Source organism: Capricornis sumatraensis, chromosome 2 (assembly GCF_032405125.1).
Source record: "Capricornis sumatraensis isolate serow.1 chromosome 2, serow.2, whole genome shotgun sequence".
NCBI classification, from domain to species: Eukaryota; Metazoa; Chordata; class Mammalia; order Artiodactyla; family Bovidae; genus Capricornis; species Capricornis sumatraensis.
Genome location: NC_091070.1, coordinates 58,934,685 through 59,077,635, shown reverse-complemented (window position 1 = coordinate 59,077,635; position 142,951 = coordinate 58,934,685). Strand labels below are relative to the sequence as shown.

General features: G+C 40.2%; 1 protein-coding gene across 2 annotated transcripts; it reads right to left on the bottom strand.

The window, feature by feature from the left end:
• Positions 1 to 33,778: 33,778 nt before the first annotated feature.
• NIN (ninein) lies at positions 33,779 to 123,874 on the bottom strand. Of its 2 annotated transcripts, XM_068964353.1 has the most exons (29): positions 123,692 to 123,874; positions 112,537 to 112,618; positions 97,933 to 98,102; positions 83,375 to 83,414; positions 81,715 to 81,905; positions 77,347 to 77,493; positions 76,702 to 76,869; positions 76,110 to 76,246; positions 75,658 to 75,798; positions 75,231 to 75,405; positions 71,699 to 71,809; positions 71,246 to 71,335; positions 69,076 to 69,214; positions 67,141 to 67,262; positions 65,486 to 65,991; positions 62,242 to 64,386; positions 60,818 to 60,943; positions 60,640 to 60,709; positions 57,350 to 57,565; positions 54,697 to 54,810; positions 51,926 to 52,048; positions 50,504 to 50,617; positions 49,566 to 49,712; positions 47,665 to 47,844; positions 46,190 to 46,339; positions 44,164 to 44,265; positions 39,656 to 39,856; positions 36,048 to 36,161; positions 33,779 to 33,988 (listed from the first exon to the last, which is right to left on the bottom strand). In XM_068964353.1, exons 1-29 carry the CDS (start codon positions 123,872 to 123,874, stop codon positions 33,779 to 33,781), a joined length of 6,414 nt encoding a protein of 2,137 aa, XP_068820454.1. The 2 variants fall into 2 exon arrangements, with proteins under 2 accessions (XP_068820454.1, XP_068820455.1); XM_068964354.1 differs by lacking the exons at positions 33,779 to 33,988; positions 36,048 to 36,161 and adding an exon at positions 37,896 to 38,002.
• Between the last annotated feature and the right edge of the window lie 19,077 nt (positions 123,875 to 142,951).

The window sequence follows — 142,951 nt, the reverse complement described above, 5'->3', positions numbered from 1 at the left end:
TGGAATGTCAGGTCTATGAATCAAGGGAAATTGGAAGTGGTCAAACAGGAAATGGCAAGAGTGAACGTCCACATTCTAGGAATCAGCAAACTAAAATGGACTGGAATGGGTGAATTTAACTCAGATGACCATTATATCTACTACTGCGGGCAGTGGAGAAGTTAACTACATGAGGATGATGAGATGTTAGCCATGACATAAGCTGCCATAATTCTGAAAACTGGCCTCAAAAGAAATGAAAACCAACCAACCCTGGAACTGAAGACTAACTGTACTTAATCAAGATGATGCTGATCAGACCACCAGTGATCAACTTCAAGATGACTGTCAGAGCTGACTGTACTGTTTCTGCATGTAGCACCCCTCTCTGTCTATAAAAGTTCTTGCCCCAGATTGTTGGGTTGGGGGTGGGGAGTTGATCTTTGGACAGACATCCTCACCTCCTTCCCCATTGCTGGTATCCAAAATAAAGCAAGCCTACAAAGTTTCCTTTCCACCAACCTTGCCTTTTATTGGCTTTTGAACTGCAAGCAACCAGACCCTACTTTTGGTAACAATGTTAATAACTAATATTTGAACTGCGGACACTACTGAGTATAGTTGAGGATCCATAGTTTGAATAGTTCAAATAAAGTACAAGCACTGTAACTTTTGTTATGGATATGGAGAAATCTCTTCTTCTAGGACCAAATCAACATTTGGTCCCTCATGTGAATACTCCTTATAGTTGAATTCCTGTAAGCATTTCTTTGGATCAAACTCTTAGAGGCAGAATAGCTGAGTCAAAGAGCATATTAGGCTAGATAATGGCATCCCGAAGATGTCCACACCCTGATTCCAAACATATTAACATAATAAAAAGGACTTCACAGGTGTGAGTAAGTTGAGTCTCTAGATGAGAAGAGCAGCTTACATTTTCCAGGTGAGTCCAATTTAATTACAAGCCTTTCTAAGGTACCGAATTAAGTCATGTGGACTCTGCTCAGGCCTTATCCTACTCGGGGCTCTTTGACTTATTAGGAGAGTTCTTTTTCTGTTTAGGTTTGAGCAACCACAAACAAAACCAAAGCTGAGATTTGACACAGCGCAAGATTTATTTCATGGGCGGAGAATGAAGAAGCGGGGACTAAGTTCACAGATCAACTTCTCACCCACCTGGCAAGAGATATTTAAAGAGTAAAGATGGAAGGATGAGGATTGTGAAGCTAATGATGGGGAGGTATGTACATAAGTCTGTTGGGGAAGGGGCAGTGTTTTTTCTGTGGTGTAGGGTGCCACCCACTTTAATCCTTTTTCTGGTCCTTAATATCTGGTCATGGCTACCAGAAAGTGTGTCATTTAATATGCTAATATAGTAAAATCAATAGAGATTCAGGATCTGTTGAAGGTGAGATTCGTCACCATCATGGTCTCAGCTGATTCCATTTTTGTTTGTAGCTTCCTTTTTTATGTCTGAATTATTTAAGTTGAAGACTTATGTTAACCCCTACTAAGGTTGAGATTGGAAGATTCTGCGCAAGGACAGTCTTGTTAAAGGTAGAGGTTGACTTTGAGCAAAGGTTTGGAGTAGCTCTGGCAACACTTACAAGAAGTAGGTGATATGATGATGAAAGCAAGAGGGTGCGAGTGATTGGAGGAAGGGGCCATGAGCTAGGGAGTGCAGTTAGCCTCCAGAAGTTAAAAAAGCCAATTAAATCTTCCTTCGGAGCCTCCGGAAGGAACCAGCCCTGCCAACACCTGTACTTTAGCCCAGTGAAACTGGTTTTGAACTTCTAATCTCCAAAACTGTAAGTAATAAATCTGTGCTATTTCATGCTCCTAAATTTGTAGTAATTTGTTACAGCAGAATAAGAAACTAATGCAAGGAGTTTGCAAATAGTTTCAATGTTTTAATTGTCAAATTTCCCATCAGCAGTGTATGAGAGTGTCTCTCTCCGATCTCTATTATTTTCGCTTCATGTCCCTTCTCCTATAAGCAGTCTGTAAACTTTTCTATGTCCTTTACCTCTCTTTTCATCTCACACAAATATCCTGAAAATGATAGATCCACAAAACTCTATACTAACAATGTTAAATATTAATGACTTTCAGTAGAGTAAGAAGGCATGAAAGAAATATTTGACCTGAATTTTTTGAAGAAAAATGTCCCACTTTGAGTCTTCTGAGTTAGGCTGAGTATCATATCATGTGTTTTAGAGTTTAAAAAAAGAGAAAAGCATCAAGTGGTAGGTATAAATATAACAGTTCAGCTCAGTTGTGTCCGACTCTTTGTGACTCCATGGACTGCGGCACACCAGGCCTCCCTGTCCATCACCAACTCCCAGAGCTTGCTCAAACTCATGTCCATCGAGTCAGTGGTCAGTGATGCCATCCAACCATCGTGTCCTCTGTCGTCCACTTCTCCTCCTGCCTTCAATCTTTCCCAACATCAGGGTCTTTTCCAAAGAGTCAGTTCATTTATTTCATGATAAAAGGGCAAGCTTAACAGACCCAGTATGCTATTTTGCTACCAAAATGAGACAAGCAATTGGAAAAACATTATAGAAAATAAATAGAAATATACTACACAGATCTGTATACACCTGAGCAAAGATTGTGATTAACACATTCTTTCAGATTCTTTTTTCATCTGCGTTCTAACACAAATTTCTATCAGGTTTACTCTTCATTTTTTTCTCAATGGCTTTATTGAGATATGATTTACATAAAATGCACATGCTTAAAACTGTATAAATTTTATAAGTTTTAACATATGTATAAAACATGAGAGACCATCACCATGATGAAGACAATGAACATAGCCATCATCCCTAAAAGTTTCCTTGTCTTCTTTTGTATCCTACCTTTCCACTCCTTCCCATAACCTTCCAACTTGTCAGCTTTATGTCACTATAGGTGATTGAAGTTTGTGTGAACGAAAACTTAGTTTGCAGGTGATTGAAGTTTATATAAATGAAATTATACATATATATTCCTTTCTCTGATTTCCTTTACTTGAAATAATTATTTTGAGGTTCATTCATGTTGTTTGTACAATAACTCACTGATATTTATTAGAATATTCATTCTATGGACATACCACAGTTTATCCATTCATCTGTTGATGGACAGACATTTCAGCTGTCTTCAGTTTTGGCCATCATAAATAAAGCTGCTATGAATACTCATGTATGTGTCTTTGTGTGAACATATGCTTTCATTTCTCATGGTTAAATATCAGGAAATTAATGACAAGGTATACATATACTTAACTTTTTAAGAAACTGCCCAACTGTTTTCCAAAGTACCATTTTATGATCTTACCATCTGTGTGTGTGTGTGAGAATTCCTGTTACTCTACATCCTTATCCACACTTGTTTTGTTCAGTCATTTTTCATTAGCCATTCTAGTAGATATTGTCAACTACTACCTCTACAAGAATTAAATCATGTGCTGCTACAGTTACTGCTTTCCAACACCCCCTGAAAGGAGTTCAGGATGGAGAGCAGAAATGAGGCATTCTGTGCTGTGGCAGGGGTGGGGATGGGGATGGGGGACTGGCAGAACAGGTCTTCAGACAGATAATTTTAGGAGCCCAATTCTTGTATCGCCTCATATCTAGAAAAGCTCTAGAGTGCTTCATGATGATGACTGCTTCTTGTGACTAGCTGACCTCCCCCCACACACCCCCACCCCCGCCTCTTTGGAGCAGTTTCTCAGAGCTATCTGAGGTGCTGTCTCCTGGGTTGCAGTCCTCGTTTTGCCCCAAATAAAACTCACCTCGCAACCTTCATGTTGTACAGTTTTTTAAGTTTACTGTATGTAGTGATATCATATTGTAGCTTTAATTAGCCTTTCTCTAATAACTAATTATGTTGAGATTTTTTTTCATGTGCTTGTTTGCTGTTCTTATATCTTATTTGATCAAATCTTTGCAATTTTTATTGGGTTTCTTTATTGTTGAATTTTGAGAGTTCATCATACTTGGTAAAAGTTCTTTAAAAGAGAATTCATTTTATATGACTTGAATCCCCTTAAATGTATTGAGATTTTTTTTATGGCTCAGAACTTGGTCTATTTGGTAAATATGTTCCATATGCACTTGAAAAGAATGTGTATTCTGCTGTTGTTGGGCTGAATGTTCTGTAAATGTTAATTCAAATTTGTTGATAGTGTTCAAATCTTCTATATCTGTGGTAGCACACTTATAATCTCCAAAGATGCCCATATTCTAAGCCTCCAAATTTGTGAATATGTTACTTTACATTCCAAAAGGACCTTACAGACATGATCTTATTAAAGGCATTGAGATAGACTATCCTAGATTGTTCATGTGGGTCCAATTTAATCACAACTCCTTAACAGCAGAGGACTTCTCCCTGCTGTAATCATGTTAAGTCCAAGCTCATACTGCTCCCTGCACAACAGGCCAATAAATTGAGAAGACAGTTATTGGGACAAAGGATCATGACTTTATTCAGAAAGCCAGCAGACCGAGAAGATGGTGAAGTAGTGTCTCAGAATCATCTTACCTGGGTTTGGATGCTAGTTTTTTACTCTTTTATGGAGCAGAGTGGGAGGTGAGGAGGTAATATGAAAAAAGTGATAAATAGTTGTGAATATTTCTTGGTTCCCTGGGAACCTAGGGAAACTACTCTAGAGAGCCTGTGTTAATTTCTTCTTTCCTGCTGCTGCTGCTGCTGCTAAGTCACTTTAGTCGTGTCCGACTCTGTGCGACCCCATAGACGGCAGCCCACCAGGCTCCCCCGTTCCTGGGATTCTCCAGGCAAGAATACTGGAGCGGGTTGCCATTTCCTTCTCCAATGCATGAAAGTGAAAAGTGAAAGTGAAGTCGCTCAGTCGTGTCTGACTCTTAGCGACCCCATGGACTGCAGCCTACCAGGCTCCCCAGTCCATGGGATTCTCCAGGCAAGAGTACTGGAGTAGGGTGTCATTGCCTTCTTCGTCTTCTTTCCTACAGCCACTCAAAGGTGGGCCTGGTCAGGATGTTTCCTGTGAGTAAACAAAGGTATTTCAGCTTAAGCTTTGGCATGGGAGGCCAGGTTCCTGGAGGTGTGTCATTATGTATATTTTAAGATATAGGCAACAGCCCTTTAAGAGATTCACTTGTAGCAAAAACAATAGAATACCAAAGTTAATGTAAAAGAAACAGATCTAGGAGTCATATGTTCTCCCCTGTTACAATCAGAGGGAGACATGACTATGGAAAAAGAATCAGAGAAATTCAACATTGCTTGCTTTAAAGATGGAAGAAAAGATTCATGACCAAAAATGCAGGTGACCTCTGGAAACTGGAAAAGATCAAGATATGGATTCTCTCCTAGCAGCTCCAGAAAGGAATACAGCCCTGTCTTCATCTTGACTTTTAGTTCAATGAGACCTGTGTTGGACTTCTGATTTATAGAACTGTAAGATAAATTTGTATTGTATAACCCACTAAATCTGTGCTAATTCACTCCAGCAGCAAGAGAAAAATAATGTATTTGCTCATGTACTTGGCATTTCCAGTGCTCTTCATTTTTTTTTTGGTTAGATCCAGATTTCTAGTTAGTATTATTTTCTATTAATGTAAAACTTTGGCACTTTTTGTAGTGCAGGTCTATTGATGATGTAATATTTCAGCTTGTTTATGTCTGAAAAAGTCTATGTTTCACTTTTTTTTTGAAAACAAAACATTGGTAAAGAATTCTAGGCTAATAGTTTTATTTTCTTTCATATATTCTATTGGTTTATTTTTGGAATTTATCTTTTTTTAAGTATGATTTTATGATCTTTTTTATGTGTTATTGGTTTAGTTTGCTAATATTTTATTGAAAAGTTTTGCATCTATATTCATCAAAGATATTAGCCTATTACTTTCTTCTTTGGTGGTATCTTTATCTGGTTTTGATATCAGGGTGAAGGTGGCTTCATAGAACATCTTTGGTAGTGCTCTCTCCTCTTCAATATTTTGGAAGAGTTTGAGAAGCATTGGTATAAGTTCTTTTTAATATGTTTTGTAGAATTCACCTGTGAAGACATCTGGTCCTAAACTTTTGTTTATAGGGAGTTTTTTTTTTAATTACAGATACTATTTCATTTCTAGTGATGCTTATGTTCAAAATTATTTTCTTCTTCTTGATGAAATCTTGGTGGGCTGTTTATTTCTAGAAACTTCTCCATTTCTTCTAGGTTGCCAAATTTATTGGCATATGATTGTTCATAGTATTCCCTTTCTTTTTAAATTTCTGCAGTCTTGGTTGTTTTATCTCCTTTTCCATTTATTTTCATCCTCTCTTCTTTTTGGTGAGTCTGGCAAGATGTTTGTCAATTTTGTTTACCCTTTCAAAGAACCAGCTCTTGGTTTTATTGTTCGTTTTCATTTTTTAATCTCTATTTTATTTATTTCCTCTCTGATCTTCATTTTTCCATCCTTCTGCTGACTTTGTTGTTCTTTATCTGATTCTTTTAAGTGGTAAGTTATGTTGACTTTTGAGATTTTTCTTGTTTTCTTTTGGAAGGCCTGTATCACTGCTAGTAACTTCTCTCTAAGAAATGCTTTTGCTTCAACAGATGAAATTTGTGGGATGAAAAAAAAAAAGAAATTTTTTTCTTTCAGACAAGGCTTTATTGGGACTCCAGTACAGGCTGCAGGAAGGAGAGAAAACAAGTAGCAAGTTCCCTTGCTCATCCCCCAAGGGGGAGTAGTATTGTTCCTTACGTGGGATGAGAGTAGGGGTGTTGCCAGGGGTTGGGCTGGTTTGCTTACCCCTTTGTGGTGTTGAGTGCAGGGGTCATGTGTGCATCTTATCGATTTTATACAGTTGTATTTTTACTGTCTTTGTCTCAAGGTAGTTTTAAATTTCCTTTTCAATTTCATAGTCAATCCATTGGTTTCTTAGTATCATGTTGTTCAGTCTCAATGTAATATTTTTCTCATTTCTTTTTCTGTGATTGATTTCTAGTTTCATGCCTTTGTGTTTAGAAAATGTGCTTGAGATAATTTTTGTACTCTTAAATTAGTTGAGGCTTGTTTTATGCCTAGTATATGGTGAGTCCTAGAGAATGTTCCATGTGTGCTTGAAAAGAACGTGTATTCTGTTTTTCCTGGATGTAACATCCTGAAAATAATAATTAAGTCTAAATGTTTTATTTTATCATTTAGGTTGTCTGCTGGACTTACTGTTTTTCTCTCTAGAAGATCTGTCCCTTGATGTGACTGGGGTGTTAAATTCTCCTACGATTATTATATTCCTGTCAATTTCTCCCTTTACGTCTGTTAATATGTTATGTATTTGGATGCTCCTATATTAGATGCATATATGTTGATTAGTATAAAGTTCTCTTCTTATATTGATCATTTTACCATTATATAGTGTCCTTCTTTATTTTTATAGCCTTTGCTTTAAAATCTACTTTGTCTGACATGAGTATTGTGATTCCCCACTCCTGTTATTTCCATCTGCATGAAGTATCTTTTTCCATCTCCTTACTTTCAGTCTGTATGTGTCATGTGCCCTAAAGTGGGTCTCTTGTAGGCAGGATATTGTATACTCTTGTTTTTTAATCTAATCTCCCACTCTGTTTTTTTTCTTTTATCTTTAAAAAATATTATATTGGAATATAGTTTTTATATTGATTTACAATGTTGTTTTTGTTTCCAGGTGTACAGCAAAGTAATTCAGTTAAACATATGCATATATCTATTCTTTTCACATTCTTACTCCATTTAGGCTATTATAGAATATTGAGCACCGTTCCTTGTGCTATACAGTAGGTCCTTGTTGGTTATGTATTTTAAATATAGCACTGTATATGTCAATCCCAAGCTCCCAATTTATTCCTCCGCACCACCTTTCCCCACAAGTTTGTTTTCTAAATCTGTGTCTGATTCTGTTTTGTAAATAAGCTCATTTGTCTCATTTTTAATATTCTGTATGTAAACAATATCAGGATACTTATCCTTCTTTGTCTGACTTACTGTATTTAGTATGATAATGTCTGCATCCATCAATATTGCTGCAAATGGCATTATTTCATTCTTTTTAATAGCTGAGTAACATTTCTTTGTATATATGTACCACATCTTTATCCATTCTTCTGTCAATGGACATTTAGGTTGCTTCCATGTCTTAGATACTGTAAACAGTGTTGCAGTGAATATTGAGGTTCATGTATTCATGAACCGTTTATCCATGTATCTATCTTTTGAACAATGGTTTTCTTTGAATATATAGCCAGGAGTGGGATTGCTGGCTGATATGGTAGTTCTAGTTTTAGTTTTTTAAGAAACCTTCATACTGTGTTCCATAGTGGCTGCATCAATTTACATTCCCACCAACAATGTACAAAGTTTCCTTTTCTCCTCAGCCTGTCCTGCATTTATTGTTTATAGACTTTTTGACAATGGCTATTCTGACTAGTGTGAGGTAACATCTCATTATAGTTTTGATTTGCAGTTCTCTAATAATTAGTCATATTGAACATCTTTTCATGTGCCTCTTGGCCATTTGTATGTCTTCTTTGGAAACATGTCTATTTAGGTCTTGTGCATTCAAATGTGTATATCTTTCCTTTTCTCCTTTGCCTTTAGCTTCTTTTCTTTTCTCAGCTATTTGTAAGCCTCCTCAAACAATGATTTTGCCTTTTTGCATTTCTTTTTCTTGGGGATGGTCTTCATCGCTTCCTCCTGTACGATGTCATGAATCTCTGTCCATAGTTCTTCAGGCACTCTATCAGATCTAATTCCTAGAATCTATTTGTCATTTCCACTGTATAATCATAAGGGATTTAATTTAAGTCATACCTGAATGGTCTACTAGTTTTCCCTACTGTCTTCAATATAAGTCTGAATTTGGCAATAAGGAGTTCATGAAATGAGCCACATCAGCTCCTGGTCTTACTTTTGCTGATTGTATAGAGCTTCTCCATCTTTGGCTGCAAAGAATATAATCAGTCTGATTTCAGTATTGACCATCTGGTGATGCCCATGTGTAGAGTCTTCCCTTGTGCTGTTGAAAGAGGGTATTTGCTTTGACCTGTGCATTCTCTTGACAGAAGTCAGTTAGCCTTTGCCCTGTTTTGTTTTGTACTCCAAGGCCAAATTTGCCTGTTACTCCAGGCATCTCTTGACTTCCTACTTTTGCGTTCCAGTCCCCTATAATGAAAAGGACATCTTTTTTGGATGTTAGTTCTAGAAGGTCTTGTAGGTCTTCATAGAACCGTTCAACTTCAGCTTGTTCAGCATTACTGGTTGGGGCATAGACTTGGATTACTGTGATACTGAATGGTTTGCCTTGGAGACAAACAGATATTTCTGTCGTTTTTGAGATTGCACCCAAGAACTACATTTTGGACTCTTGTTGACTGTGAAGACTACTCCATTTCTTCTAAGGGATTCTTGCCCACAGTAGTAGATATAATGGTCATCTGAGTTAAATTCGCTCATTCCAGTCCATTTGAGTTCACTGATTCCTAAAATGTCGATGTTTACTCTGTCCATCTCCTGTTTGACCATTTCCAATTTACCTTGATTCACATGCTTAACATTCCAGTTTCCTATGCAAAATTGTTCTTTATAACATCAGACTTCACTTCCATCACCAGTCATATCCACAACTGGGCACTGTTTTTGCTATGGCTCCATCTCTTCATTCTTTCTGGAGTTATTTCTCCACTATTCTCCGGTAGCATATTGGGCACCTATCGACCTGGGGAGTTCATCTTTCAGTGTCATATCTTTTTGTCTTTTCAATAGAATGGGAAGGACTAGAAATCTGTTCAAGAAAATTAGAGATACCAAGGGAAATTTTCATGCAAAAATGGGCACAAAAAAAAAGGACAGAAATGGTACTGACCTAACAGAAGCAGAAGATATTAAGAAGAGGAGATATTAAGAGGAGGTAGCAAGAAGACACAGAAGAACTATATAAAAAAGATCTTTATGACTTTGATAACCACAGTGGTGTGATCACTCACCTTGAACCAGACATCCTGGAATGCAAAATCAAGTGGGCCTTAGGAAGCATCACTACTAACGAAGCTAGTGGAGGTGATGGAATTCCAGTTGAGCTATTTCAAATCCTAAAAGATGATGCTGTTAAGGTGCTACACTCCATATGTCAGCAAATTTGGAAAACTCAGCAGTGGCCACAGGACTGGAAAATGTCAGTTTTCATTCCAATCCCAAAGAAAGGCAATGCCAAAGAATGTTCAAACTACAACACAATTGCACTCATCTCACATGCTAGCAAAGTAATGCTAAAAATTCCCCAAGACAGACTTCAACAGTATGTGAACCGTGAACTTCCAGGTGTTCAAGCTGGATTTAGAAAAGGCAGAGGAACCAGAGATTAAATTGCCAACATCCACTGGCTCATTGAAAAAGCAAGAGAATTCCAGAAAAGTGTCTACTTCTGCTTTATTGATTACGCCAAAGTCTCTGACTGTGTGGATCACAACAAACTGTGAGAAATTCTTAAAGAGATGGGAATACCAGACTACCTCACCTACCACCTGAGAAATATGTATGCAGGTTTCTGTAAGCAACAGCTAGAACTGGGCATGAAACAAAAGACTGGTTCCAAATAGGAAAAGGAGTACGTCAAGGCTGTATAATGTCACCCTGCTTATTTAACTTATATGCAGAGTACATCATGCAAATTCCAGGCTGGATGAAGCACAAGCTGGAATGAAGATTTCTGGGAGAAATATCAATAACCTCAGATATGCAGATGACACCACCCTTATGGCAGAAAGCAAGAGGAACTAAAAAGCCTCTTGATGAAAGTGAAAGAGGAGAGTGAAAAAGTTGGCTTGAAGCTCAACATTCAGAAAACGAAGATGTGATGGCATCTATTCCCATCACTTCATGGCAAATAGATGGGGAAACAATGGAAACAGTGAGAGACTTTATCTTTTTGGGCTCCATAATCACTGCAGATGGTGACTGCAGCCATGAAATTAAAAGACACTTGCTCCTTGGAAGAAAAGCTACGACCAACCTAGACAGCATATTAAAAAGCAGAGACATTACTTTGCTAACAAAGGTCCATTTAGTCAAAGCTATGGTTTTTCTAGTAGTTGTGTATGGATGTGAGAGTCGGACTGTAAAGAAAGCTGAGCACTGAAGAATTGATGCTTTTGAACTGTGGTGTTGGAGAAGACTTCAGAATCCCTTGGACTGCAAGGAGATTCAGCCAGTCAATCCTAAAGGAAATCAGTCCTGAATATTCATTGGAAGGACTAATGCTGAAACTCCAATACTTTGGCCACCTGATGTGAAGAACTGACTCATTTGCAAAGACCCTGATGGTGGGAAAGATTGAAGGCCGGAGGAGAAGAGGACGACAGAAGGTGGGATGGTTGGATGGCATCACCGACTCGATGGACATGAGTTTGAATAAGCTCCAGGAGTTGTTGATGGATAGGGAAGCCTGGTGTGCTGTGGTCCATGCCATTACAAAGAGTCGGACGTGACTGAGTGAGTGAACCGAACTGAGGTCTTCTGCCCATTTTTTTTCTTTTATATTGAGCTGCATGAGGTGTTTGTAAAATTTGGAGATTAATCCCTTGTCAATTGCATTGTTTTCAAATATTTTCTCTTATCCTGTGGGTTGTCTTTTCATTTTGTTTATGGTTTCTTTTACTGTGAAAAGCTTTTTAATTAGATCCCATTTGTTTATTTTTGGCTTTATTTATATTACTCTAGGAGATGGATCAAAAAAGATATTGTTGCAATTTATGTCAAGAATATTCTGCCTATGTTTTCCTCTAAGAGTTTTATAGTCTGGTCTTAAATTTAGGTCTTTAATCATTTGAGGTTGTTTTTGTGTATAGCATTAAATATGTTCTTAGTTCATTTACATGTGGCTGTCCAACTTTCCCAGTACCACTTGCTGAAGAGACTGTCTTTTTCCCCACTGTATATTCTGGCCTTTGTTGAGAATTAATTGATACTAGCTGTGTGAGCTTATTTCTGGGTTTTCTATCCTGTTCCATTGATCTATATTTCAATTTTTGTGCCAGTTTCATTGTGTTTTGATTACTGTAGCTTTGTAATGTAGTCTGAAATCAGGGAGCCTGATTCCTCCAGCTCCATTTTTCTTAAGGTTGCTTTGTCTGTTCAGGGTCTTTTGTGTCTCCATACAAATTGTAAGATCTTTTGTTCTAGTTCTGTGAAAAATGACATTGGTAATTTGATAGGGGTTGCACTGAATCTGTAGATTGCATTTGGGAGTATAGTCAATCCATAAACATGGTATATCTTTCCATGTGTCTGTGTCATCTTTGATTTCTTTCATCATGTCTTATAATTTTTGGAATACAGATCTTTTGCCTCTTTAGGTAGGTTTATTCTTTTTGATGTGATGGTAAATGGGATATTTTTTCTTTCTGATCTTGTTAGTATGCAGAAATGCAACAGATTTCTGTGTGTTAATTTTGTATCCTGCAACTTTATCAAATTTATTGATGAGCTCTAGTCATTTTCTGGTAGCACATAGGATTTTCTATATATAGTAGTATGTCATCTGCAAACAGTGACAGTTTTACTTCTTTTCCAATTTAAATTCCATCTAATTGTTATTCTTCTCTGATTGCTGTGTCTAAGCCTTCCAAAAGTATGTTGAATAAAACAAGAATGCCGAGGGCCAGTGTGAGGAACTCCACCCATGGCAAAGGTCATGAGGAAGGAGGCTTGGCATACGCAAAGGCATGATCAAGCCTCAGGAAACCCCCTGTTCCCGAGCATCCAAGCCCAAAACCAGAGTCTGTTTCATGCTCTCACCTACACCTCTGACTTTATGGGGGGCTCTCCCCCATAACCATTTCTCTCGGAGAAGGAGTTAACTTGCAGCTCCAGTTAATAAAAATTCCTGGGCGTGACAAGAGTGTTTCAACTTAGAAATTCCTCTGGAGGTCCTCTAGCCTCCCTGATCAGGTTCATCAGGCCACATGTGATTGTTTACAGCCTCCCAACCTTGAGGGGCATGAGATGCTTTAAAACTTTCTAAATACAGACTCTTTTGAGAAGTTAGAAAATTATTAGTATAGTATAGTGGGTTGATTAGAAATTATATTGGTGAAGGATTTTTTCATTTGTCCTGCCAATAATTACTGCTAATTCCCTGCCCTGGGTGTGACAAGGGTGTCTCAGGTCAAACCTCTCTGCTGACAGACTAGCTTGTGTGACAACCTCTCAACCATAAACAGCACAGAGAGTTTGGAGTATTGGCATAGGGCTTTTCTCATTGTTGAGTCAGTGATTGCTGCCAGGCCTCCATATCCTTAGGCACCTGGGAATATATTAATCAATGTATTTGGAATATAGAAAAGGAAATATAGTAGTTTTTGATGTTGGCAATACTAGACTTTTTGAGTTAATGAATTTTCTCTTTTGTTATAGATCACTGTACTTTGTTATAAATCACTGTGTCCTTGCTATGTAAAAATGTAACTTTATCATTATCTTAAGACTAAATAGATCTTAAGGGGAACATCGGTCAAGGGTTTACATTTGTTGAGCCAATATTTGCTGCTAAATCCCCTATTCCTTGCCCTTATAATGAATATAACTAGCATATGGCAAAAATAAGTATTAACCTTTAAGATTAATCATGTTAAACCTTAGGCTAAGTAAATTCCTTTCCTAGTTGTAACTCACTACACCCTCACCCTATAGGAATGCAACTTTATTTGGAGGGTGGCGCCTGATTTAAGAAAAAATCACCCCTGGAAAAGTAAGTTTTCTGGTTAACTGACTGGTATCAGAAAGGGCCATAAAATGTCAGCAGGTCTCATGGCCAGAAAATGATGTCAAACCCATAAGACCTTTGTATAATTTTATATGAAGCACCTGATTGTGACAAGGGTCAGGTCTGCTGACCCCGCGTGGCTCTGTATTCATCCCTATGTATAACAAAAAGGTATATAAACAAACCTGAAAAATAAAGAAATTGGATCAGTTTCTGGAAAGACTGATTCCCCCATGTCATTTCTTTCTTGCTCCCCATTTTTCTGGCTGAATTCCCATCTGGAGCATGGATGCTATTCCACGTAAACCAAGTTATTCAGCCTCTTTTTCTCCACTAATTTTCCTACTACACTATCCGTTTCTAATCTCTCTATATATCTGTAATTAAGATTTTTCCTAGGACGCCGATTCTGTCCCCACCTTCTAATCACCCTGGATCCACCGGGGCTGGACCCCAGCACAAGAATGGGCATCCTTGTCTTGTTCTTGATCTTGGAGGAAAATGCTTTCAACTTTTCACCATCGAGTGTGATGCTATCTGTAGGTCTGTCATATATGCCTTTAATATGTTGAGATATGTTCCCTCTATGCTCACTTTCTGGGGAGTTTTTATTATAAATGGTTGTTGAGTTTTGTCAAAGCATTTTCTGCATCTATTGAGATGATCATATAGTTTTTATTGTTCAGTTTGTTAATGTGTTGTATCACACTGGTTGATTTGAGACGTTGAAAAATACTTGCATCTCTGGGATAAATCCCTTTTGATTATGGTTTATGATCCTTTTAATGTATTGTTGGATTTGTTTTGCTAAAATTTGGTTGAGGATTTTTGCATCTGTATTCGTTAGATATATTGGCCTATCAATGTCATCAGTGATATTGGCCTATGATTTTCTTTTCTGTGGTATCTTTGTCTGGTTTTGGTATCAAGGTGATGGTGGCCTCATTGAATGAGTTTTGGAATGCTCCCCCTTCTGCAATTTTTTGGAAATAGTTTCATAAGGTTAGGCGTTAACTCTTCTCTAAATGTTTGATAGAATTTGCCTGTGAGGCCATCTGGTCCTGGATTTTTGTTTGTTGGGAATTTTTAAAATCACAGCTTCATTTTTAGTACTTATAATTGGTCTGTTTATATTTTCTATTTCTTCCTGATTCAATCTTGGGAGACTGTACCTTTCTAAGAAATGTATCATTTCTTCTAGGTTGCCCATTTTATTGGCATGTAGTTGCTTATAGTAGTCTCTTATCATTCTTCGTATTTCTGTGGCGTCCATTGTAACTTCTCCTTTTTTATTTCTAATTTTATTGATTTGAGCCTTCTCCCTTTTTTTCTTGAAGAGTCTGGCTAAAAGTTTATCAATTTTATCTTTTCAGAGAACCAGATTTTAGTTTCATTGACCTTTTCTATTATTTTCTTCATCTATTTTATTTCTGCTGTGATCTTTATGATTTCTTTCCTTCTACAACTTTGGGTTTTGTTCTTTCTCTAGTTGATTTGTTTGTAAGGTAAGGTTGTTTGAGGTTTTACTTATTTCCTGAGGTAAGCTTGTATTGTTATAAACTTCCCTCTTGGAACTGCTTTTGTTGTGTCCCATAGGCTTCAGATCATCATGCTTTCATTTCCATGTGTCTAGGTGTTTTTGATTTCCATTTCTTCAGTGATCCATTGGTTGTTTAGTAGCATATTATTTATCCAACATGTGCTTGTTTTTTTTACATTTTTTTTCTTTGTAGTTGATTTCTGACCTCATAGGTTTGTGGTCAGAAAAAATGGTTGATATTATATCAAGTTTCTCAAGTTTACTAAGGCTCACTTTGTGGCCCAGCATATGATCCATCTTGGAGAGTGTTTCATGTGCACTTGAATATGTACTCTACTCCTTTTGGATAGAATGTTCTATAAATATCAATTAAGTCCATTTTGTCTAATGTGTCATTTAAGGCCTGTACTTCCTTATTTATTTATTGGCTGCACTGGGTCTTCATTGCTGTGCAGGCTTTTCTCTAGTTGTGGCAAGTGGGGACTACTCTCTTATTGGAGTGAGCAGGTTTCTCATTGTGTTGTGGAGCATAGACTCTAGGGCATGCAGGCTTCAGTAGTTGTGGCACAATGGCCCAGTAGTTGAGGTTTCTGGGCTCTAGAGCACAGGTTCAATAGTTGTGGCACGTGGGCCCAGCTGCTCTGCATATGGGATCCTCCTATACCAAGGACTGAACCTGTGTCTCCTGCATTGGCAGTGGATGCTCCACCACTGAACCACCAGGGAAGCCCTGTATCATTTTCTGTCTGGATAATCTGTCCTAAATCATGTTAAAGATCAAAGATTGAGCTTGAGGGCATGGGAAGCCACTGAAAGATTTTAAGTATATATGTGACGTACAGTTTTATTCTTTTAAGACTACTTTTGGAGGCTGTGTGGAATAGGGCAACTTTAAAAGATTCATGGTGGCATTGGCAGGCAGATTTGATGAAATGATGAGGACAGGTATCTGACAAGAAAACAGTTCCAAATCGTGGACTTTAAGAGCCTCAAATTCCCTATTTCAAGTCTGTACTCCCAAACACTGGCTCTGTTGTGTCTCAATATACAGCCATCCCTCAGTTTCCATGGGATATTAGTTCTAGGACACAACACCCCCAACTCAGATACCAAAATCTGTAGATGATCACCACCTTTACAGTTGGGCCTCTGTATATCAACTACTTACTCACATCTAACTTCTGTCCTCATTGACCTCTTTACCTAGCTTAGATTCCATGTCCTTTGCTAAACCTCTACCTTAGACATATCCCCAATTTTCTTATCCTTTTCTCTTTATCATGACCATTGTTTCTGTTATTTCCTTCTTTTCCACTGGCATCTTCTCACAGCATTTAAACTCAAGCATTTCCTATCTGAAAAACAAGTATTTTTCTCTAGGCCGTATCTCCCTCTACCATCTATTCTCCTTTCTCCATTTCACAGCCCAACTTATTTGTGGCCTAAGCTCTTTACACCTAACCTGCCTCTTGAGAAATCTGTATGCAGGTCAGGAAGCAACAGTTAGAACTGGACATGGAACAACAGACTGGTTTCAAATAGGAAAAGGAGTACGTCAAGGCTGTATATTGTCACCTTGCTTATTTAACTTATATGCAGAGTACATATGAGAAACGCTGGACTGGAAGAAGCACAAGCTGGAATCAAGATTGCCGGGAGAAATATCAATAACCTCAGATATGCAGATGACACCACCCTTATGGCAGAAAGTGAAGAGGAGCTAAAAAGCCTCTTGATGAAAGTGAAAGAGGAGAGCGAAAAAGCTGGCTTAAAGCTCAACATTCAGAAAACGAAGATCATGGCATCTGGTCCCATCACTTCATGGGAAATAGATGGGGAAACAGTAGAAACAGTGTCAGACTTCATTTTTGGGGGCTCCAAAATCACCGCAGATGGTGACTACAGGCATGAAATTAAGACGCTTACTCCTTGAAAGAAAAGTTATGACCAACCTAGATAGCATATTCAAAAGCAGAGACATTACTTTGTCGACTAAGGTCCGTCTAGTCAAGGCTATGATTTTTCCTGTGGTCATGTATGGATGTGAGAGTTGGACTGTGAAGAAGGCTGAGCGCCAAAGAATTGATGCTTTTGAATTGTGGTGTTGGAGAAGACTCTTGAGAGTCCCTTGGACTGCAAGGAGATCCAACCAGTCCATTCTGAAGGAGATCAACCCTGGGATTTCTTTGGAAGGAATGATGCTAAAGCTGAAGCTCCAGTACTTTGGCCACCTCATGCAAAGAGTTGACTCATTGGAAAAGACTCTGATGCTGGGAGGGATTGGGGGCAGGAGGAGAAGGGGAGGACAGAGGATGAGATGGCTGGATGGCATCATGGACTCGATGGACGTGAGTCTGAGTGAACTCTGGGAGATGGTGATGGACAGGGAGGCCTGGCGTGCTGCGATTCATGGGGTCGCAAAGAGTCGGACATGACTGAGCGACTGAACTGAAGCTCTTTACTTCCTCTGTTCTTGTCATTTATATGGAAACTGAAGTCACCAAGAATGATAGGAGGGGCTCTCCTGGTTGCTCAGTGGTAAAGAATCTGCCTACCAATGCAGGAGACGTGGGTTCAATCCCTGGTCTGGGAAGATCCCACATGCTGTGGAGCAACTAAGCCTATGTGCCACAGATACTGAGCCTGTGTTCCAGAGTCTGGGAACCACAACTACTGAGGCCCACACGCCTTACAGTCTGTGCACCACAACAAGAAAAGTCACTGCAGTGAGAACCTTGTGCACTGCAACTAAAGAGTAGCCCCCACACTTCACAAATAAGGAAAACCCTCACACACCAATGAAGACCAAGCACAGATGATAATAAATAAGTACGCAAAATGATAGGAATATTTGTTGAAGACAGTGACACAGGTGCTAAACTCTTCAATAAACGAGGGTAGAGAAGGATGGTAGTTTAAAGGTCAGGAGATGGGAGTCATGCATTCTTAAAGAGGAGTCGGGCCATTCAATTATGCCCTATCACTGACATCAGAGTGAGCAACTTGAAGCCAGTTTTATACTATTTAAGGGAAATAATGTGACATTTTTTACATAGGTGAGGAAAACCATTGTGGAAGAAATCATATGTATATATGTGTCTATAAGTGTGTATACACATATATATGTGTGGTATCATTTATATAAAATTGTATAAGTATAAATGTGTGCATGTATTATATCTGTAAACACTGTAAACATAAAAATGTCTGCAAGAGAGTTCACCAAAATATTAATAGTGGCTACCATTGAGTGGTAGAATTTGGGGTAATCTTTCCCTTTTTTATAGTGCTATTTTCAAATGCTTGAATATTCTTCTAAAGCATGTATCATCCTCGAGTGCTTCCCAGGTGGTCCTAGTGGTAAAGAACCCATCTGCCATTGCAGGAGACATATGAGATACAGGTTTGATCCCTGGGTCGGGAAGATCCCCTGGAGGAGGGCATGGCAACCCACTCAAGTATTCTTGCCTGGAGAATCCCATGGACAGAGGGGCCTGGTGGACCACAGTCCATTAGGGTCTCAGAGTCAGACACGACTAAAGCAACTTAGCCCACACGAATATCATCTTTGAATTTAGAAAGATGAAAAGTTACTTATTATTTTGGAAGAAAATTTTAATAGATTGTTCTGAAATGGCTCTGTCTTCTTTGGCCCTGTCTTCTTTTATCTACATGTATCATGAGAAGGAGATTGGAAATAAAGAAGAGCAGATTGGAAGTGGCTTAGTCGTCTTGTATCATGGGATTATTAGATCTAAGCAGGTGGTGATATTTTTTGTTGTTGTTGTTTTGTTTTTTTCTTTTTTTTTTGGTGATATTTTGTTGTAGGAAGATATTTAACTAACATCCAGACACAAACCTGGAAGCTAACCCTACTTCATGAAGTCAGAAAATGTACCAACTTTCCAGTTTTTGCATCTAGCAGAAAAATGATAATGTTGGAATTTATTGAGTAGCAAAAACTAAACATTGCAAGGTATGTGAGATAACATAAGACAAGCACCTCTACCAAAACAAACAAAAAAAAAGCCATTCAAATTTTGTCCTTTTTAAAAAAAAAAGCTGATATTTAACTTGTTACAGTTGTTACAAGCCACTCATCTGAGTAAATGTCATGGGCTTGTACTGCTTATTGTCAGAGTTATTAAACTGTGATCTCTGGGCCCAAAAGGGAAACGTACTCTTTCAACTTAATTTCTATCACACTGAACGATGATTTTTCCTTTAAATTAATTGGGAAAACTTCTTAAACTTCTCACTAATACATTTTAAAAATTTTGATCCTTTAAAAATAATAAATACTATTATTAAATCATATACATAAAACAATTAGCATCTATACTCTCCTATGAGTGCCACTCAGTCAGTTCAGTTCAGTCACTTAGTTGTGTCTGACTCTTTGCAACCCCATGGACTGCAGCATGCCAGGCCTCCCCGTCCATCACCAACTCCCAGAGCTTGTTCAAACTCATGTCTATTGTGTCGGTGATGCCATCCAACCATCTCATCCTCTATCGTTCCCTTCTCCTCCCACCTTCAGTCTTCCCCAGCATCAGGGTCTTTTCCAATGAGTCAGTTCTTTGCATCAGGTGGCCAAAGCATTGGAGTTTCAGCTTCAGCATCAGTCCTTCCAGTGAATATTCAGGACTGATTTCCTTCAGAATGGACTGGTTGGATCTCCTTGCAGTCTAAGGGACTCTCAAGAATCTTCTCCAACACCACAGTTCAAAAGCATCAGTTCTTTGGTGCTCAACTTTCTTTATAGTTGCACTGTCACATCCATACATGACTACTGGAAAAACCATACGGGATGACATTCTCAAAATAAAAATGTTCACACTCTTCCATCTATATAATGAATACTGACCACCAGTTTGTTTCCAGCATTGAGTTGGGAACTGGGGATAGCACTGTGACTAAGACAGCAGTTACTGTCTTAAAAGATCTAAGTCTAATGGAGATCAGACAAGTCAGCAGGCCGTTACATGGAGTGGTCTCTGCTTTACCTGGGAATGCACAGGGTGCTCATGTGAGCACATAGGAAGGGCCCCATCCCATTCTTCAAGAGTAGGGGAAGGTGTCTTGAAAAAATTCAATATAATTTCTTTTATGCATGGTCTTAATACAAAATTCAAATTTCCTCTAATTATATTTTTTAAAAGACGTCTAACTTTTGCTTTCTCTGGCAATATTTGAAATAAGATATTGCAGAATTGTGCGACATAAGCAGTATATGATAGGTGACATTATACCCTCTGTGACTTGGATGAACATCTTGATGAAGCTCCATATGTGATATCTAGAGAATATGTAGTAATCAGGACGAAGGAGTAGGGGAAGGGGATAAGAACAAAAGATTGGATAACACGAGCAATAGTGACGTTTGTCACCAGGAGGCATTTTAAGATGGTGCTTCTCTTGGACTAGCCATTATACTTCCATAAAAAATGTGAGTGAACAGGGAAATCTTTGAGGTTCTACCTTTTAAAGTATTTTTATAACCACTGTCTACACATCTCAAGTTTACACTTCCCTAACTGCTCTAGCCCTTTATCTGTGAGAGTATCCCCTGTGATGTGGTGACCTCCGAAGCTTGTACCCCCAAGACTCTGACCCTTAATGGCCATAGTTGATTGGATTATGGAAAGACTGCCTGGTCAGATTCCTTAAAATTTTGGGATTGTGACTTGGAAGTAATTGTTGGACTCTGGCACTTAAACAGGAAAGTCAGATAAAGCAGGAGAAACAAACAACAACCCCACCCCACTAGTCTTAACAAACAGGTGCAGAGAAGCAAAAACAAAAGGCCAAGTGATGAGAAATAGGGATAGAGGAGGAAAAAGGTAAGGAAGAGCATTAAAGTCTTTGTTTTAAAGCCTCATGAAGTCTTTACTTCCTGCCCTTTGGTTCCATAAACTGAGTATTATTCCTGATAGTAAATCCTCTTTCAGTTAAGACTAGCCAGAGCAGGTTTCTCTGCTCTGAAGAACTGAGTTAAATTCTTCCTAAGGTAGCAAAAGAGAGAGAGAGAGAGAGAGAGAGAGAGAGAGAGAGAGAGAGAGAGAGTAAAAGACATAAAGTGTCTTTAACCTCAAGAAAAATGCTTGTGTAGCTCTATTAGGTGTAGAGATAGAGGAGGGGGTACTGTATACTAGAGATCCTGAGCCTCCACTGGACCTTTATGTGTTGTTTCATGATGGTCATTTGTGTGTGTGTGTGGGGGGGGGTATTCATTTGCTCATCAGCCCCTTCTGTACCTTAGAGGCCCTCTTAATGCTTCCTTTTGGCTTTTACTTCTGCCCAACTGCCTCTTTCCCCATTTTCTATGTTCCCAGGGAAGTGGAAAAGTATCTGATTATGCCGAACTTTTCACCAGTTCAGTTCAGTTGCTCAGTCATGTCTGACTCTTTGCGACCCCATGGACTGCAGCCTGCCAGGCCTCCCTGTCCATCACCAACTCCTGGAGTTTACTCAAACTCATGTCCATTGAGTTGGTGATGCCATCCAACCATCCCATCCTCTGTTGTCCCTTTCTCCTCCTGCCTTCAGTGTTTCCCAGCATCAGGGTGTTTTCAAATTGGTCAGCTCTTCACATCAGGTGGACAAAGTATTGGAGTTTCAGCTTCAACATCAGTCCTTCCCATGAACATTCAGGACCCCAGACATGTGGCTAGGCTGCTATGGATGGTTTCTAGTCAGTTTCCTCTTCTGTACCATTAAAATATCATCTACTCTTCAGAGCTGCTATGAGAGTAAGGAAGGTCAAGTGCCTAGTACCACACTTCATAAATTTCTATAGCATTTTAAATGTTATAGATGACATTTCTGTCTATAACACTTTAAATGTTATAGATAACATTTCCAAATTTTATTTGGAAATAATTTCAAACTTAAGATTGCAAGAATAATGCAAATAATGTTTTCATACCCATTCAGTTCAGTTCAGTCGCTCAGTCGTGTCCAACTCTTTGCGACCCCATGAATCGCAGCACGCCAGGCCTCCCTGTCCATCACCAACTCCCAGAGTTTACTCAGGTTCACGTACATCGAGTCAGTGATGCCATCCAGCCATCTCATCCTCTGTCGGCCCCTTCTCCTCCTACCCCAATACCTCCCAGCATTGGAGTCTTTTCCAATGAGTCAACTCTTCGCATGAGGTGGCCAAAGTACTGGAGCTTCAGCTTTAGCATCATTCCTTCCAAAGAACACCCAAGGCTGATCTTCAAAATGGACTGGTGGGATCTCCCTGCAGTCCAAGGGACTCTCAAGAGTCTTCTCCAACACCACAGTTCAAAAGCATCAATTCTTCGGCGCTCAGCCTTCTTCACAGTCCAACTTTCACATCCATACAGGACCACAGGAAAAACCATAGCCTTGACTAGACGGACCTTAGTCGACAAAGTAATGTCTCTGCTTTTGAATATGCTATCTAGGTTGGTCATAACTTTTCTTCCAAGGAGTCATACCCATTACCTATTTTCAAAAAACATTTTGCTTCATTTGTTTCTATGTAATTTTGTTAGGAATGATTAGAGAATAATTTGTATACATTATGGTTATATATTCCTAAATACTTCAGTGTGTATTTCCTTAGAATATACTGTTACATAAACACAGTAGTTATAAACTTCAGTAAATCAACAATGATACAATACTATTTTCTAATCTTCTATCTATATATTTTTTAAATATAAATTTATTTAATTGCAGGTTAATTATTTTACAATATTGTATTGGTTTTGCCATACATCAACATGAATCTGCCACAGCTATACATGTGTTCCCCATCCTGAACTCCCCTCCCTCTTCCCTCCCCATACCATCCCTCCGGGTCGTCTAAATGCACCAGCCCCAAGCATCCAGTATCGTGCATCGAACCTGGACTGGCGATTCATTTCATATATGATATTATACATGTTTCAATGCCATTCTCCCAAATCATCCCACCCTCTCCCTGTCCCACAGAGTCCAAAAGACTGTTCTATACATCTGTGTATATTTTGCTGTCTCGCATACAGGGTTATAGTTACCATCTTTCTAAATTCCATATATATGCATTAGTATACTGTATGGGTGTTTTACTTTCTGGCTTACTTCACTCTGTATATAATAGGCTCCAGTTTCATCCACCTCATTAGAACTGATTCAAATGTATTCTTTTTAACGGCTGAGTAATACTCCATTGTGTATATGTACCACAGCTTTCTTATCCATTTGTCTGCTGATGGACATCTAGGTTGCTTCCATGTCCTGGCTATTATAAACAGTGTTGCAATGAACACTGGGGTACACGTGACTCTTTCAATTCTGGTTTCCTCGGTGTGTATGCCCAGCAGTGGGATTGCTGGGTCATAAGGCAGTTCTAGTTGCAGTTTTTCAAGGAATCTCCACACTGTTCTCCATAGTGGCTGTACTAGTTTGCATTGCCACCAACAGTGTAAGAGGGTTCCCTTTTCTCCACATGCTCTCCAGTATTTATTGCTTGTAGACTTTTGGATCGTAGCCATTCTGACTGGCATGAAATGGTACCTCGTTGTGGTTTTGATTTGCATTTCTCTGATAATGAGTGATGTTGAGCATCTTTTCATGTGTTTGTTAGCCATCTGTATGTCTTCTTTGGAGAAATGTCTATTTAGTTCTTTGAGCCATTTTTTGATTGGGTCGTTTATTTTCTGGAATTGAGCTGCAGGAGTTGCTCGTATATTTTTGAGATTAGTTGTTTGTCAGTTGCTTCATTTGCTACTATTTTCTCCCAATCTGAACACTGTCTTTTCACCTTGCTTATAGTTTCCTTTGTTGTGCAGAAGCTTTTAAGTTTAATTAGGTCCCATTTGTTTATTTTTGCTTTTATTTCCAATATTCTGGGAGGTGGGTCATAGAGGATCCTGCTGTGATGTATGTCAGAGAGTGTTTTGTCTATGTTCTCCACTAGGAGTTTTATAGTTTCTGGTCTTACATATAGATGTTTAATCCATTTTGGGTTTATTTTTGTGTATGGTGTTAGAAAGTGTTCTAGTTTCATTCTTTTACAAGTGGTTGAGCAGTTTTCCCAGCACCACTTGTTAAAGAGATTGTCTTTTCTCCATTGTATATTCTTGCCTCCTTTGGCAAAGATAAGGTGTCCATAGGTGCATGGATTTATCTCTGGGCTTTCTATTTTGTTCCACTGATCTATATTTCTGTCTTTGTGCCAGGACCATACTGTCTTGATGACTGTGGCTTTGTAGTAGAGCCTGAAGTCAGGCAGGTTGATTCCTCCAGTTCCATTCTTCTTTCTCAAGATTGGCTATTTGAGGTTTTTTGTATTTCCATACAAACTGTGAAATTATTTGTTCTAGCTCTGAAAAATACCGCTGGTAGCTTGATAGGGATTGCATTGAATCTATAGATTGCTTTGGGTAATATACTCATTTTCACTGTATTGATTCTTCCAATCCATGAACATGGTATATTTCTCCATCAATTAGTGTCCTCTTTGATTTCTTTCACCAGTGTTTTATAATTTTCTATATATAGGTCTTTAGTTTCTTTAGGTAGATATATTCCTAAGTATTTTATTCTTTTCGTTGCAATGGTGAATGGAATTATTTCCTTAATTTCTCTTTCTATTTTCTCATTATTAGTGTGCAGGAATGCAAGGGATTGCTGTGTGCTGATTTTATATCCTGCAGCTTTACTATATTCATTGTTTAGCTCTAGTAATTTTCTGGTGGATTCTTTAGGGTTTTCTATGTAGAGGATCATGTCATCTGCAAACAGTGAGAGTTTTACTTCTTTTCCAATTTGGATTCCTTGTATTACTTTTTCTGCTCTGATTGCTGTGGCCAAAACTTCCAAAACTATGTTGAATAGTAGTGGTGAAACTGGGCACCCTTGTCTTGTTCCTGACTTTAGGGGAAATGCTTTCAATTTTTCACCATTGAGGATAATGTTTGCTGTGGGTCTGTCATATATAGCTTTTATTATGTTGAGGTATGTTCCTTCTATTCCTGCTTTCTGCAGAGTTTTTATCATAAATGGATGTTGAATTTTGTCAAAGGCTTTCTCTGCATCTATTGAGATAATCATATGGCTTTTATTTTTCAATTTGTTAATGTGGTGTATTACATTGATTTTGCAGATATTGAAGAATCCTTGCATCCCTGGGATAAAGCCCACTTTGTCATGGTGTCCGATCTTTTTAATGTGTTATTGGATTCTGATTGCTAGAATTTTGTTAAGGATTTTTGCATCTATATTCATCAGTGATATTGGCCTGTAGTTTTCTTTTTTTGTGGCATCTTTGTCAGGGTTTGGTATTAGGGTGATGGTGGCCTCAGAGAGTAAGTTTGGAAGTTTACCTTCCTCTGCAATTTTCTGGAAGAGTTTGAGTAGGATAGGTGTTAGCTCTTCTCTAAATTTTTGGTAGAATTCAGCTGTGAAGCCGTCTGGACCTGGGCTTTTGTTTGCTAGAAGATTTCTGGTTACAGTTTCAATTTCCGTGCTCGTGATGGGTCTGTTAAGATTTTCTATTTCTTCCTGGTTCAGTTTTGGAAAGTTGTACTTTTCTAAGAATTTGTCCATTTCTTCCATGTTGTCCATTTTATTGGCATATAACTGCTGTTAGTAGTCTTTTATGATCCTTTGTATTTCTGTGTTGTCTGTTGTGATCTCTCCATTTTCATTTCTAATTTTATTGATTTGATTTTTCTCCCTTTGTTTCTTGATGAGGCTGGCTAATGGTTTGTCAATTTTATTTATCCTTTCAAAGAACCAGCTTTTGGCTTTGTTGATTTTTGCTATGGTCTCTTTCGTTTCTTTTGCATTTATTTCTGCCCTAATTTTTAAGATTTCTTTCCTTCTACTAACTCTGGGTTTCTCCATTTCTTCCTTTTCTAGTTGCTTGAGGTGTAGAGTTAGGTTATTTGTTTGACTTTGTTCTTGTTTCTTGAGGTATGCCTGTTTTGCTATGAACTTTCCCCTTAGCACTGATTTTACAGTGTTCCACAGGTTTTGAGTTGTTGTGTTTTCATTTTCATTCGTTTCTATGCATATTTTGATTTCTTTTTGATTTCTTCTATGATTTGTTGGTTATTCAGCAGCGTGTGTTCAGACTCCATCTATTGGAATTTTCAATAGTTTTTCTCCTGTAATTGAGATCTAATCTTACTGCATTGTGGTCAGAAAAGATGTTTAGAATGATTTCATTTTTTTTAACTTACCAAGGCTAGATTTATGGCCCATGATGTGATCTATCCTGGTGAAGGTTCCGTGTGTGCTTGAGAAAAAGGTGAAGTTCATTGTTTTGGGGTGAAATGTCCTATAGATATCAATTAGGTCTAACTGGTCTATTGCATCATTTAAAGTTTGTGTTTCCTTGTTAATTTTCTGTTTAGTTGATCTATCCATAGGTGTGAGTGGGGTATTAAAGTCTCCCACTATTATTGTGTTATTGTTAATTTCCCCTTTCATACTTGTTAGCATTTGTCTTACATATTGTGGTGCTCCTATGTTGGGTGCATATATATTTATAATTGTTATATCTTCTTCTTGGATTGATCCTTTGAACATTATGTAGTGTCCTTCTTTGTCTCTTTCACAGCCTTTGTTTTAAAGTCTATTTTATCTGATACAAGTATTGCTACTCCTGCTTTCTTTTCATCTCTATTTGCATGGAATGTCTTTTTCCAGCCCTTCACTTTCAGTCTGTATGTGTCCCCTGTTTTGAGGTGGGTCTCTTGTAGACAACATATATAGGGGTCTTGTTTTTGTATCCATTCAGCCAGTCTTTGTCTTTTGGTTAGGGCATTCAACCCATTTACGTTTAAGGTAATTATTGATAAGTATGATTCCTTTGCCATTTACTTTATTGTTTTGGGTTCGAGTTTATACACCCTTTTTGTGTTTCCTGTCTAGAGAATATCTTTTAGCATTTGTTGGAGAGCTGGTTTGGTGGTGCTGAATTCTCTCAGCTTTTGCTTGTCTGTAAAGCTTTTGATTTCTCCTTCGTATTTGAATGAGATCCTTGCTGGGTACAGTAATCTGGGCTGTAGGTCATTTTCTTTCATCACTCTTAAGTATGTCTTGCTATTCCCTCCTGGCCTGAAGAATTTCTATTGAAAGATCAGCTGTTATCCTTATAGGAATCCCTGTGTGTGTTATTTGTTGTTTTCCCCTTGCTGCTTTTAATATTTGTTCTTTGTGTTTGATCTTTGTTAATTTGATTAGAATGTGTCTTGGGGTGTTTCACCTTGCATTTACCCTGTTTGGGACTCTCTGGGTTTCTTGGACTTGGTTGATTATTTCCTTCCCCATTTTAGGGAAGTTTTCAACTATCATCTCCTCAAGTGTTTTCTCATGGTCTTTCTTTTTGTCTTCTTCTTCTGGGACTCCTATGATTCGAATGTTGGGGCGTTTAACACTGTCCTGGAGGTCTCTGAGATTGTCCTCATTTCTTTTAATTTGTTTTCCTTTTTCCTCTCTGATTCATTTATTTCTACCATTCTATCTTCTACTTCACTAATCCTATCTTCTGTCTCTGTTATTCTATTTGTTGCCTCCAGAGTGTTTTTTTTTTAATCTCATTTATTGCATTATTCATTATATATTGACTTTTTTATTTCTTCTAGGTCCTTGTTAAACCTTTCTTGCATCTTCTCAATCCTTGTCTCCAGGCTATTTATCTGTGATTCCATTTTGATTTCAAGATTTTGGATCATTTTCACTATCATTATTTGGAATTCTTTATCAGGTAGATTCCCTCTCTCTTCCTCTTTTGTTTGGTTTGGTGGGCATTTATCCTGTTCCTTTATCTGCAGGGTATTCCTCTGTCTCATCTTGTTATATTGCTGTTTGGGGTGGCCTTTCTGTATTCTGGCAGTTTGTGGAGTTCTCTTTATTGTGGAGTTTCCTTGCTGTGGGTGGGGTTGTACAGGCGGTTTGTCAAGGTTTTTTGGTTAGGGAAGCTTGTGTCGGTGTTCTGGTGGGTGGAGCTGGATTTCTTCTCTCTGGAGTGCAATGATGTGTCCAGTAATGAGTGATGAGATGGCAATGGTTTTGGAGTAATTTTTGGGCAGCCTGTATATTGGAGCTCAGGGCTGTGTTCCTGTGTTGCTGGAGAATTTGCATGGTATGTCTTGCTCTGGAACTTGTTGGCAACTTGGGTGGTGCTTGGTTTCAGTGTAGGTATGGAGGCGTTGATGAGCTCCTGTCAATTAATGTTCCCTGGAGTCAAGAGTTCTCTGGTGTTCTCAGGGTTTGGATGTAAGCCTCCTGCTTCTGGTTTTCAGTCTCATTTTTACCATAGTCTCAAGACTTCTCCTTCTATACAGCACCATTGATAAAACACCTCCTTTCGAAGACAATGGGCTGCTTTTCTGGGTGCCTGATGTCCTCTGCCAGCATTCAGAAGTTGTTTTGTGGAATTTACTCAGCGTTTATAATGTTCTTTTGATGAATTTGTAGGGGAGAAAGTAGTCTCCCCATCCTATTCCTCTGCCATCTTAGGACTGCCCCCCTATCTATATTCTAATATATTTATTTATTGCTTGAGATCTTAAAGACAGATACTCAAAGAGTAAAGAAAAATGATTGGTAAATGTTCATCTGGGCTGTAAGGACATTTCAGAGTGTTTACTTTTCCTTAGCTAGTAAAGTACATCTCATGTCATCATTTCTCAGAATTAAATATTATTTTAACATAAGGGTATCCTGTTCTATTTTTACACTGTTAGCTACTCTTTATTTCACTGATTCAGTTTATAGTTCCTTGAAGTTTTAATTTTTTAAATATGTCCATTTTTCAAAATTAGTCATTTTTCTTGATTGCAAATGAGGCAAAACGAAACAAAGAATAAACACTTTCTTGACTTGTAGTAACTATATTAAATTTAACTTCACAGGTTACAGACATTTTGCATTAGGTCAAAATTTTGGTCTTTGGGACAAAATTCAATCATTATTATGGGAATATGTATATCAGGTATATATTAGAAAAGTTAAGACTTTTTTCAATGCAACATGAATAAAAGAGACTACAAAACAATGAAGTACAGAGTTATATTTAATGCTAGGTTAAGAACTTTCCCCATTTTCTTTGTTAAAATACCTGAGGACACTAATCTTGCTTATCTTAGTACCTGTAGCTGAGTCCATCAAGAAAACTGGATTGTTTTTTCATACTGATCTAATTTTTTCTATTTATTTTGTGTGTGTATAAATTTCACTACTCTACCCCAGTTTATAAACAGAAAATCAATAATTTTTATATTTTTCTTTAGAGAGCAGTGCACATGGTAGGTAGTTAATTGTACCAATTAAATGTTGTTTGCTAGAAGGAGAAATGGATACCTGTTACACTGCAAAATACTAGAACAGACAAACCTGCCTAGTGAGTCCTGAGTCCCTTACTGAGCTGGCTGTGTGGCCTTGAGTAAGTCATAACTTTGCTAATTTTCAGTTTTTTCACCTGTAAAATGGGGTTAATAATAGCTCCTGTCACATAAAGGCAGTGTGAGATCGGTATAAAAGCTTCATAAATAAAACATGGCTTGTAAGGTCTCATTTGGCCAATATTTCCATTCTATATTTCAGTACTCAGCATTATTAACTTAATGTGCTTTTAGGTCAATTTTTTTTTTCCAGTAGTGGCAAATAACTGAAAATTATGAACCACCCATAAATACAGCCAAGTGAAATAAAGGCATGCCTGAAGCAACCAAAATCTCAAGTAGGGCCTCACCCGAGGTTGTCAGGATTTTAGAAGTAAATTATGAACCACCATAGGGGTCTCAAATTGGCTGAAGTGATGGTTGTTCATTCTGTGACAGAAATGGAGAAGCAGTTATCTAGATCACATACAAATCATTTTGGGACTTGGGGCGGGTGGGGTTTAAATGCAGGCTCTGAGTCAGTAGGTCTGGAGTGAGAGCTCCAGAGATTCTGTATTTGTAAAATGTGTTTAGTGCAATGTTTCGATGCTTTCACTCTAAAAACCAATGATAAACATACTGAAACTGTTTACAAAAGTTCAAGGTGTATAGAAAACAAGGGCCGTATTTGCAAAATTATTTATTTACATTTTAAGCTCATGATAAAATAATTGTAGGATAGAATTGATAAGATGAAATACACCAAGTCAATATCAACACACACACATTTATCTTTACATGCAAAGAATTCTAGCGATGGCTATAGATGAATTCAGGTTTTCCTTTACAAAACCAATGTTCCTTTCAATCATGCTGTGATAACATCTTCCAATAAGAACAGATTTAATGTATATCATTCAAAAAAAATCTGAGAAACAAAAAGCTGACTTGGATAGATTTATTATTAAACTGCTATCCATATGTCATAAAACCAAAAATGTTTTACAGGGCTGAGATGTTCAAATAGGTCCAAACATGATATAATTAATAACTTATAAGTAAGGAATGCTTTGGCTATTAAGTTTTGACTTAGTTTTGGCATTACTTGCATAATTTATATCATTTCAGTTAGTCAGTAATCCGTTCAAACAAGACTTGCTTAATACTATCACAAAGCACTTAGCCTTACCTTGAGTAGGAATATCTTTAAGATTCTGACAATAGCAACACATTTCTCTTTTCCTTCACTCAGAGAAAAAGAAATCACAAAAATAAATTCATTTTCACATGTTGAAGTTTTACTCATTCTTAAAAAACCAAAAGTTCCTCATCATAATACCTACTCTGGGTATTGGTACATTATCAAAATGCTAGACCTGTAAGAACTCCTCCTATACCTCGAAAGCCTATGACTTTGTGATCTACATATGTTTAAGGTTAAATATATAAACAATGCATTTGAAGCTTCTGGGAAGAATTCACATTTACAATAGTTTTTAAAAATCTGGGTTTATTACGTTTTAGAAAAATAAATACTGTGGTTGGTTCTACCCTCCCCATCCACTTTTCTCCCCTTACAAATTTGAGCTTAAGAGTTCAGGCTTCGACAAAGCAGAAGAAAGCAAAATAGAACAACATAGATTTTATTATTCACAGTTTCCCTTTCTAAGGGTAACATATTATCATAATGGCAAACTTGATTCTCTTTCCTTGAAATGAAGATCCTATCTCCTAAAACTAATTTAAATAACTGTTCTTAAGAAATCAAATGAATTTAACAACCAGTACTTTTAATAAACTAGGAATTAAATGACTATAAAATATATAACATGATTTTAAGGAGTTCTATTATAAAGTCTGAAAGCAAAATCTAAATATTTAATAGTTTAAATTTAATCTCTTTAAATTCTTTTAAAAGCTGTAAGCTATATTATAAATTGCCAGTTAAATTCCCACTCTAGTCTACAAAAATAATCTGCTGCACAAATATATAAATTTAAGGTAACTATTTCTTGTATTGATCTTTTTTCCAGTCTCGTAAGTTCAGTAAAACAAAAAGTAAGCACCTAGATATTAAATTAACTTTCATTTGAGCAGCATTTTGATTTTAGATAAAGGGATTCCAGAAGTAGTCTAAAACTTTCCAGAAGTCATATTTACACTCATTGTACAGCACTTTATATACATATAAATACAGATTTATAAGAAATAAACAAATTAACCTACACTGTTCATAATGTAAAAAATAAAGATAAAAATACAACATATGTGATCATATGGTAAGCCATCTATTTGAGAAATATGTTTGGTGTTCAGTTCTGATGGCAAAAGCCTTGAATAACTTAAAGCATATCATATAAAAACACCACAGCGCTTAGTTTATTTATGATCTTAACCTAGGCCTATCCACAGTTTTAAGTGTTAGTCAATGCCATACAAGTAGTTGAGTTTACTAGTAATGTCTGCACTGGACAAAAATGATTATGGAAGGTATGACAGCAGATATCAAATGTTTTTAAATATAACTATAGGGAGGGATTGAAATTAATTATTTTCCGGGGAAATCAGGAATTTCTGATAATAGAACTTTCTTTAGCAGTTTGTTTCACGTTTTGTTCCTGCCCATAAGGTAGTGTTTGATTTTGCTGTGATACCTCTTATAAAAGATTGATGGACTTGACTTTCCTCTAATACAGCAGAGTGAATTTCTGTGATCTAATTACTCTTCCACAAAAACAAATAGGTGGCTGTGATAAGCAGCCCTGTTTGCGTCCCACATACAGTAAGTTCTTTACCAACCAATTCCTGGCTAGAAGCAGGGATTTTACCTGGGGAAAAAAAGTTACTCAAAACGTTTACTGTTTTATAATGTTCTAGTCTTGAGACTGATTGGAAAATTCTATTTGGCACTCCTTTACCTCAGATGGCAGGCCAGTTCTTATCACAGTAAGAAATTCTTATGATCAGATTCAAGGTACAGAGGAATAGGAAGCATGGAAATTTTGACCCACATTAAACAAGCAAATAATAACTCTTCCATAAGTTAAAAGAGGCTTTTAACTCTAAAAGCAAGGCCCTTTCCCCAGAAAATTAAATTCATTAAAAATGTAGAAATAAAAATCCCATTATGGCTCTAAATATACAACAAATAAATAGTCATGTATTTTATACATTTCAAATTTTTTAAGAGCCCTACAGTATTTCAGGAAGATGACTTAAAGTGTTGTTCCCTGAGTTTTTGATGCAACCCCAAATATAAGTTCACGAACTCCAAGACCTTAAAGAGAGAAAAATCCACATGGTTTGTTTCCTCTCTCTTTTAGGATTAGCTGTTTACTCCAAAGGAGTCTGTTCAGTGCTTACCCTATAGTTCAAATGCTTTAAGAATGTGGCTTTATCCATTTCTTAGAAGACAAACTCCCAAAGAAACTTCTAAGAAAGAAAAAAAAAGGCTGTTTAAAGAAAGCAAAGTTTTAACATTAGTTTACAGTGCAGTTGAGTAAGTGAGTTTTATATCTACAATACATCAAGAGTGGTAATACTGTCATAGGTATTAGAAGGTAGAGTTCTATGAATTCTGCCTTTTCTGACCTCAGTGGTTATTGACTCTAGTTTCTGTTACCAAACAGGAAGTCTAACAACTTAAAAAAACCCAAACTACTAGAAACAGAATGACTCTTCCATATTTAAGTGTATGAGAAGACATAGATTTGGTTTTAAAATAAAGATCAAAACAACCAATTAATAATATCTCAATTTTTAAAAATCTGCAATCTACATAATAACTTGTACATAATAGTTATAACTTGTCTATAATAGTAATTTTCAAAAACTCATTCAAAACCGGGGGTTTAAAATTCTTGAATTGTTTTCATATCACCTTCTTGATGGTTATTAGAATATTTTTTAAAAATTCAAAGCTTGGGAATAGTTCAGTGAAATAAATATTTGTTTACAACTTCCATTACAGTCTATTTAGAAAAACTAATTACAGTGAATAGAGACTTTAATTCTGTTCCTGGAAGTTTTAGGCTAGGCTTAACTTTAAGCCATTAAAGGTTTCTAAGAAAACAACAACAACAGTTGAGAGAACATCTGAAATGTCCCATCCATTTCAGTAAAGTGCACGATCATGAGTGTTCATCCTTTGGCTTGGCTATGATCTCAAGGGAGGTGTAGAAGTCAGTGGTGCTGGTGTCAGATTCCTGACTATATTACTGAGGCTGGCAATCTTCTCCTCTAGGAGGTAATTTTTCTTCTCTGCTGTTTTTTGTCGCTGTTCAGTCATTTCCAGAGCTTTCAACAACTGGGCATTTTCCACATACAGATCTTTCACTATTGCATCTGCTTTAGTATTCTTGCAGAGCTGGAAACAGAACCAGAAACATCTTGACGCCATTTCTGTTATTCTTTTAAAAGATCTGTCATAAGGACAGTTGTTTATAAAGGCAAATGGCTTCTATCAGTTACATTCTTTTATTTTACAATACAGCTTTAATATCAGACCTGGTACCAGGTATACAAGTAAAACAAATCTACTTATTCCAGGCTGTTTCTTTGCATAATTTGTTTGTAGAAGTCACTAATAAAAGAACAAATTGATAAGGATTCAAAAGTGAAGGTATTTTTCAGCCTAGGTATTTCTTTATTCATTCTCTAAAAATATCACAATAATTTTATATTTAAATTTCTGAGGTTGTGAACTGTTTACCTGTTATGAATGGGAGATAAGCCTCTATTGTTAATAACTACATACAACCTACTGATTATTTTAAAATGTAGCTCATGTATTATAACACAAAGATTCAGCAGTTACTTCCTTTTAAAATAAAACCTTGTCTAGAAGAGATGTTCTAATCTTTACGGTTAAAATATATAGTCTTGGTTAGGGTGGGAACACTCTTCAGCAGAATAGGATAATTTGATTTTCGATCTCCTTAGTTAATATTTCCAATCCCCTTTCCCTTGTTATACCTTTAACTCCTCATTTTACACCCAGTTTCAGGCAATGCATCTACAAGTATGAAGGTTTAAGGTAATAAAACTTAGAAAGAAAGTGAAGTCGCTCAGTTGTGTCCGACTCTTTGTGACACTATGGACTGCAGCCTACCAGGCTTCTCTGTCCATGGGGTTGTCGTTTCCTTCTCCAGGGGATTGTCCCAACTCAGGGATCAAACCTGGGTCTCCCACATGGCAGGCAGACGCTTTACCATCTGAGCCACCAGGGAAGCTTAAGAAAACTTAAGGTGTGGCTAATTAATTTACATAGTATCATTTCAAACAGCAATGCTAAAGACTATCACACAGAAGCCCAGAACCTAGGTGACTGGCAAGTTTAATATAAAACTAACATTATTTTCTATTAAACTGTTTTAGTGTATAATCTTTCCTCTTTCCCCTCCATTAAAAAACACTTCAGTGACTCTTACCCACTATACAACAAAATCCAAACTCTTGTGGTTTAGCACCAAGACCCTCTACTATCTACTCTTCCCTCTCTAGTTTCTTTTGCTTCTCCCAGAATAGGATGAACTGTTAATGCCAAAGTGTTTGTAGATGTCCACACCCCATGTTACCCATTTTCTTTGTTTTTGAACTGCTGCTGGAAGTACTGCCAAATGGCAGTAGTACCATGTAGGTGAACTATACTCCATATGGGCAGGGATTTTGCTAGTATTTCTAGTACTTGGAACAGAACCTGGCATGTAGTGACTATGTGTTGAATAAATGATTAAGGGACTGGATCAATAAATATAAGAACAGGACTTTCTCTTTCTCTCCATTCTGTGTACTAAGATTTAGGACATAGGAAAGTTCCCGTCCACCATTCCCTTGGGATTATTCTTCTCAGATTCTACATATTTAAAAACCACGGTTGGGCAATTTCTACCCTCCTACCCCCTGCCACAGTTTGTCTCAATCTCAGATTCCAGAGAGGTTATAAAATTCCCTAGAAAGTAGTCTTTTCTGTTATGTCTCTTCAGTGGATGCACAAATAATTTATAAGCACTCAGGCCACACCTGCTGCCAGCAGGAAAAAGGATCAGCCTACTTGGTGGTCCTGAACTTGAGAGTCCAGATTTTGATTCAGAACAGAGCCTTTTGGGGTCTGGCTATAGCCACAAGTTAGATTTTGAGGTTGTCATAGTTGTTGCAAACAAGAAAGCTAAAGTTACATTTATTATCCCCCCATTTTTTTACAAATATAAAATTTCTGTTTATTTGGAGGAAAAAATCTATAAAAATTCAATTTGGATTGAACCTCATTAGAAATGCTTTAGAAATTCTTCTAATTTAGGAGTTTATAATAGAGTTTGCCTTTATTAGACAACAAAAGTTAGCAAGTTAGTAGCAATAAAGGGATGTAAAACTGGAGTTAAAGCAGAAGGTGAGATGGGTCGGTAGATATGACCTGGGAAGCTCACTTGTTCTTTGAGCTGATTCACTTTCTCCTGAAGAAGCCTTTTCACCAGTTTCAATTTCTGTTCAACTTCCAACATTCGTTCCTCCATGACAGTTACCAGGTATTCCTGGTTTCCCTGAAGGAAAAGAAAAAAAATTGTATTGTTATTTGAAAATCATGCCATGAGAAAGCACTAGTAGTTAATTTTCCCCATAAGATACCTAGAGAAAGGACAGCAAACGTTTGCTTTTGAATAGCAAGGGTGGATTTCTGATGAAATGGGAGTTCTGAACACTGCATGGGTTGCACAGGTTAGAAAGGTAACCCCATCAAAGAAAGAAATCAAAGATAAAAAAAAGACTCTTACCTGTGCTACCATCTTCCCCTGAGATAAAGCAAAATTCTTAAAACCAATACTTTAAGATCTATGTGTACTTATTATAGTAAAATAGGTATCCAAAGTAAATTAAAACATGGTTATCAACCTTTCATCTGTGATTTGGGTCTCTGCAATACTGTGGGACTTTCAACAACAAAATGAATAAAAACTGAGTTTATTCAGGATCACCTAACATTTCCAATCAGCTAGCAGTATGTGTGTCTGTTTTTATCTTCAAAATGGCTAGTTACTGTGAGGGTGTTAGTGTTTCTAGTAGCCTCTTCCCACTAGTTCTTCTAATTATTGGTTTTCTAATTTGATTTGTCAATGTGGAGCAAATACCTGAATTGGAGGATGGACTTATCATTAGAACATATTTAATTTTCTCCCCATAAAGAGCTCCTAGATGAAACAACAGGGCAGAAAAAGGACGCTGGCTTCTCCTCTCCTTATACAACAGTGATGGATTAAGGTGTGTGTGGGTTTTGAAGGGCAGAGGGACCTAGAACAAGATTTAGAGTGCAACTGACTACCCCTTCTCTCGGTCTACCAAAATGTTCACATAAAGAATTTCAGATTTTAAAAGGTTCTTCAAATGCTTAAGCAAGACTCAGGTGTTAGTAGCTGATGGCATAACCTGTCCTTAAAAATATACCCCAAAGTGTCCTTTAAAAAGCACAAAGAATGACCAAATGTGAGGTGAAAGCCAACAGTTTGTGCATTAAATAATAGAATTTATTCAAACATAAAAGAAACAGCTAAGCCATGCAACTAAAGATAAAACCTGTAGTAGGCAAAAGACTAACACAGAATTTTAAGAAACCAGGTCCTAAGAGCATCTAAAAATCCTATATTTTAAAAGGTATAATGGCTTTTTAAAATTCAAACATAAATGGAAAAGGCCAGATTTCCACTTGCCTTAAAAAAAAAAGAAAAAGCATAACAACGCAAAAAACCTGGATAATTAATTCAAAGAACATGGGGCATGGCAAAAGAGTGGGGAAAGAGGAAAAACAAAAGCAGTCATATATTTAAAACTTATTTTATTTCATCAAAAATTTCCTTTTTCCTGTCAAAAAAGTTTATGCATCTTATATAAAACAGTATAAATAATCCTGATTTTCTTCAAATTCCATATATAAAAGCAGTACCTTTTGTTAAAAATATTTACAATGTATGGAATGAGAAAATATATAGAATACATCAAGAATCTCAAATCTACACTCTTTAGACGGTATAAATAATTAAGTGTAACAAGCTGAGATTTGTGAATTTGATTCACAAAATTCACATCCTTTCAAGAATCTCAAATTCATACTCTTTAAATGGTATAATTAAGTGTAACAAGCTGAAATTTGTGAATTTGATTCACATAAATGAGAAACATAATACTGCAAAGGCTTAATAATAAAACTTAAAAGAGCACTTGATTCCAAAACATTTCTCAGCTTTTATCTATATTTGTGTGGTGTGTGTGGGTGTGTGCATTTGAGTATCTGCCATGGTAAGAAATGCCATCAATAACAGCCCAGTTTTCACAGGTGCCCAATCCTTCTGTAGGAATCTGCATGCACTGCTCGCTGCTCCGGTAGCAAGGCCTAGAGAAAGAAGGCAAGTGGTACACTTCACCCTGATGTCAAGATTATGCTTTTGGGGGGAATCTAAATTCACACATTTACAATGCAAACAATTTTTGAAAGCACACATCAATACTACATATGCAAGCGAAGCAACACAAGGCAGAAGAAATCATATCACTCCACACACAGAGACAACATGCAGATTCTAACAACATTCTGTATTCTTAAAATCGGTGTCAGCTCACTCAGTTACCAGAAACAAAGATAGCCTGCTGTCAGAGCCTGCCATCACCTTCTCGTGAGAGCAATAAGCAGTCCACTCTGCCATCTGGCTGGAGAAATTCTCTTTCTTTTTAAGTACAAAAGTATTAACAGTTTTTGTCTATCTAATCCTCAAGTAATTGAAGTAAAGGGAAACTTTTTACTTTTAAACACTGGTAGGTGGGTTGGGAGGAGCATGTTTTAAAAGTAGTATATATGAGAGAGTAATGAGTAGGATCTTAGTTTGATCATTTGATATAAAATGTCTATTAAAAACTGAGGCCAAGTTTTATGATTCACTTCTATAATGAAGAGTTGAAGCATCTGTCCAATACCTACCATCACAATTTTACTTCTGGAATTAACTTTTAGTATTTGGAAATTGAATGTAGTTGACATAGTTGAATTGAATGTCAAAACATGGATTTTAAGCCTTTGTTGGAAAGAATAGATGATGATTACATCATGCAAAAGCATAGATATATACTAGTAGGCAAAGAAAACAAAATTGCTCCAATGTACAATTATGGTGCTAATATGACTTTGCAAAGCCACTGTGACCAGATTACAGAAAAAGAATTGGGAAATTCCTTGTCAAATGTCACCTGAGAGGCAAGGTACATTTTGAAAACAGAAGAGTTATTCAAACTAGAATGAACTAATCTAGAATTCTGCAAATTAAGGAATGTTTTTAATTTTATTCGTAATTCTGAGGAAGAATTAAGAGACTTTTGAAAGAAGAGAATCATGAATGAAGCACTAAAAAGAAAATTTAACTATTTGAAAACTTAGGTAATATAAGATCGTGTCTGGTAGTGAGCTGGGATAATGCTAATTCAAAGGGAAGAGGAAGAAGATCTTTATTTTCTTAAAAATAGTTTTTCAAACTAGTTCATTTAAAAAATAAGTTAAATGAACTATGTCAACTTAAAAAAGTCGCTGATGACACATTCTACTTTAATAGTTGTGAAAAGTCCCGATTTGTGAATTCCAAGGAACTCAGGCAGGCCACACCCTCTAGTACAAGAAAACCCAGGATGCTTTGTTAGTAGTAATACATATCCTAGAGTTGCACTTGAATTCTGTAATATTTTTGCCATCAGACAAGAATGTTAGGTCAATTGCACAGTATGCTCAAGTGAGCCTGACACTTCATCATCACTTAGCAACTTGCATGAGACCCAGAACTCTTAATTGCCCAGCTTCGAAGCTGAGAGCTCAAAAGTAGCACTACAAAAACCAAGACCAAAGCCAAAACAGCACTGCAGTTCTGTGGATTTGTAATACAGGTAAGGTGTAACTGACAAAAGATTGAGGTTCTTCATCCCCACCTTTGAACTGGTGTAACTTCCAAATAGGTAAAATTAAATTAGGTGATCTGCATTTACTATTAGAAAAAGATTGTCATACCTGTGGTGTGTTGGTTTCAGAAGTCCTATTTTCAAGTTCTTCCTGCAGGCACTGGTTTATCCTTTCTGCCTGCAGCAGCTGATGCTGAAGCTGCAGAAACTGCTCCCTGGGAACCACTGGATAGGCTTGCTGCTGGAGCAGTTGCAGTTCCCAAGCATGAGGGGATGGGCTAAGCATCACAGTGGACCTCAGGTGCTGCATCTGGAGAATAAGAGCAAAGCCCTAGTCAGCTACCATGCCTTCAGTCACAGGCAGAGAGAAAGGAAGTCTACAGATTCATTAATGGCCTCTCAGACTTACTGATAACTTTAAAACAGGCAGCACATGATCCCAAGTAAGAATAAAAAATCATTTTGCTCAGGAGGTAATATATTTAATGAATAAGCAGGCCTTAAAAGTTTTAGACTTAAACTATACTTCCTCAATCTTAAGCAACAATAAAACATGAGGTACATGGTGCACATATGTCTGGATTTTCCTTTTTTCTTCCCACACTAGAACATTTAATTATCCCTCTTTAAAAAAAAAATGGTGGAATAGGCAAAGGGCAGAAAGAGGTTATGCTCTAGAGTTTTGCTACTTACCAGTCATAAAGATTCTTACAAGCAGTTCAATGACTACTTTTTTTCTAAGTTAGCTATTTGTTTTGAAAATCTCATCTTGCATCTCAAATTATTTTAATCTATCTTAGTTTATCAGACAGGCAATTCTGGGACATAAGGTGATATTCCAGAATATTTGGGAACTGAAGTACATGGAATGAAAGGATTTATTCAAGACAATGAAGAAATAGTAAGTGTATCACATGCCAATCAAATGTGGGGCAAGGGAAAGAAGGCATTGCATTTGGTCAGTGAGGCATGCCACTTCACATTTGTGGACACATTCAGCAGACACAGAGCTCAATGGAAGACATGCAACAAATATGACCAAGTACTAAACTCATGAGGAAGCACCCCCGGGCATGTGAGAAGGGAAAAAGGCCCTCTAAGACAAAACTAGAATTAAATGTTATCATGAAACTTCAGAGCCACTATCCATTTCCTTAAATTTAAATTTCTGAGGTGGGTTATTACCCATTTTGAAATATTTCTAGTTATAGATTTAGAAAACCCACCACTTTATGATCCCCTGGTTTTGTATCAGTGGGATGATTTTCTTCACTATGTCTTTAAATATTGAGGGAAATCCTGATGGAAATGTAAACAGATGTATTCCAGAGTTAAATGAAATTGAATACTGGCTCTTAAGTATTTATTAACTGTCACAGTAGTAGAAATGATTACATGAAAAAGGGGTTTAATGAGATGTCTCCATGCTATGAAATTCATTGAAAGAGAATGTTCTACCTTCACACACTATCTCAGGCAGAGAACTGCACCCTTCTCTGCTAGTTCCAACCACAGAGTTCTAGGTACAGGTTAGCCACAGATAAAACAAAAACAAAAGAGAATTACAGGAGTTAGAGAAAGGAAATATGAGTTATAAAGAGAAAGAACAGCACAAAACAGGGTATATTATATACTTTAACATATATGCTCCAGTCAGTAGGAACTTAAAAAGACCAACATTTACATTTCTCTGTATATAAATTTTACAGATATTAAAATGTCAAACAGCTCTTAATTTTGCAGCCACTTCCTCATCTATTGTAATTTGGTTGGTTTATGAGCTTGCTTCTTTACCTCAATTCATTCCAATATAATAATTCCGAAGATTTCAAGTGTAGTATGGAATAGACCTGATGTTAAATGCCTTGTGGAGATGCAGGATATAAACCACAAAACTATTGGCTATCAGAGGTACACATCAGACTATAAGAACTGCTAACAATCTTTAACTTTGTTTTTAAGTGTTCAAAACAAATTGTTTATGGAACACTGCCTCATATAGTTAAAAAAAACCATGGAGTGGGAGGCAAATTCTTCCATTTCCTTGTCTAATAATTTGGGATCTTTAATTGCCTTGGGGTAAGGGTATGTGTTATATTAATAATGAGTTTAAACTATCATATAGGGATGAGAAGAAATTCCTTCCCCCAAGGGAGTACATACATCAGATAGAATCACCTAGAAAGCTTTCCCTAAATTCCTTGATACCAAAGATTCTGATGTAGGACTATCTCCCTGCCTGCCTACTGTCCCTCCCCTAAACCTGATAAGAATCCATGCTGGAGTGAGAGGAATGTACCTATCCCCAGGTGAGCTGGGCAAAAAAAAATGGTATGAAAAACCACTGTACATCCTGAAATTTGGCCTAATCTTTAGATATCACAGCATAAACAAAAATCTAATTTATAGGCCCAGTGGGAAGGGGAAATGAAGAGTTACTGCCTAATGGTTAGAGTTTCTGTTTGGGGTGATGAAAAGGTTTTAGAAGTAGTGGTGACATTGTGAATGTAATTAATGCCAGTAAATGCCACTTAACAAAATTTGCCATTTTAATAATTCATGTATATATATATTTCTATATATATAACCGCTGAATTAGACACTTTAAATGAATGAATTGTGTAGTGTGTGAATTACATTTAATAAAGCTGCTAAAGAATTATATGTCTGCACAGAGTCCACAGCTCAGTCTTATTTCAATGGAAGTTTCATTAGAATAGTGTATGAGGTGTTCTTTACAGTGTTCCAATTAAAATTTCATGCTTTTTCTTTTTTCAGCTCCAGTGACAAGAACACTCAATCTCCCTCATCCATTACCAAATATTTACTACTAGATCAGGGAGAAAAGTAATGAGGGGAAATTGCTTATGATGATTAATCATGTAAAGTATGATTGGGAGAGAAGGGGCCAAAGAGAGCAGGTGGAAGAAGACTCAGCCTGTTGGAAGAGCATTTGGAAGAGCATATACTTAATCAAACAGTGATTAAGTATACCCTGTTACTTTTCAGTTTGGTACTAGACATGTTATATGTGGCTTCAGATATCTCATTCATTAGAGTATATAATTATTTCATCAGAAAAGCATATCTACATCTAAACACAGCCTGGAGCTCAAAGTTTTAATAAATACATTTATTATATGCAGAAGGAAATGCAAATATGGTTTGGATTTCATTCTTTATAGTTTCACTAATCTCCCTATTAGTAGATAAATCAGAGAACATAAAATTGACAGAAACCTTAGTGGTCATTTAAATATAAATGCGATATGTTTGCCCATATTTCATATTTTAAAACCAAGCATCTACTGAAACGTAATTACCTTTGCATGTGTCCAGCTTCACGAAAGAAAATATTTATACATCTCTCTTCCTATAATTCTGGCTTTAAAATATTTGTATACACAGAACTTTTTTTTTCATTCATTCATTTATTAAGTGTCTTCATGAGCCAGACACTATTCAGATGCCTTATTTGACATATCAACATTTACAATCTATTTGGATAATAATTACACCCTTGCTGATTTAAATTTCTTTTCTTCTTTTCTTTCTCACTTGTTTCCAAAAATACAGCTGAGTTGGGCTTTAAAAAATGAAAGTTCAATTCAGTTGTTCAGTCGTGTCCGACTCTGTGACCCCAAGGACTGCAGCATGCCAGGCTTCCCTGCCCATCACCAACTCCTGGAGTTTACTCAAACTCCTGTTCATTGAGTCAGTGATGCCATCCAACCATCTCATCCTCTGTCGTCCCCTCCTCCACCCGCCTTCCATCTTTCCCAGCATCAGGGTCTTTTCAAATGTACACAGAACTTTTTAAGAGCACAGAAAGATTTTCTACCCGTACCTCTCTACCTTATATAAATGTTCAGTTCAGTACACAGGTCATCTAATGCTGGAGTAACTAATATTTTTATTACCCAAAGTAAAGTACCTCAATGAAATTTTTACTTATTAAGGAAGATTTTACATAAATTGTTTTATATCCTATAATTGCACTTGGTGTTCAGAAAGCAATCTATTAGACTAGAAACTCAATGTCCAAGCTGACAAGTTTTACAAATCCACTTTTATATTTAACAGATGTACTTCTCCCAAGGCAGTGCTGGATTACAAATGTAGAAATGAACAATGGCAACACTTGAAAATTAAATGTCTAAATGCTAATGCTCTTAAACTCCCGGAATGTACTTCCTAACTGAATAGCCTGTAACAGAGCACATCACATCTATAAAACACTACACTGCGGGAGGTATCAGGAAACTAATAAAACCACAGCATTGGCGAGAGAGCTCCGAGGCTCTTGGTCAGTACTGGTCAGAGTCCCTGCCCCTTGAATTTGTTGAGGCACAGGTCCTTGCATTTTAGGATAGTCAACATTATTATTATTATTATTCCTTCTTCTGTGAAGCAGTATATATTCCTATGGCTGTGTAATTAGCAAAAATATCTATCAAACTTGGTAAGACCAACCAAAGAGTCCAGCTTGGCAATGTACTTAGATTTTCACTGTTTTCGTAATAGGAATTTAATGCTATGCTAGCCTCTCTCAACAAATGGGTCCTTCATGGATTAAAATATTCTTCATATCTCAGGTCATTTCCCTTAAAAACTTACCTCCATTAGCTGTTCATCCAGTTTTACTTGTTTCTTTTTCAGGCCTTCATTTTCCAAATGAATTGTTTCTAATTCTCGCTCAAGGGATTTCATCTGACTAACCTGTTGAAAAACATAAAACTCCCTTAAAAAAAAGAAAGCAACCTGAATTGCTCAACTTTTTTTGACAAATTTACACTAATCAGAAATCTCAACTCTTGGAAGAAAGCTGAGTTCATTCATCAAGGGAAAACAACAAATAATTCAGTGCACTGATTATACCTCACATAGAACAGAGTCCTAAGGCAGGTAGCTTTCAAACTTCAATGCCACTCACTGTGCGAAATACATTTTATCTTGCAACCCAGTACATCCACACACCCCCACATGTACATATACATGCATAATCAGTTGTAAGTATACATCACTAATAGAAAACTTCCATGAAATAATACTTATCCCTACTACAAGCCACATACTTTGATATTTTATAGTATATTTTATTAAAGATGCTGTCACAACATTGTAAAGAAACTATAATAAAAAATTTTTTAAATGCTGGTATTTCACTAAACTGAATTCATGATCATCTATGGATCTGCAGTAGGGGAAAACATCTGAAAACATAGTACACAAAACCTGATTTATTTAACTCTTTTCTCAATTTTAAAGAAGAAATTTGAAAATTTTATGAGGATCCACTTTTGGAATTCTCTTTGGTACAGAATCTTATGAGAATCTAATGAGCTAGAGGACACTCAAGGATTCAGAATATTGCTAAGTAGAAAACATATGACACAATTCTAGAATGCTGATATTTGCCTCCATTAAAAGAGCTGAGAAGTGTAGCAAGAACTGTTAAATGGAATTCAGGTGTATGCTTTTCAGGCACACTTCAATTCATTGTTATTTTAAAACCTATCATTAGACTTTCCCCTTGGTGAGCAGCTGGATGAAACCCAACATCTTTCTGAAAAGTTTACTTGAATATAACCTAGACTTTAAATGACATAATTATGGAACCATAATTTTATTTGCACTGGGAAACTAAAAAATTCATGTGACTCACTTCACTGTGGTTGTCTGGAACCGAACCCGGAATATCTCCAAGGTGTGCCTGTAGTGAAAACTCTTGAGTTTTAGTTTAGAAAAAGAAAGAAAGGAAAACAAATACCAAGAACTCCCACAGTAACACTGGTCTAGAACTCAAACTTAATGTAACAAAGAAAGCAAAGCAAAGGGAATCGTGTTACAGAAGTTTAACCATGTGGTAGCCAGCCTCTAAGCAGTCTGAGTGATCCCTATCTCACACCCTTGCCTGGTCCCCTGCCCCCACTATACCTGAGTTAGTCTGTGTGACCTATAGAATACAGAAGTGATGTTGTGTGACTTCTGAGATTGGTTTATAAAACATATTACAGTTTCCATCATGGTCTTCTGGAATCTCTCTCTTGCATCACTCATTGCCACATCCTGAGAAAAGGTCCAGGTAGGGAGTACCTGAGCCTCTGGCAATCAGCCAGCAAAAAAACAGAAGCTTCTTCCTAACATGTTATCTGAATAAATCTGGAAGTGGATGATCTCTAGCACCAGTGAAGCCTTTGGATATTGCAGCCTCAGCTAATATCTAGAGAGCAATCTCAGGAAAGACCTTGAGCCAAAATCATTCCATTAAGCTGCTTCCAAATTCCTGACCTACAGAAACTGAGACATGAATGTTTTGTCTTTCTATTATACGGCAGTAGTTAACCAAATTAAAATGTTCCTAATATTCAGGTATATATGTTTTACTAACTTAGAAAGGTTTATATACTAATGAAGATGATTAACCATCTTCTTTATGAAAACTTAAATTGTTCCTTTTTAGCAATCATTCAATCAAAAAGAACTATGATACTGCTTTGACAAGATGACAAAAGTGCAGATAAAAGGAAGAACCAAAATATGCCATTAGTCATTTCTTTGGAAGCACACAGGGGAAGAAACATACATTTAGAGATGCATCAGAGTCAGGATATAACCACGTGGTAGTAACTCAAAAACTCACCTTCCTGTTAGTAGGAGATCGCTCCTTTTGAAACTGTTCACATTCTCTCTTTAAGCTCAACTTCTCCTGCTCTGTGGGCTTCACAGTACCTGATGAATTTAGATGTTTTTGGTGCTTAGGAGAAGGAAGGTTGGATTCCAGCTGATGGACCTAACAAGAACCAGTATAACAGGAAGAAATGCTAATATAATCACCCAGCCAGGAAAAACAAAAAGCTAACATAATGAAAGTTTTTATTCAGTGCTTGGGTTTTGTTGTATTAAAAAAGCTTTTTCCAGTCAAGTCTGCCAATTTTTGAAGCTAGCTTTTTTGGATTTCCAAAGATCCTTTCTAGGTTAATCTATTTTTAGCCTGATCCAACACTAAGCATCAGGGAAGAGGGGACTTCTGGCTCAGCCAAAGCACTGGGAATCAATAGAGACATGTGGCCACCAAGCAAACAGATGTAATCTGTAGGCACCTGTGTGCCTAACATGCGCATAACTTTTAGGAGTGAAGGGGGTGACAGTTCCTCTGACTCTGTATTGGCCTGTTCACACCTGAACAGTGCATTTACATCAGCTAGGTTCCATGAAGACAGCGACCATGTTTAGTCTTGTTCAACACTGCAACTTTAGTGATAGTAGCTTCTGGCACAGGGTAGGAGTTCTAGTGAATATCTGTGACTCCTAGGAGTTCTTTCTCAAAAGAGATATTTAAGCATAGGTTAAAAATAGTTGCTCGTTCATATTGATGTATGGCAGAAACCAACACAGTATTGTAAAGGAATTATCCTTCAATGTAAAGTGGGAATTTGCTGTATGACACAGGGAACCGAAAGGCAGTGCTCTGTGACAATTTAGAGGAGTGGGAGAGAGTTTCAAGAGGGAGGAGTCATATATATACCTATGGCTGATTCATGTTGATGTATGGCAGGAACTATCACAATATTGTAAAGTAGTTATCTTCCAGTTAAAAATAAAATACAATTTTAAAAAAATGCAAATAAATAAATAATATCTCAATTTAAATAAATAAATAATTTCTTGACTACTCAGCAGAGGTAAAGAATTTAAACAGCAGCTGAAAAACATGATCTTTAAATACCATTCTAACCTTGAAATGCTGAGTCTTTAAAGAGAGGCAACTTTTCCTCTTACAAGGAGTTAGATCAACAAGATTTGAGTTTAGTTTTGCCATTTTTGTACTATCAGTCTTGGTGGCTAGCCTATTTGAATGAGGAATATATGGTTAACATAATTTCCATTTATAAAATCACAGATTTAATATAGAACTGCTTATACAAAAAGTAGTATATAAAAAAATAGTATATAAACATATCATGATAAAATTATATTGCAAGTAAATGAAAAATTATACATTCTTAAAATAAGTCTGCCACACCAGAATACTCAAATCCATACCCTAGAATCATTGCAATCATATCAAACATTGACTTTCAAACCTAGGCTGCCACGTGCAACTTTTCAAGTTACCTTCTCCCGGGAGTGTATGAGTTCTGGTTTGGTATTCTGTACCATGGTTTGGACTCTCTCATTCTCTTGCCAAAGTAGCTGTTGTTCCTCATTTATCAGGTGATCCAGCTTGTCCCAGGACAGTCTTTGCTGTTGGTTATGGAATCCTGATGGATGGGTGCCTATTTCTGGGGCCCGGTTCTTAAGAGAGAATTAACAGAGTTAAGCCTTAAAAAACAAGCTGATTTCTTGTTTGAGTGTCTTCTAATGTGAGTGAGCACAGGTATATATAGATAAAAGTAAAACAATATTCTGGAGTTTTTTATTTTAAAAAAAGATTTGGAAATTCTGTTTTAAATGGTCTTTGGCAAAACAGCTCTATCAGTTCTAATAGCAAAGCTGATTGTAGGGCAATGCCAGGTTCCACATAGGACCCAAGTGCATAGAGACTAGTGTCCTTAAAGATTACCTCATTCTTATGAAGTTATGTTTTGAATCCATATAAGCATTCTTTTGGTAAACATAGGACACAAAGAGAACTCTGAAATGCACAGCTAACTTGAAAGGGTTCACATGCCAAACTCTAGTTTCCTTTTCACATATGCAATCATATCCTTTTTTAGACTCCAAAGCATGTATCATCCATATAATTGAGACTTGAACTCAGGAATACGCTTTAAGCTACCACAGTGTCTTTTTTTTTTTTGCTCCTGAAAAATGCTTTAAAAAATATTTTTTTAAGGTATCACAACTAGGTAAGCCTTTTGCTTTCCAAGCCAAAACATGAAAAAGAAAAAAAATGGTACAGTCTCATTTTGAAAAACATTTCAGCCCCAAAGTCACTTTTTAAAATGGAAACAACTATTATTTTTTTTTAAAAAACCAGTTAAAAAAAAGTATCAGCAAGAGATAAAGTAGCTGAATTTAGCACCAATTTTTATGGTAGAACAAAATCTTAACATCTACCCAAGGCTGACATACATCAATTCAGTTCAGTCACTTAGTCATGTTCGATTCTTTGTGACACCATGAACCGCAGCACGCCAGGCCTCCCTGTCCATCACCAACTCCTTCGAGTTCACTCAAACTCATGTCCTTTGAGTCAGTGATGCCATCCAACCATCTCATCCTCTGTCATCATCCCCTTGTCCTCCCGCCTTCAATCTTTCCCAGTATCAGGGTCTTTTCAAATGAGATAGCTCTTCGCGTCAGGTGGCCAAAGTATTGGAGTTTCAGCTTCAGCATCAGTCCTTCCAATGAATACTCAGGACTGATCTCCTTTAGGATGGACTGATTGGATCTCTTCGCAGTCCAAGGGACTCTCAGGAGTCTTCTCCAACACCACAGTTCAAAAGCATCAATTCTTCGGTGCTCAGCTTTCTTTATAGTCCAACTCTCACATCCATACACGACTACTGGAAAAACCATAGCCTTGACTAGATGGACCTCTGTCGGCAAAGTGATGTCTCTGCTTATTAATATGCTGTCTACATATATTGTTCTTAATTTATTTGCAAACAGATGAAGCAGCATTGTGATATATTAAAATGAGACACTTTCTATAATATCAAAATGTTTTTACCCATGGTCTTTTGACTTGCACAATTTAAAAAATTACCTTGTCACTATGGTTCCATTTATGTGAAGTTCAGAAACAAGCATCCCTAACCTATGATGGCAGAAGGTAGAGAAGTTGTTCCCTTGGGGTTGTCAACTGAAGAGGATGCAAGAGAGCCTACTGGGTGCTGGAAATGTTCTTTATTTTGAGCTAGGAGGTGGTTACACAAACATACCTACACACATTTCTAGGTAAAATACACATTTATATATAGATACATATATATGTGTAAAAATAAGTTATAAACTAAAACTGTGTGCATTTTACTGTATAAAGTTATACCTCAGTAAAGAAAAGAAATTACCTTGTCACTGGCATTCTGAAGTTGCTTGTGTAGAGACATCACTTCTTGCTTTAAAGCCTCCTTTTCCTGCTGAGTCACTCGTAGATCAGATTTAATTCGGGACATTTGTAGGTTTACATTCTGAAGAGTGTCTTCTAAATTCTGAACCTACATCAGAACAAATGACAAATCCTCATGGTCTCAGGTATAGCATGTGCATGTATGAATGAACTAAGACACAGAACTTCAAAGTCCCTTCTGTTTCTACTTACTATATCCAGCTCTTTTCAGTTGCTCAGGGAAAACCAGGATATTATGTATCTTTACAGGATGTTACGTTATATTTAAGAGAATAATGAAATATACCTTGAGCAAGGTATTGCTGGTACAGTCATCTGGTGTATTACCAAGTGCTATCTTACAGAACCAAGGAGTACCAGCTGGCATCACAATAGATAATTTTACTGAATTTTGTAGAAATTACATTTTAGACTGTGGTGATGTTTTGCAAAGGACCTCTCAGTTTAAAATAAAACCATATCTTTGTAGAACCCTACTCCTTGCTAATATCTCTTTTATATTTCAATTTTTAAAATTTTAAATTGGTAAATGGAATGTCAATAGATATCTTTAACTACAATAGGGCATGAACCTACCTTAGAAATCCTAATTCTAAATTAGAAATAAGAAGTCATTTTTGCACACTATTCTTAAGCTTTCATAAATAAGTAATCTCACAGTGATGAGACAATCTCATGATTATTTCATAATAATGAACTTTGGAGGAAGCACTGTTCAACTTATTTTATTATACTGTAACATGTGAAATATTAGTTAAATTGAACCATTCTGAACCCTTTTAGACCACATCCACTTAGAACATTGTTTCCACTTGGAATTCTGCTGGAAGATATAGGAAAAAATTAACTATATGGATGAAATAAGAATTGTCCACATACCTTTTCCTGTGAAGCCACTAGTTGTGACTTTAAGCTTTCACTCTGGTGTTCCCAAGACTTCTGTTCTTGCTTCATAGTAGCAATTCTGTGCTCTAAAAGACTTGATTTTGCCAACTGTTTCAGGAAAAGAAAAGAGGTAATTTTTGCAAACATGTCTAGCTGCAATTCATAATTATATGCCTCCATTTACACTGAGAAGATCAAGTACCATCTCTTCACATAGTGGATTGGGGCAAGGTAAAAGACAAACGTCTCCTTGACTCTCTTCTCTACTTTAATTTTGAAGAGTCTCTTTTCTTTGGGGATTTCCAGTTTTCTTTCTCATTGCCTCATGTTTTGTGGGTGAGACATGAAGGGCTGGAAGGCAATTAGAAATCCCAAGAGTGTGCCATAATAGGAAAACAGAGTGTGTCTATTAAGGCAGATGTAACAAAAGCAGTGTTTCTGGATTTGGCAGGGAAAATATAGCAGAAAAAAAAGTAACTATGCAACAGGCTTCAGATTGTTAAATACATAATATTCACGTTATATGTAAGTAAACTAGTGATATATTTAAGTAATATATATTAAGTAACAATGATTATTAAAATGAGACAATCTTTATATTACTGTATTTAATATTTATTAAACAACTAATCTAGACTCCTGTTAAAATCATGGCTTCAGCAATCTACAGATTTAATGTGATCCCTATCAAATTATTGATGACTTTTTTACATAGAACTAGAATACTCCTAAAATTTTTATGGATTATAAATACACATGTGGTATACATATACACTATGGTATATTACTCAGCCATAAAAAAGTGAAATAATGCCATTTGTAGCAACAGGGATGGGCCAAGAGATTATCATAACAAGTGAAATAAGTCAGACAGACAAAGACAAATATTACACGATATCACGTATATGTGAAATCTAAAAAAATAACACAAATGAACTTATTAATACAAAATAGAAACAGACTCACACATGGAAAACACACTTATGGTTACCAAAAGGGAAGAGTGGGAGGGATAAATTAGGAGTATGGGACTAACAGATATACACCACTATATATAAAATAAATAAGGATTTACTATATAGCACAGGGAATTATATTTAATATCCTGTAATAATCTATAGTGGAAAAGAATAAAAAAAAAAGAAGTACATACACACACACACAAACACACACACACACACAGCCAAATCACTTTGTTGTATACCTGAAACTAACACAATATTGTAACTCAACTATACTTCAATACAAGAAAAAAAAAACTAATGGCTTCAGGAGCTCGAAGGTCACAAAATGCCAGCAAAATGCTGTTCCAGGAGACTTTTAGGTTAACACAGTGGGTCCATATGCCACTGGCATTACAGAAATGTTCATTACGGTACATACCATATGATGATGGTAAAGTCTTATTTTTATTACCTTATCAACACAGATATTTAATTCTTCACTTAGAGCTTCCTTTTCTTTCAGCAGTTTTTCATTGTGGCTTAGAATACTAGAAATTTTTTGCTGGAAATCAGAGAGATCAGGACATCTGCAGAGCTGCAAGGGATAAATAAATGAGCCCACCCGTCACATCTCATGAATGTATTTATAGACAGGACATTTTCATGGCTGTTGCCATTTCCCTATCTATTTCCAAGGACATATAGACTCCAGGGGACTATAATTAACTTTGACAAAAATCTTTCCCGCTTCTCTCAATTCTCCAATTGACTGCCGAAATGTCTGCTCAGGAAAAATCTACCAGACATTGTGAAGTAATGGTCCCAGCCTTCTGTTTTACCTTCAGGATAAAATAAATAACATATTGCCATTCTGTCATCAATTTAACTTGGGTACATATGACAAAACATTTTCCTCATTCTTTTTTAACTAGAAAAAAAAATCTTTTTTCAATCAAGAATACAGAATTGGCATCAACCACATATAATGTATCAACCAACACAAAGTCAAGTTTAAAGATAAATCAGTCTTTTTCAGCTCATTTTACATACCCTTCACTTTGGGAGATGCTTAAATTGACTGGCTTAGAAAAATGTTGCTGGTATGGACACACTTGCTTCTTCCTCTGCATTTTATGGAATCATGATAAACCAAAAACTTTTTGTTCCTTTTCACCATCAACTTTAGCACTACTGACCCTCAGGGCCAGGTAATTTCTTGTCATGGGGGACTGTCCTATGCACTGTAGGATGGTTGACAACATCCCAGGCATTACCTATGAGATTCCGGTAGCACACACTCCCTTCCTTGTATACCCAGTGTGGAAACCAAATGTGACTCCAGATACTGCTAAATATCTTGGTGTGTGGGAGCAGTCTCCACCCACCACAAACACTGCCTTAAAGAGACTGATTGTTTCTTACACTTTTAGAGTTCATATGTTTTCCATCTGGCTTTCAATTTTCAATTATTTACTGTCACGATTTTATGGCCACCTTTAATGTTTTACCTGAAGGTCTTTTGGAACAGTATAACAAAACAGACGTTAAGGATTGAAGCTTGTCTTCAACCGGCAACAAATTCAGCATAATTTACAAATCTAAACAAGTTAGAAAGATGAAGAAAAATCCATGTACCTGGGCACTGGTTAATAAAGGACTTTTCTCCTTTACTCACTACCTTGCCTCCCTATCCCGAGACCCTCACAAAGTCTGGTACCATTTTGGGTGCCTACAGACTGTCATGTGACTACTGCTGGTGCTAGTCATGTTTCTTTTCAGTGCAACAGATAATACAAACAAAACTGTTTTGTGAACAAGAAATTGTTATGCCATACAGAGCAGCATGTGCTTTCTAGGTCCAAGCTGTACGGCAGCAACAACAGGCTGACACCATCCTACTCCTGTGATCCAGGAGTCCAGGGACCATGAACAACTTCCTACCAAAAGCAAAAGGGCTCACATGCAAGAAAAATGTGCCAAAATGATGTCCTGATCATGTTGCTTTACTCTCAACTCTGCTCCTTTTCTTTTGATCCATAGCTTGGCAAAATCACAGCACATACATTTCCCATGCTTGGACATGGGACCCATCATTATCATCCGAAAGGTTGAAAAACAGAAAAAGAAGGAGAAAATTATGCCCAAGTTAATTAGGATAAGCTTGAATAGTCCTGGAATACTTATATAACACAGAAGGGCCTTTTCACTTCTGGAATGTTTATAAGGGCCGACAGCTTCTGCTATGGCAGGTCAGCTATACCTTGCATAGCAGCATCTGACTGGAAAAGGTTCTTATAAAGCACCTATTAGATACCCGTACTCGATTAGGCACTGGAAGAGATACAAATTCCCTGAGTCTAACAACCTTATTAGGAAATCAAGACTTATGGGTGTCAATTAGGGATCAATGCAAACGTAACATGCCCAGTGGTACAGGCTCTATTTCAGCATTCAGAGAAGGACACCTTTATGCTCATAGGCTGGATAGATACAAGAGAGTTTCATAATCTAAAGATATCACGGTATTAAAGTAATCCTTTGGTGAAACAAATAAAATGGAAAAACTAAATTCTCCTATTATATATCAAGATTGCATAAACTGAGAAATTCATGTACTCACTGAAAGGTTCAGAATAAAGAATAAAATTGGACAGTGTTCAGCATATAAATTTTAAGGTGGACTTAAAATTATACTTAAAATTAGGTCTTTGCTTGAAACTTTGAAATATGCTTTTTAAAGCCAAATTCATAGGTGACACCACATCCCTCATAACGCTTTAGAATCTATTCTTCTGCTCAAGATAGATGCCTCAAACTCACTATGAGAAAAAGGGAGAACCTGGGTCTCACAAATCTGGGTGAATAGTCATTAAAGTTATTAGCAAGAAAGTCACCAGTTTTTTAGGCAAATTTATATTACCTTAACATCTGGCTGGGCAAAGGTAGAGCAAAACATTTCTTAAACTGGTGGCTGGGATTCATTTATAGTAAATTAATAGAATGTCAGCCTACAACACACATAAGTTATATAACTAGAACAACATTTGGAGAATTAGTGATAGGAGCTCTTATAAATTAGACTTGTATTGCATGCCCTGAACTTCACTAAGCAATAAGCTAGTTAACAGGATTCAGTAAAAGGGACTCTCAATGGCTAGAATAAAAAAAGACAATCTGGTACATGTTATTCTATGACTCCCACACATATCTCCTTGCCCCCACCTGAGCTGCACACAGTCTTACTTGTTTCACTTTCTCCAATTCATCTTTGAGAAGGAGGTTTTCCTGTTCCACGATGTGAGTCTGTATTTTAACTTCAGAAAGTTCTGCCTCCAAAGAAGACACTAAAGTGGAAGACTAAGAAAAAAATTAAAAAGTCAAATAACACACTCATTTAGCCTAGGGAAACTTAATAAGGTCACAAAAGGCAGCATTAAGGAAAAAATAGTGCATACTCAATGGCACACAGTTTTAAGATCATTTGTACTCAATGGAACTAACCAAAACTATCTTTTAAAAAATTTTCCACTAAAATGGTATTAACATGATTTCTTAAGTTTATTTTTGAAGATTCTCCACTGTAAAGTTACTTTCTTTCTCTGGGGGGCAGATGCTTTGAGACCATGCAAACTGTGTTTTTTCTTAAGCATTTGCTTATTAATTTTAGTGTCTATCAGTGGATTTTATTGACAACAATTACTACTTTGGTATTGCTTAATGAAGACTTGCTATTTCCTTCCTTCCGTCTACATTTATTAATTGGAATTCTATTGTAAGGAAGATCTGTTATTTGTCTCCCCTTTATTTACCTATTCCATCATAACAGTATGGACCTATAGATATTCATTTCATTCTGTATTTTATAATTATGCTTATTTTGTGCTATGCTTTATTTTGTTGATCAAATTATTTCAGCTTTGGCCATTAGGAGCTTCTTCAGGTTGTGTCCTGTCCTTTTGACATGCCCCATTTTTTTCGGGGGCACCTTTTTCTTTCTGGCACCATGAGATGTTCCAGGCTCATTTTGAATTGACCCTTCACTAGCTTTGGGATCAATCATCTCTTCAAGAAGCCCGGGTTTCTCATGTAGGAGAACAGTGTTCAGGAATCAATAATTGGGTGCTCCATTCATATACACACATCTACATTTCTGTATCTGCCTATATACTAAACAAATAATGAGTTTATTCTATTAACTCAAATTCCAGCCCAACATCAGAAGGTTCATTTTAGCCTTCCTAGTTTCCCCACTTCCAACCTCCTTGTCCCCAAATGAGAAACTCAGTTCTTACTATCTACAGTATATTTAGTTATTTGTTCAATTCTGGTATACACAGACTAGTTCCAGAATCACTAACATACACCCTCATGAGAAACACATTTAGTGACTATTGTAGCATTTATGTACACTTCCTTTTGTCTTAACCTTACCATGTACAGTCAAGACACTCCTTTCTAAATTACTTATTTTCTTCCACATCATGGTTACGTTATCCACTCATAACACTGTTAGGTTCACTTGCTAGTGTTTGTGTTCCATTTAGTTCCCCCTCCCCTGAGCTTTATTTTCTGGATTGGTTTTGCTTGTTTATTTGAGGGGGTATGTGAAGAGTATGTGAAACATGACCATGGTTCTAAGCATCAGACTGTATGAAAAGGTTCTCAGAAGTGTCACTCCCGTCCTCATCCCTGCTATCCCATTCCCATTCCTCTCCTGCATTCCTTTCCCATTTGCCCCCTATATGGAAGCATCTCTTTAGTTACCTGGTTTATCATTCCTGTATTTCTTTTCCAAAAATTCTGTATTTCTTTTACACAAATACGTGTGTATTGTCTAATATCCCCTTCTTTCTTACATGGTTGGAGACATACTAGAGAGACTCTTAGATATGCTTTTCAGCTTTTCCTTTTTCACCTGTTTCTAGTGTGTCTTGGAAATAATTTCATACCAAGAGATCTTTCTCATTCATTCTATTTCTTTTTTTAAACCTGTATAATACTCCTCCATGGTGTGACTCCATCACATTTACCCAACAACTCTCCTATGTGATGGCATCTAGGTTGTTTCCAATACTTTGCAGTTACAAACAATGCTGCAATGAATAGCCAACCCTGTGCATGTGAATGTTCATATTTTTGGAGGAATATCTTTAGGGTAAATTCCTAGAAGTAAGATTGCTAGCATACAAGTAAATACATTTATAATTTTGTTAGATATTGCCAAATTTCCTTCCAGAAATATGGTACCAGTTTATATCCCACCAGCAATGTATGAAAGTGCCTGTTTTTCCAAACTTTGGCCAACAGAATATGTTGTTATATTTTTAAATTGTTGCCAATCTCATAGGTGAGAAATGAGATATCAGTGTTGCTTTATTTGCACTTCTCTAATTCTGAGTAACCAAATATTTTTTCATAGGTTTGAGAGCCATTTTTATCTCTTTTTCTTTGTGTGTGACTATTTTGTTCATGCATTTTCCCCATTTTGCTATCAGATTTTGATCCTAAGTCCTTTGATTTTTAAGAGTTCTTTACATAGTAGGAATATTAGCCCCACTCTTTGTGGCATATGATGCAAATACTTCTTCCCCCAGTTTATGAGCTGTCTTTTGACTTTAATTCTGAACGTCTAATGAGTTGTCCAGGTACCACTTATTAAAAAGTCCACCTGTACCCCAGTGATTTGAAAACCCATCTTTGTTATATATTAAGTTTTCATTTGTTATATACCAAGTATCTGGGTCTAGTTCTAGACTTTCTATTCATCTCTCTACTCATGTGCCAACACTACACTGTTTTAATTATTAGGACTTAAATGCATAAGAAATTAAATATAAGCATTACTTTTTTACTGGGATTTCCTCCAAAAAGGCTATAGAGTAGCTGTAGACCATACCTGCAATTTACAGTGTTCCAGTTCTTCTTTGAGATTAGACTTTTCTTGTTCCCATTCCTCACATGTACTGTGTCGTGGCTCTTTGTCCTTCTGGCTTAGCATTTCTGCCAAACGTTGATTAAGTTCTTGCAGCTCTTTCTGATTCTGAGAGTTCTTTTGGCTAAGCTCCATATTTTCCAAATCCAACTGCTGGTTTTTGGTTTTTAATTCTGAAATCTAATTAAAATTGAAATAAGTGTTTAAAATGTGTTATCCTACTTCTGCTAAAACAGCTTATTTAGAGATTGTTTTACCCTCTCTATGTAGATAGTTTATACACATTTAATAGCAGACACAATTCATACTCATTATTACACTTGTCCAATCCCACTCCACAGGGGAGCCACTGTCCACAGCTGGATGCATCCCCCTCCAGATTGTTTTCGATGCATATACAAACCGATATGAGGGCTTCCCTGATAGCTGAGTTGGTAAAAAATGTGCCTGTAATGCAGGAGACCTGGGTTTGATCCCTGGGTTGGGAAGATCCCCTGGAGAGGGGAAAGGCTACCCACTTCAGTATTCTGGTCTGGAGAATTCCATGAACTGTGTAGTCCACGGGGTCGCAAAGAGTCGGACATGACTGAGTGACTTTCACTTTCACAGACACATATACACAGTGCTTTTCTTCTTTAGATCGAAAATTTGCATAATTTCAGATGTTTAGATACTCTGCTTTCTCCACTTATAATATCTTATAGACTCTTTATCTTTCCAAATCAGTGCATTCAGAAACTGCCACATGCTGTATTTTTATGTGGCTGTGAGGTATTCCATGTAGCAAGACATTCCATACTGCATTTATCCATTCTCATATTGACAAAAAAACAATCTTTTGGAAAATTCGTTTATACATGGTGGCATTTAGTATTTAGCATCTCATTTTTGGAAGTTGGGCTGCTGGGTTAGAAGGTATGCATATATATTACCGTTTTGATTGACATACCCAAAATGTGTTCTTCATAGCACTACCAACTTATAGTTCTATCAACAATGTATAAGTAGATTCATTTTCTCACTCTCTTTTAATACTAGACGAGATCAATCTTTTTTACTGATCTGATATGCAAAAAAAGGAAATATTTAATTTGCCCTTCCCTAATGAATAATGAGGCTAACTTTCTTTTTATATGTGCTCTTTTTTCTGACTTGACCATTCATATCAGTTATCCATTTTCAATTGGGTTTTGCAATTTGTAAGAGTACAAAATATATTTTGGATGTTAACACTTTGTCTATCTCAAATGCTGAAAATACTCTTTTCCCAGGATGTCCTTGTCTTTTGACTGTTTCAGCCTGATTCTCAAATGGCCTTTCTTCACACAATTGCACATTGTTGAGATTATACGAATTGGGCATTGAATGGCACACACTATCTAAATAAATCATAATTCTGTGAAAATATACATGGACTAACTAGTATTCTATATCTGTAAAATTCTGTTCTTAACCTACAGCTTTTAATCATGCTGAAGAAAGAGGAAGGGGCTAACCTAAATGAAAACCACATGAGGAGCTGCCGTCCTTGAGAGAGTATGGTACTGGCACAAAAACAGATATACAGACCAATGGAGCAAGGTAGAGAGCCCAGAAATAAACCCAAGCACCTATGGGCATCGTATCTTTGAAAAAGGAGGCAAGAATCTATAATGGAGAGAAGACAGCCTCTTCAGTAAGTGGTGCTGGGAAAATTGGACAGCTACATGTAAAAGAATAAAATTAGAACACTTCCTAACACCATATACAAAAATACACTCAAAATGGATTAAAGACTTAAATGTAAGGCCAGAAACTATAAAACTCTGAGAGGAAAACACAGGCAGTACACTCTTTGACGTAAATCACCGCAAAATTCTCTCTGATTAATGGAAATAAAAACAAAAGTAAATAAATGGGACCTAAAAAAACTTAAAAGCCTTTGCACAGCAAAGGAAACTATAAACAAGATGAAAAGACAACCCTCAGAATGGGAGAAAATAATTGCAAATGAAGCAACTGACAAAGGGTTAATCTCCAAAATATATAAGCAACTCATATAGCTTAATATCAGAAAAACAGCCCAATCAAAATATGGGCAGAAGCCCAAACAGACATTTCTCCAAAGAAGACATACAGATGGCTAATAAACACATAAGATGATCAACATCACTCCCTATTACAAATTCAAATCAAAACTACAATGAATTATCACCTCACAGCAGTCAGAATGGTCATCATCAAAAAATCTACAAACAATAAATTCTGGAGAGGATGTAGAGAAAGGAGAACCCTTCTGCACTCTTGGTGGGAATATAAACTGATACAGACATTATGGAACACAGTATGGAGATTCCTTAAAAGACTAAATCTACCATATGACCTAGCAATCCCACTACTGGGCATATACCCTGAGAAAACCACCATTCTCAAAGACACATGTATCCCAATGTTCACTGCAGCACTTTACAATAACCAGGACATGGGAGCAACCTGGATGTCCACTGACAGATGAACAGATAAAGAAGTTGCGGTACATTTACACAATGGAATATAACTCTGACATAAAAAGGAGCAAATCTGAGTCGGTTGTAGTGAAGTGGATGAACCTAGAGCCTCTTATACAGAGTGAAGTCAGAAACAGAAAAACAAATATCGTGCATTAACACTTACATATGGAATCTAGAAAAACGGTACTGATGAACCTAGTAGAGAATGGACTTATAGACACAGCAGGAGAAGGTGAGGGTGTGATGAACTGAGAAAATAGCACTGACATACATACACTATTATGTGTAAAACAGATAGTTAGTAGGAAGTTGCTAAATAGCAGGGACCCAGCCTGGTACTCTGTGATGACCTAGAGATGTGGGATAGCGGGAGGGAAGGGAGGCTCAGGAAGGAAGGGATATATATGTATGTATAAAATTATGACTGCTTCATGTTGCTGTATGGCAAAAACCAACACAAAATTGTAAAGCAATTTTCCACCAATTAAAAAAAAACAAACACATAAGGGATAGAGCTAGTTTTTCATAGGTTTGGTTTAGATGTTATCATCTCCCCATTTCCACTGATTATATGGCTTGTATTAAACACCCAGAAGTCTAGAAATAATGTACACACATTTTGAAAATAATAAATATATTTTCAAAAAATAGAAACTGAATTTAGAATTAGCATAAGGTAAGTTTCCATTTTGAAACTCAGAATTACAACCTTACCATAAAAAAAGACAATTTTAGAATAAGGAAACATTGAGAAATACCTCTTACCTGTTTCTTTAAATTTTCAACCATCTTCTGAACTGCAGCTTTTTCCTGTTTTACAGTTTCTATTTTTTGCCTAAAGGGACAATGAAAATATAACTTAAGAGTTAGGCTTTAAACAGCGAAGTACCACAGATTTAGTCCTTGCAAAAATGCCTTTAGAATATTTAAGTATATATCTTACCACATTTCTTCCTCAGATCCACTTAATTTCCCTAATTTCAGGTTAGAAATGCTGTCTTCTTCATTTAAAGTAGTAATTTCACTTCTCAAAATAGAATTTTCCTCTTGAAGCTTCTCAGATTCATATCTGCAGTACAGAGATTTTTAAAATAGTTATAAAAAGGCCATCATCTGGCATCTTTGGAAAACACTTTCTAGTAACTTCCAATTAAATCCATATTCCATACCAGTTAAAGAGAAAAGCCTAAATTAGTAGTCTCTTGGTACTTGGAAATCAAGCTATGACAGTGACTCATTTCTTTTGGGAAGTAAGAATTTTACTAAAAGACATTAGGGAAGTGTGACTAAAACACCTAAGCATTGAGACACAAAAGAGACTCAGTGCCCATCCTACTTGGTGACTTTCTCATACTGCTTTGAGCAAATAACTCTGTATCTCAGTCTCAAGTCCTGCCTGCTCCTCAAAGACAAAAGCCGTATCACTAAGCTGTATGAGCTTTAGTTTTAAACCCCAAGGTACTTAGAGAAAGAAAATTCACTACATAAATGAAAAGGACATATCAAAACATGTACACTAATGGTTATCTTCTAATTTCTTTCATCTCATTATGATTTTTGGAACTAAGAACTAAGAATTTTGGAACTAAGAATTTTGGGGTCTAAAATAAAAAGAGGAAAGACTACACCTAGAATTATTTTGGGTTTTTTTCCCCGTATCATTAAGATATTTCAGACATGATGTAAATTCTACAATTTGTTTGAACCAAATTTGTTAGAAGACAATTGCTATCATATTTTATAAAGTCAAGTGAGCAGTGGTTCAAATTAGTATATTTGTCTTTGTTCTTTCAGCACATTAATATCTGATAGGTCCTCAAAAAACTGTATGTTCTAAGATGAATTTCCAATATCTATAGAATATCAGCATGCACTTTAAGTGATGTAAGTGAAAAACTATAAGCCATGAAACAACCTTTTCCCCCATATTAGTATAAGAAGAAAGTTCTTATCTACCAAGTGAGTTAATAATACACAAAAGGCATTCATTCTCATATAACTTGTTTCATCAAAATGAGGAAAATAACATTTAGCCAAAGGAAAAAAAGTCTGTCCATCCCAGTGAAGTGCTAGAAAGGAGTTAAAGACGACATACGATGATGATGCACGTGGTTAAACAGCCAACACTCTCCATTATGAACTTTCACCCCCCAAATGAACAACATTTATTTCCTATAGAGGAAGGAATGCCTCCTAGGCTGGGTTATTCTACTTGTTAATACAACACAGAAGCAGAAGGGAGTCTAAAGTACTGCTCTCTTTTTGAAGACTACCAGGTTAGTTTCTCTAGGCACAGCAAGCAGCAGAAGTTAGATGTGGTGCGGTGCTCTGGGAGACTCCGTGAAGCGCGGAAGGTACATACATTACCTCAGAAGCTCAACTTTCTGCTGCATCTCACTGCATGTGATTTGCAGGTCATGCATCATTGCCTTCAGCTCTTCCTCCTTTTCTCCTTGAGAAGGTACATCTTTTTGCTTGACTAAAGCAGTGACTCTTTCCCTCAACTTTCTAGTCAGCTCCTGCAGCTTTTTTTTCTCCCATTCTAACTCTGCGATGGTGGCCTGGTGCTGAAAATGCTTGTCTTGAAGGCCGAGGAGAGCAGTGTTTTCCTCCAGTATAACTCGGTTCTGTGCTCCAGGCTTGTCTTGATGTGTCTGGAGTGTTCCATGTAGCCAGGCAATTTCATGTCCTTTTACTTTCTCTAAGAGCTGTGTATTCTCCTGTTCTAGGTACTGGTTTTCTTGATACAAATGTTCTTCTATAATATGATGCACACTCATAACATTTGGTACACACTCATCCAGTGTTTGGTTTAGTTCAAAGACCTTCGCATCAGGTCCGACTTCCAGGTTATGTGAACGGGCTTCCCATAAGGAGAAGCAGTCACACCGCACTGCTGCTCTTTCTCGCAGCTTCTCCATCTTGCTTTGAAGTCTCAAAACCAGAACATGCAGTTCCTCATTTTCTCTTTTGATCTCATTGTAACTCTTTTCCAGGCTAAGGAATGTGTCAGTCATTTCTTCAACCTTCTTTAGCTCATCCTGTAATCTGAACATTTCTGAAGTGAGCTCTTTGTTACTTTCTAGTGCTTCCTCGTAGCGCTTCTCCATCATCCTCAACTCTTCCTGAAGATATTCATTTTCTCTACTGGCATCTTCGTATAACAGTTTATACTTGGGGGAAGCCTCAGGAATTCTTTCAAGCATCTTCAGTTTCTTTTTTAGCACAGAAACATCAAACAGTAGGTCCTGTTTCTTTTCAGACGCTCGATCACAGTCTGCACGTAAGATCATTAACTGTTCCCGAAGCTGGCTGACCTGATTCTTCAGGTCCCAGGTTTCAGTTCTGGTCTCCTCACTATTTTCAAGCTCGGAAAAACTCTCCATTGATGCTTCAGACTCCTCCATTCTGACCTGTCTCTGACCAGAGCTCGTTCCTGTACTTTCGAGGTCACGGACCTCATCGCCTTGTAGGTCACTGAGAATATGCTGCGTGGTTCCACCTTCTGCTTGTTTGATTCGGTTTGACTGTAAAAATGGCTCTGTTTGTTCCACTGAATTTCCAAAGAGCCCAGAAGCTGGTTCATCTAAACAAGGAGACATTATTGACTCTGGTTCTAATTTTTGCAGCCTCTGCTGCAACCTAGAAATTTCAGTTGCCATTTTCACATTTTCCTTCACTGCTCGTTCATGGGCTCTTTGCAGGCTTAAGAGAACATCTCCATTCTCTTCCAACAGCTGTTCTCCTTGCTGAAGCAGGGACATGGTGCCATTTTCTTCTGCCTCCTCCCCTCCTATCACCTGACAGCTATTCTGAAGCCTGGAGGGAGGAGACACTACCTGCTCCATCTCCTTGATTTTATTCTGGAGCCTGGAGATTTCTGTGCTCATCTCAGCCCTCTCTCGATCTGCTTTCTCACAGGTTGCTCTGTGGACACTCTCCATGACCAGAAGCTTGGACATCATTTCCTGCCTCTCCTGGTCATGTTCCCTTTGCAGCTGTTCAAGCCTCTGGCTGACCAGCTGCTCTGAGGTGCCTGCCTGGCACAGGACCTGCTCACGGTCCTTCAGCTCTCTTTCATGACCGCCCTTCAGCTCAAGTATCTGGTTGGACAGGAGACTTTGCTGACTTTCAGACACGTTTCTCAGATCTTCCAGGTCCCGTAGTAGCTGCTCTCTCTCTCCAACCATACTATTCAAATGCTGCTTGTATGTTTTCTCCAGCATCTCTCTCTCCTGGGTGAGGACCAAAGAGGTTGTTTTCTCCCTCTGGAGAGTCTCTTTAAGCTGCTCCTGGACTTCCGCACATTCCTGGGTGAGCTCGTCCTTCTCAAACTCCCACTGGGACCTCTCCTCACATTGTTGGTCCAGGAGCTCCTTCAGCTGTTGGCGGTAGTGCGCCTCCAAACTCCGCAGGGCGTGTTCATATCTCTCAGTGACTTTCTGACAATCGGCCTGAAACTGGGCTTCTATCTGAGAGGTTCTTCTATTACACTCAGTTTCCATTTTTTCCCTAAATGTGGTCAACATACAGCATTACTGAAACTGTCATCAACTCCAGAAGCAAACAAAAAAACATTTTCCCATGCATAGAAGAAGCAGCCAAGCAAACAATGTAAATATTTTCTAAAAAATGGTCTTCACTTATTTCTATACTCAGAAGGGATCTCATTTCTGAGTGCCAAACAATGGCAGCCATAATTAATTTAGAAGACTCACTTACCTCTCTCTGCATTTAAAAAGAAGATTTAGAAACCAAATTCTCTGGCATATTCCCAGATATTCATGGAGTTTTAGCCAAAAACTTACAGTGCTTTCTCATTTAATGTTCAAATACATATTACCCTAAACCCTACATAGGAAATACATAAAATTCTTTCATTTTAATTATGTATACTCTGGTGCCTCAGATGATAAAGAATCTGACTGCAGTGTAGGAGATCCAGGGTTGATCCCTGGGTTAGGAAGATCCCTGGGAGAAGGAAATGGTATCCCACTCCAGTGTTCTTGCCTGGAGAATTCCATGGATAGAGGAGCCTGACAGGCTACAGTCTGTGGGGTCATAAAGAGTTGGACAAGACTGAGTGGCTCTCTGTCTGTCTATATGTAGTTATATAAACCATACATACATGTTTGCTTTCTATTTAATGAAGTACCACTGAGATAAAGAATGAAGCACCAAAGCCCTCAAAAACATCTGAGGTTTCACATGAGGAAAGTAAGCCCAAAATAGCGTCTCATAACTCTGGGAGGAAATGTAACTTTGCCCGAATCTAATAACTTATAACAGGCCTTTCTCAGAAAACAACAGGACTAAACAAAGAAGAAATCACGTTTGTGATAATCTTATTCTCATCTGGAACCTTAAAAAGTATATGTTTGATAAAAAACAAAACAAAACTTTCCTCTTAAAAAAAAAAAAAAGTTTCAACAATCCCAAGGTAGGCTTATATCTGAACAAGGACAAAACAAGTTGAAAAACTAAAAAAGAATTCTAGTCAGTTTAAGTGGGCTCTTACACCTTCTGGTTTTTCAAAGTCTCCTTTATTAACGGGGACCTGTGGTGCCCCTGAGGACTGGTGTCCCCTCCTCTTCTTCCCCCACTTTCTTACCTTCCCTCATGTAGTTCCCTTTGGTGTTTTTCCAAGAGCTCTTTTTGCAATTCCTCTTTCTCAAGAATGTGTTTCTCCACCAGGCTTTTCAGCTGCTCCTGGTGAACTTGTTCTAGTTTCTGAGTCAAGCCCCTCACCTTCTCCTCTGTCCAGGCGCCATTTTGAACGAGTTTTTCCCTCTCTCTGTTAAAGCTTTCCTCCACCTGCTCCAGCCTAGCCCTGAGTGCCACCTCATGTTCCAGCCGCAGCTCCTCCTGCACGTGAGTCTTTTCCTCATCCCACTTCATTTGCAGCTGTTTTTTCTCCTCCTCATGTCTGCAGATAGCCATGTGTTGTGCCTCCTTGAGTAGCTCTGTCTGGCCCTGAAGTTCTGCAATCTGATTTTTAAGGTCACTTATTTGTTCTTCTAAGATGTGTACTTCATTCTCACACTTGAGCTTCATGTTCTCCTGCTCCTTTTCAAAGGCAACTTTGGTTTCATCTAGCTGCTTTTCATAATAGTTCACCTAAAGCCAGAAAGCAAAACCACCACAGTGTTATTCAACTCAAGGCCATGGAAAGGCTCTGGGGCAGTAAAGACTTTTTTCTTACATTTCTCAGTTTTCCTATTTTTGTTTTAAAGTAACAATTCAAAACACATTAAATAAGATATTTTATTTTATTTTTTTTTTTTTTATTTTTTTAAATAAGATATTTTAAAGTCAGGTTTGGTTTCCTTTGTAAACTGATTGAATTTTATTAGTTTCTAAACAACTCTGTTCAAATGAACCAGGCCTTCACATAGACACTGTTATTTCTTCACCGGCGTCCTTTCCAACTGCAAACTGCAAGCCTTAACATAGACAATTATATTCAAGTATTTCTTTAACACCCGACAGGTACTCTGCAGGCCTCATGGGGACACAAGTTGGATAAGACACAGCCCCCTCTCTAGACATGGTTATGACGAATATAAAGAAAGTGTACTACCAGTTAGAATAAAACATTTAAAAACATGTGTAGGAAAAATACCTACAGTGTAACCTGGGGACTCCAAGGCGGTGAAAATCATGTTTGGTTGGGAGAATTCAGGAATAGAAGAGGTAGCATTTGATGGAAACTCTGAAGGTTAAGTAGACTTTCAAGAGGTAGAAAGAAATAATAACATAGCATGTAACAGCATGAGCAAGAGAGGACAGTTTGGTGAAGAGCAGCAAACTACCGGGTCTGGCTGGAAGATAAAGTAACTCAAACGATGATAATAGAGAAGACTGGAAGTATAACCTAAAGCAACACGGTAAAGGGTTTTGAAACCAAGATTCAGAACTTGTACCTAATTCAGGAGGCAATGCTGTATCAAAGGACTTTTTTTTTTTTTTTAAGTTTTTTTTTTTTTTAATGAGTTGGGAATAATGTAATGACCTTTCAGCTCCATGCTGGCTAGGACTGAAGATATTCCATTTTTAAGAATCTCTCTCCTACGAAGAAGAGCCCTCAAAGGCCCCTTGGCCTGGGAAAGCATCCTGAGGAAGTGAGTTCCTGGTAGCCACCCAGACGCAGGAGGAAATGTACAGAAAGTGCTGCTCTGGGAGAAAAAAGAATGGGGAGTGTCGTACATGCAAAAGCTTGTCAGAGCTCAAAGAAATCAGAGAACAGGATTGAAAAGAAGGTCTTACTTTATCTTCAAGCTCCAGTCTTAGGTGACACAAGTCCCTGTGATGTTGTTCTTTCATCTGTTCGATGACCAGCTCTGCCTCGATGCTCATATTCAGTGGATTGCATTCTTCAGAACCAAGCCCTGAAAACACATGGGATCTGTTGACCCGGCTGCAGGTTCTTTCAATAACACAACTGGCATTACTTATGGAATCCTAAAGTGCAATAGATGATATCTACTAGGAAACAGCAGAATCCAAGAGTGGTCTCTTGTTTTCAAGCATAAGGGAAAATGAGATACAGGCAGTGTATCAAACCTTAATAGAAGTCAATAGGACAGGAGGTGGGAGCAGATGGGGAAAATGTTTCTTAAAAGTGACCTCCTGCTAATGAAAATGCTGCCGAGTGAGGCAGTATGATCAGACCAGTCAGCTTTCTTTCCACCCAACAAATACTGGGTGACAAATCAGCAGAAGGCAATGTGGCAGGGGGATGAATGGCCAGCATACTTGCTATGCTTCGAGGTGTTAACTTCATGGATCAAGATATCCAACCCACCACTCAACATTACAGAAAATTGAGCACTACAATGCTAATTTGCTGTAGTGCAGGTGGGGCCTCATCTTCAATTATCAGCTAAAGTTATTTAAAAGAATAAAGCATAGGTTAGGAACCCGGATATAGACAGATTCTGTAGAAAACTATCAACTCATTCCACAGGAGTTCACCTCTGCAACTGCCCACAATGGTGACTGAGACAGACATTGAAATGTGAAGCATAAGCTGAGGGCTGAGCTAGTACACAGATGAAATGATTACATCGAATACTAAGGCAGGGGACTAGTATTAAGGCAGGGGACTCAAAAAAAGTTTTCATGTGGAGGGACACAGGCAGATGCAAGAAATAGTGTAAGTCTCACATCTGGAATTGACAACCCTTGGGCTTTCTCTACACCTGCCATGGCGTTCCCCATCTGAGAAGTGACACGCGGGGTGTAAACCATCCCAAGATGGCACAGCCTCATGTACCCATGATTAGAACTCCCAGTCCTTGGTCATCTACGGAAAAGCCCAGAAAAGCTTCTGAGATATATTCTATCAACTGGGCTCTATCCTTTTACCACAGTAAGGCTACAGAGTACAGACTTAGAGGAAGAGTATTCAAGCCTCTTCCTGTTCCCTCCTCACTCCCTTATTTACTGTAGAATAAATAGGTAAGAAGAATAAACAACCATTGTGAGAACCTGTACTCCTGTTCCAAGTAGCAGCGGGGAAAACTATATATAATGAAGAATTTATTATAAACCCTTCTGAAATTCATATTCAACCCACTGGAGGAAAGAGGCAGGATATGAGGAGGGAGGAAAAGAGCTGATAATGAACATAGGAGGGTTCCCAAACAGCTCTGCCTTCCATCTGTATTACTCAAAATCCTCCCCAAGGCACAGGCACCAACATTTATTTATCTTATTTGTTGTTTTGCAGGCATTTAGCACAACCAGCATAAGGAAATCAAATTCTGGGGTTTCTGGCTGGCTCACTCTCCAAAACATTGTCATACCAGTTAGGCACTCTTTTAGAAAGGGAGGATTCAGCAATAACTCAGTGACTGAATTCTAACACTTCCAAGGCCTGGATCTGCAGACTCGTAGCCAGTTTTCTTTTTTTAATATCCTTGTGGTTTGATTTTTCCATTTCTTTGTTGATGTGTATCAAAATCAGATGGAAATATTCTCATAAAGACTTCAGGACAAATGAAAAAAACATACCACAAGTGAAACAGCTCAAGAAAATAGCATTGCCAAAGTCTTTTTTTGGGAGGGTGGGGGTGGGGTAGTGCTGTGGGGGCGGAGAAGGCAGGGTTGCCAACATTTTGCAATTTTACATTCAACTATGGTTTTACAATCAAAAGTCAAAGGCACAGACTCTGAAAAGATGGTGTCTGAACGGCTTACCCTGGTCAGGCTCGATGCAACCACTGTTAATATCAAGTTCTTCTGACAGTGAGTTCTTCAAGGGAAGCCTGAATACTTTGCCTTGTGTACGATATTCTTGCAGTTCAGACTGGAGTTCGTCTACTTGGTCTTGTAATAGCTGGAATTTAAAAACCAATATAAATCTTAGATGTGATGTCAAAAACAAGCAATGGAAGAAAAAACAGATATACTGTACATCATCAAAATTAAAAACTTTTGTGCTTCAAAGGATACCAACAAGAAAGTAAAAAGACAACCCACAGCGTGGAAAAAAAGTTTTTGCACCATATATATCTGATAAGAGACTTGTATACAGAATATATAAAGAACTATTACAACTCAATAATAAAAAGACAAATACATTTAAATATTCAGCAATGGATCTGAAGAGACATTTCTCCAAAGAAGATATATTGACAAGCACATGAAAAGACACTTAATGTTATTAGCCATTAGGGAAATGCAAATCAAAGCCACAATGAGATTCCACTTCATATCCACTAGGATGACTAAAATAAAAAAGACATATAGTAACAACTGTTGGCAAGGATGGAGAGAAATTGGAACTCTCTTACTGGTGGGAATGTAAAATGGTGCAAATATTTTGCAAAAAATTTGGTAGTTCTTCAAAGGTTAAGCATACAGTGATCATATGACTCAATTCCACTCCTCAGTACATACCCAAGAGAAATGAAACCATATGCCCACACAAGAGCTCACACACAAATTATTCACAGCAGCCCATTATTCACAATATTCAAGACAACTCAATGCCCATCAACTAAGGAATGGATAAATAAAATGTGGTATGGCTATGCTATGGAATATTATGCAGCAATAGAAATGAACAAAGTACTGATACATGGTACTACATGGATAGAGCTCAAAAACAATATGCTAAATGAAGGAAGCCAGTCACAAAGGTCAATATATTGTCTAAATTCATTTTTAGGAAATGTTAAAAATAGGCAAAACCAAACAGACAGCAAATAGATTATTAGTTGCCTAGGGCTGGAAGTCATGGGAGAGATTACAGCTATGTGGACTGGGAGTTTCTTTGCAGGTGATGAAAATGTTCCAAATTTATTATGGTAATGGTTGCACAATTCTGTGAATATACTAAAAGAGACTGAATTGTATACCTTAAGTTGGTGAATTGTATGGTTATGAAAAGCTATTAAAAATGTATAAGCAGATGAATTTGGGGAATTTTCGGAGGTGGCGCTGACAGATTTTACTGATGAAATAATTGAAAGCATAGGAGAAAAACATCTATATAACTGAAAGCATAGGAGATTAGAGACAAAAGCCAAAATGTATTTGTAAGAGTGACAAATATTTCATTTCTTTTCTCAAAATCTGCGTGTATGTATATTTCCTGAGAAGGCAGCCTATGAACAACCTCATAAGGAGGTGATTGTTTTCTCCACTTTTGCCCAAGTACTATGTTCATCTAAAGCAGGCTGAACTCAGTTATGCTCACCATGTTAAAATACACAAGTGTTTGTGGTTTAAGAAAAAAATAAAAATCCCAGATTCCTGAGCTTAGAAGAGTTACTTTTCTAAAAAAGTCAAAGATTCTTACTTATTAGGATGTTTTTGTGTCCTCTAGTAGTAACGACTTACTACTTAAAGACTTGAGTGGTTTCTGCTCTATTTGCATTTTGTAAATAAAGTAAGGAATGTATTCAGGAAAAAAACCCCACAGAACAAAAGCAAATTATATCAGAGTAGGCCGGCACTCAGGAAAGGCTGGTTTTGGAATAAGCATATCAACATGACCACAGTTTCCTTCTCTTAGAATAAAACTTTATTTTCCTCTAATTACTGGCAATTTCTGACCCAGATAAAACAGACAACGGCAGTTTGCACGACTCTCTCATATATCAGGATACTGAATAATATAATAGCTAGCACTTAGGTTAAGTGTTTTCTGTGTCTCAGGCTTTGTTCTACGCAGTTCACGTGTACTTCCTGACTCTCCACAACAACTCTATTTTGTGGGTTCATTTATTTTTGTCACCTTGTAGATGAGGAATCGAGATACCCACAGGTTATGTTTACCAGTCGCTTGGCTAGTAAATGGTGAGGCAGGATCTGAATCTAGGCACTCTCCACTTACTAAGTTAAGTTCTCTTCAGTCACTCACCCGGCACTGCTGCTCATATTCATTCCTCATCTGCGTCAGCCTTTCTTCTTGCATGAAGAATTCAGCACTGTTGGGATCAAGGTCACCAAACTAGAAAATGGAAAGTGCAAAGTTGTCATTTTTCCCAAGTATCCTTCTTTGACCTAAAAAATACCAAAGGCCCCAATTTCTGGTGTTCACTCAGTCTCTTGAGTATGAAAGGAATGTGACTTTTGAACAGAAACACCATCCACTGGATGATGGAAAGAACATTCTAGAGTGATGTGTTCAACTAAAGCAGAGACCCTTTCTCAGTGCCATGCAAAGTTTTAAATCCCTGCAAAAGTTGACAACTTCCTTTAGTCACATAAATAATTCCATAATAGGCATTTTCTTAGTGGCACTGCTTCTGGTCTTTTGAGTAAACTACATTTCGGGGTTATCTTTCAGGAAATCACATTTAAACAGATTTACCTTTTCTGCCAAAACATTTTCTAAATTTCGCTGAAGTTTGTTTGTCAGACTCTCATATTCTGCCAACTTCTCTGTATTCTCCAGAAGCTCATTTTCTAGACGACTGTTTTCCTGAAGAAATTTGGGGAAATTCCGTGGATTAAAAAGGAAGCTGTTGTACCGTTTTATTTCATGCATAAATCAATGCTCTAGATTGAGAAAGTTTCAGTACATTAGAGGAGAAAAAGTAAATATTAAAAAAACCCAATATTATCTTATAACCCCAAAGCGTGCCTCTTCGTTTTCTTGATCCTACAGAACCATGCTACCCAACAGCAGGCACTATCAGTTCCAGGTAAAGGAGCTGTGAGTATGAAACACTCACCAGACTTTGAGGATTTAGAAAAAAATGAACAAAAAGCTCAATAACAGGTTTTCTATATTAATTACAAGTCAAAATGATAATGTTTTAGAGATTACAGATTAAAATGATTCAACATTAAATTCACCTGTTTCCTTTTACCTTTTAATGTGGCTGTCTGAAAATCTGAAATTACATATATGACTTGCATTGTACTTCTATCTGACAGCTTTGCAATTGAAAATTTAATGACATGAAAAGCGTTCTCATTAGGATGTCAAATCAAAGACTGGTTGCAGAATACCATGTTTATTTGACAGCAAAAGAGAACTCAGAAAAACTACAAAAAAGAGAATAGCTCCAACAATTTTCATTTAATGATGATATAGACATGGTTTACATTTAATTTACAATTTGATTTTGGTTTAAAGATATAAAAGCTACACATACAGTTTTTTCATAATTTATGTTTAAATTATTATAATAACATGTCAACCTAAGTCCACAAAATGTGGGTTTTTTTCTGTGTATTTTCAAAGCATATCTTGCCAAAATATAGAGATGATATATTTCTTTTTAGAAAACTTTTTATTTTGTATTAGGGTATAGCCAATTAACAAACAATGCTGTGGTAGTTTCAGGTAAACAGCAAAGGGATTCAGTCGCACATATACGTGTATCCATTGTCCACCAAGCTCTCCTCTAATCCAGATTGCCACACAACACTGAGCAGAGTTCCACGTGGTATACAGTAAGTCCTTGTTGGTTATCTATTTTAAATACAGCAGTGTATACATGTCCATCCCAAACTCCCTATCTATCCTTTCTCCCCATCCTTCCCACCAGCACCCATAAGGTCATTCTCAAAATCTGTGAGTCTGTTTCTGTTTTGTAAGTTCATTTGTATGAATATCATTTCTTTTTAGATTCCACATATATGGGATGTCATAGGAAATTCTTCCTTCTCTGACTTACTTCACTCAGTATGATGCTCTCTAGGTCCGTCCATGTTGCTGCAGATGGCTCTATTACCTTCTTTTCAATGGCTGAGGAATAGTCCACTGTATATAGGTACCACACCTTTATCCATTCCTTTGTCATTGGACATTTAAGTAAAGCCAATATGTTTTAAATTTATTCTTGTTCACACCCTTATACAGTTAACATGGACTGAAAAAGCATGTGCTTGAAGTGTTTAAGAAAGAAAACTACCTACCCCTCAAATGACAACTCTAGAATTCTAATCTTTCAAAGTATGTCTAAATTTAGATGTGAAAACAATCAGGAGCAATCTCTATGAACTGGGCCTGTGTTGGTGCTTTGGAAACTAAGAAGTCAGCTTCTGTTGCCGACCACAAGTGAGTGAAGTCGCTCAGTCGTGTCCGACTCTTTGCGACCCCATGGACTGTAGCCTATCAGGCTCCTCCGTCCATGGGATTTTCCAGGCAAGAGTGCTGGAGTGGATTGCCATTTCCTTCTCCAGGGGATCTTCCTGACCCAGGGATCGAACCCGGGTCTCCCGCATTGCAGGCAGACGCTTTACCATCTGAGCCGCCAGGGAAGCAGGGACCACACAACTGGGGCCATGGCAGGGGAGACAGATATGGATACAATTACCTAAGATGTGATAGAAAATATGCTACCTTCTGGTGAGAAAAAAAAGTTAAGTGTAATGGGAATGAATACGCAATTTGGCCTGCAGTGTTGGAGAAAGCAGTGAAGGAGCCTAAAAGCCCACTGAGAAACTGAAATTACTGACAGCAGGTGCAGCAGAGGTCGCGCGTGGGCTTGGGGGTTGCTGGCAAGACCTGAGATTAGGAAGGTAGGAGCATGAACCCCTCTTCAGGGCCCTTCGGGCTGCCACGCTGCACTTTTACAAAGGGTGTAGCATGATTTTAAAGTTTCTTCAGTAAGACGGCACCCCACTCCAGTGCTCTTGCCTGGAAAATCCACGGACGGAGGAGCCTGGTGGGCTGCAGTCCATGGGGTCGCTAAGAGTCGGACACGGCTGAGAGACTTCACTTTCACTTTTCACTCTCATGCACTGGAGAAGGAAATGGCAACCCACTCCAGTGTTCTTGCCTGCAGAATCCCAGGGACGGGGAGCCTGGTGGGCTGCTGTCTATGGGGTTGCACAGAGTCAGACACGAATGAAGCCACTTAGCAGCAGCAGCAGCAGTAAGATAACTCTGGTGACCAGGCGGAGGGAGGTTGGATAGATGGAAGAAAGGATGCACATAAGTCAGTTGAGAAATTGTGATGAATTCTGAACCTGTTCAGAAGCTGTGGAAATGGAGAAATGGGATAAATCTGAAAAGCCTTTCAGAGCATCAGCAGGACTCAGAAAGTGAGAATCCAGGATGACCAAGGACGGTGACTTCTATGACTTAACAGCACAGGATGGTGATGGAGATTAGGGTGAAAATTCAGGAGAGGAAGCAGTTTGATGGTTAGGGAGGGAGAACTGGCTCAGTTTCTGATTTGTGGAGTTTCAGGAACCTTTCATAACCTCAAGAAAACTAACTATTCCATAGGTTCTTATTACTTTCATATACTGTATATGTAGCAACTCACTCAATCTCCACATCAATGCTATGAGGTTGGTATTATGATGGTGACTCTTTTGTACATTAGGAAACAGGCTTGAGTAACCTGATGAAGGTCTTATGTAAGTGGTGGTATCCAGATTGGAACCAGGCAGTCTTGAGTCCAGACCCCTCCCAAGACCTGAGAGGGTCCCGCCCACCTTCAGCTACAGCTGACACTGTACCACATTACCTGGTGTCAGAGCTCCATAAAGAGAAGGGTCACTTCCTCTACTGAGACACAGAAAAGAGGAGGAGGATGCGCAAGGGAAAAGGTAGATTTGGGAGCAGAGAAACAAAGTGGATGGCCTCAGTGTGGAAGGAAAAAAAGAGCCATCTGCTAAGGACGAGGAAGGGGACAGCATCAACCAGGTATTAAACAGCTCTGAGGACTCAGTGCAGCTTCAGCAGGTAAGAACAAGATATGCTGTTGGCAAACCAGAAGCCCGGACACCCCGGAAACCTGGATCCCAGTGGGGGCTCTACCATGTCCGGGTGTTGACCCAGACTTATGAGCCCTGTGCAGACCTGTCCTCTTACAGAGCTGTGGTTTTCCACGTGGTATTCCCAGAAGGCACACAGACCACATAACTAAGAGGATAATTACCTTTAAAGAGAGTGCGAGGCGGTCCCGGATGTAATTCTCTTCTGTTTTTGCCTTTTCGATTTCTTGCTCAAGTTCCATACGCTGCTTGCCCACCTGCTGCAGGATCTGCTCTCTCTCCTTTCGGAACTCATTCTTTAAGGCTGCTATTCGCTCCTTGTACTCTTCATCCAGTTTCCTGTGAGAAGGAAAGACTGACAGGCTGCCATCAAGTCCCTCAGAGGTCCCTCTGTAGAGCCACCAAAAACAGAGAGTCATAGAGATGGGAAGCCCCTTGAGAAAGTGTCCAGTGAGCCCTGCTTTCCTGTAGGCTTGGCCACACCTAAGTCACCCCAGCCAGGTGTGGCCAAGCAGGCGGGCAGGCAGGCAAAACCCCACTGTTCCGGGCCACGGTGGTGGGAAAGGAGGGCCCTGGCCCCGCCCGTCACACCTGAGGTTGTGCTCGTTCCGCCGCTCTATGGCTGCGTGGTGGTCGTCCACCTCTGAGGCCATCAGAGACTTCAGCTTTTCGGCTTTGTCCAGATCAGACCGGAGCTTCTCCTTTTCTCTGAGCATCTGATCAACTCGCTCCCTAGAATCAGAAAGAAACAAAGTTACAAGGGAGATTGTTACTAGGCAACAAGTAGACCCAAAAAGCTCTCCTCTGGCTTGCTCCTCTACAAAAACAAAACCAAGACAACCAGAGCCCTTCCAAAACACATTCCACAGCCCTTTTCAAAAGCCTACATGCAGATCTAAGCTCCACCTCACTTTCCCAGAAGTGAGATGGTAGGCGATTAGCCACCACTGCCTTCAGAATGGAGTACACGCCACAGGCATCTGAAGCACTTGCTCAACAAGCAGCAAAGGGGACAGAGCAGGTAAGCTTTCTGCTCAACTCACAGCAAATGCCGAATCTCAGCCTTAAAACTGGCCAGAGCTGCCTGGTGAATGCTGTTCTTGGTGACCAAAAGTTCGTTTTCAAGAGCCAGTGTCAACTCTGTCAAGTTGACATTTCCATCAAGGCTAAAATCCAAGGCCTAGAAATCAGAACAAGTTCAAGATAATCACAAGTTCTATCCTCAGAAAGCAGAAAATGTGAAGGTTATACAGATCTGGGGAACTGAATTTATAATCTACAAACTGGATGTTTACATTTCTTTAACAGTAGCTTTGGAACAATACTCAACTAAGGTCTCTCTAAGGAAAACATCATTATGTATGTCTTTTTTAAAAATGCTGTCTGGCATTGTAAATAAACACAGTGGCAAAACTCTACCAACCAGAGAGCAGTTAAGAAATTTCTTGTCAATAATTTAGGGGTTAAAAACATGAAGTCAGCAACACTCCTGGTTAAAGGGGGTAGCAAAAGTTATCTCTTATGTCTGAGATCTTGTGAACAGAAGAATCATTAAGGAGTAATCAAATCAAATCACAAACAGAATTTTTCAGCCCTTCCCAATTTGTCATTTGCCTCCCATTTCAGTTGCCACACCTTCAGGATCTCCTGGCTGTTCTCAATGCCTTCTTCCTGCCAGGTGTCAAGTATTCTCTCCACTGATGCATAGCCCATCCCATCATCCAGGCAGGAGAAGACCCGAAAGCCAATGGTACTCATCATTGCAGATGGGGCTGTGGTCCGTCGTCCACTCTCATCAAAAGACTAGAAGAAAGAGACTGGAGCAAGCTCAGGCATTGCAACATGACATTGGTCAAGACCAAAAGCAGTCAGTCCCGACCACAAGGGGCAGAGGCATGCTTCTCTCATTTATACTGCTAGGATAAAAAGCCATGCGGCCCCTTTGATCTTCCTGTCCCATGTCAGTCAAGAATGCAAAGCTGATCAACAGCTGACCTGGCAGACAGATCCTGCATACAGATGAGATGCATCTCTACTTAACATCAGGTTCCTTCTGGCCCACAGCTAACATGAAGGGGCATAATTAGTGGTCTTCCTACTATAATTTATGGTCATTTCTCAAACCCAACTTCCTCAGTGGTTTAGTCTTTCTTTTCTGCTCTTCTTTTGCTTCTCTTTCTCCTCAGTATTTTTCTTCAGACAGCAGATTAACTCACTGGAAATTATTCAAATGGATGCTAACTTTACTCCCAAAGAATCCACTTCCTATTTATTTCTTACCTGCATGGAGATGTGCCTTTTCAATTGTCTATATGGGGTAGATGCTGATGGTGTAAGAGGTTTTCCATTTTTGAACAAGCCATAGAAAAAGTCTTCTACACTCATCATACCATCAGGATCAAGATTATGGAAGACTTCTTCAAGCATCTAGAAAAGGGTAACCATACATCTTAACTATTTCTCTCAAAAAAAAAAAAAAAACCCATGAAGTTCCAAGTACACTTCTAGGCCCAAGTGGCTCAGTGGTAAACAATTCCTCTGCCAGTGAAGGAGACGCTGGTTTGATCCCTTGGTCTAAGGAAATGGCAACCCATTCCAGTTATTCTTGCCTGGGAAATCCAATGTACAGGGGAGCCTGGCAGGCTACAGCCCATGGAGTCACAAAGAGCTGGACATGACTTAGAGATTAAACAACAAAGCCAACAGATATTGGCACCACTCTTGATCCCAGGACTCCAGAAATATGACATGTCCCTTTATTCTCACTTCACTAAATATATTTTCCTTTCTAGTAATCTGTCCTTCCCTCTCCCATAAACTAAATAAAATTCATTTTCAACATCTTCATAATTTTATGCAATTTAGAAATTAACTGTTTTCTCTTTTGCTCATACTCTTAGAACAGGTTATCTTTAATGTTGCTATGCATTATCTTGTGAGTTAAAGAATTACTGAAAAATATAAAGATATAGCTTCCCAGTGTTGTAACAGCAGAAAACAGACATTCTGTTAAGCCATTGTATTATGGTGTATTATGGTGACTCCACATGATATTTTGCTTATATGAAATTTTGGAAACTAGCATAATTGGGTCTGGGACAGACTGCAATGATTTAAGAGCTTGGGTCTGAAACCCATGCCTTGGAATTTAGAACATTACTTGGAACCACACTGTGGTGTTTGGGGCTTTTAATTTCTTTTAATGCTTTTGCACAGCCAAAATGAGGACTGGACAGGAAGAATTTCACGTGTGTGCAATAGAAGTGTTCCGAGAAATGTGAAGAAAAGGAAATTCTGCCTCACTACTTTGCCCTCTCTGACAGTAATCCAGCGGTCCTCATCATATGGAGTCCCTTCTAGAGGCGTGCCTGGGAGACGGTTTGTTCCCTAACTCACAGAAGAATGGAAAAGGGAATAAAGCAACATGAATCACAGACACCACAAAATAGGGAGGGAAAGCAAAGCCTTCCATTCTCACAGTCAGCTTCCTATTTGGGGGGCTGAAATTTTTCTATAGGATATGACCCAATGTACAAAGCAGAAATCACCTGAGGATCTTGTTAAAGTGCAGACTCTGATGTAGTTAAATCTGGGGCTGGGGCCTGGGAATTCTACATTTCTAACAAGATGATGCCTAATTTGCTGAGTAGCAAGGAACTAAATAAGCAACAAACTTACCATTAGTGCCTGCAACAGGGTCTCTTCTAACAAAAGCCTCTTTGTAACAAATCCTCAAATTTTCAATATTTATTTCATAAGTCTGGACTATTGCTAGGATTCCTGTCATCTCCTAATTGTTGATTTTTATCCCTCAGCTAAGTCCTTGTGGCATTTCTTTTATCTTGAATGCTTTTTTTCCCAATTCATATCCAATGGGAAACATCTGTCTCTATTCTTGTTTTTCTACCACTTCCTCTGGAGAGGATTCCAAAACAAAACCATTTTAAAGGGTGAAAATCTTTGGAAGAAGCGACAGTTCCCATAGAGAATCACACGAAGAAACAGATGGAAAGATATTTGGGGCAAAATTCGGAGGTTGCCAAACTCCCTTAGATTCTCTGTCTCATTTTTATCAAACAAAAGAACACTTTCTTAGAGGACTAGGCTTTCAGGACTGTCAAGCCAGAAGTCACAGTAAAATCCAGCAGTGATGACTTAAGTTAACCAGCATATTTTGCCTTTAACATTGGAACATTCCAACATATTTGCCTTTAACACTTTGCTCCCCATCGTTAGCCCTGTGACCTTGGCCAAATCAATGTACAGCTTCCCGACTGCCTAAACACCCATCACCTGATCCATTCCAAGTGGTGGAGTAGGCGAGTCCTGCCAGTTATTAGACATGGGGGTGTGGCAAGTGGTGAGTAAATGACTGTAGATTCGGAAGAGGATGGACGGACTGGGTTGGCCTGATAAGAATGCAAGTCAGTGGGCAACTGGGACACAGCCTGCAGCCTATGCAGGAGCTGAATCTAGAACCCTGAGGACATTCTTCCTCCCTATCACCAGCCAGGTCTTTGGATGGCTGATTTCCCAATGTGTAAGTTGGGAAATAGCCAGAGGGGCCAGGAAGGTGACATAAATGAATGAGGCAGCATGGTCTTAAGACATTTAAAAGGCTACTTGGAAGCCTTTTAAAGCAGTGAACGGAACATTTGAGTGCATGCCCTGTCCAGAGGGGCTAGCCATTTCTCATTACCAGAAAAATGGAGACAAATCTTCTGATTTTCAGCAAAAATCTCCGATTTTAAAAAGTATAGCAAATAGTTCAATTTTTAAACATTGTGTAGGTCACCTGGCCTTCGGGTCATATCTGGCCTCTAGACTTCCCAGATGGCTCAGTGGTAGAGAATCCTCTTGCCAAGCAGGAGACCCAGGTTTGATCCCTGGAGAAGGAAATGGCAACCCACTCCAGTATTCTTGCCTGGAAATCCCCCAGACAGAGGAGCCTGGTGGGCTGCAGTCCACGGGGCTGCATGAGTCAGGCATGACTTGGCGACTAAACAACAAGGGTGATGGTCTACCTTCACTGCCCTACAGCCATCTTGGCTTCTAGAAGGCAGGGCACTAGCTTCAGCTATAAGACAAGTCAATCCAGTTTCCCTTCATGCTGATGGCAACATGCAGCAGTGACCTCTTTCTTTATCTATAAAATGTGGGGTGACTAAATCTAAAATTGCTTTCAGTTGTAAAATTCTAGGATTCCAAGCTGTGTGTTGGTGAGATCATCATGAACTTTCAGCTGTGCTGTGGTCTAGAGCTAATAATACAAAAGCACTATAGTATTTCATGATTTTGGCAGGGAGGAAAAACACTGAATAAAAGCTACATTCAATTAGCAATCCTTCACTCATCCTCACAGCAGAGGAGAATAAATGTGCTGCTGCTTTTCCTGGATTCTGGAAACTCCACCACAGAAGAAAATGCAACTCCCCATAAACAGCTACAGTTTATTCCAAGATTTGTTCTTAGATAAATAATCCAAGTTTGTGCAATATTTCTTGGCAAAAACAACCCAAGGTTCTGTACACGGCACTGGTTTATAATTTAGGAGGACGAATTTAATTTTATGACTCAACAGTCACCACTGATAAATAAATGACTGGAGCCATTAAAAGGTAGTCAGAGAGTGTGCAATGGTCACATACACAAGGGAGGAGGAGGGAGAACTTTTCTGCAAGCTAGGCTACTTGGAAGCTTTTGATAATAAATCTCATTCTGGTTTAGGAAAATAATACCACTTATCCTCTGAGCAAGCAGATAACATGGTTTTGAATATCATTATAATCAAAGTTTCCCAAAGCTTGTACAACTGTAGCCCTAACCTCTAACTCCCTTCAATCCTTATTTTCAACTCTTTGAAAGACGTGTCTTGGAATTAATTATAATCTTTTGTTTCATGGCTGTTCATGCACCCGGTCCTGCCACCCCTCTTAATTTTTTAGAAAATGTGAAGTTGAGAATTTTACCAAGCAAGAGCATCATGGGGGCTTCTTCAAGACTCTTTTGTTGTACGTTTTTAAAACCACCAACGTACCCTTTTCCATTTCCTCATGACCCAGATTATTGTGATGACTCCTGGCTGGTGTCCTAATCTATGGCTCTCTTTACACCAATATACCCCATAAAAGAAGTTCAGACCAGCCTTAGCAAGTAAGTTTTTCCAATGTATTATGTAATCTGCTAAAGAACTCTGGGGTGATATGGAGATTGTCTCTCCAAAGACTAAACTCATCAGCCTGGCCTTCCAAGTATTCCCGAACCTCCACCCTCCTGAACTCTCTGCCTTGTCCTGCCTCCACACCTTTCTCACCTCTGACTCTGTGAATGCCACACCTCCAAACAGACTGACATCATGGCTACCCTGAACTGGGGTCTGATAATGATGTGGGGTAACATGCTTAGCACAGTGAGGCACACACAGTTTGGGTTCAGTATTTATCAGCTATTGTCAGTTCTTTTTTTCCCACGACAAACATGAGGTTCTCAGAGACAGAAACTTGATGGCTGACTTGCCAGGAAAAAAAAGAAAATGGAGTCTCTGTAACTTGCGGCTGGAAACCAAAACGTGGCTGTCTCCAGCTTGTGGCCAGGTTAGCTTGTATCACGATTACTATCCCTGAATAAAAATACCAACGCAACGCTCACCTCTCCATCGACATTCTGCAAACCATACTGCTCGCAGATGGAGACCAGCTTCTTTCGGTTTAGGTGACCATCACGAGTGATCCCCAAATCTTCACAAACCTCCTGCAGTTTCTCTTCTATCCAGTCTTGGGGAGCCAAAGACCCACTCTGTGAGGCTTTCAAATCATCTGGGTTCCAAAATCTTAACTGGCCTAAAATAAAAGCATATATTATATATTGTCCCTAAAAGAACTGCACAGAGAGAGCACCTATACTCAAAGAAAAATATGCTTTTTGAAAATAAATGCTATAAAAAAGAGACCACCAAGTGTTGATTTGATCCAGAAGTTCAAATGAAGTAGAACCATTGGTTCTTAGGCTGCAATGAAGGCCAACAGGCACTCTTTTGTTCACTGGCAGTTATACCCCTATAAGAAATATTCTGGTGCAGTCACGTCAAGGTTCTAGGTTTGTTTTATTTCAAAGAAAAATGTACACAGGCTTAGGCTTTGGTGTGACTGAAAGAGAAGGCTGGTTGAGAGCCATTCTAAAGAGCTTTATACATCCTACCTCAACTATAGCTACCAGACTAGTATCTCTACTCTCTTTCTAGTCTAAGCACTGTTTTACTGAGAAGGAAATAATTTCATGGTAAATACCATTAAATAATGATAAAAGTCTCAAGAGTAGCCTGTTTCTAAATCTTTACACATGACTATTATAAGCAACCTAACGTAAAAAAATAAATGATTGCAAGTTATTATCTGTGCATTAAGGATAGTTGATTCCCTGGTGGCTCAGTGGGTAACAAATCTGCCTGCAATGCAGGAGACCTGGGTTTGATCCCTGGCTCAAGAAGATCTCCTGGAGAAGAGAATGGCTGCCTACTCCAGTATTCTAACCTGGAGAATTTCATGAACAGAGGAGCCTGGTGGGCTTCCATGGGGTTGCAAAGAGTCAGACACAATTGAGTGACTAAGCACATATTAAGGATAAGTTCTATTTGGGGATACAAGGATCAACCTACTTATTTAAAAATAAATATTTATTCTCTATGAAAAGTTTCCACTTCTAGTTAAGATTTCTACTTTCACATTAGAGATTTTGTCATTACTTTAACATGAGCTAATTATTGGCATGATACTGTGTGTCTCCAAGAAACTTGGAGGTTGAGAAGAGTATTTAGTGCTACCCTTAATATTTATTAAAGACATTAAGCCCATTACTGCTGTGTCTTTACAGGTTGGAGACCTAGAGAATTTGTAATTACACTTAAGTACAGCTAATCCACGGTAAGCTGTGAAGTGGGTAGAGATCTGTCAGCCTAAACCACAGTGCCATCTGCTGGTGAGATCACCAGGAAACTTGTCGAGGGATGCATTTAATCAGTAAATCGTTTAGGATGGTTTATAGATTACTGTGAAAGTCTATGTAAGACAGTAATTAACCCATAAGTGAAATTCCACATCTCAGTTGCCATATCTTGCATGATGTTAAGTCCAATGACTTAAAACTATGTGGTCAATTGGGAGTGAATTTTTTGTGGCTGTTGTACTTCAGGTTGCTTCTTAGCTGGCCTCCAGCAGGAAGATGGGAAGGGCCTTGGGAAGGGGTTGTGGAGAACGCCCTGTGAGTGCAGCCCTTCCCTCCCAGGCCGGCCCAGCACACCCTCAGTTCCTACCTTCTGCTTCATACTCCTCACTGCGCTGCGTCTTCCAGTGCTAGAGGAGGCAAGAGGAGGAGGTTAGTGTGCTTCAGAACCAAGCCTGCTCTTCCAAGACCAGATTACTCTCTGGCTCTGATGTCATCATCTGAGTAAGTCACATGATTCAGGACCCTCTAGCATTTATCCAGGCAGGCTCTCCTCAATCAGCGAGCCAGCAGAGAGCAGATGACTAAGAAATACCACACAGCCTTCTGCAGCATCTCACCAAGGATTTGCCCTGTGAGCTGACATCACTTATTCAATAGCAAAACCTAGCACAGCCAATAAAATCAGGCCAAAGCCAATATTCAGAATCCATCAACTGAGAAGAGTTTATACACATGCATTTATGAGTTTGTTCTTCAGTAAATGTTTAATAAGTGTGAGGTATCATGCTACATCTTTGGAAAACAACCATGAACAGGACAAGCATGGTTCTTCTCTCATGAGGTTTATATGCTGACAAAGTCGTGCAGACAAGAAAACAGAAAGAACAATACTGTAGTGTATTAAGTGCTATTGTGGAGGAGTTCAAGAATGGGTACCTAATTAGGGTATCCGTCAGCCTTGGAAGTTCAGGGTAGACTTCCTGAAAGAAGCAAGATCTGACTGAGACTTGAGGGGTAAGCTGGAGACAGCCAAGTGGAAAGATAGGAGCAGAGACTGTTTGCTGACCCATGAGACAAGAATGAGACAGGTGTGTTTGTGGCACAATGAGGAGACAGAGGTGCAGCCCCAAACAAGTAGGCTAGAAAGCTCAAGTTAAAATGTACATTATCAGTGAATTACTACGTTAAAAACAGTGAAACTGATCTGCACTGGATCATTTTGCCCCTTATCATGCTATGTTCTACTGAGTCTTTTCCAAGTCACAGCATACAGGTGTAGTTTGTATATTGCACAAAAGCACCCAGCCCAGGGCACCCGTCAGAACCAAAATTCAGCCCTTGCTCCATGAGCCAAGCATGGCACAAATCTGCTTCCAACCAGTGGCCATGAGTAGGTACACAGTGATCTTTGACCTCATCAGCAAGGTTCCTAATTACTCTTGTTAGGAGGTTCTACAACCACCGCAGTCAGGTAACCCTGTTAAGAAAAGTGTATCCCCCTTTTAAAACCTCCTGCTGTCTCAGCAAAGATCCAGCTTTATGAATGAAGAAGCTACCTTTGATAACTGATGCAAAGAGTCGACTCATTGGAAAAGACTCTGATGCTAGGAAAGATTGAAGGCAGAAGGAGAAGGGTGCAGCAGAGAATGAGATAGTTAGATAGCATCACCAACTCAATGGACATGAATCTGAGCAAACTCCATAGTGGAGGACAGAGGAACCTGGTGTGCTGCAGTCTCTGAGGTCGCAAAGAGTCAGACACGACTTAGTGACTGAACAGCCTTTGGTAACACTTAAATAACCAGTCCACTCTCCTTGGTGGCTGAACTGCGCAAGGGGAACTTTTTTCTTAGATTCTTGAAATGAACTCAACAGGGAAACAAACCTAATTAACTCTCATCTCCAGAGCTTGGATCCCTCACGGCAGACAGTGCACAATCTAAAATTCTTCAGTTAAACGTTGATTTCTTTCAGTAACTTGTTCAAGTTGATACGAGTTGAAGTTCCTACAGCTAACCTAGGCGCATCTGTTTTGTTCCTCTCTTCTTAACTGAAGGATAACCATCTACCAGGATTTCACAGCTCCATATTTCACTCAGAAAGATACTGCAAAGAGCTCACCAAGATTCGCCACACTAACCTGAAACCCCAAACTGACAGTGCTGAGATAAGTTATCCTTGCCATAGAGAGACATTCAAAGGCTATAACTCAAAATATAAAAGCTCACTACAACTCACAGATTACAACTCAAAGTCACTAAAACGGGTGATAAGTATAGGGACTGGGGCACAATGCGATTTTTACTTGATTGTGATTACAATTTTATTGGCCCACATTTCCACACCGCAAATCTGACGAATGGATGATGTGTTGGGGGTTGGGGAGGGAGCAATGGAGGAAACAGACCTCCATAGATTTTTCTTACACTGTTGTTTCTAGGCAGAATTCAATTGTTTTTATTTGTAAAGTATACATTTTTATGCCTCCTAATAAAAGCATCCTGCCTGTCTATCCCTCCACATTTATTTCCTCAACCAACAGAGCAAATGCTCATATTATTGCAGCACCCAAAACGGTGAAAATTCATCATTCAGCATGTAAGTTGGAAACATCCTAAAATGAAATCCATTCAGTCCACCTGAAAAAAATACAGTAGGTTGCTGTGATCTAAGAACCATCAGTCAAAATAAAACCTATCGAATCACATGCAGGGGATGATTTTTTAACAGCAGAAATGAAATGAGACATGGCAGAATAGGTACCACTGGACAAGCCGCTGCCGGGACAATAGTTGGAAAAATGCAAACACACCCCTTCAAAAAATGCTCAGCAACAATTCCTAACACAACACGGTGTGTGTCTTGCTATAGAAAAATGTATTTCTTCCATTTTCTCACTTCTCAACTCATTAAAAATAGTGAACAATTAATTAGTTCAGAGGAGCAAGAGGCTTCAGTGTACTATTTCCAAAATCTCATGAATCTATGCAACTGGGTGCCTCATCTGATTCCCGCTTCCCTGCCACCCCTCCTCCCCGATTCTCACATCTGACTATTGAGGGTGGGAATCAGACTGCCACCTGGCTCTGAACCCAGGCTTACCTACTGGGTTTGAGCTTGAACAAATTTCTTAATCTCTTTTGCCTCAGTTTCTCCATCTATAAAATGGGAATAAAGTAGTACATATTTCACAGAGCTGGGTAAAAATGCCTAGAACTGTGCCTGGCACTAAATAAGCAAACAAAATTTGATATTATTTTTCTTCTCACTACATGTGTTTATGTAGTACATGTTTAATTTATATTTGCAGTTTCTTTTCATTACCATGTTTAAACTTAAAGAATTAATTTGATTTCCCTTGGGAGGTACTGGTTATTTATAAAAATTTGTAAGAAAAATGCCAAGTCTCCAGCAGATATGCAAAGAATACAGACAATTCACATAAGAGGCAACCCAATTAAATATGGGGAAAGGTTCATTTCAGTAGCATTCAGAGATACATAAATTAAAACCAAGCAATCATTTTGTTCCCACTAAATTAGCCAAGTATTTAAGATATGATTCCTATTACCAACGGGTTATGATTTAAAATAGGCCTGTTTGGGAAAGAAAATAAAACAGACCTATTAATGTTATTGGAAACAATACAAATGGATATTACTTTTTAGTAAAGGAAATGACTTTATGTATCAAAAGCCATGAAAATATTCATGCATTCTGATCCCATATGATTTCTGATGGTAAAAGTAAAGTATTGAAAACAATTTAAAAACAGTGGGGCATAAAGTATAATAACACATCATAATATAGTCATTATATAAACCATGTTGGAGCATGAAACACATCTGATGAAATGTTAAATGAAAGAGCACAACAAAAATGCCATCAACACGAGGCCACTGGGGGGAAAAAAAATTCATACAATTAGACAAAGACTGGAAGGAAACAGAGACAATAAATATATATTTAGTTGAGGCGATGTGGGAAACAATTTCATTTCCTTTACTGTTATAAATGTTGTTTATACCATATAAATAGGTACAACTTCACTACTTCTTTTGCCTACCTGCCCTCAAATTCTCACTGAATGAATTCCCTGTGAGCTGGGGGCAGGGGAAAGGGAAACTTCTGCCCCCTGGGTATGTACCACTCTGCTAGTCAGCAAGGTCCTCCTGCACAATGACTTGTGATCAAGAGAACAGGCTCAATGGGAAGCCCAGGTGCTTCGAGGAGGGTAAAAGCTGCTGGTACCAATGCCTCCTAAATTTAGCAGTGTAGATCAGGGACACTCATCTGAGACCTGCCTTGGGGGCTATGACTAGAGTCATCCAAGGAAGCACCCTTCAGACAGCCTAACCAATGGCATCAGGTACAGCAATGTAAGTGATTTCATGCAAACTCTTAGGGTGAGTGGTGACAAGGTAAGGAATAACTTATTTTAACATCTCCAGGGATAACGATTTTCCAAGCGTTTCTCTACAGCCCTGTGTAAGAAGCACAGATCCAGCTAAGACCAGCCCTGTTAGAAGAGGAAGCAAACTTATCCTAAGAGCTATATTTTCATCCCAAGACCACTTCAACTGGAGATTGAGTTTACCACCCAGATGTTTTGCTATGCTTCCAAGTCTCCCCCATAGGTCTGTTCCTTTAAGGGGAGATGAGCACATCACATAGTGGCTGAATGTTTGTTATTAAATTGCAGTTTCAGGGCGTGAGGGTGGGAGGGAGCAGATCCAATTCATTCACAGCTCATTTATTTTCATTCTCACTGCCTGGAACCAGTAGTTCCAATTAAAAAGCAGGGGGGAAAAAAAGGGGAAGGCAGGTTAGAAAGTGGAGGAGAGGGGGGGTTAGATCTCTGGACTACTGGAATACCACCAATAAAAAGAGCCATCACTCTGGAACCAGGTCCTTTAATTGCTGATGCTTTCCCCAGCAGTAAAGCCTGGCAGGTCGCCTCCAGACACTGGTCTGCCCTGAGTGTTGGAAAGGAGGTGATCATGAACACCTCTGGAAAAGTGGGAGAGGAAGGGGTGGCAATTGCTGGGATGTGTTCTCTACTAATTAATGAAAAAGGATTTTCAACTTCTTTCCTTGAAATCTTATAATAGCCTCTCCCTGGAGAACGAATGGATATAAATAAATTAAAAAAAAAAATCATCCTGTTGGGAACCCAGCTATTCCTGACTCTGGAGGCAAAATGGTAGCTGGGGGAGACTGCCAGGGTGAAGCTCTGCCACTCTGTCTGCAGAGTGGGGCTGACCGCCCCCTCCCATAGGGACATGGAGGCACATGCCTGGGTCTTAGGAAATGTTAGCTCTTGTTAATATTTCAGCAAGAACGATGATGTGGTAAAGGGTTTAGGCTCCAGAGATGGATTCTTCACTTATGAGATATGCAAACCTGGGCCAGTTACTTAATCCCTGCATGCAGTTTCCCTAGGGTTAAGTGAATAGCGGCACCTACCTCTGAGAGTCTGCTAGTATTTGGAAAGCACTTAAAACAGTGAATGCTACAAATTAAGTGCTAAGTGTCTGTTAAGTAAATAAATGTTATAGTTTTATTCCTACGACCTGGGTGTGCAACACTAGGACAAAGGCAGAGGAAAGAAACAGCAGATAGACCAGCATCAGCTTTAAGAACAAACCCAGAAGAGACTGTAGAAATGACAGCTTTGAGCATGTTAGTTGTGCTGAAGCAATCAATCTTTGATTCAGCATAGGAGCGAGGCCTCCTTGGGGGGGCCTCTGCACTCTGAGCAGTGTCCTCACAGCTGACAGGGCTCAGCATGTCATGTGTCCTGGCCAACAGCCTCCGTGAGAGTGGACAGAGGGGAGATGGTCAGAAGCTGCCTGGCCCTAAAACAGCTGCTGCAGAAAGCAGCTCCCCCCACCCCACACACACACGTAAGCAGACAAAGGGAGTCCCGCACCCACCCTGTGGGCTGCGCAGCTCAGTCACGCTGGTCATTGTGGTCAGCTCTCAGGCTGTCTTACAGCTGGACGAGGGTGTCCCGCACATGCGGGCCATACAGGCGGCCCTGCTTTTAGGAATGTTTATTTTGGAAGGACACCTGCTTTGCTGGACTGCGGAGCAGATGGCCAGAGCCTCTGGGATCCCGGAGCTGCTAGCCCCGAGGCTGGGCCAGCATCTGCAGCCCGTGGGCCTGGCATGGCCCCTGGCCACAATAGCCCAACCTCAGCCCCCAGCAGCCATCTGCTCGAGTGCAGACCTCTGTGCCCCTCAGAATGTACGGCTAATTAAAACGATTATGGTGCACACACGGGGCTATTCTTTCCAGCAAAGGTTGCTGAGCTGAGCTGATCTCAGCAGACTTAAGCAGATTTTTTTTTTTTTTTGCAAAGGGGAAAGTCTTGCAAGCCCAGAGAGAAAAGAAAGGAAATTTATTAAAGTAACAAAGCTCCCCCAACAAACTGAGCCATAGTATCCATTTCACAAGAACAGCACACTTAAGTAAGCACAGGAAGTCTCTACACAAAAACAGGATCAGTTTAGGAGAATATTTATGATGGAAACCTTAGCACTTTTAAAAGTGTAGCATCTATGGTATGGCCTATTTAACTAACAATTCTAAATATTTATAAAGCCATGCTCTGGCCAGGTACTGCAAGCTAAGTGTGCCCAGCCAGGCTGCTACTATCCCTGCAGGGACACACTTCCAAGAACTTCATCTCTAGCTTTCCAGCATCTGAAGGTGAAGGGGCGATGAAGGGTGCCCCAGCCCCACACTCTGATCTCTTAACCCAGGGACAAGCTGCTCAGTGGCAGGGCTGTCACAACTCGAATGCAAATCAGTCCCTTATCTTTAAAAGCAATTAAAAGCTACAAGTAAGTGCTGGGGATAACAAGAATTAATGTATGATTTTAAAATGCATGCACATTTAGATAAGTCCTGCTGCAATGCCAAACAGCCTGCGGTACTGCCAGTGTGAAGAAATGCTGAATTTAAAGTCTGAGCCTTAAGCCTTTTCTACCAAGTTTGAGGACTGGTTTCAGTTCACTGGATTTTAAAGTCCTTAAAGGAAAAGGATTCTTTCATACATCTGTTTGTGGTATCCTGCTCATCTGAGTCACTCTCAGATAGTGGATACCCCTTTTCTATTTGAAAAATACTTTCTAATGCTATAGTTGGAAAAATGTTACTATTATCACTTAAATTAACTTGTTAATTTTTCTTTGAAGTGTTGTTGATTCTGTTTTCTAGTTAGAAAATGAGTATTAGAAATTGTTGACTTGGAAAGAGGTGAGAATGAGGGCTGGATTCCAAAGGAACCTCCTCTGTGATGAAATCAGGAGGACTTATCAGAACAACAAAACCTGAAAATCTGAGAGCTGCGTCTATGTTAGAATGAAAGCATCTTATTAGCTTTGAAGGGGTGTCTTTATATCACTTTTATGATCTATATTTGCATCTTGAATGAGTGTTTCATCTCTGAGAATAGCCAGATGATCTAATAATACTCAAGAAATATGAAGGAGATCACTGGAATTCCATGAATAAGGAAACCTCTCCTGATAATCTCACATCATTTGATGGGAGCAAATGGCATCAGTAATGAAACTGCTTGTTTTATCTAAGACTAGAACAAATAATGTAACAGGCGAGGAACTGAAAAATAGGTTTGACTACAAAAGCTCTTAGCAGAACGTCTCTAAGTTACTAAGAAGATTGCTCCAAAATTAAATATCTGCTCTATACAACACAAATGAATAATTCATGAAGTTCAACTACAAAGTTATGCATATATGAAAATGAACAGAAGGATAATTTAAGTCAGTTTCGCACTTCTTGAAGAAGTTCGATTTTATGGAGGGTAGTAAAATCAGCGTTGGGATTCTTCATTTCTGTTTTTGGTTTTAAACCACCACCACCACTCATCCTCCCACTCCCACAGACCTGACACAAAGGCTTGATTTCATGTCCATACTCGGCTGAATGAAGCAATTGGCTTTAACTTTTCTCTCAGGTCCTCACTTAAACTGCAAGGTTTTGACTTACACTCCTATTGTCTGCAATTGAAGAAATCATTGTTTAAAGCCTCTGGCTCATGATAAGAATCTTACTAGACCCGATTTATACCCTGTGGAGGAGAACAGTTAACAAGGTGCCCCGTGTTTGGAATGAGGGCAGAAAGCAAAGTGGCCCTGGTCCAACTGTATTCATTGTCAACCTTTTCCACTACATCTGAATAATGCAGAATAGAACCAAGAAACAGTTTTCTCCCCCACTTCCAGCTACTCTTAGGAGAAAAGTGAATACAAAATTCAAGGTTAGTTCAGTAGCCACCGCATCTGTGCATTTAAGGGGGGTGGGGTGGGTATGTACTCTTGGAATCTAAAAACTCAACTGTTTCTTCACAAGGTAAAGCAAAAACTACCACCACCAAAACCTTCTCATTAATCATACCTTACGTTGGAATCAAGAAAGTGCCCTTTGTTAGTCTGGATTAATTCAGAATAGAATGTCCAACTGAACTGCCTTGAGTGAAAATGATCCTACGAACAAAGAAAAGTCACCATTTTCCTTTCAATACCCTAGAAGAGAGGTCAGACTCCCAAGGGATCTATTTGTCAGATAAACACACTAAATTGAAAGGTGAGACTGCACATCTCAACCTGATGGTGGAACCTACCATCACTTGTGAACTAGCACGTTTTGCCTTCAGGGTTTCTAAGTGAAATTCTAAAATATCATTTTAGTGCTAAAAAACTGAGCAGGATTACAGCGGTCTTTCCCTATGCAATGGCTTTATGGCCTTGTAAAGTGAACTTGGTAGGGGAGGCATGCTTAACAGTTAGGTTAGGTATTTTCTGCTTCATCAGGAAAGAATCAATTGCCTGAATAAAACTGGGGGAGGGTAGGATGGAGATGATTAAAATGTTGACAATTTATGTTGGGGTTTTACCTTATGTGAACTGAAACAAAAGTCAAACACAACCCCAAACACTCATAACAAGATGTTATAACTCACAGAACTCATGTATTCTATTCAAAGGATGAGGCCAAAATGTGATCCCGTAGTCATAACATGGGTTCTCACCTAAGGCACAACACACAATGGCTGGTGCACCATGAATGGTCGTGGGGGCAATTTGGATCTTTGCATGTAACTTATATTAAAAAATTTACATGCTTGAAAGCAATCTTTACCATAACATCAGGCTTCCCTGGTAGCTCAGACCTTAAAGAATCTGCTTGCAATGCAAGAGACCCAGGTTCGATCCCTAGGTTGGGAAGATCCCCTGGAGTAGGAAATGGCAACCCACTCCAGTATTCTTGCCTGGAGAATTCCATGGACAGAGGAACCTGGCAGGCTGCAGTCCACGGGGTTGCAAAGAGTCAGACACGACTGAGTGACTAACACACACACCACAACATCACTCTCGCTTGCCAGCATCTCTGTTTTCTTGGGTGGGAGGAAAATGGTGGAGTTACAGGTAGGCATCAGAGAATTGTGGCTATTGAGAATTACCCATAATCTGTTGTACATATGGGAGAAGGCCTTCCAAATAAGGATGCTAAAAGGACACTGTGCGTAACTAGACCAAGAGCCTAGCAATTAAATGTCCACCCTTAGCAACACCCCTACTCTGGAACAACCCTAGAGGGAAACTCTGTGTGTGTGTGTGTGTGTGTGTGTGTGTGTGTATGTGTGTGTATGTGTGTGTCTCTGTGTGTGTGTGTGTGTCTCTGTGTGTGTGTGTGTGTGTGTGTGTGTGTGTGTGTTAGCTGCTCGGCTCCCATGTCCATGGAATTCTCCAGGCAAGATACTGGAGTGGGTTGCCATTTCCTTCTCCAGAGGATCTTCCCAACCCAAGGATTGAACCCAGGTCTGCTGCACTGCAGGCAGATTCTTTACCATCTGAGCCACCAGGGAAACAGGGTAGGGGTTATTGTTTATCCCTTCAGATGACTGCTAACATATCTCTACAGGATGAGTTCCTAGAAGGAAACAAGCTACCCTGAGGCTAGCATTTAGAGGTGACTTGTGACACCACAGCTTTATTGACTATGACAAAGCCTTTGACTGTGTGGATCACAATAAACTGTGGAAAATTCTGAAAGAGATGGAAATACCAGACCACCTGACCTGCCTCTTGAGAAACATATATGCAGGTCAGGAAGCAACAGTTAGAACTGGACATGGAACAGACTGGTTCCAAATAGGAAAAGGAGTACATCAAGGCTGTATATTGTCACCCTGCTTATTTAACTTTTATGCAGAGTACATCATGAGAAACACTGGGCTGGAAGAAGCACAAGCTGGAATCAAAATTGCCAGGAGAAATATCAATAACCTCAGATATGCAGATGACAGCATCCTATGGCAGAAAGCAAAGAGCAACTAAAAAGCCTCTTGATGAAAATGAAAGAGGAGAGTGAAAAAGTTGGCTTAAAGCTCAACATACATATAGTTTTTCTAGTAGTCATGAATGGATTGGAGGGTTGGACTAGAGGAGAATGGGACAACAGAGGATGAGATGGGACTCAATGGACATGAGTTTGGGTAAACTCCGGGAGTTGGTGATGGACAGGGAGGCCTGGTATGCTGCAGTCCATGTGGTCGCAAAGAGTCGGACATGGCTGAGCGACTGAACTGAACAGTGACACCATTCCATTATACTGCCCACCTCTCCAAACTCCTTAAATAAAGAGGATTATTACTTGATTCATCCTAGAGCCGAAAACTAGTCTCCTGTTGGGTAATAACAGCCGGACTTCCTCATTATTGAACTTCTGATAACAGATTCAGGTCCTGTGGTCTTCATCAACAAAAAAAAGAAAAAACTCTCAAATCACTTTAGAAGAAAAAATGAGGCTTGTCTGAGGACAGGAAAAACTTCAGTCTATGGGCAAGCCAGGAACCCCTGAGCCAGGGCCCAGGAGTCAAAGAAACCTAGAACCAAACCAAGCAGACTTGTCTGGAGCTTCCCATCTGACTGCTCCTCATGAAATAGTCATGGCGCAGGAGACCCAGCCCGCTCCTGCCTTTAATACTGCAAAGCCACATGGAAATATGAGTCCCTGATAACAAACACACCCAAGGAAGAAATTCTTAACACCCAAGAGCAGGAGACAAAAGGGCCAGAGGCAACCAAGAGGAAGAAAAAAGAAAAAGAACTCCTGACAGAATGGCTATCATCAAAAAATCCACCAACAATAAATGCTGGAGAGGGTGTGGAGAGAAGGTAACACCCCTACACTGTTGGTGGGAATGTAAATTGGTACAGCCACGATGGAGAACCGTATGGAGGTTCCTTAAAAAACTGAAAATAGAGCTACCATATGACCCTGCAATTCCAACCCGGGGCATATATTTGGAGAAAAACATCTGAAAAGAAACATGCACCCCAGTGTTCACTGCAGCACCGTTTACAAAAGCCAAGACATAGAAGTAACCTAAATGTCCATCGACAGAGGAGAGGATGAAGATGTGGTGCACATATACAATGAAATACTACTCAGCCATTAAAGAGTAAAATAAAGCCATTCGCAGCAACACGGGTGGACCTGGAGAGTGTCACACTGAGTGAAGTAAGTCAGACAGAGAAGGAGCACTGTCCTGTGACATCCCTTATGGGTGGAACCTAACAAGAGACGATACAAATGAACTTACAAAACAGAAAGAGACTCACAGACTTAGAAAACCAACTCATGGGTGCCAGGGGGAAGGGGCAGTTAGGGACTTTGGGAAGGACATGTACACACTGCTGTATTTAGAATGGATAACCAGTGGGGGACCTACTGCATAGTACACGGGACTCTGCTCAATTGTATGTGCCAGCCTGGATGGCAGCGGGGTTTAGGGGAGAATGGATATGTGTGTGTGTACGGCTGAGTCCCTTCACTGTCCACTTAAAACTACATTGGTAACTACATTGTTAATCAGCTAGACCTCAATACAAAATAAAAAGTTTAGTTTGGAAAGAAGTGATTTGGTAGCTTGAGATGCAATGAAACCCATTTATTCATGCAGAAATCTGCAATCAGGCTGTTTGTATAAAAAAAAATAAAGACCTCCTGACAGACACTGAACTTGTAAGTTAAGAATAAATCAATCCCACAGTTCATTGAGAACATTGCCCTCCCCATCTTCCCCACCTGAGGGCCACTCTACAATAGGGAAGATGCCCCAGTACTCCAAGGAGCGCTAGATAGCTTCTGTAGAAGAGACAAGGGTATCTAGAGCAAGCCAGTGCTGCCCAGAGCATGAACTGAGTTGACCAACAGAGTGGCTTTCGATTGCTGAAATGACTACAGAAACTGGCCAGGAAACTGGAGTGCCACCTTGACACAACCAGATGCAATTAAGACCAGTGGTGACGAAACTATGCTGCAGATCGTCCACAGCCAAGGCTGCTGCATGGAGCAGAGGCCGGCCCGTCTTACTGCCAACAGGAACATAAAAGCCTCATGCATCATGCTGTGAATGTGATGAATCGATCTGAAAACCAACAGGCTCCATTCAGTTCACAAAACACTTCATTTTTAGACAAGAAAGCAGCTGGATGAACTTTGAGTCCACTTTTAGTGATAAACAAAGAGGGAGGTAAAAACGTGTTATCTGATTTGCTACAGGTTTTCTGGTTGGGCTATAACAGACTCTCGAAGTCAAGTCAGTAGAGTCCTTGGGGAGAGCAGAGAGACAAATGACGTTCTCCGGCCCTCTATTTGCTGCTCTTAGATGGTGGGTTGTTACACCAAAGCTTCTATATAGTGTCAAAAGGTCACACCTAGAGGAGTTAGGGAAGCTGAAGTTTATCAGGGGTGAAATGATTCTCCCAATATACCCTCATACTAAGTATAAGCAGCAAGATTTTGCCCAGACTCTGGCCTCAACCCTTAACTTTATTTACACATAAAGCCAAAGTAGTACTTTTTAAACAGTAAATCTCACTGGAAATCAGTAGATGAAATTAAATAAAGACATAAGAAATATCCTACCAGCAACAAAATCAGTTCTCCCCAAGAACTTTCTGGGTATCCCCAGGTGGTAATTAGAAACTCGCCTCACACACGAAAAAGTAACCATTTAATTTCTTAGCACCAAATAACAGTATCTCAGTACAGAAAACAGTTGGAGAAAGGAGGTACTAGACTCAAAAGTATTTTCCAGATAAGAAAATCTTCCCCCATCAAGTGTGGAGCCCTATTTTAATCAATTCTTTTTTTCACATGGAAATGTCTCAGATGCATTCCACACTAGTTAGGGCTATGAAGCAGGTTTCATGCTGTAACTTTGATACCCTTCCTGACAGCAAAATAAACAGTATACACACTGCAGTAACTGAAGTATGCAAACTACTTGCTTACCTGAAATAGTAAATGGAACACTTGTGAGTGAGAGTCTGTGTGTTTTACTGTGGAAAGGGCCCTATCTAAATTCTCAAAGCGACCCAAGAAAGGGTCTGAAACCTACTGAACCAAGATGGGTAGAGGTGTCTGCCCCAGACCCATGGGCCCCTAATGCTGTGATCTTTTAGTAGCATCCTCGTTTCTTCTCATAGGCTTTCTATTTTCAGCCATCACCTCTCACCCACACTATTCACACCACTTTTGCGGCTTCTGTCTATCTTACCCCCTTTAGCTGCTTTTCTTCCTCTCTTCTCCCTCGCATTTCTGCCACTGCTCCTTCACTTCTATTGTGAGGACAGGTATCACTTGATTCTAGAAAGCAGTGCGAGCCTCTTCTCGTCAGCAGACCAATCACGTGTCTTCTAAACTGCAGCACTTGTGGTTGGTCTCATTTCTGCTCAATACTGGGACTCTCTCTGGTTACCTTTGGGTTTGTAGGTATTCTAGAAAGTTGAAGATGAGGTATCTGCTTGCAGGGGACATTATTGGAGCAAGCTTCTCATAGATATATCAGCAAGCTGAACATGAAAGTTAATGGCAACAAACACTCCCTGCTTAAACTATGATCTACAGATGACTTTAAGGAAGTTGAGGCTTTTTGTCTCTATTCCAGCTTATATGAGCATCTGAAATATCTGCATCCCCTGGCTAAGCTGGGATTTGCAAGAAATATTTAGAGCTTGCTCAGCATGGCACTTTCAATCATGTTCTATAAATGGGACACTGGTAAATGAGCCATAAAGAAAAAAAAAAAGAAAATGCTATTGCTTCTTCCTTATTGGTAGAGTATAGCAAAATGTAAAATGAAAAGAGGGAGATGAGGGAAGCAGGGGGATATCTGATTGCTGGGGAGTCAGATGCGCCTGGGGGCGACAGAACTGGTAAGAATCCTGGCAATTGCTGAGCCCTGTGACAAGGACGAAGTTGCAAAGCTGCTTTGCTGCTGCTGCTAAGTCGCTCAGTCATGTCCGACTCTTTGTGTCCCCATGGACTGCAGCCTACCAGGCTCCTGTGTCCATGGGATTTTCCAGGCAAGGGTACTGGAGTGGGTTGCCATTGCCTTCTCCTGCAAAGCTGCTTTACCCCACCACAAGAGATAAGATGCTGGCTCCTGAAATGCCTGGAAACTGCTTTCACTTCTTACCTGTCACTGCAGCTGTTTTATAGTTTGCAGGGAGGGAGCTGATTAGCTTTTTACATAACTAAAAATGACAGTGCCGTGGAGGAGAGAGATATTCCCAAGAAGAGCTAGAAGTGGCAGACCTCAGATAATATAAAAATAACTGAATTAAAAACTATATACATAAAACATGCACAGAAACATCAGCTCTTCAAAAGCTGAAACAGAGATGAAACATAGAAACAATAGAAAAAGCAGTCATAGATATCCAAAAGGCAAGTAATAAGATTAGCATGTAGTTGAAAAAAAAAGTGGCTGAGAAAAGCCATAGGCCCCTCAGTCCTCCTGTGTTTGCGCCACAAGGGTGTGGGTGCCCACAAGTCTCCACACCTGTGGTCCAGGTGGATGTGTCTGTCCAATCTCTTACCTCGCTGCGCTCACTGGCTGGGATGTGTGAAGGCTGTGCTTCTTCATCAAGTGGCTCAATGACGGTCACCTCTGCAAATTCCTCCACGGATTCTTGAAATTCAGGTAAAGATCTGCGTCCATAACGCTTCCCACCTCTAACATATTTGGGCTGAGCTTCGAGAGTGCAGTCTGGGCAAGGAGACAAGAGTTGAGGCCACATTACAAGACAATCTCAGTCCTTATTTGACAACTCCCAGCCTTCGGACACAGCCTCTTATATACCAGCCCCAAAATAAACCACCACCATTTGCCAGTTGCAGTGGATGTGGGTGTCCATGAGCCAGCAGGTCAGATGCATAGCACAGCTTCTAATTCCAAATGATTTATAGTGTGCCCCAAGTAGATCTCAGCATATGGTGGGAGAGATGCAGAGCCCACAGTGAGAAATTTGCTTAAAATTATGGAATTAAGATCAGGACAAAGCAAGCAGTCATATTTGTTCTTCTGTTTATCATCTCTGTTTACAGACACAGGGGAAGGTAGAGGGAGGGATCATACCACCAAAGAGACACGTTGGAAAATGATGATAAAATGAACACTCTATCAGCACTGTAAAGGCAGCATTCACACCAATTAGTCTGGAACACACCCCTCTTGTACCTCAGTGACTCCTCTGTTAACCATCCCACTTTCTGATCCATCAGATAAGCAAGATGAGAGAACAAAGAAATTGACACAGTGCATCCTAATCAGTTAATGACAGCTCATTGCTTACACGAAACTTGGCATCAAAATCTCATTATAAAATTAAAAGCTGTGGAATAAAACAGCAACTGCAAAACTGCATTAAGAAAAGTATACATTTTTTTCTCTTCATGAGCTTTGTGTATTGCAAAATAAATAAGAATGTGCATATAAGGGGAGAGTCATCTCCTGAGCTTGAAGAAGGGTTTCAGCATTCTGCAGAACATGTCTCAGGTTCAGCCTTCACCACCTTCACCACCTTCACCATCATCATCACCACCACCACCACCACCACCACCACCACAAACTATTCTTCCTCTACAAGGGTAGCTTTAAAGCAATAATACTTCACTCGTTACGAATGTCAAATTAGAGATAGACTTTTTTTTTAGCATCTTGAACAGAATTTGGAGAATAAAATATTCCATTAACTATAAGACTGGCAATACTTTGATTTCAGTTCTTATCACCCATATAGACATACTGTCTCTCTGGAGAACATATGTGTTCTGTTTGCAGATGACAGTCTTAACGAGGTATGTCTGAACTCAGACATGTAGATTTTTAGTTAAGGGCTGTATACATATCAACAAAACTAGGGTAGATGATTAGATAAGAACTAAGAAAATAAAACCCTACTGCTTAACATGTAAATGTTAAGGGGTAGCCGTTACTTTGAAGTTTCCCTGGGAGGACTGGTGATTCTATGTGACTAACTCTGTCCTCACTCCCCCAGGCCCTTTTCCTGGGATAAGCTCTGATTTCACAAATGTGCTCAGAAACATCCTGAAAATGCTCAGCAAAGCTCAGAGTGAAGTATTTATGCTTGCTCTATAAATTCTAGAGATATTTATATCGAGCTTTTTCAAAGTCCCAGCCAAGCCACTTTATTAGGTCGAGTGATTCTCTTACAGAAAGTGTTCAAGCATACAAAATTTATACTGAAAGGCACATGCATATTGGAAGGTACCTTTTATCAGAAGAGAGTGTGTCAGCTTGTGAGCATTCAGGAGCGGCCCAGACACCCGAGCTGCTTGTTGGCAGCTGACACCCACAGATGCTAGTCAGATAAGAGGCAATGTAGAACCATCCTTAATTTATTACATATTCTTAAATTTTAGTGGAGGACAACAAGACACACCATTTAGTGATGATGAGGGCTTAGAAAAAATTAAAGGGAAAATGTAAAACATCAGAAAATAGAACATGGGATTTCCCCACTGTGAGAAGATAGTCACAGTCTGGGGAAGGAAGTGACAAAGGAACTCTTAATATATGCTGTACTTTTTCAGAGGAAAAAAGCAGTGGGACAAAGCCACTGTTTCAAACAAAAAAACCAAAACCCCCCAAAATCCCACTGTGATTTAATCTAAAACCCATCTGTGGATAAAATGGTTCCCTAGTTAGTGAAAGTGTTAGTCGCTCAGTTGTGTGTGACTCTTCGCGACCCCGTGGACTGTATGCTGCCAGGCTCCTCTGTCCATGGGATTCTCCAGGCAAGCATACTGGGGTGGGTTGCCATTCCCTTTGCCAGGGGGATTTCCCTGACCCAGGGATTGAACCCGGGTCTCCTGCATTACAGGCAGATTCTTTACCATCTGAGTCACCAGTCACCAGGGAAGCCCTAGTTATTTACCACTAAATATCTCATGCTGTGTAGGGAGCAGTGGTAGATTTGAAACAGTTTTTTTCCCTACACAATGAAAGGTAATACGTAGATCGTGAAACACTAGGATCCTTTGGTGTTTTATTTATATACGTACTTATTTTTGCATTGCCAGAAACTTTAATTTTTAAGTTAATTTTAATTTTAATTGTAAAAACAAATTCTGAGTAAACTCTAAGTTAATATCTTTCACAGACTGTACATACATCACAAAGTCAATTTCTAGAGAAATCTATTAAAATATAAAATCTTTTAGGAATAAAGATATTAACACAGCAAAGGAAAATCGAAGTATTAAAGTTTCCTCATGAGAAATTTCACAGATCATGCAATAAAGTATCAGACTAATCACATCAATTAAAAATAGTTACATTTTAGACTTACATACTCACATATCCTTTTTCTGTTTAGAGCATCAACCTCATTGTATTTACAAAATAAGAAAGGGAAGAAAGACATTAAATGTAAGGAGGTCTAAAGAGAACATTCATGGCCAACAGTCATTGCTGTGTTAAGGGTTTGAAAACTCCAATATTCTCCTTATTCATTTCAAGCAGGGCTTTACAAGTGTTCAGCAGCAGTCCACCAAACAGGAGGCCTTAGTGGGGGTTTCAAGACATGCTTGCTCACTGAAACTAAAGAACACCTTGCCCCTTCCTTACCTCGCCCAAGAAAGCCTTGCCAAACCACAGCCCTGGGGCAAAGTTTCTTTGCTTTAGGAGCACATCTAAATGTACTGTACATAATCTTTTCTATGTCAGATAATACATGGTTATTTAACCTATTAAGAAATGAAATTATGTACTTATAGCTTCCTTTAACCTAAGTGTAAGTAACTGCTCCAATCATGAGCTCTAAGGAGGGACATGAAGTATCAGTGGCGGGGGCGGGGGGTGGGGGCAGGGGGGAGGGGGAAATAAAGGACTGCTTTTACTTTCAGTCTTTCCGTTCCTTGAATGTATATTTATGATTCTACCTGGGGTGTCAAGCTTGTGAGCCGTTTTCCCTTCTTTCCTATTTTCCATTTCCCCTATTTGGCATCACTACATGAAAGTACAAGTGAACTCTGGAGGAAAGCAGACAAGCCCACATTGCCTAGAGGAGTCTTGGACTCCACTCTCGTGGAGAGCTCAGGATGAGATGTAACAAGAAGAGAAACTCCAGAGCTGGGACAATGTTCACTTTCCAGGATCAGCATGAACCACAGGGCACACATTTAAAGTGACCAGAAGATCTTGTGCTCACACTAAAAGAAAAACTGAAATACAAAGTTAATGAGAATAACCACTTGGAACAGGCTAGCTGTAGGCAGGGAAAACAACCAACAGCCACCCACCCCCTTCTCGCTTCTCCCTCTAACTGAGCAGGGCAGTGTACACTCTGTGCTGTCTCCCAGAACTGCTCCAGGCACCTGTGTGATGCGAATGGCCACTTGGAACACTCAGTTCTTGCAATGGCCAAAGAAGAAGCAACGAGGACCCAAGAGGAAGCTGAAATGGTTATCCCAAAGCCTAAACACTATTTATTCCATCAATACTTTTCATGAAAAACACAAGCTTAGGACCTGGGATGCAGTGCCATCCGTAGTACATACATGGGAAGTTAAAGCAGAGTTTCAGAGACGCACTCCAGTATTAAATACCAGACACCAGCCACGGCAGAGCATTCTGTTGTAGTTGTTGAGGGATCAGTTCCGTTCAGTGGCTCAGTCATGTCCAACTCTTTCCGACCCCATGAACTGCAGCACACCAGGCCTCCCTGTCCATCACCAACTCCTGGAGTTCACCCAAATTCATGTGCATCGAGTCGGTGATGCCATCCAGCCATCTCATCCTCTGTCGTCCCCTTCTCCTCCTGTGCCCAATCCCTCCCAGCATTAGGGTCTTTTCCAATGAGTCAACTCTTTGCATCAGGTGGTCAAAGTATTGGAATTTCAGCCTCAACATCAGTCCTTCCAATGAACACCCAGGGCTGGTCTCCTTTAGGATGGACTGGTTGGATCTCCTTGCAGTCCAAGGGACTCGCAAAAGTCTTCTCCAACACCACAGTTCAAAAGCATCAGTTCTTCAGTGCTCAGCTTTCTTCACAGTCCAACTCTCACATCTATACATGACCACTGGAAAAACCATAGCCTTGACTAGATGGACCTTTGTTGGCAAAGTTATGTCTCTGCTTTTGAATATGCTATCTAGGTTGGTCATAACTTTCCTTCCAAGGAGTAAGCGTCTTTTAAAAAATTTCATGGCTGCAATCACCATCTGCAGCGATTTTGGAGCCCCCAAAAATAAAGTCTGACACTGTTTCCACTGTTTCCCCATCTATTTGCCATGAAGTGATGGGACCAGATGCCATGATGTTCGTTTTCTGAATGTTGAGCTTTAAGCCAACTTTTTCACTCTCCTCTTTCACTTTCATCAAGAGGCTTTTTAGTTCCTCTTACTTTCTTAAGGGTGGTATCATCTGCATATCTGAGGTTATCATTGAGGGATAAGATGGCTATTTTATCACTTTTTGATTCAAACTTCCCTTTTCCCTGAAATGATCTGAGGATATTTCCAGGATGAAGAAGAAAGCTACACCTTTGTGGTGCTGATCTCCTTATTTTGGAATTGCTCCTGCAATCCGTGGCTTCCTGCCTCCTTAACCTAGGAATTCATTCCCAGAGACCCAACCCCTTCTAATGGACCTGGGGACAAGGGATCGTCTGAGACCCTCTAGACTACATTTCGGCTGACCTCACAGGATTCCTGAAACTCTTTTGAAAGTAAAGCAGGTGTAAACCTCAGGACAAGCCTCCCCCTCCTACCCCCCTCCACAAAGCTTCCCAGGAAAAGGCAGTTGCGCAGCCCAGTTGCGCAGCAAATGAGCACCCCCACCCCCACCGTGCATCCCACCTCCTCGCCCACTCTGACACACTGCTGCCCAGGGATCACACAGTCAGAGAGCAAGTGCATACCTGATACTAAATAAGAGAAAAGGAAAGAGAAGAAGCAAAGTGGAGAACAGCCCAGAGAGAGGAAGACACAGAGACAGAAAGAGAACCAACGGCAAAGGAAGTGGGTGAGGAACAGAAGCAGGGCAGAGAGCCTGAGGCCGGCGGAGGGCTGGGAGAGGAGAAGCCGGAAGAACTGATGGGCTGGGGTCCAACCGGCAGAGGAAGAACGCGTGAGAGAAGAGCGGGAGAGGTGGGAAAAGAAAAGGGATGGAGAGGGAGATGTTCCAAGGAAGGGAGAGGGGAAAAAAAGACATCTGGAAAGCCTTGGGACATTATATCCATTCCTTCTGCTTCCCAGAGCAACCCCACCTCTGCGGAGACCACCTGCAGGCAGGGTCCTCACCCCCATTTTTGTGTCCACACAGCCCTTTCCAAGGCAGCTGCTTCCTGATCCCTGGCACCCCACTCCCCAATCCCGCCTCTCTTCCGGCATCTTCACACAGAATGCAGGTGCCAATTGGAGCTTTAGTGTCCCCTCCCCGGATGCAAACCTGGAGAAGGAAATGGCAACCCACTCCAGTCTTTTTGCTTGGGAAATCCCATGGACAGAGGAGACTGGCAGGCTATAGTCCACGGGGTTGTAAAGAGTCAGACATGACTTAGCAACTAAACAGCTGAATGCAAAGACAGTATTTTAGTTGCTGTCTCCACAAGTTAACAGTTCAGTCTCCACAAGTTCCACTCAGTTCTTGGCAATCTGAGTGATGCTTCCTACTCAAACACAGGGGCTTCTGGGCACAAAATGGGGTGGCTGTGATTAGCTTTGTCTGGAAGGGAAATGTCAAGGGGAAGGTTAGCACTCTCCCCAAGGGTAATGAGGACGGTGGATAGGTGTGGTCTAACAATCCCCAGGGGTGACTGGTCTGACCAGAAGATCTATCTAAGCCCTAAAGCAGGTGAAGATCTGTCAACAGAAAAAACTCTTTGAGTTGAAAATGATGATGAGATTGTTCACCAACCTTCTCCTGGGAGGCTCGGCCTGCTAATTCCTGTTAGAAGGCCCTGCTTCTTGAGCCATTTGGGGGAAGAAGCCGGAGATTCACAGATCATCTAACTGAATCCTCCCCATTGTTCAAGGCTCAGCTCAAAACTGACTTCTTTCAAACCTGGTACAACTTTTATGGGACCATTTTTCTCCTGTGAATTCAGTTCAACCCATATATTGATTGTTCCATGCTTAATACTGACTGTGGTCATATTTTTCTATAAACATTTTACTTGTTAGATTTACCTGCCCAGCTGGACTGCATGCTTTCCAGGGCAGCAGTGCTTCATGGAAAGAGACCACGGGCTTTGGAGTCAAAGAGACCTGGACCCTTAGTCCTTACTGAGGTGAGGAGTACCTAGCATCCTGAGGTTTAGGGAAAGCCTCAGGAGCTTTCTGGGGCAAAGACACTAGTCAGGTAGCTTCTGCCTGGGATTGGGTCCTCCCACCTGGGGTCCTGGGGGTCAGCGGTGGCCTGGAGCCTATGGAGCGGACTCAGGGAAGGCCTCACGGCCCCCAGTCCTGCAGCACATTCCTTCTCCTCATGTGTTGTGACAGGTTAAGATTATTGGCAAACGCACAGTGACAGCATCCTGTCTGTCTCAGAAACTGAAGCCGCCTTCATCCCATTCATGCCCTAATTTTCTCCTCCTTGTCATCTCCTTTCCCTTAACCACAGCACTGACATGAAGGCATGTGTGCTAAATCACTTCAGTTGTGTCCGACTCTTTGTGACCCCATGGACTGTAGCCCACCAGGCTCCTCTGTCCATGGGGATTCTCCAGGCAAGAATACTGGAGTGGGTTGCCATGCTCTCCTCCAAGGAATCTTCGTGACCCAGGAATCGAACCCGAGCCTCTTACATCTTCTGCACTGGCAGGCTGGTTCTCTATCACTAGCACCACTGACATGAAAGGACTCACCAATTCTCTAGGACTCCCTGCAGAAAACTACCATTTTCGTGTCCCTAATTTGGAAAGGATTGCATATACTAGAACTGAAATAAACTTAGGTCAGCACAACGTCCAAACAAACTGTTTCATTAGCAAAATTCTCCCCAGACTTGTTTAATTTTAAATAACAGTAATATCCTTTTTGCACATACATACACACACACACATATATTTTTTTTTAAAGTGCCTTCTTGCTCCTTGGAAAGTCATAACAATACGTATTCTTCCAGAGGACAACTGAATAGCTGCCTAGTCTTTGATTATACAGGTACATCATAGCTTGCCTAACCAAAATACACGGTCAAAAATTTCTGCTTGGGGGCTTCCCTGGTGCCTTAGTGGTAAAGAATCTGCCTCCCAGTGCAGGAGACATGGGTTTGATTGAAGAAGGTCCCACATGTCTCAGGGCAACTAAGCCCATGAGGCACAACAACTGAGCCTGCGCTCCGGAGCCTGTGCTCCGCAACAAGAGAATCCACTGCAGTGAGAAGCCCGTACTCCACAGCGAGAGAGTAGACCCTGCTCTCTGCAACCAGAGAAAAGCCGTTGCAGCAATGAAGACCTAGTGTAACCAAAAATAAATAAATAAAATTACTTAAAAAAAATTTTCTGCTCAATATATATATATATTAGTATTTTAACTATTTTAAATGACTATCCTTACACACACATAATTATTTCCATAGCATAAAATCTGAATCTGGCATTGATTGGCCAAAAACACTTTTATAGTTTTTGATGCTTATTGTTTTCCAAATATCCGGGGATGTCCCACTATTTTGCATGACCAGCAGTGGATGGGAACATTTCTAGTTCCCTCTGATCTCAGGAAACGAGTCCTCACATGGTCTTTTGATGGTGGTGGTGGTTAGCGGTAGTGCCTTTATGTTGCTTTTAACTTTTGAAGAAATCTTTTGGGTCCTCACTGATAGCATCCCACATATACCAAGGGGACCAAGGGCTAAGTTCTTAACTGAAGAGAGGACAAGAGGACACCCCTGCTGGCCATCTGTGCGTATCTTCTAAACACAGGGCCCTCAAAGGGCCTGGCCCATGGCCCCCGAATACAGCTACAAGCACAAATCTTCAAGCCCTGCAAACCGGGATCTAGCCTGCTGTCTGCTTCAGTGCACACTTGCCAAGTGAATGAGGAAGTATTTGTTTATTATAGTCACAGCTTCTCCAAAATACAAGGAAAATAATTAGAAATAGGGCAGTTTCTGGAGTGAAGAATGTTTATTACCAACAAAAACAAAAAAACAAAAACCCAATCATCTGCCTTACCTTATTTTTCTAATGGTTTAGCTTTTCCAAACCTGAGATTTCCCTCACCAGATAAACAAAGGAAAGATATTTACATTAACAGTATGAGGGGAGGAAGCGCTTGCTGCGTCATGCTAACATCTACCACAGAACAGAAACCTACGGCAAGATGCATCAGATAAGGACAAAAGTCTCTGGAGAACAGATCCGGACAGCGTAGGCATGTAACTATGTAGCTTACAGTCGTGTAGCTTGGAGCCCGTGTCAGCATCTCCGTTACCCAAATCCTATAATCCATAAATAATAATTAAGGTGTCCTTCTCTCTCTCTAGGAAAATAACTTGAAAATTAAGCTGCACACATAGATGCGGGGGGAGCTCTGCCACCAGTGATGTTAATCAGCTTGGAATCCACAAAGGACTCCCTACGTTCCCAACCCATTTTTCTGACTTCATCTAAATTTTAGTACCTTCATTGCACTGTTGAGTTTTTAGGGGGAAAAACTCTCTGTTAAGAGTTTTAGAATCATAAACATCAGAATTAAAAAGATGCTGCAAATCATCTATACCCTCTAATTTTAAAAATAAAGACACTGTACCTCAGAGATGTTAGAAATGGCAGAACCCAAGACTGCGGAAATCATGACTTAATTCCATCTCCTCTGAAATCCTATTCTAGCTTTCTTTTGTATTATTTATAATAGCTGTCTTTTATTAGAAGAATAGGAAAGCATGAACTATATTGGGTATTTGCCTTTAAGAAGTAAACCCTTGTAGTGTCAATTTATTTGGGGTGAAATTTTACAGAAACACAGAGCTAGCTTTTTCATACACGTAGATGTCATTTAGATAATAGGAGACAATACAGCTGAACCCTGGAGTTGAATGGATTTTAAGTATTTTCTAGTATAATTACCTTCACATATAAGGTAGCCAAAGACCTCAGAGGTTTTAATGTATATAGTTCAGTCGCTCAGTCATGTCCGACTCTTTGCGACTCCATGAATCAAAGCACGCCAGGCCTCCCTGTCCATCACCAACTCCCGGAGTTCACTCAGACTCACGTCCATTGAGTCAGTGATGCCATCCAGCCATCTCATCCTCTGTCATCCCCTTCTCCTCCTGCCCCTAATCCCTCCCAGCATCAGAGTCTTTTCCAATGAGTCAGCTCTTCGCATGAGGTGGCCAAAGTACTGGAGTTTCAGCTTCAGCATCATTCCTTCCAAAGAAATCCCAGGGCTGATCTCCTTCAGAATGGACTGACTGGATCTCCTTGCAGTCCAAGGGACTCTCAAGAGTCCTCTCTAACACCACAGTTCAAAAGCATCAGTTCTTTGGTGCTCAGCCTTCTTCACAGTCCGACTCTCACATCCATACATGACCACTGGAAAAACCATAGCCTTGACTAGACGGACCTTTGTTGGCAAAGTAATGTCTCTGCTTTTAAGCTGCTGTCTAGGTTGGTCATAACTTTCCTTCCAAGGAGTAAGCGTCTTTTAATTTCATGGCTACAGTCACCATCTGCAGTGGTTTTGGAGCCCCAAAAAATAAAGTCTGACACTGTTTCCACTGTTTCCCCATCTATTTGCCATGAAGTGATGGGACCAGATGCCATGATCTTTGTTTTCTCAATGTTGAGCTTTAAGCCAACCTTTTCACTCTCCTCTCTCACTTTCATCAAGAGGCTTTTTAGTTCCTCTTCACTTTCTGCCATAAGGGTGGTATCATCTGCATATCTGAGGTTATTGATATTTCTCCCGGCAATCTTGATTCCAGCTTGTGCTTCTTCCAGCCCAGCATTTCTCATGACGTACTCTGCATAGAAGTTAAACAAGCAGGGTGACAGTATACAGCCTTGACACACTCCTTTTCCTATTTGGAACCAGTCTGTGGTTCCATGCCCAGTTCTAACTACTGCTTCCTGACCTGCATACAGATTTCTCAAGAGGCAGGTCAGGTGGTCTGGTATTCCCATCTCTCTCAGAATTTTCCACAGTTTATTGTGATCCACACAGTCAAAGGCTTTGGCATAGTCAATAAAGCAGAAATAGATGTTTTTCTGGAACTCTCTTGCCTTTTCAATGATCCATCGGATGTTGGCAATTTGATCTCTGGTTCCTCTGCCTTTTCTAAAACCAGCTTGAACATCTGGAAGTTCACAGTTCACGTATTGCTGAAGCCTCGCTTGGAGAATTTTGAGCGTGACTTTACTAGTGTGTGAGATGAGTGCAATTGTGCAGTAGTTTGAGCATTCTTTGGCATTGCCTTTCTTTGGGATTGGAATGAACACTGACCTTTTGCAGTCCTGTGGCCACTGCTGAGTTTTCCAAATTTTGCTGGCATATTGAGTGCAGCACTTTACAGCATCATCTTTCAGGATTTGAAATAGCTCAACTGGAATTCCATCACGTCCACTAGCTTTGTTCGTAGTGATGCTTTCTAAGGCCCACTCGAGTTCACATTCCAGGATGTCTGGCTCTAGGTGAGTGATATAAGGCCACCCAGTTAGGGGAGTGTGGGGTTGGCAGAGAGTTGGTCACCACTGAACACACATGCCAGTATTACATAATTCCTGGTTCAAGGGTCTTTCTACTTTATCAGGCTGGATTTTCTATATTATAGTCAGGTACAGCACTGGATATTTTTAATTTATAAAGATTTTGGATGTTACAAAATATCAATTCATGACTCATTCAGTGTCAAAGGCTGTGCACTATGGCCCTCCTATTTCTACTAATTTAAGAGTAATTTTTCCTCTCAAAGTTTAGTAGGTCCATTGATTTCAAAACATAAGATAAAAAGACCACAGCCCTGTCCCCTTATGGTGGAAGATGAACTAAGTGCTGAACAGCCAAGTAATGCTGAGGACATAGAACCCCTGTCACTAACGATTAGGTGAAACTTGCTCTTCTCTGCTCCTTCCTTCTGCTGCTGGCCACTTGTCAGAATCTTTCTGGCCAGGCTGCACTGACTGAGACTGCGTTGCCCGCAGCTCATCCATCTGAGGGTGAACACCCTAAACCAAAGCCTCCTGGACTCCCATCCCTTGGTGATAACAATGTTAGCATCTTCCTCTGCCCCTATCTGTGAGACGTAATCCACATCCCTCTTTGAATCTCAGTTTGCTCATGGATAAAATGGCAGCATTCACTCTAGCCTTGCAGTCATACAGTCAATGACTTAAGGGATTGTTATGTTGAGAAGAGTTCAAACCAGTCCATCCTAAAGGAAATTGGTCCTGAATATTCATTGGAAGGACTGATGCTGATGCTGAAATTCTAATACTTTGGCCACCTGCTGCAAAGAACTGATCCATTGGAAAATACTCTGATGCTGGGAAAGATTGAAGGTGGGAGGAGAAGGGGACGACAGAGGATGAGATGGCTGGATGGCATCACTGACTCGATGGACTGAGTTTGAGCAAGCTCCAGGAGTTGGTGATGGACAGGGAAACCTAGCGTGCTGCAGTCCATGGGGTCACAAAGTGCTGGACATGACTGACTGACTGAATTGAACCATGTTCGTAAAGGGGAAAGAGGGGGTGAACCCAGGTGGCCTCTTGATATACAGCATTTAAGCCCTGATCCTTCTTTCTCTGCCTCTCTCCAGCCAAGCCAGGCAGTCTGTAGGGGTGGAGTCACATACTTGAGTGGGTGGGAGAATGTTTCAGTGAAAAGAAATGCATGATCCCCAGAAACAACTGGAAGGGCAAGGGAGTGACAGGCAAAAGTCAGAAAAAGCAGAGATGCTCAGGAACAAAGAAGGAATGACTCAGCCTCATATGAGATAAAACACTCTGAAGGCACAGGCTCAATCCTAGATTTTATCCTTCCAGGTCAAATGTTAGGGAAGTCACATCCATGCTGGAGGAAATGCTGTCAGTAAGGACTTTGATGCTTTATTGCACTGACTTGGGGCAGCTCTGTAGCAAAGGTTTGCTGTAGTCTACCCAAAGGACGGAGCACACAGTCAACTATTAAAACCCCTCTGGAAGACTTGTCCAGATGATGCCTCCTCTGGCCCAGCAGTGAGGCACACGTATAAATCTGAAACCACTGACAAGAGTTGGACTTACAAACCTTTCTTTCAAACTGTTACCAAGCTCAACGAGACACTGTCTACCTCCTCGTCCTATGATTCAGATCCCAAGATGGTACAGTTCTACAGGGAACCCTTCACATTTGTGGTCTGTTTATTTATTATGATAATTTTCTGGCAGGTATCAAGAACAGGTTTTAAAGAAAGAGCAGCAAAAGGACAAGAATCAGGGCAGCCTATTCCAAACTGACATAAACACCCATTATGGGCAAAGAGAACACGGAGCTGAAGTGTATGTTACCCACGTGCGCACGAACAACAATAGATGGGGTGATGTCACGATAGCTCTAGTTAGGGTCCCTAGATCTTACACTATTTTTATCAAGATGACAACCTTAAACAAGTAAAACTACTAACAAAATGTGAGACCAAGTAAGAACAAAAGTCCAGATTCCAGCACTGGGTGACCTACAGAAATTCTATTTTTAGTCTGGAAGTCCTCTATGATGCAATAAACTCCCTCCCACACTCACTAGGGGCTTGCAGAGAGCTCTGGCAAGCCTCAGAATGAACAATAACCTTAATAAAAAGGGAGAGACTCAATCCAAACCCCAAATACTGCTAACCGCAGAGTTTATACATATGACACAAATCTGGAGCATTTCAGAAGGTCTGATGAACTGGATCACTGGTGAGGATGAGACAAGAGTTCCCACCTGTGCTTCCAAGTAGGTCACACTGAACAACTGCTTGTAGCAACAAAATGTTAATGATCTCTTCTCAATCTCAAAACTGGACTATATTTTTAGTGTTCTCTTTTTTAAAGTCAGGTTTATTGAGGTATAATTTACGTAGAGTAAGTTTCACCTTTTTACAGAGCAATTCTGTGGGTTAGAAAAAAACATAAAATTTGTGGCCACCGGTGCAGAAAATTTGATTGTTAAAGACAATCAAATTTAGAAGAGAAAGAATTTCAGAGTATATAAACAGGAGGGCAACTCACAGGAGAAGTGAAATGAAGACTTTTAAATAAAAGAAAAAAATGATAGCATGTTAGAAAAAAAAAATTTGTGGCCACCATCACAATCAAGATATAAAAATGGTTTCATCACACCCAAAATTCCCTTGTGTGCCCCTTTATAATCAACCTCTGACCCTAGCTTCTGATTTTTAAAAAACCAGACTGTATTATAATATAAATTTCAACACTGTTTAGACTTCCCCTTAAATATTTACCATATATCACTGATCCTAAGACATTACCCCCAACACACACACTCCTAGATTTGAACATTCTCGAATTATGATGTGTCTTATAATCAATGGCATTTTACCATTATAACTGAGAAAAAAAATTTTTAGGAGTATATAAAATAATGATGTGTCATAATCTATAGTACCTTAAAAAATCAATGAAGTATAATATTAACTTTTTGTTGAATACTTACTATGTGCTAAGCATCCTACTGGGCACTAAAAGTACAAATATGAACAACAAGGACCATAAAGAACTATCACTCAAGAGGAGAGAGAAAAACAGTTATAATGTGGTCCTGTCTGTAACACAGAGCTATCCACTCGCTGGCACTAAATAAAATTACCCACCCTTCTTTCAGACAAAATTCTGCCCCAGTTCATATTATTTCATGTTCACAGGCAATGAGGACGGAAGAAGGACCATTCAGTTCCACTCTGCTCATTCCAGGAATGAGTTACGGCCACACCATCTGACAGATCTCCTGGGAACAATCCAGTGATTTCTTCCCTAATCCGCTGCTGTGATAGAGGAGGCTCTTCCTAGTGTGCGACAGCTGCACGCCTTTTATGACCACGTCAAAAGACAAGTCACTCCAAATAACTGCTCAATCTGGGGGAGGCAGATACTCTGCAGCTTTCACACACACATGCCTCAAAGTCCTCAGATTCTCCCCTGGACACATTTTAAAGCAGAAGGAAGAGAAGAAAAGTTAGCGTTCTTACCTGGTTCTTGAAAGTGCTCTTCATTTGATAGAGTTCTAGACAAGATAAGTATTAATGCTTCTTTAAACTGGTCAAAATGCACCTGAAAATAAAGAATTCAAAATAAATTAAAAATTCCATAGCCTTAAGGAAGCAAACCCATGTACAAGGTTCCAGAACCATTTGTTAGCATCCTGACAGCCTTGAAGGGAGTCCTAGAACCTGTTTTTGTTCCCACTTCTTCTTTTCTCTAAAGCACTAAAGGCAAAATGGGATAATCATTTTACACACCAGAGTCACCAACACCAATATCAACATTTGTTCAACCCCGAGGGGAAATAACACAGCAAAATCCTCTTTATAAACTCAGAAGAAGATAGGTTTTGAACTCAGTTTCTTTTATTTTTCTGAACAAGACCAGAAGAGAAAGATGTTAGGTTAGACACTAGAAAAAATTTTCCAAGTAAATGACCCTTTTTAACAATGTGCCAAAAATGCTTTCATCTCTTAAGACATTCTAGAAGAGAGTAAACTACCTTTCAAGGTTGACTTGAAATACAGTCTTGCCTCAGGCAAGTAGATGATATTTATCTCCCAAGGCCCTAATTCTAGAAACAAGTAGAAATCCATAGCATACACAAAGGATAAAAGAACCTTGGGAAGCATGCTCCCGAATTCTTACAAATACAATTACCTTGACTAAAGTAGGATGGAACCTGAGTCTTACTGAAGTAAATACTCAGAATTGGTTATTGAAGCTTTATCTAATGTTTTGTGAGTACAATTTTGCACCAATATCCTTATCAGTTTCCTTGGCACATAAGGGAGAGTCCCTCTTCTCTTGGTGTGGTCCACAAATGGGACTGTTGGTATCATTTATAACTTTCACTATTAAAAAGAAAAAAGGGGCAGAGGATTGTACAATTCTTGAAAAAAACAAACAAACAAGCAAACTCAGAACTGGGATATTAAAGTAGTAAAATGGTTTTCTTTATAGCCAAGTACATTATTCTACAACTTAAATTCACATGATCTCACCATGGGGCAGAAGCGAGAGTCGGTATTTCTTCTCACCATAATTATAGTTTAATCACATGATACCTATTTATACAGAAGCCCATATGTAAATACAAAGTTGATAAATTCATAATGTGTGCTGCTGTGGGTCTCTTTGGGACATCATTACAAAACATTGCCTAGGAGTTTAAATATAGGTGACAGATAAAAACCACTTCTGAATTAAATGTGGAAAAGCAGCAAACCTCATTAGTTAACTAAACAACAAATCATATGTCTTCTTCATGCAAATCAATGCAAAAGAGAGGAATCCACTGAGATTCACCTCAGGGTGTCATAAAACTGTATATGCTTGCAATTTACCACACTCCCCCAAAGTACATGTGATTTCTCTACCACATTCATTTTGATTACTTGAAACTGCCTTCTAAATCATATTCCTTTAGATCATACAGACTAAAAGCATATTTATGGAGCCAGAGCAGAAGTCTATTAAGGAAGGGCGGGCATCTGCTAAGGAGCCAGTGAAGGATGAAAAGATCATAGAATTATAAACTGCTCATTAGGTTTCACAGCTGACAAATCACAGAAATACCAGGGAGAGGAAAGAGGGCCAGCTTTTGGCAGTGGCAGATGTGCGTCAGGCACTGTGGCATCCAGATTTGGTTAACCAGGGGCAAGACCATCTTCCCAACCAGCCAGCTCACAAACATCACATAGCCAAGCCCCTCCTACTCAGGGCATCTCTCACACTGGCATCTACTGCTTCCTACCGGGATCATGCCTTCCTCTCAGGGTGGGCAGGAGAAGGGTGAGAAGCGAAGGCTCTATATGCCGGAGCCAGCTGGCTGGAGGCTCTGACTCTGGCTCAGCCACTCACCTGCTTCTGGGAGACGGCTCAATTACTAAACCTCTCCAAGCTTTAGTCTGCGCCTCTTGAAAAGTGGGGCTATGGAACAACTAATTTTTATGATTCATTCAGCAGACATTTATTGGGCCACTGCTATGTGCCAGGCCCTATCCTAGGCCCTGATGATAGAGCCTCCATATTCTCAGGAATGGCCACAGGGAGTCAGGCAGGTACTTTGCCAAAAGCATTACATGTATTTTATGTTATGTATGCTACCACCTCCCTCATAACAGCTTTAGGGAGATAAAATGAGAGTTACATAAAGTGTCTCAAACTTCCTAGCACTCGTGCAGTTCAGTTCAGTCACTTAGTCGTGTCCAAATCTTTGCAACCCCATGGACTGCAGCACACCAGGCTTCACTGTCCATCACCAACTTCCAGAGCTTGCTAGGTACTCGGGAAGTGGTAGTAGCCACTACCAATAGGACCAGTAATGGGATGACTATTTTCACCACTTTCCCAGAGAAATGGCTATGTTTTCCAAGCAAAGCCACTGACCATGAGAATGACCCAGCCAACCAAGTGCAGGGTGGGGTGAGAGCGGGAGAGCTGGGAGCCCGCCTCCCCCAGGATCTGTGCAGCTGCCCAGCATCAGAAAAGCAGGTCTGGTCTGCTGTGTTCGGGGACCCCAGCTCCTTGGTTCTACTCTCTTAGGGAATCAGTGGGCATGACCAAATGAAACTGGAGTCCCTTGTTGCCACAGTTAGTTAATGAGTTGAAGAGAAGGAGGCTCCTGTTTCAAAAGGGTGGTTCCTGATTTGAGACTTTCACATCCTTTATACCTGACTCTGTGGGCCTCCGCTGGGTCTTCTCAAGGTGGCAGTTTTGATAGAAGTCATTGGAAAGAGGCCTTCAGAGTTTTGTCCTAACGTAGTTCAACCCAGTGAGGACTAGCCACACAGATGACTCAGGGGTCTCTGTATCTCAAATTTACTCCCCCAACCCCCACTGCTAAATGGGAAAGGGATTCAGTTACTAGAAAGCTATATTAATGCAAGTCCTGGGGGCATTATTGTAGGTTCATTCCCTCCTGGACATTTAGCCAGCTGACTCGCACAACATCCAGGAGCGACAGGCCCCTATACGTGTGTTATTAGTCTGTTTGATAGTGTCCCATAAGTCCCTTCTGTTCTTTATGTCTGTCTTTTGCTCCTGTGATTAGACGAATTTTACTGCCCTATCTCAAGGCAGGCATCCTTCCGCTAAATTGAAAGGAGAGAAGCTCAGAGGAGGCATGTCCTTTCCCAAGGCTGCTGGTTTTGAAGTGACAGAGTACCAGGAGAACTCAGGCCTTCTGCCTGGACTCATCAAAGTCCAGCCGCCTGCCCGTCCCAGCTCCCCCCTCACTCCTGGTCTGACCTCTCAGGGAGATCCCTCTGTTGCTCCAGGTCACATCAACTTTACACAATGTCACCAGGTGTAAAGCCGGACATTGAGGCTTCAGGACATGAAGCCTCTCCTGAAGGACACGAAGGCAAGAGTATACATAACCTCTGCCCTCAAGTGGTTTACCAGCTACAGTCCAGATTCTAGAGGGTGGGGGGGGGGGGGGGGACAAGGGAAGCAAGTCGATTAGCAACTACAAGGCTGAAACTGACAAACGTTTTGAGACACAAAAAAATGAAAAGAAAAAATAATTCCACTGTATGTGTGTGATTATATATATATATAAATATATATATTATCTATCTATCTCACAACTTCTTTATCCATGGACATCTAGGTTACTTCCATGTACTGGCTACCGTAAACAGTGCTGCAGGGAACACTGGGGTACCTGTGTCTTCTTGAATTACGGTTTTCTCAGGGTATATGCCCACTGGTGGGATTGCTGGGTCATATAGTAGTTTTATTCCTAGTTTTTTAAGGAATCTCCAGCCATAATCATGGCTGTTATCAATTTACATCCCCACCCAGAGTGCAAAAGTGTTCCCTTTTTATTCAACCATAAAAAGGAACAAATGTGAATCAGTTGAACTGAGGTGGATGAACCTAGAGCCTGTTATACAGAATGTAGTCAGAAAGAGAAAAACAAATATCGTATATTAACACATCCATGTGGAATCTAGAAAAATGGTACTGATGAACCTATTTGCATGTCAGGAATAGAGACATAGTTGGGGGAGAAGAGGCTGGGATGAACTGAGAAAGCAACATTGACATATATACTGTGTAAAATAGCTAGTGGGAAGCTGCTATACAACACTAGGAGCCCAGACTGGCACCCTGTGATGACCTAGGGGTGTGGGATGGAAGGGTAGAGGGAGGCTCAAGAGGAAGGGGATAGACATATAGCTATGACTGATTCATGTTGCTGTATGGCAGACACCAACACAACACTGTAAAGCAAATATCATCCAATTAAAAAAACAAACAAATAAACAATCAGTAGCTCTAATTAAAAAAAAAAAGCTGGTAGGGGGCTCTGATAAAAGAGTATGTCCTAGTAGGCCAACAGGGAAAAGAAGGACAGTTTTTTGACATCTGACTTCAAGATATTCACAAGCAGAGCTTAAAAGTTTCCAAAATGGACTTAGGATGTATTAAATCAGCTACATTTTAGAAGGAAAAAAATTTATAAAAGACTAAACATGATTATTAACTCAGGGGTTCTTCATAACCCAACACTGTCTATCTGGGTAACCTCTTCTTCCTCCACAAGGAGAACCTACAGGTCTAAAGCAAATGCCTGGCAGGCTGATCAAAACAGCTGGTGCAGCTGTAAGTCTTAAGTTGATCTTTATTTTCCTTCTTGTGAGGACAGAGACATTGGACCCTCTGCCTTAAACAGCAGTAAATTCCACATCTTTCAAGAGAGTTCCCTAATAGAAGCAGGTGACTGCTATTTTTCATCGGAGCTCAAGATTACTGATGGGGCAGAAAAGCCCCTCAGGGCACAGCTCAGAACCAAAAAACGTGACTAAACGGTCTCTATTGTGAAGACGTGGGGATCTAAGGGGCTCACTCAGTTCAGTCCCTGATATGTTTAAGTACCATTTTTATCCTCCCAGGGAGCTTTACTATTGTGTTCTGTTGAAATTTAGACGTCTTCAGAAATATTCAATGTAATTAAATCTCACACAGTAACCAGCTTTGATAGCCATGCATACCTTGGTAGGTCCCCCCTCATTTGAATAATAACCGCTGCCATGCATTTTACAAGCATCCCTATACCCGGTAAGCCTCAAAGGGCAGTTTGCAGCAATGGGAAAATTACCTGACTGACTGAAAACACACATGACATTCAAACTAAATTAACAGGAAGACTAGTCAAGTCTGATACTTTCTGTCATGTGTCACCAGTGCTTAATAGAAATTTACTTCATCTTTCTTCCTCTCCAAATTTCATAGGAATGCTTTTTGAGAAACACAATTTGCCTCTCTGAAAAAAGAATTTAAGCATGGCATAATAAACAGATGCTATTTCAAACCACACACACAAAACCCTGCAACAGGAAACAGAAGGAGGAACTTAAATTGCATGAAATCATCTCGTGCAATCACGGAGATCAGATGCACACATGTTTCCCCATGTGAGCAGGCAGAACTTCAAACAGACCCGAGATGAGAGGGCTTAAGCCAGGATTCAACATAGTGCACTTATTGGACCAAAGGCCTACGTAACTCTCATCACACTTAGGAGGTTTGCATCTATTAATGGAGAAATCAAAGAAAGGACTTTCAAAACGTTAAACGTTAGCTGAAATGGGTATAGAAATACGGACTCACCAGAAGGCTGATGTAGAGGAAAAAACCACTGACAGCATTATGCAAAGAGAAATGACACAGAAGAACAGAGAGACCTGGTTTTGTAATGAAAAATTCAGTTACAAAATATTTTCTTCTAAATACAGCATTTGGGTTATTGGAGCTTAAAAGTCATTTACTGAAAACAACGTGGAGAGAGGCCAAGGCCATTTTCAAAGGTGGGTTTGTAAAGGCTAAAGCAACCATATAACTCCAAGACAGTTCCAAGGAGTTCTGCCTACAGATGGAAATAGATACAAACCACCGCCACTCAAGAGAGTTGCTAGTGATTCCATTCTCCACTTGAATGAGCTTTCTCAAAAAACCATTCCTGGGAATTCATCATATATCAAAAACCTACTCTCAGTGTGTAAGGGATAGAGGAGGGGAGTGTACAGAGAGACACAGGACACAGAAGTTACCTACCTGCCTGGCTCCAAAATAAGCTTCTGACACACACAGTCTAAGGCAACTTCATCGCAATCTAATAAGGAGGATATTATTTTTTCCATTATACAGATGAAGAAACTGAGGCTCAAAGTATTTAAGATAACAGGTATACATGGCTAAAAAGCAGCAGGAATCAGTACCTGAATTCAGGTCTGATTCAAAGACTGCTTTACAGCATATGGTCTCCATGTGGTGGGTGTGAGGGTGAGGGGTGGGAGGTGGAGGGTTGAGAGGTGGAAGGTGGGGGGTGAGGGGTGGGAGTTGGGGGGTGAGGGCGAGTTGCAGGGAATGGAGAATGAGACCCATATTTGTATATGTGCAGTCTGAGGAGAGAGGCATTCAAACTCAGGGACTGGAAAATCTGGGTTCCCATCTCAGCACTGCTTCAAATGAGTTGCCTGACCTTGGACAAGTCATCATCCTTTTTCCAAGTTCTGGGTTCTAGGTTTCTCTGTCATACAGATGGACACTGAAGTGTAAAACCTGTGCTGGACACTGAAGAACTTTCAGTCCCCTCCATCCAAACAAGAAGCTACTCATAAAAGTATAAACGGAATACTGTAGAAGCCTAATGACCATTCCTGATCATATCACTATTTTCTCTGGTGAGACTGACGGTCATTACTGAAATAGAGTAGGTAGAAAAGAACAGCTATTTAGCACTTGCTCCTGCCTCTTGTTGAGAATGGAAGGTCTTTCCAATGGGCTTCCCTTTGCTCTTACTTTATGCCAGATTAATGCCTCGCGAGGGTCACAGTACACAATACCAAAGGCAATTTTGCTGTGAGGTTGATAAGAAAGTATTAATAAAGAAAAGCAGCAAGTCTTGTAATCTCTTAATCAGGTCTTCTTGTCTATAAATGTGAATTATAGATCCTTAGGAGTTCGAATCAACCCCAGTTGACATGGTTGTAAAGGAATGGAGTGATAGACATAGAGTCACAAGACCAAAATAGAACCAGAAAATGTCCCTCAGAAGTATAAATTATCACCACCAGAAAGTACTGCTGTACTTCTGATCCACTTTTCAAATGGTTAAAACGTGTATTGTTCTTGTTGTTCAGTCACTAAGTTGTGTCTGACTTTTTGCAACCCCATGGACTGCAGCATGCCAAACTCCTCCATCCTTCACTATCTCCTGGAGTTTGCTCAAATTCGCATCTGTTGAGTCGGTGATGCTATCTAACCATCTCATCCTCTGCCGCCCCCAGTGAAAGAAATCTTAAAAAGCTTAATGAAGTGGGAACAAACAAACCAGCAGATCACCATATAAAATTAAACATGATGTTTATAAAAGAACTCCAAGCACTTGAAAATGAAAAGTGGGGAAACGGTGGAATTATATATTTGTACAGTTCTCAAATTTTAATACAAAAATTCCAAAGTGCCTTTGATGACCGAAGTCCACATATGTTTGGTTCTCTTTGGAAACCAGGGGTAAGTTCTGCTACCATATGGTTTGTTCTGATTCTAGAGAGTGTCAAGGATGTGAGATGTTAATTCTTTATCATCCAGATTTATATTAAAGAGGACATCAGGGCAACTCAGGAGGCAGCTTTGTCTTAAAGTTAAAATGTTCCATGAGGAAAAGAAAATGTATTTTTAAAACTGGAACTAAAGGCTTCAACAAAAGCAAGGTAAATTATCATCTTTATGTTCTGATTTCTAATAAAGGAGGTAGAGAGGTACGTGGAAGCTCTTCATTTAAAAGACAATAAACAGGAAGCACCTACAACTAGAGTCAACTGCTTAGATGAAAACTTGGTTTAATAAGTGAGCTAATATGGTTCTCTTTCTTAAATGTTTGTAGCACTTACTCCCAGTACTATTATTCACCTACCAGGAATGTTACCTAATCAGTCTATAAGTTCCCAGTATCTTGAGGGGTCTGACCCGCCTGACCGGTGCTTTGTTATCTTTGATAACAAAGATACAAGTAGAGCTCTTTTGATAATCTAGTAGGAAACATCTACCAGCAATGTCCTCTTTCCTTTAAATCAGTGATCCACAATCTCTGGGCATTTCAAACACTTAGAAGATAACTACCAAGTGCGTGCGGGCTAAGTTGCTTCAGTCATGGATGACTCTTTGTGACCTTACAGACCATAGCCTGCCAGGCTCCTCTGTCCATGGGATTCTCCAGGCAAGAATACTGGAGTGGGTTGCCACTCCTCCTGGGGATATTCCCAACCCAGGGATTGAACCTACGTCTCTTGGGTCTCCTGGATTGGCAGGCAGATCCTTTACCACAAGTGCCACCTGTGAAGCCCACCCACCCTGGTCAGGGGAATATGACTTCAAGTCTTTGCAAGAGCAAAGAGGGCAATCTGAGGGCCAATTAATAAAATATATAAAAATGGCAAGTTGATTTAAGTTAGTTTCCTTAATAACTGTCAAAAGAAACATTAGGATTAAAAAGAAAAGAACAAGAAGCTACAAAAGATGGATCTTAAGATAAAAAATAAACAGATAATATTCATATTCTTAGGTGAAGGGGGAAATGCTTTTTACCATATTTCTTTTTTCAAGAAAAAAGATTAATTCAGCCTAATTCCAAAGGAGGTAAAACTTATTTATTTTGTTTTGTTTAAAAATTATACTTGGAGTTCTCTGGCAATTCAGTGGGGAGGACTCTGCACTTTCACTGTCAAGAGCCTGGGTTCAATCCCTGATCAGGATACTAAGATCCTGCAAGTCAGGCAGTGCAGCCAAAAAAAAAAAAAGGGAGTAAATGTATCAGTTCTTTAAAAAAGAAATTATATTTGTTATGATATAAAAGACAAAATTAAAACCACAAGCATGCAGGAAGCTGATGGATATTAATGTACTCAAAAGCCAATTTAATGGAAAAGTTTACAATAAACATAAGTTGCACCCATACCAAAAGGTCATTAGAATGCTGACATATGGGACACATATAATACATATTTGTCAAATTAGTGAGTAGATGAATATACTTAGGTTTGTCATGCTATTATTCTTTCTCCCTTTTTATTAAGCCAAACTGCTAACTCTGACATATTTTTCTATAAATACCATCTAAAGAGAGGGAAGATGCTGGCATTAGAAACAATTTATAATTTTACAATTCTACAACTTATGATCCGTATTTAATATATCATGGTGGTAGAACTTAGAATTCTCCAGTGAAGTCTAAGGAATTTTTTTCCTTACAATTTAAAATTGTAGACCATATAGAGTATCTTAACAGCATATGGCACAGTTTATGTGATCATCTGAGAATAATTCAGTTTCATAAAAAATGCAAATTTAACAGTAGTGCATTAATTCATGCCAACTCTGCTCTCAAGACAACCACCAGGGACCTTCCCCATGAAATCAATATGCATACATCTATTTAACTTTTATCACTGGATAAGTAAATATCACGCTATAGACCACTTAGGTATTCATTATTCACAAGCCAAGAGCAAATTTAAAAGTGGGTTGGTAGTGTCAAGTTGTTAACGAATCAATCAATAACTGGTCCACTGTGTTAGTCTGCTAAATGAGGGCAAAGACGCACGACACCTGGAGAGTGGGCTGTCAGTCTGCTGCCAAGGGGCAATCTGTTTACAGCAGAGGGTTCTGTGTTTCACTGGCTCTCAAGGAAACCCGAAGTCATATTCTGTCTTCTCTGGTTTTAATAAGCTTGATACTATCCCTCAGATACCGAAAGGACTCAGATCCCAAAGGACCACAGTGGGAAATGGGATTCTGCGGGCTTCCGATAGTGTCTGAGATGGAGAAGGAACAAGGAAACAGTTGAATGCCTTACACGATGAGGAGCAAGTGGTTTAATTCTCAACGCTCCCATTTTGGTTGCTTTCAAAGCAAGATTTTTGCATTTTTTTTTAGGGATCACATGTATTTATAAGCAGCTAATCCTCCGCCAAAGTTATCAAAAATGGTTTCATTTTTGCAAAAATCTCATACTTTACGTATGAGTCCTGTTAGATGCCACCTTCATGGTGCCAAGCCCCCAAGAACATCATCCCCTGTACATTAACTTCAGGATGCTCACCACTCCTATTTCCCATCACAGACTGCCAGTACACTGCCCTGAGTCTGAGGTCACCTGCCCAATGTTTCAGTTAAGAGACAGCGAAAATGAAATGAAGAAAAGGAAGTTTGGTCACTAGAATAAAGCTGAGCTTCACAGTTGCTTCCTCGATTTACACCCTGTGATAAAAACAAACATCTACAAAGTGTCGGCAATGGCAGCAACAGAGCTCGAAAAGTACTGCCCATTTTTCCTTCTCATCCATTCAAAAAACCAATAGCAAGATTCAACCCAAAGCCAAACAAATGATGCTTTCAATTTTAGTTATGAGAATTGAAGACACTAGCAGGTCATGACATCCTTCCCACTAATAGCAAGAGGAACCGCTTTCACCTCTTACTCATCTCTGTGACCTGATCTACAGGGAGAACATGACTATTTGTTTTCATAGGTAAAACTTAACATCAGCACACATGCACATCCCTGCTGGAAGCAAGTCATGCTGGGTTTTAAATGAATCTGCACAGTATTTATTTACCCTCCTGTCTTATTTCCTGGGTGAAAGGTTTAATTAATACTTTATCCTACAAACAGTCCTCACAAGAAATAGCTTTATGTTGATAGTTTATAAACGTCCTAGTGAGCTGCTCTTCCTGGGAAGGCAGTTTTCTCACTGTAAGTTCCTTCACTTCAGTGGAAATCTCAGCCTCCTCCCTTGATGGGTGTGGAGTCCATAAAACGCACCGCAAAGAGTTGGAAAACAGCCTCGGTACCTTTTTCTCTTCTCATCTAAGATGCTCAGCGTACACTTTCACTCCAGAGCACAAATTAAAGCAGGCCCTGGTCACCGCAGCAAACTGCACTGCTGTGTTGCTTCCATTACATCCCACCTCCCGCCCCCCACTGTTAATCAGGTTAACAGCTAAGAGCACACGAGGCTAGAATGTTAGAAACAAGTTGCAGCGCCTGTGGTTTGCTCCACCCTCCCCCAACCCCACAGCACAGAAACCGCACCCACTTCCCACCGCCCGCCTCTCTGCGGGCCTTACCCGGCCCAGGAGGTTGTCCTGAAGCAGCGTCTCCTGCAGCACTGGGGCCACCTCCTCCAAGCTCAACATGTGGCAGAGGTCGGTGAGTTCCTCCTGTCCCAGGGACCCGGTGCCCGTCGTGTCAAAACTGTCAAACAGCTCCTTGAGTCGGGCCTCATGCTGGTCCTGCTCTGCCTCATCCATCCCATCGCCCGCAGCGCTCACCTGTGCGGGACATAGACAAGGCCTGGTTATGGCAGCGCTGGAGTCCTCCCGCCCCTTGCATGCCGCCCCCACGCTTGCCAGTCCCTTGGGAACGCTGGGTGTGTCCTGGGCCCCTCATTTTGGTGGATCGGGGCCTTGTGAGGGTCAGCGGGGGAGGGAGGTAACACTGCACACCTCCCAGTGAAGCCTTTGGGCCTCCAGGACCCAGTCCAGGCCAGGGGAGCTCCCGAACACACTCACACCAGGTGCATACCCACAACGTCGGGTCCTGACGGGGTCACCAGAAGGAAGGAGTCTCCTGGGCAGAAAGGCGCCTTTCTCTCCTGCCCAGCCTCAGGCAGGCAGCCAGTGTGTCAAACTCAAGACAGAGTGGTCAGGACTCAGAGAAGGTGAAAAGCCACTCCTGCCATCCAGCCCTTCCAAATGCAGTGATTGTTAGTGACAACAGACGGCAGGACCAGAGCATCCACGCAATACAGCAAGCTCCAGAAGACCTGCCAGATGTTGCAATCTGCCAAACTGTTTCATTTCTCTCCGTCCAGCCTAGCTGCCCCTCTTTGTAGTCAGACCGGAGGGATGCAGCAAAGAGGCACTGGGTGAACATGTCTGATACAAAACCACCCCTCCTTACATGAGACCAAATGCCTCTGACATGAGTTGCTCAAAAATGGCAGCTCAATTAACTTCACTGCTGCAATTACGTGCGGTGTGACAGGAAGAGTATTCCCTGAAGCTTGCTTTAGCCCCAGGGAGCTTTAGGTAAGGCCTAGTTGCCTAGAGAAAGAGGAAAACACCACTTCAGCCTTTTAGAAAGACAGTGAGATTCGAAAGAACCACAGACCACTTGTGAATCATGCAGAATCTTTGGACCCTCTACAATCTAGACTATTGAATCTCTGTACTCCTGGTGAAGAGGACTTCCATCTCTCTGACCCACCCCAATTCCAGCCTTTCCATTTTCCCATCTTTCACAGGATTCATGAAAACACAGAGTTATCAATAACTCTCAGAATCATTTTTGTTAAAATATATATCATAAAAGTCTAGGTCCCTTCCAGTTGAAGAATGAAATTTGGTTTTTTGCTTGCATAATCATTCGCTTCTACTGTGTTGGGATTTCCAATGAAAGTCTGAAACATTTGCATCTGAAGGTACCTTCACCATGATGCAATGGAAGCCAAGCATGACAGACATATATACCCTTGAGAGGGTGACCTCAGCCATCTCAAACACGACTTGCAGCATTAGTCCCTTGACTATTAAAAGCAGCACCCTAAAAAATAAATAAATAAAGTATTTATCTTGCCAATATAATTTCTCTTGGGATAAAAAAGATAACATGGCCACTCTGTTAACGGAATTTTGGGTGTGCGGTATTGTAATGTTCACTATATATGCACTGCTATACAGCAGCTCTCTAGAACTTCTCCATCTTGCATGACTGAAACTCTGCACTCACTCCCCAGTAACCCTCCATTTCTACTCTGCTAGCCCGTGGCACACCAATATTCTACTTTTAAAAGCACACATTTAAGTAAACCAAGTCCTGGATCAGAAAACTGTAACTTAGAGGTGATGTTATAGGGCAGATCTTTACAATCACGGGGACCACACACATTAAGATGTTGCACAGCCAGACCTGAAAATAAACAAGCCTTCTAGAACACATCGGTGCTGCTCTAGGCTGGGTTGCCTTCTTTCCTCAGACGACTGTTCAAAACATGACAAGCTAACACAGAGCGAACAACCATCCCAAGGCTCTCAGCAGAACTGAGTGAACTCAGAAGATGGATCGAACAGCTAGGCTGCTCATTACAGGGATAGAGGTAATGTTCTGCTCCAGGCTCCTGGTCTCCAAGATCTCCTCTCCTAATTATCAGTTTCTCTATTATGGTGCTGCTAGCTCTGGCTGCCTTCCCAGGATTGGTCTGTTGGCTTAACTAATCACCACGTAAATGTTTACAAACTAACGTGAGAGTGTGACATAAACATCAAAACACCAGAAAGGAACAACCAAGGTGTTAGGCAAAGCTATAACCCACTCCAGTATTCTTGCCTGGCACAGAGGAGCCTTGCGGACTACAGTCCATCGGGCTGCAAAAGAGTTGGACACAACTGAGCAACTGAGCACAAAAGTTAGGAAATTAGACAATGCCAAGGCTTGGCTAATGAAATTCACTTAGCGTCTGCCCACCTCATCATCAACTAAGATCTGTTGAGAATCCCCAAGATGCTCTGGGATTTTCAAGGTTATCACAGCTCTCAGACTTAGTCTCTGAGTTTTACAGTCCCCTGGGCTAGAATTTTTAAAAATTTATTTATTTTTAATTTTTTGGCCATCTTTTTTTAATCCCAGGAAAAATTATATTGGCAAGATACACATTTTTTTTTTTTTAAGGTGCTGCTTTCTATAGTCGAGGGGCTAGTTCCCATGGCACATGGGATCTCAGTTCCCCAAGCAGGGATCAAACCCAAGAGCCCTGCAGTGGAAGTGTGGAATCTTAACCACTGAACTGCCAGGGGAGTCCCTAGGCTAGAATCTGATCAACTTCATAAAAGTTAGACTATTCTGCTTCTTCCTGATTTTGCATATTTTTTTAAAACACAAAAGTGAAAGAACTCTAACACTTCCCCTTTTAAAAATTACTTTTAAGGGGTAGAAACTTGTCCATCTAAACCAATGAAAGAGGACCATAAAAGTCACAACAGTTATGTGTATCTGAGTTTATTCACCCATTGGCAACTGTAACCATATTTGTTTTCTAGTCTGTGAGTCTGTTTCTGTTTTGTAAATAAATTCATTTGTACTTCAATTTAAAAAGAAAAAACACCTCACGATGTACTAAGAAGTCTCAATCTTATTCATGGCTTTGAACCTGATAAACCGTCACATCCTGCTCTTTACAAGGTCATGGGATTTTCACTAATTCAAACCTTTCATCTCATAGGCATTTTCCTTTTTTATCTCTTTATTTCATCTCCCTCCTTCCCAAGAACTGTGCTCAGTAAAACAGTCTTTTGACTTAACAGGAAAAACAGCCCCACCCCTGCAGAACAAATGATCATATGGAAACGTCCAAAAGATGTTACATATGGTGACAAGTTGTCAGTACTCTTCTGGCACAAAAGGCGTTTTCACTGGTTGATATTATTCCCCAAATGTTCCTCAGTTATTTCATGTGCAAGAACTATTTTTCTCCTCATTTGGCAGAATTTTCTTTAACAGCAAGGTCCATGATTTCAGTTTCTTTTCTAGCTTCCCAATGCTTAGTACAGTCTATTCTTCAAACCAGGAACTCAGTAAACGTCATGCAGTTAGCATATGAGATACCTTGCAAGGAAACTTACCCTGAATGAACATTACAGAAATGAGCCTATGAAGACTTTGAAACACCTACTTCTTCCACAAGAAGACATAACCAAGCATAAGTTGAAGGCGAACACTCACTGTCAAACTGTGCCATGGAGACCATCTTAAGTTTGATTCTACAAGTTAGTAATTAAGGATTCACAACCTTCAGCTGCATTTTGTTGTTGTTACAGGGTATGATTTTGGAGGAAAATCTGTTTAAATACTTTCCCAAGTTTCCTTGTCTAGAGAATGAGAATAATAATACCAAGCTGGAAGGTTGTTTTGAATGTTAAATACAGCAAGCAAGAGCAGCTAATCCCAGAGGAAATAGCTACAAGAGGTTAATTGAGAAAACAACCAAGAAAATACCTGCAATTTACAAAGGAGAGGTAAACTGAAGAGGGGTAACTTATATACATCAACCGGCCATAGTCCTGCCTTCCAAAAATCAAAACAGGAGTTGTGGAATACCCTAGAAAGCAAGAACAGGTGGGGGGACATATTATGCGTATAAGCAATATCATATTACTAAACGGTAACAGCAGTAGGTAATGTTCAGGGCTTCCTCGATTTTCAAAGGCAGATTATTGATAAATTTAATGTCAGACAAAAGCAGAAAGGCTGAACTATAGTTGAGGGCTCAGAAGATTTTTTGTTTTTCTTTTTAACTTCTGAGAATTTACTATAAGTCTGTCCCATGCTGAGTACTTCACAAAAAGTATCTCATTTAAAGCCTCCTAATTCTTTAAAGTAGATATCATATTCCCATTTAATATGTAGAAACTGGGGCCTGGCGAAGTCAAGCTACTTGTCCAATGATTTAACATTAAAAACGGCCATGGGCCCGGGACTTGAACTCTGGTATGACTTTAAATTATACTGTCAACCTTACACATGCACACAGAACACATGAATGGGACCTCTGGAATGGTATCATTGACAAATCTCTCATCTCCACTTTTATGTATTAACCAGCTGTATCGTACAAAGCACCAGAAACCACCATTTAATACCTGGTGGCCACAAACTCCTCCAAATTGGAATGGAAAGGAATCGGGTGCCTTCCTCCCTACATCCTTTGATTCATTTATTGAATAACTATGGGTTAGATAGCATCACCAACTCAATGGATATGAATCTGAGCAAACTCTGGGAGATAGTGAAGCCTGGCGTACTGCAGTCCAAGGGGTCACAGAGAGTCAGGCACAATTTAACGACTGAACACCACCAACCACATAGCCCATGAGGCTCTAAGGATGCACAGACTAAGCATTCTCTATTTTCTAAAGTAGCTTTGGGATTTATGGCAAAGAAGAAATACATTTTTACACAAAATGTTCACTGTTTCTTCAATAACGGGCATAGTCCAGAAACAGATAATTGTTAATACTTAAGTATGTCTAATCTGTGCAATTCAATGCTTTCCAGAGTGAGAGCCCAGCTGACACTCACCAGTGACAGGAATCTTACTTAGAGATGAAGAAGTTGGGTTTTGATTAATATATCATCCCTCAAATTTCCAAGGACAATTTCAGTTTTATAAAGGCTGCCACAAGCCTGGACCTCTACCGTACACTTTTTCAATCAAATTGCCAGAAACCTTATGACAGCTTTAGAATTAAACAGCCAGTGTGGGTAATATTTTGGAGTTCTAACCAGGGATGGTTAAATAGGAGGCAGATGCACCAAGCCATTAATCATAACATTTACCACCCAACAACCACCCAAAATGAGAACGATTCAGAGCATTTTCCTTCCAAATAACTCAAAACAAGGCTGCCAGGATGTGCTGTCCCTGACAGGGATGTCCATCAGCAACCGCTGTCACTGTGCTCCCCTCGGCAACCCCAGCTGATGAAATCACAGTGTCGTCTGGGACTGAAAAAGAGTGAGGTGGAGGTGCAGGTGGGACAATGAAGTCCCTAATATAAGGCCAGCATGAAGTAAAGCCGTGAACTTGTGAACTTTCCAGCATCCAAGGTATAGAAAGGAGCTTGTAAGAATGGCAGACCAGCCGAAGGGAACGTCTGCTCTGGCCGAAAGGAGTGAAAAGGGGACAAAGTCTGGCAAGAGAAAACCAAATAATAAATGAGCACAATGCCAGAGTCCCTAGCCCAGGCCTTTTATTTCGCCTCCAGATGGTTCAGCAGCTGAACAGCTACAAGGAATGTCTGGATGGCCCTCTTGGCTCAGCAGCTTTCCCTGAGTATCATAATAGATGCTTTTGGATCTGTGTTCAGACATAGCTGTTGGGGGTCCATAGCCCAGGCAGTGACCACTAAGTGACTAATTTAGTTATTTTATAACTAAAGTGATGAACATAGACCAGCTCTGCTTTGGCTAAGCTTTTAATTCATGCCTTTTGCTTTCACTGTTTGCCACTTCAGAGCCTCATGATACCAATGGTCAAACTAGAATGTTTCTTTTTCTTCACTCTTTTCTGCAAACACTTTAATTTGTTGCAAAGATTTTTATTTTGGACCAATTTCAGCATAAAATGACACAGTGACAAGAATAAATTTAAGCTTAGCAGAAGCTTAACAGAAAAGCAATGCGCCCCCATCCCCCATTTATGTGTTGATATAGAATATTTCTGCCAAAAACTGCTGCTCATCAAACCTATTACTGTCAGAGAGTCTCCTCTCAGCTCCGATAGCACCTCACTTCTAGCTGGATACTAAAGGCACAAGAGTATCAGCAAGAATAAAATCGGAATGTAAAAATATAACACAAAAACTTAAATGTCACCACACAGTGGAAAAAATCACATTAAATTTGAAAGAAAATAACAAACTTTGCTAACTACAATTAAAAAAATTTTAACTAAGGATATCCCACTAGCATTTATTCTAAAACATAGCAGGCTTTAGTATTTTACTTTCCTGAAATGATGTAACAAACCCAAGCTTTTGTTAAACCTAATAGCTAGGTAGATTACCCAATCAAGTCTTAACTCAGGATGGCTGGAAGAATAAAATCATTAGCCTGGCACAGGGTAGCTTCAATAACCTGTAATTTCAGAAGTAGAAAACAGAGGTTCATGTTTGTTACTCTCCTAAAAGAGATAGCTTGTAACAACTTTCACTCCTTGAGCCACTTTTACTTAATTTAGAATGTCTGCAGCTCTGACTACGGCTCCCTGGAGTATAGCCTCATTTTGTTCTTGTCTTCTCATATCTATAAACAATATTTTCCTAGCTTTGTTTTTTAAGTGAGCATTACATCATAAATAGTTTATACTTTTTCCATCTAAAAGCTTGAACAAATGGTTAATTGCTGATATGCACTGCGATAAAAAAGTGTCCTGATTTCAAATAAAGTTGCTCACTAGCATATTCCCATCTTTCAAATTTATATTTTATTTGTGAATAGGACAAAAATATCTTCTTGCAAGCTTCAGTAAATCTCTCCACAAGCCCCTGCCCAACAGATGTAAGTTCAATAGCCAGAATTCAAACGACATAATTTATTGGCTTACAAATGAATTGACATCTATAAAAATAAACCTCCTGAAAAGGCTGCAGGCTGTTTGAATCATTCTAAAATGCTCTAAATATGCCAACCCTTTATCAATATAAGACTGATAAAATGTATTTTCATTATCAACGTAAAACAGAAGCATCAAGATTGGTGAAATGTTAGTTTAGAAAGTCATTTGCAGTGACATTTAAAACAATTTATTTGAACAACATTTGACTTATGATAAAAATGTTGCCTATTAAGACTGGCTGTTCAAAATTCATTGGAGCCCTATTCTCCACCTCTGTGACAGTTAACATCTTTTGATATTAAGGCTCATCACATATCTAAAATGAAAAAAGAACAAGAAAAAAGACACCCATGGCATTCTGAGCAAGTGCCTATAAAAATGACTGATTCTGACATTTGACTGCAAAGACCATGCCTGTAATGGCCCCCTATAAAGCCTCTTCCTGCCTTGGCAATACCTTTGCTGATGTCCAACCCATCTGGAACATCTGTAAACTCCTACCCTTTATCTACACTGCAATTCAGGATGCTTTCCTCTAAGGAATCACTAGAAACCAGCTGAAAATAAACAAATCTGCCAAGAAACTCCCCAGCAGTTCACTTCACCTCTCTGAGGACACTGACAACAGCTGAGGAGACCACAATAAACGGTTTTGTCAGCCAGCCTGTCATGTCACTGTTACAAACAGTCTGGGAATTTTCACAGCCCTCTTCAACTCCAGAGCAAAACCTGCCAATATTTCAGGTCAATTACCAACACGCTAGCCACCAAAGAAGACTCAAAATTAAACTGACACTGAAACAAACAAACATGTCCTTGCAGACTGTCAAGCCTCAGGAAACAAGTAAACATACAAACTTTTGCTAATATATTTTAGGGGTCTGGATTGAGAACCCTCCCTGGTCTCAGAAGCTTAGCCTGAGTGCCTCTGTGGACTTTATCGGGATTCTAATCCTAAAAAACCTATCACCTCAGTCACAACAGACAGTGACGGTGATTCATTTTGATTTCACAAATCCAGGAGTTAATTTCTATGACAAGCTTATGTCTGGAGTCCCTCAACACCAGGAAGGGATCTGCCCCAGTCAAGTAAAGATCACATAATAGCTAAGCTGTCTTGAAACAAGGTACACAGTAGCACAATCCTTCCAGCTCCCATTTCATTTACACTTAAGCTTGGGTTTGTCAGGGTTGAGGCTGGGAAATCGCCCCTTCCTATTTCTGTCTCTTTCAACTTCACAGAAAGAGCTTTCAGCAGTAAACTGTCTCCATCAGCCTTGTCCTTTTGTCAGGGACCGGTTTGGTAGCTGTAGAAGCCCACCCTCTGGAACCCTGGAAGCTTCTCCGGCTACACTCCACACTTCATTCCGTGGGTCTGGCGGTCAAGGGGTTCAGGCAATAAACCGAGCGTCATTTTGTTCTCCCCGTTCTCTTAGCAGTCGCACGGGGAAGTCTTTCTCTATGCGCTGATCACCCACACCTTCTAAAATCCCCACTTTACCAAACAGCTCTCCGCGACTCAGTCCAGACTAACACCTCGGGGTCCCCCAGGCAGGTTTCCCTTCAATTTCTCAGTCACAGTGCTGCCTGGGTGGCACAAGGCAACAGAACCACCACCCTTTCTGCTCCCTCCAGGATTCAGGTCCGGTCCTGGACCTGCACACAGCAGCCGCTTTCAGCCGGCGGTGCGGGCGGGGACCCTGCGGGGTACGGAGGTGCCCAGCCCCGGCTGAGCTGCGGTGCCGGCGGGGGGCGAGGCGAGGGCGGAGCGCGGGTGCGCCGCCCAGGTGCCCCGCAACTCGTGATGCAGATGCGCCCCCGACCCGCCTGCCTATCGCTACCCCCGGACACCTCGGGCACCCCTTTGTGTCTCGAAGCAGCAGCTCCCTCGGCCCCCGCCGTCCTCGCTTACCTTCTGTCGGCCTCTCCGTTGCGCTCGCACAGCCGGCCGCTGCCTCCAGCGCTCTGCAAAGCGGGGAGGGACGCTTTGTTAGGGCTCCAGAAGCCGGACAATGCTTCGCAGCCGGCGCCGGGGTTCCGGGCGGGCGTCCTTCAAAAGGACGCGAATGGGGACCAGCGCGAGCGTCATTTCCATATGTAAGGGGCCAGCACTCACAAAAGCGCGGCTCCCGGGGACTGCGGCGCGCATCCTCCCCGCCCGCCGACCCGCCCCCGCCGCCCGCGCTCCGGCCCCTCCTCAGCCTCCCACGCCGCCCCCTCCCCGCCCGGGTCTCCGCTAACGCCCGGGTCCGAGCCGGCCGCCTGGCCACCCGCTTCCTCGCTGCCGACAGCCACCACCCGGCCGCAGCCCTGGAGGAGGGTCCCCAGCCCGTCCCGATGCCGGGGCTGCCCGGGCGCGCAGGGCCCCGCCGACGGCGCGGGGGCAGCACGAGGCCTCCAAGCACCCCCAGGCCGCGGGACCGGGGTCCCCGGGAGCCGGCTGCGCGCTCACCGCGTCCCGGAGCTCAGGCGCCCGGCGCCGCCGCGGGTGCCATGGCCGCGGGGGCACTCGGGACTCGGAGGCGGCGGTGGCAGCTGGACGGCCGCACCCAGCGCGCTCGGCTCCGGGCTCTGCCGCGGCCACCCGAAGCCTTGGACGGCGGGGAGGAAGGGCCAGGCCCGCGCGGGGAGGAGGAGCCAGGGCGACGCCGGCCCGGGCGCGACTCCTCCTCCGCGGCCCGCGCAGCTGGGGCCGCTGAGGGAGGAGCGCTGGGCGCCGCCCGGGGCCTCTCGGAGTCAGCCCCCCACCCTCCTCCACCGGGACCGCTCCTCGTGCGGCCGAAGCCGGGAGGAGCTCGGTCCCGATCTCTGGGGCGGTCGCCGCGGAGATCTGAACTCGGAAAGTCCGAGGAGGGGGTGTGTGGGGGAGGTCGGCGACCTGAAGTCGACTCTCTGCCCCTTCCTTCCTTCCAGAAACTCGTGCACACACCCCTCCGTGCCGAGGCCAGCAAAGTCTCCGGGTCGGGGAAAGGGCCCGCCTCCAGCCCGTGGGACCGTGAGATGGGGATTCAGGTGCCTCTTTTGCCCCAGGCGGCCTTGGATCTCTCGGCCCTCGAGCGCCCATTGGCGGTCATTGGAAGAGGGTCCCCGGAGGCTGAAGAGCTCCAGGCTTGACCCTGAACCCTATCCAGTGAGTGCGACCCTTCTACCAGTCTAGACTGGCTTCCGCACCTGCCCACCATGTCCTTCTGCGGCTACATCCAGCCCTCTGCCACTAGCCACACCGGAGGGAAACTCCTTGGAGTCGGAAATCCTCAGGCCTGTGACTGCGCGGTATTTACCCCCTCCTCCCTCCTCGTCTTACTCCACCGGGTCCCCCAGAGTCTCAGCTTCTCGCTTCCCTCGTCTCTACACTTCTGATCTGGAGGCAGACCCGACTCCGGGCCGTGGGCCGGAGGTGACACCACTTTTCTCTCAGGGCTGCAGAGTTGAATGCGTTACTCTTGAAGAAGGAGCCGCCTGATTTAGCATAACCCACCAGCTTGGTTATTTCAGCTGGGAACTGGAGAATTTTCCCTTGCTACTGAAGGAACAAGGGGTAGACAGGAAGAAACTAGCATTTTCTGAGAATCCAGTCTGCTGGAAACTTGACAGGAATGATTTTATCGAATCCTCACAGCACCTTTAAGAGCCAAATCTTATTCCATCCATTTGCAAATGAGGAAACCAGGCCTCAGAGAAGTTAAGGAGCTTGCTCAGGACCACACAGCTAGTTGGCACAGCTAGGCTTCAAAACCAGATCACATCTGTGACAAAATTGCACAGAACTAAATATACACTCACAGGAAGAAGTGAGCATAAAACTGGTGGCATTTGAATAAAGCCCTAGGATTGTTTGGATGTCATTTTGCAGGTTGTGACATTATATTACAATTATGCAAAATGTTATCTTTGGGGAGAATTGGGGAAAAGGTCTATAAGGAACCTCTCTGTATTATTTCTTACAACTCAATATGAATTGACAGGTAACTGAAAATAAAGTTTGGGGTTTGTTCGTTTTATGCAGATCAGCTTTATTTTATAAACCAAATGCTATCCCCTCAACGCATGGAACTGGAGAATAAGAAAAAGGAGAGGTTCATGCTCCTCTCTCCCCACTCTTTAATAGTCTTGTGCAAACATGCGCGCACGTGCACACACACACACACACACACACTCATCTACTTTATGCATGGCTGTTCAGTCAAGTAATAATTATACAACATACGTACGCACTGCCTGTTATGGGAAGACTAACCTGTTACCAGAATCCTTACATAAATGTCATGTTATAAATAAGAGAATATGTTCACTGGGGACTAAAACAGCCAACAGTCCTAGAAGGTGAGAATGAAGAGTTTTTTGTTTTTTTTTTCCCCAGAATGAAATATGCCATTTGCAGCAACATGAATGGACCTAGGGATTATCATACTAAGCGAAGTAAGTCAGAAAGAGAAAGACAAATACCATATAATATCATTTATATGTGGAACCTAAAATAAGACACAAATGAACATATCTGTGAAACAGAAACAACCTCACAGGCATAGAGAACAGAGTAGTGGTTGCTAAGGGGGAGGAGGGTGGATGAGGGAAGGAGTGGGAGTTTGGGATTAACAGATGCAAACTAATATATATAGGATGGATACACAAGGTCCTAAGTATAGCACATGGAACTATATTAAATATCCTGTGATAAACTGTAATGAAAAAGAATATATATACATATGTAACATATATGTGTGTATGTATAACTGAATCTCTTTGCTCTACAGCAGAAATTAACACAACATTGTAAATCAACTATGTGATAAAGCAAGATTTTTAAAAGTTTTTTTTTCTTGTTTCATCTAGTTTCTGCCATGAGAGTCTCACCATACAAGTTCTCTCCCCAGGCATCACTTTTTTTTTTTTCCAGGCCCCACTTTTTAACTTGCAAGAATCCTTAAGGATGAGATTGTCATTCATTTCCAGCAGTGATTCTTGGGGTTGAGGAGATGTCCCCTATGGAGAAAACTTAGAATTGGTGGGGATTGTGTCATTTCAAAACCACAATATACTCTTTCACAAGGGGAGTAAATGGAGTGGAGTTAATGCTGAAAATTACACGCAATCCTCCTTCAGCACAAAGGAGGGAAAAGTGTGCAGCATGGCTACTTCATGGTGTAGCTTTGCAATAACAGTCCTGCCAATGAAGATCATTTAATGCAGTGTGCATGCAATTTAGGTTGCACAGGGTGAAAGGTTAGTCTTGGTCCAGACTGAGTCACTGGAAGAAAGCAGGGAATTACCTTAGAAGCTATCACTTGAGATTTTCTCTGTTAAACAAAAAATAAAGATAACAGCAGAAATAGTGGCCAAGCATCAACTCTACATTATATGCAATGTAAGAAAAAAATTAAAAGAAATGTAAATGTTTACCCATAGTTAATACCCTTCACAAACTGCATTCCTTATCTCTTGTTGTTTATCTGCCACTGATATCAGCTCTCACTTTAAGAAGAGCCTTGTTCAGGGACCTAGTGTCCTTAAAGTTTTTGTAGTCAACACTTCCCAGTGGCTTTCGGCTACATTTTCCAGTACTGGATTGGCTTTCTTAGATTGTTAAAAAGCTGTAAAAAGTTAACTAAAAAATAGTCCAGGGAAAAGAAAGTTATTCTTTGCGTCTTCCTGCAGTAACTCTGTAATGATTAATTTAGAGTCAAGATAACAGAAGTTAATTAAAAAAGGGAGTGAGGGTGGGACATTCAAATTTCGTAAATGTCCTGGAATCTGCAGAGCTATCTTTCTCTGATTAAGCAAAGGCTACAGCTCTAACCAAACTGTGTACTCTCCCTTAAAGTCATAGTTGGCTTTATGTTATTTCATAATTGCAGAATAGTAAAAAAAAAACAAACAAAAACCCTAAACTAAAACTCTCCTGCCATTCTGTGGTAACTCCCAGCTCCTTCTATACTTAGTGTCTTTCTTATTTCTCTGATGGTTTGAACTAATCAGGACAGTGTTTGTGTAAGCAGTAGAGCTGCATCAAGGAGGGCCAAATACACAAAGCAGATTATCAGTAATAATCCAACCCAGGGACTGTCTGGGTGAAAAGGACATCACCCTCTCCCCAAAGGCCTAAGGAAATGGACGGTGAAAGGAGGAAGGGGAAAATCTGGGTTCCAGGCTTACAAGTCAAAGACCACGAGTTTGCATGACAAAATATTGTTGGTAAGAACCCAAGAATATGCCAGCAAGAAACAAGAGATACACAGAAGAGAGATGGGAAAGAGACAGAAAGCAAACAGATTTATATTTCCATTTCCTAATTTGTACATTAGGAATTAGGATGCCCTCTTTATCTTCCCTCATTCAGCAAAAATAACTTATTTTTAATTGGAGGACAATTGCTTTACAATATTGTGTTGTTGTGTTTCGGCCATACAACAGTGTGAATCAGCCAGAAGTATACATATACCCCCTCTCTCTTGAGCCTTCCTGCCACCCCACCCTACCTGCCTCACCCCTCTAAGTTGTCACAGAGGACTCTGTTGAGCTTCTTGTGTTATACAGCAACTTCCCATTACTTATCTACTTTTACATATGGTAATGTATATGTTTCAATGTTACTCTCTCAATTCATCCCACACTCTCTTTTGCCCACTGTGTCCACAAATCTGTTCTTTATGTCTGTGTTTCCATTGCTGCCCTGCAAATAAGTTCATTAGTACCATTTTTCTAGACTCCATATATGTGTGTGAATATATGACATTTGTTTTTGTTTTTGCTTACTTACTTTACTCTGTATAACAGGCTCTAGGTTCATCCACCTCAGTTTAAACGACTCAAATTCGTTCCTTTTTGTGGCTGAGTAATATTCCATTGTATGTGTATATGTAGCACAACTTCTTTATCCATTCATTTGTCAGTGGACATCTAGGTTGCTTCCATGTCCTGGCTATTGTAAAGATTATTTTTTTAAAAGTAAGCTTTAAACACCTACTCCATGTCCACTACTCTCCTGGGAGTCAAGAGGTGTTCAAAAGAAACCTCAGCCTTGGTCCTTACCCTTGAGGAATGTGTTACTGTGCCTTGGGGAGGCAAAAGTATGCCCCCAGGAGAGAGCGAGGGGACTCTGTGAGGTGGTGCTGGATGCTAGTCTGGTCCTGGAGTCGGGGACACACGTGTATTTAATAGCAGAGAAGAGAGGACTGATTTCCCTGAAACACGTCTTCTGTCAGGTCCTTCAGCCCGTCGCCTTTCATATGAAGTCCTAGATCTTCTTCCTGACATTCAAGACGCTACTTGATCCACACAAATGTGTGTATCCTCACTGTCTCCAGACAAGCGACCCTCCTCCCGCTGTGCTCGTGAGTGCCCCTGCCGCTCCCCTCTGCTACTCTTTCTGCCCAGATCATCAGTTCCAAGACACCTTTGATGCCCTGTCTCTGTCCACTGTTCTTTGTTTGACCCAGCAAGTTCATGCGCAGAAGGAAGTAGTTATTGAACATGTATCCTTGGGAGCCCACAGATTAAACTTTGAGGTGCTTTCCAAATACTTGGACCTCACGTGGAGAAGAGATGTCTCCTGTGTGTGGATGGTGGGGTAGGGAGGCTGGTCTTCACTTTTGAAAAAATCTCTTTTTTTCATGTGTCTGGGATCTGGAAGTACTCTACTGTTAAAAAGATGTAAGGTCTAAAGACTGACATAGTTTCCTTCAAAGTAGAAGAGATTAAAATTCTAATTTAAGAACCATTGGTATTCCTTCACCTCATATTCTCTTAAACATTCAGTCATCATGACATGAAATCTCTACCGTTTTTTTTTTTTTCTTTAAAGAAAGAGACCTTTGAATGGAAAATGATACAACATTTTCCCCCAAGCAAGAATACTTTAAGTTTTCTAGATTTGAGGCACACACAAAAGAAATGAGAATCTGGGAACATTAAAAAAAAAATGGTTTTTAAATAAATAAAACAGTTCTGTTGAAAGAAAGTGAGCTATATGTGTAATTCAAAATTTTCTAGTAGTCATATTTTTAAAGTAAAAATGAGCAAGTAAAATTTTTATATTTTATTTAATTCAATATATGCTCAATACTATCATTTTAACGTGCAGTCAATATAAAAATTATGAATGATCTGATTTACATAAGTGGCTGTACTAAGTCTGAAATCTAGTGTGTATTTTGCAGCTCGTCCCCACTCAGACTAGCTGCCTACAGCTGTGGTTGGTATTTCAGGGAGTGCAATGTTAGAACAAGAAGAGGGTTCTTATTCATCCCACCCAACACCTTGTTGTGAGGAGGAGCCTGTGTTCAGGAGGGCTTGGCGATTTGCTCAAGATCATGTATCAGTCCCTTGGACTGGGCTCATCCACATGTACACTAGCCCTTATGCAGGTTCATGGATGATGCAAACCACCTTCTTGGAATGAAACACAGTTTAAAAATATTCTTAAAAACTACCACCCTCTAAAACCTTTGAACGCCTAAAAGTATTTAAAAAAACAAAATTTCAGAAGAAAATAGCCCAGTGCGCCCTATTCTAACACGTGGAGATGGCAATCTTGTAGGCCATTTGCTAACACCTGCCCCACCACCTACCTGTTTTGTGCTCAGCTGTGCCTCCACCTGCAGGGGCCTCTGAGAGGGAGGGCTGGAGGCCCAGAAGGTAATCGCTGCTGTGTGTGCCTGTCCTCTGCGGATGAATGGGAAGGGTGCACTCCATCCTCCAGCCTTCATCCTGCCCACATCAGCTCCCGCCAGCATCCCAAGGAGCTGTGTGGTTCTCCATGATCAATCTCAAAGGCTTTGGAACAACGGGGTGACTTTTGCCTTCCACTCTGCACATTTCCCAGTGTTTTATATTTGGAACCAAGTCAAAGCTGAATGCAGGGAAAAATACCATTCCAAACACAGAAAATGAGACCACTAGGAAGAGAGTGTCGCCTCCAATAATGAGGACATTTGGGAGTAAACCGAATGATGAGGTCATCTTTTGCACCTGGATTGATGAGAGAGCAATGAGATCCTTCATTACCAAAAACAACATAAATCTTTGATTTGCATTTTGTTTTCAATTTGGACCAAATGTGCGTGGTTCTCTAAAGATATAATCTAGACCTCTTCACACCAGAATACTGAGGTCAATGTGATGATAAATCTTTTGGCAGTGAGTTCTAGGAGTCATATTTCAATCTGCAAAAAAAAAAAAAAAAAAAAGCTTTCTTGGAGATGAAGTTTTGGGATTATGATGAGATGTCCAGATGCCATGCTCAAAGCTTTAACAAAAAAGCACTTTGTCTGATTTCTTTATTATTGAGAAGTTTTCTACTGCCTCCCCTCCACATCATGCAACCTATTTTTGGATTCTCCCAAAGTACAAATAAAAGGGGATTGGGGGACTAGAAATCAGTAGGGGGGAAAAAAATGAGTGCCTATTTATGTGTATCTGATCACACAGCAAAGTGTGTGTGTGTGTGTGTGTGTGTGTGTGTGTGTGAGAGAGAGAGAGAGAGAGAGAGAGAGAGAGAGAGAGAGAGAGAGACAGAGAGAGACAGAGAGAGAGAATAGGTAGGTAGATGTGCCTGTTTATCCTTCCAAATGCCCCCTTTGCCTCCTCTACTTGCTCTATTCCCTAAGAAGCCAACCGAGATGAGCTGTATCAAGGGTCTCCTTTGCACCTAGCATCCCATTAGGTTTGGCTGACAGGGTCAATGGCAAATGATTGGATGGAGGAAAGAACATGAGGTTGGGGTATTTACTCAGCCTGCTACCTCCTCTAGGGTCTCTGTAGGCTGGCTGCATCCCTTAAGATCACAGCCTCTGTGGCACAGCCAACTCTGCACAACACTCTGTCACCAGTTCTGCCAGTGAAGCCAAGGGTTGGTAATGGTGCCTTCTGGTATCAGCTTCCAGGCAGGTACTACCCTTGCTCCTGTGCACTCAGCTCACCCCTTTGTAAGTAGTCCCTTTATTAACTGTTCTCCAAATACCTAATTTTAGTTTATCCACTATATCCTTCTGAGACTTTGATTAATAAAGGAAGTATGCATACATACATTCCTTGTTCCAGACAAAAACAAAAACTGTCTTCCTTCTATTTGCACAAATGCCTTGAAGTTTCCTACTGCCCAGAATTTTAGGTCAGTTCCCCAGAAGGAGACCCTGAGATAAGGATTTGTGTGCATGAGTCTTATTAAAGAAATGCTCTAGGAGAAGCCTGTAGGGGAGGGTTAGGAGGAAAAGAACAAGATAGAGAGAGTAGAAGAGAAAGTCAGCCAAGGGTACAATTGCAGGCAAAGTCCCAGCCTCAGCCTAATCCTGAGTGAAGTTCTGGAGCATAAATTGCACCTCAGAGTTAGCCCTGACTTGAGTCAGAGGTGCTGGGTTTTCCACCTCCTGCAGCAGTCAGTCAGAGACCCAAGGGCATCCAGGCAGAGCACCATCAGTTTATACTTCACACACATCCTTTGTAATGTGACAGCATTCAGAGAGGGGAGACATACTATTTATTAATTGGCTTAATAATGGAGTTACTGGTGGAGAGGAAAGAATTGCCTCCAGATACCAAAAAAGCTCACAGCAGATGCTAAAGGGACACCTCCTTTGAAAAAACACTGCATATAGACAGTATTTTCTTTTAATGGATTTGGATAATATACTTTAATATTAGTAAAAAACAAAATCATATCAGGGCTGATAGTCTTCTTAAGCAAAGTCATCTTTGTAGGAATCTTAGTTACCAGATGCAGGTAGTAGTTCTATGGTGTGTGTGCATGTGGTTGGGAGGGGGCTATATCAACACTTGCCATTTCCCTCTGAAGCTTCTAACACTTAGAAATTTGTCATAGAAGCTTTTCTCATCTGCAGTTCAAACACTTTTTTTTTCAGCAGGAATTTAGCTGAAGTTGAAATCACCATCTGGCATCTCATATTGAACCAGGTTCTTTGTGTGCCAAGAACCTCTTCTCTTGGCAGTGATGTTGACTGTGATCTTTCAAAAATGTTTCTTGGGTTGGCAGTCTTGACTGAGCAGAGCAAGCAGCCTGTCTTGGAATTTAGGGAGAGATATGCTGAGCAAGTTGTTGCTCCAGGAAGAAAAGCACAAGGTGAAAAGTTGAACCTTAGGTTTTGAAACCCCAGAAGTCATGTCTTCTATTATTGAGCTAAAATCAGCTAGGAGGAAGAAAAAAAAAAAATCTCAGCTATATGATTAGTAGTAGCAAAATATTCCGTAAGACCTAGGAAAGGAATATTCAATTTGAAACAACAAATGCTATTTAAGCACCTTCCAGGTGCAAAGTCATATCCTCTGTGCTGTAGGGACAAAAGGATGACTAAAAAGGGGCCTCCACTCCTTAGTGGTCCACCATCCAGGGGCTGGGAAGTGCTTAGGTGGAAACCCGGCAGCCTATACCAAGGAGCAGAGCTGGCACTGCCTGCCCTCCTCCCGCATGCTCAGGGATCCCTTTCTCCATTTCTGTGCCCCTCATCAGCTGACAGGTTTTGCTTTCACTGGGCTGCACCTATGACTCTTCTTTAGTGGCTGCCCCTGGGTACAAGGTACATATTCAGAGAGCAGCAAGTGCTGGGGAGCCTAATTCCTAGCAGTGAGTGCTCAATGTGGGAATACAACAGCCCAGTTCCTTTTGCCTTGGAGAAGGGCTTCAGTTGCCGTCCCACCAGATCAGGCTGAGCGGCTGCTCCTGGGCGCTTGCCTAGTCTCACACAGTCTCGCACACGCTCTGTCTCTTCTCTTTCCCTGTCCCACTCCCCTCATTCACTTGCCAGTCTCTCTCTTCTGGAACATCCCCTAAGTAAAACCTGACTCTACAAACCTTCCTCTCAGGATCTTCTACTGGGAACCTGTCTGAGGACAAGGATATAATGATATAAACAAAATGTTACGAGAGCAGGAAGGAGTGATTGATTTTGCCTGGTGCTCGAGCACCTCTCCATAAAAGGAGGGGTATTTGAACTAGGCCTTGAAGGGTTATTTGGATTTCACCAGACAGATGGAATTGAGGGAGGTCATAATAAATCTGGGGAAAATGCATACATGTGCAGGGATAATGAAGGTAATGGTGGGGTGAGACCACCAAGGTAGGCTGGGAGTAAATGAAGAAGAGTCTTGAATGTCATTAAAGAGTTTGGGCTTTTAAAAAATTGTTCATCTTAGATGTCTGAGCAGGGAAGAAATGATACACTTCTCTTTTAGAAAATAATTGAGCAGAAATGTAAAGGATGGG

What these genes read in the sequence shown, in the direction of transcription:
- NIN (XM_068964353.1), bottom strand. Translation starts at nt 123,874, where the DNA reads ATGGATGAGGCAGAGCAGGACCAGCATGAGGCCCGACTCAAGGAGCTG. An exon ending in TGGATGAACAGCTAATGGAG is followed by an intron (nt 39,857 to 44,163) that starts GTAAGTTTTTAA and finishes CTTATTCTCCAG; the next exon opens with ATGCAGCACCTGAGGTCCAC. An exon ending in CTGAAACCAACACACCACAG is followed by an intron (nt 36,162 to 39,655) that starts GTATGACAATCT and finishes CTTTTCCTTCAG; the next exon opens with GGAAACCAGGAATACCTGGT.